The following is a 144,179-nucleotide window of genomic DNA, read 5'->3' as shown; positions in this document are numbered from 1 at the left end:
AGCGTCACGTCTGGAGGAAACCTGGCACCATCTCTACGATGAAGCATGGTGGTGGCAGCATCATACGGTGGGGATGTTTTTCAGCGGCAGGGACTAGGAGACTAGTCAGGATCAAGGGAAAGATGAAAGGAGCAAAGTACAGAGAGATCCTTGATGAAAACCTGCTCCAGAGTGCTCAGGACCTCAGACTGGGGCGAAGGTTCAGGTTTGTCGTTATGGGGTATTGTGTGTAGATTGATGAGGAAAAAACCCAATTTAATCAATTTTAGAATAAGGCTGTAACGTAACAAAATGTGGAAAAAGTCAATGGGTCTGAATACTTTCCGAATGCACTGTATGTCCTATTATTACAAGGCATATTGAACATATTGTACCTTGAACAATAAACCCCTTTTCCTTCACATGTAACTTTAGGTAATGTATGTTCATATTTGGCAGAATCCCCATTTAAGCCATTTGAGGGGGACGAAACCACATATTATATGATAGAGGGGGAGACCCTTAGTTTGCCAGCCTTCCATGACCTGAGTGAGTTGGATTGGGGTAGTCTGACTGAGTTTACCTGGTACAGAAACGGAACCCAGGAGCTCCTGTCCTCTGAGGAAGAGCGTGTGCATCATCATGGACTGGTGCTCTTCTTCCTCCCACTGGCAATCAACGACTCTGGTCAGTACTACTCAGTACTGTGTGGGTGTATATTTTTGATAGCCTGTACACTGTAGATATTTATCTATGCTCCAGGAGGAAGGCAGCAGACACCTGTCTCATGTTTGTGATTGTGGTCAAAGCCCAACCGTTCAGCGATATCTCAAAGTCAGCAGATAACATCGCTATCCCATGTCCTGACTGCATGGAACAATTGTGCCAGAATGGGAAAGGACATTTGACCTGGTATAAGGGACTGAACATGACCGGAATGCTAACACAAACCTCAATCCTGCAAGACTATGTACCATTGGTTCTCAACTCCTGTCCTAAAGCTCCTAAGGGTTGAACATGTTTTGTTCTAGCCCAGTACTAACACCCAACTCATCATCAAGCTCTTGATTAGTGGAATCAGGTGTCTTACTACTACTTGAGTATAAAACGTTTGTCTGCTGTTTTGTCTTTAATTTCAGAATTTCAGTCTCATTACAAACGAGAGTAAGAATGATGTGTGCGGACAGCGCTTCCAAAGCAGATCAGGGCATCTATGCGTATATGTGCACGTGGGAGCACAGTGGGAGGGTCCTCAACACGTCTGCATTCAGGAGACTGAAGGTCCAAGGTAAGTAGGCTGTGGCTTGATGACAGCTCTGTCAATCTGCTCAGCATTTGATTTATTTGATTGAATCTTTATTGAGATAAAGAGACCTCATCCAAGATAGCAGCAGGGTCAGCAATTTTACAAATAAAATCAAAAACGTGGAAACACAAACAGTACATTAGGCTACATTTCACATTTAAAACGAACAGGATCAAAAGTTAGACCAAAACTAACCCTCATATCACGAGTGGCCTTTGCAGCAAAAAAACTTTTGAAAGTATCCAAATGTATCTTTCTGACTAAACTGTGTGTTTGTCTCCTTCAGCTCCCTATACCACTCCTCCTCCTCAGCTCAACCTGCCTAGAGACTGAAGCACAGAGACCACTGACCTGTGTAGGGATCACACCTGGCTTAAATACTTTCAAATACTTGTGTTGTGCTTGATTTGGTTTGCCCGGTATATCTCTGTCTTCACAGTATCTCTCGTTCTTCATAGGCACCACTAAGAAGTTGAAGTTTGAAGTGTTTTGTGGGCAGAACATCGAAGACAACTGTCACCTGTGGTGGGAGATGAATGGAGAGAAAGTGTGCTCGCAGCAGCAAGTCTACTGAGTGAAATTGAATAGGTACACACATACATGCACTCACATATTGATGCACACACACAAGCACACGCGCACACACTTGTTTTTTAGAACAAGGCAACAGAGTTGACACACTTCCTTGAAACAAGACCTCAGATTCACTATTGATAATTCACTAATGTGTGAATGTTCTGTGTGTATTTGTTACTGTAGCGAGGTGGAGATATCTCAAAGGCGGAGTATCTTCATGGCTATCTTGACCATAGACACAGTGACTATGATGGACCACCAGACACAGTTCAAGTGTGTGGCCATGAACGACCAGAAATGGATATCTGCAGTGGTGTCTCTCAAGCCAAAAGGTTAGTGGAAACACATATGTGCACCTCAACCTGCGCACATAGGCTACACACACGTCACACAAACACACTCAGACACTCATCCACATATCACACAAACAAGCATGGACACACAAAATCATACATATGCACTCATTCTCTCTCTTTCTCTAACTTTGTTAGTGTTGTGTCTTCCTCCCACAGAGTCTATGTTGATGGTGGGTGTATGTGTGGTCTGCTGCTCTTCCTCTTGTTGGCTGCTGTGGTCGTCAAGGCGTTTGCCATTGATCTGGCTCTCCTCTTCAGTGGGGTTTTCAAACACTATGGTTGTTCTGAGGGTAAGAATATTTAGTCCAATAGTGGAGAACAATTGGATGGTTACTTACTATCAATGCAAATATCATGGTACAGCTATATGGACACTCAATCACTATGGTTTTTGTATTGGTAAATTTACAAACATATATTATGATAAATAGATTTGAAACTTGTATCTCATTATGGTAAGTGGTGAAATAAGTATAGCCAGTTATAATTGTAATGGCTTAGCAGATAATAACAAAAGAAGAAGAATATTTACATGGCTCAAAGAGAAGGAATATAATATCTATTGTTTACAGGAAACTCATTGAACAATTCTAGATGAAGTTCTAGATGAAGGACTGGGGGGGTGAAACATACTTCTCCCATGGGCAAAGAAACTCAAAAGGGGTGATGATATTAATTAACAGTAATTTCGATCTGAATGTGCAAATTGTCCAAACAGATCCGCAAGGTAGATGGATGATTTTAAATATGTTATTGGACCATAAACAGATATGGCTCATTAACCTTTACGGACCAAATAATGATGATCCACACTTCTTTGACAATATATATTATAAATTATCAACCCTGCAAGCAATACAAGACTCTATTATTATGGTGGGAGATGATAATACTGTTTTAAATAGCTGTCATAATGTGAGGTGTAGGGGGGGTTTGAAGTCAGGCGCAGGACACCGAGGATAGTCCAAAATGTTTACTAAAGTCCAACATGAACAAAGTACAAACACTGTGCTCGGCCACAAAACAAACAAGGTGGCGACTAAGCGCAATTACGCACAGACACGCGTAATTACAAAAATGCACAAAACACGACACGAAACACAAGACGACTGGCGAAAACAACACACAACTAATCCATACAAACACAGGGAACTTATAGGACATGTAATCAACGCAAACCAGACACAGGTGCAACGGACAGACAAAAGCAATCGCACATGAAACATCCAACGGTGGCAGCTAGTACTCCGGGGACGGCGAACGCCTTTGCCTGCCCGAACCAGGAGGAGGAGCAGTCTCGGCGAAACCGTGACAGTACCCCCCTTGACGCGCGGCTCCAGCCGTGCGCCGACCCCGACCTCGGGGGACGGCCAGGAGGACGCGGACCCGGGCGCGTGGGATGCCCATGGTGGAACTCTGTCAGGAGGGATGGATCGAGGATGTCCCTCCTGGGCACCCAGCACCGTTCCTCCCGGACCGTACCCCTCCCACTCCACGAGATATTGGAGACCACTCCTCCGGCGCCTGGAGTCCAAGATGGTCCGGACCCTGTACGCGGGGCCCCCTCGATGTCCAAAGGGGCGGAGGGGTCTCTCCTATCTCCTCTTCTTGGAGTGGGCCAGCTACCACCGGCCTGAGAAGAGACACATGGAACGAGGGGTTAACATTTTTGTACTCAATAGGCAGTTGTAATCTGTAACACACCTCGTTCAATCTTCTCAGGACTTTGAAGGGCCCCACAAACCGCCCGACCCAGCTTCCGGCAGGGGCAGGCGGAGGGGCAGGTTTCGAGTCGAGAGCCAGACTCGATCTCCCGGTGCGTACACCGGCCCCTCACTGCGGTGGCGATCGGCGCTCGCCTTGTGTTGACGGATGGCACGCTGCAGATGGACATGGGCAGCGTCCCACGTCTCCTCCGGCGCCGAATCACTCGTCCACCGCAGGGGCCTCGGTCTGGCTCTCGTGCCACGGTGCCAGGACCGGCTGATACCCTAAAATACACTGGAAAGGTGTTAATCCGGTGGAGGAGTGGCGGAGAGAGTTCTGGGCCATCTCTGCCCAGGGGATATACCTCGACCACTCCTCCGGCCGGTCCCGGCAATAGGACCTCAAAAACCTACCCACATCCTGGTTAACACGTTCAACCTGCCCATTGCTCTCTGGGTGATACCCCGAGGTAAGGCTAACCGAGACCCCCAGGCGTTCCATAAAAGCCCCCCAGACTCTGGAGGTGAACTGGGGACCTCGGTCGGACACAATATCCTCGGGGACCCCATAGTGCCGGAACACGTGGGTAAAGAGGGCCTCGGCGGTCTGTAGGGCAGTAGGGAGACCCGGCAGTGGGAGGAGACGACAGGCCTTAGAAAACCGATCCACAACGACCAAAATGGTGGTATTACCCTGGGAAGGGGGTAGATCGGTCACAAAATCTACCGATAGGTGGGACCATGGTCGTTGTGGAACGGGCAGAGGATGTAACTTACCCCTGGGCAAATGTCTAGGTGCCTTACACTGGGCACACACCGAGCAGGAGGAGACATAAACCCTCACATCCCTGGCTAACGTTGGCCACCAGTATTTCACGCTAAGGCAGTGCACCGTCCGACCAATACCAGGATGTCCAGAGGAGGGTGATGTATGAGCCCAAGAAATAAGCCGATCACGAACCTCGAGCGGAACGTACGTCCGCCCCACAGGACACTCGGGGGAGTAGGGTCGCGCAAGCGCCCGCTCGATTTCGCATCGACCTCCCACACTACCGGAGCCACCAGACAAGACTCCGGAAGTATGGAAGTGGGCTCAATGGACCTCTCCTCCGTGTCATACTGCCGGGACAGTGCGTCTGCCTTACCGTTCTGGGACCCAGGGATGTATGTGATCTTAAAAACAAACCGGGTCAGGAACATGTTCCACCTAGCCTGACGAGGGTTCAATCTCCTAGCTGCCCGGATGTACTCCAGGTTACGGTGATCAGTCAGAATGAGAAAAGGGTGTTGAGCCCCCTCAAGCCAATGCCTCCACACCTTTAGGGCCTGGACTACAGCTAACAGCTCCCTGTCCCCAACGTCATAATTGCGCTCCGCCGAGCTGAGCTTCTTGGAGTAGAACGCACAGGGGCGGAGCTTAGGTGGCGTGCCGGACCGTTGTGACAGGACTGCCCCAATACCGGTCTCGGACGCGTCCACCTCTACTTGGAAAGGCAAAGAGGGATCCGGATGCGCCAGCACCGGGGCCGAGGCGAACAGGTTCTTCAGCTTGACAAATGCCCTGTCCGCCTCAGCTGTCCACTGCAAGCGCACCGGACCCCCCTTTAGCAGAGACGTAATGGGAGCTGCAACCTGTCCAAAGCCCCGGATAAACCTCCGATAGTAATTAGCAAAACCCAAGAACCGCTGCACCTCTTTTACGGTGGTTGGAGTTTGCCAATTACGCACAGCCGATACCCGATCTACCTCTATCTCCACGCCAGACGCGGACAACCGATAACCCAAAAAAGAGACGGACTCCTGGAAGAACAAGCATTTCTCTGCCTTGACATACAAGTCATGCTCCAACAGTCGTCTCAATACTCGGCGCACCTGGGCTACATGCTCGGCTCGTGTAGAAGAATACACTAGAATGTCGTCAATGTACACCACTACACCCTGCCCATGCATGTCCCGGAAAATCTCATCAACAAAGGATTGGAAGACTGAAGGAGCATTCATTAACCCGTACGGCATGACGAGATACTCGTAATGACCCGAGGTGGTGCTAAATGCTGTTTTGCATTCATCCCCCTCCCTAATGCGCACCAAATTGTACGCGCTCCTGAGATCCAACTTTGTGAAGAAAGCGCGCTCCGCGTAATGACTCCGTCATCGTCGCAATCAGTGGAAGTGGGTAACTGTATTTTACGGTGATCTGATTGAGACTACGGTAATCAATACACGGGCGCAATCCCCCGTCCTTTTTCTTCACAAAGAAGAAACTCGAGGAGACCGGAGAAGTAGAGGGCCGTATGTATCCCTGTGCCAAGGACTCGGCTATGTAAGTCTCCATAGCCGCAGTTTCCTCTTGAGACAAGGGATACACATGACTCCTGGGAAGAGCTGCTCCGGTCTGGAGATTTATCGCACAGTCCCCCTGTCTATGAGGAGGTAGCCGTGCTGCCCTCGCTTTGCTAAACGCTAGAGCTAAATCCTCATACTCGGGGGGGGAATGCGCAGTGCGGGCACTTGGTTCGGACTCTCTACCGAGGTCGCCCCTATGGAAACACTTAGACATCTCCCCTACACACTGGTTAGACCACTCCATAAGAGCCCTCTGTTGCCACGCTATGGTAGGATCGTGGGTGCTTAACCAGGGAAGCCCCAACACCACTGGATACGCAGGAGAGTCAATCAGATAGAACTGAATGACTTCCTCATGACCCCCCTGCGTAGTCATCGTCAGTGGTGCTGTGACATCCCTGATCAGACCTGACCCCAACGGCCGGCTGTCCAAAGCATGGACAGGGAATGGAACTTCTACCGGCCGAAGGGGAATTCCTAACCTAGCACAAAATGCCCTATCAATAAAGTTCCCAGCTGCGCCTGAATCTACTAGCGCCTTATGCTGGGAATGAGGTGCCACCTGTGGGAAACGCACAGGGATGCTCATGTGACCAACAGAGAGCTCTGGGTAAGTGGGGCGCCTACTCACCTGAAATGACTCCCCAGTGCGTGACCTGTTGTCCCCTCTCTCAGAAAACCTTCCCCAGCACCTGGCCGCGGTGTGTCCTCCACGGCCACAGTTGGTGCAGGGGTTGGCTTTCCTCGGGTTCTCCCTCCTCCTCTCTCTAGCGCCAGCACCCCCGAGCTCCATAGGAATTGGCTCAGAGGTGCTGGAGGATGGAATGGACGACCCCCACTCGGGACGTCCGCGGGTGGCCAGCAGGGTGTCAAGCCTGATGGAGATGTCCACCAGCTGGTCGAAGCATAGATTGTTGTCCCTGCAGGCCAGCTCACGACGGACGTCCTCTCGCAGGCTACACCGGTACTGGTCGATGAGGGCCCTCTCATTCCATCCCGAATCCGCAGCTAACGTCCGGAACTCCAGTGCGAACTCCTGTGCGCTCCTCTTCTCCTGTCGGAGGTAGAACAGACGCTCCCCCGCCGCCTTCCCTTCAGGTGGGTGATCGAAGACTGCCCGGAAGCGGCGGGAGAACTCAGCGTAGGTGATGGTAGCTGCGTCTATTCTCCTCCATTCGGCGTTGGCCCATTCCAACGCCTTGCCGGATAGACAGGAGATGAGGGCGGAGACGCTCTCGTATCCCGAGGGCGCTGGGTGTATAGTAGCCAGGTATAGTTCTATCTGCAGGAGGAACCCCTGACACCCGGCTGCAGAACCGTCATATGCCCTCGGGAGCGAGAGCCGAATGCCACTGGGTCCCGGTGCTGAGAGAGGAGGACTGGTCGTTGGTGATGGGATAGTGGGCGATGGCGTGGGCACTTCCCTAGTCACCAAACGACTCAGCTTGTTGGACGCCTCGTCAAGGGCGGCCTCAAGTTGCTGGAATAAAATGTCTTGATATCGTAATTGTTCCTCCAGCAACCTGGGTGCCGCTACTGCTCCTGCTGACTCCATAAAGGTGTGTTGTTCTGTCATAATGTGAGGTGTAGGGGGGTTTGAAGTCAGGCGCAGGACACCGAGGATAGTCCAAAATGTTTACTAAAGTCCAACATGAACAAAGTACAAACACTGTGCTCGGCCACAAAACAAACAAGGTGGCGACTAAGCGCAATTACGCACAGACACGCGTAATTACAAAAATGCACAAAACACGACACGAAACACAAGACGACTGGCGAAAACAACACACAACTAATCCATACAAACACAGGGAACTTATAGGACATGTAATCAACGCAAACCAGACACAGGTGCAACGGACAGACAAAAGCAATCGCACATGAAACATCCAGCGGTGGCAGCTAGTACTCCGGGGACGGCGAACGCCTTTGCCTGCCCGAACCAGGAGGAGGAGCAGTCTCGGCCGAAACCGTGACAATAGCTCAATGAACCGTAAAGGAAATCACACTACAAACTATCACCCTCATGCTCTTAAGGAAATCATGAATGTCATGGATACATTAGAACTAGTAGATATATGAAGGCTTAAATATCCTGACCTAGTGAAATATACAGTTGAAGTCGGAAGTTTACATACACCTTAGCCAAATACATTTAAACTCACTTTTTCACAATTTCTGACATTTAATCCTAGTAAAAATTCCCTGTCTTAGGTCAGTTAGGATCACCACTTTATTTTAAGAATGTGAAATGTCAGAATAATAGTAGAGAGAATTATTTATTTCAGCTTTTATTTCTTTCATCACATTCCCAGTGGGTCAGAAGTTTACATACACTCAATTAGTATTTGGTAGCATTGCCTTTAAATTGTGTAACTTGGGTCAAACATTTCAGGTAGCCTTCCACAAGCTTCCCACAATAAGTTGGGTGAATTTTGGCCCATTCCTCCTGACAGAGCTGGTGTAACTGAGTCAGGTTTGTAGGCCTCCTTGCTCGCACATGCTTTTTCAGTTCTGCCCACAAATGTTCTATAGGATTGAGGTCAGGGCTTTGTGATGGCCACTCCAATACATTGACTTTGTTGTTCTTAAGCCATTTTGCCACAACTTTGGAAGTATGCTTGGGGTCATTGTCCATTTGGAAGACCCATTTGCAACCAAGCTTTAACTTCCTGACTGATGTCTTGAGATGTTGCTTCAATATATCCACATAATTTTCCTTCCTCATGACGCCATGTATTTTGTGAAGTGCACCAGTCCCTCCTGCAGCAAAGCAACCCCACAGCATGATGCTGCCACCCCTGTGCTTCACGGTTGGGATGGTGTTCTTTGGCTTGCAAGCCACCCCCTTTTTCCACCAAACATAACGATGGTCATTATGGCCAAACAGTTCTATTTTTGTTTCATCGGACCAGAGGACATTTCTCCAAAAAGTACGATCTTTGTTCTCATGTGCAGTTGCAAACCATAGTCTGGCTTTTCTATGGCGGTTTTGGAGCAATGGCTTCTTTCTTGCTGAGCGGCCTTTCAGGTTATGTCAATATAGGACTCGTTTTACTGTGGATATAGATACTTTTGTACCTGTTTCCGCCAGCATCTTCACAAGGTCCTTTGCTGTTGTTCTGGGATTGATTTGCACTTTTCGCACCAAAGTATGTTCATCTCTAGGAGACAGAACGCGTCTCCTTCCTGAGCGGTATGACGGCTGCGTGGTCCCATGGTGTTTATACTTGTGTACTATTGTTTGTACAGATGAACGTGGTACCTTCAGGCGTTTGGAAATTGCTCCCAAGGATGAACAAGACTTGTGGAGGTCTACAATTTTTTTCTGAGGTCTTGGCTGATTTCTTTAGATTTTCCCATGATGTCAAGCAAAGAGGCACAGAGTTTGAAGGTAGGCCTTGAAATACATCCACAGGTACACCTCCAATTGACTCAAATGATGTCAATTAGCCTATCAGAAGCTTCTAAAGCCATGACATCATTTTCTGGAATTTTCCAAGCTGTTTAAAGGCACAGTCAACTTAGTGTATGTAAACTTCTGACCCACTGGAATTGTGATACAGTGAATTATAAGTTAAATAATCTGTCTGTAAACAATTGTTGGAAAAATTACTTGTGTCATGCACAAAGTAGATGTCCTAACCGACTTGCCAAAACTATAGTTTGTTAACAAGAAATTTGTGGAGTGGTTGAAAAACAACTTTTAATGACTCCAACCTAAGTGTATGTAAACTTCCGACTTCAACTGTACATGGCGGAGACTCAATCAAGCTAGTCGTCTTGACTTCTATCTTATGTCATTCTCGTTGGCACCAAATGTTTAAAAAGTGTTGATAGGGGACAGAATGCGGTCAGACTATCATATAATTGGCATATACATTACTCTTACTGAATTTTCACGTGGGCGAGGATATTGGAAATGTAATCAAAGCCTATTGGATGATAACTTGTTTTTAACTAGGACTGAGGAATTTATAACTGATTTTTTCCGACAAAACACAGCAAATCCCCTTATTGTATGGGACACTTTTAAATGTGCCTTTAGAGGCCATGCAATTCAGAACTCATCTTAAAAACAAAAGAAATGAAGAGTCCATACTAACAAAGTAAATAGAAGGTCTAACAGAACAGATAGATAGCAATAAAAACTGTAACATAGAGGCTCAGAATAAATTAGAGGAAAAACAAAAAGAAATTGAGAAACTTATTCAAGAAAGATCAAGTGTAATATATTATAAAAAATTAAGCAAACTGGATGGAATATGGGGAAAAATTCACCAAATTATTTTTAAATCTTCAACATAGAAATGCTACCAAAAAGAATTTACGGAAACTGGTTACAAATGACGGAGTCACCCATGATTCACCAAATTATATTTTGAAGGAGGAAGCAAAGTAGTTTTAGTTTCAGTTGCCTTAATCTCCTCTAACTGAAGCTAATTGTAGGGATTTTTTTCTATTGATAATGTAAAATTAACAGCCATACAGAAAGACTCATGTGAAGGTGAAATTACAGAGCAATTAAAGACTTTAAGTCCGGGAAAACTCCAGTGTTGGATAGCATACCAGTCGAGGTATACCAAACATTTTTTGATATACTCAGAGGACCGTTATTAGCATGTTTTAACCACTCCTATGTAAATGGTAGATTATCTGACACTCAAGAAGAAGGTCGGATTTCATTATTACTGAAACAGGATAGGCCCCCTCACAAAAAATCTTACCTTATGAAAAATCTTGGAAACCAGGCCTGCTATTCATAGCAGACTTTGAAAAGGCATTTGATAAAGTACGACTGGAGTTTATATATAAATGCCTGGAGCATTTCAATTTTGGAGAATCTCTTATAAAATGGGTTAAAATCATGTATAGTAACCCTAGGTATAAAATAGTAAATAATGGCTATTTCTCCGAAAGTTTTAAACTGTCAAGAGGAGTAAAACAAGGTTGTCCACTATCGGCATATCTATTTATTATGGCCATCGAAATGTTCGCTATTAAAATCAGATCCAACAATAATATCAAGGGATTAGAAATCCAGGGCTTAAAAACAAAGGTGTCATTGTACGCTGATGATTCATGTTTTCTTTTAAATCCACAACTTGAATCCCTCCACAGTCTCATAGAGGATCTAGATACATTTTCTAACCGCTCTGGATTACAACCAAATTATGATAAATGTACTATATTACGTATTGGATCACAAAAAAATACAATCTTTACTTTACCATGTAGTTTACCAATAAAATGGTCTGATGGTGATGTGGATATACTCGGAATACATATCCCAAATGAAATAAATGATCTCACTCCAATAAATCTTTATAGAAAGTTAGCAAAAATAGATAAGATCTTGCTACCATGGAAAGGTGAATACCTGTCTATTTGTGGAAAAATCACCCTGATTAACTCTTTAGTATTATCCCAGTTTACGGATTTGCTTATGGTCTTGCCTACGCCTAGCGAACAGTTTTTTTAATTATATGAGAAAAAAAGATTAAATTTTATTTGGAACGGCAAGCCAGACCAAAAAAATATTAAATTTGTAGCTTGTTTTTGGTCACAGGTCCAGGAATGGCTGAAGGATTGCAATATTTACCTGGAGCTAACCCTGTAGATACAGTAGCCCTACTGGGTGATCTGAAAAGTCATAGTCAATCGATCAATAATATAATAATACTTTTAGCAAAAAAAAATATTTTCAATTTACAATCTGTAGGAACAATGAGAATAGAAGGGTTCAGAACTTTTGTGAAACATCACAGTACAGTTGAAAAGCATATGGCAAATAGAAATCCAATATGGATGGTGTTAAGAGATAGATGGGAGGTGTTGAATGGAGCTGAAGGATGGGACTAATAACAACTAACAACAACTAATAACAACAAGATAACTAATGTAAAGCATACTGTGTCCATAATAAGTATATAGGTTATAAGTTGAGAGCTTTTGTGAAAGAGCACAGTTAGAAATATATGGCATATAGAAGCAAACCGGATGGACATCATGAAAATGATCGGAGAGGTTGAGGAAGTTCAGGAGTAAAAACAAACAAAATAGAATTATTGTAAAATTGACTGTGTCCATAAAATTTGTATAGTATGTATAAGCTGGAAGTAGAGGCCTAATATGTATGTATATGTATTTATATGTATGTATGTATATATGTGTGTGTGTGTGTGTGTGTATATTTGCGAGAGAAAAAAAACATGGAGGATTGGAAGTGATGCAGACAATTACTACGATGGAAGTTACAATCTATCTGCAATATTAAAGCTGATCTAACCCCCCCCGCCCCCCTTCCAAAAATAAATAAAGATGATTTAGTCCACAAACTGAAGTTTACTGATGCTATTTTATATACACATTTCATTGTACATGAATGCTTATTCAGCCTATGCCGGTATAGTGTTGGGAGCCATATACAAATGTTACTACATGTAGTTCTAAGTTACACCACACGGAGGCACTCTAACCTTGTACTGTACAGTAAATGTCTCAGTCGGTCCCTCTCATTGTGCAATGCAGTAGTCTGCAGTAGGCTAATGCTTCGAACACACTGACTGTGTTGTTGCATTTTGGTACACAAGAAGTACATTTATTTCCAATGGAACGCTGCGTTTGCCTTGCAGCATTCCGTTGCAGAGGCAGTTGCAGTGCGTTCTGTGTGGTGCATACGTTGGATTTATCGAACGTATGCGTCAAACTGTATGCGTAAACAAGTTGACAGAAATGGTAGCAGAAGGTGAATGTTGAACTTTTGTTGCACACATATCTAGATGATGCTGCATACTATTTTGCGCAATGAGGCAGTCGTGTGTTCAAAGCGTAAGTCTGCTCTTCTCAGCAGGTCCCATCTGGGGTCAATCCCACTGCTAGTGTAGAACAAATTGGCCATTTATAAAACAAAGAAAAACTATATTTCAGTTCAAATTTAATAAAATCTCTAGAATCCACTCTTTTCATGCTAAGGTTTGACAGAAACCTCCTCTTTGTCTGTGTTCTCAGATGGGGAAGTCTATGATGCTTACGTTGTCTAGCAGATGGATGGTATAGACAAAGGCATGGAGGAGAAAGTGTGTCAATTTGTGAGCAGCATTCTGCCCACTGTCCTGGAGCAGAAGTGTGGCTTCAGACTCTTCATCAACGGCAGAGACGACTTACCTGGAATAGGTTGGTTCATTTAGACAGTACCCTACCCTTTAAGAGGAACATTTAGAAGTAATAAACAGTACTTAAGTAAAACATTAGCTTCTCCCGCTCTTCTGTTGTGTCCCCAGACTGCTTGGAGCTAGTGGAGGCCTGCATGTGGCTAAACAGGAGGCTGATGGTCATCCTGACCAAAGTTCCCTCAAAAATATGTAGGCACTGAGGAAATTTCAGGTCTGCTGAGCGCAAACTTGAACTTTGTGAAAATGTTGTGCAACTTCCAGCGCGCGTTTATTGTGAACACTGAGGCTGAACCCGCTTTAAGTTACAGTTTGAGACAGTGGTCAAGTAGGCTACTGTGGCTATTTGATCATTATGTAGGCCTACCAGAGTGGCCTACCATCAAAAACAATGGAGAAAATACATCCCATAACATTTTAACATGGAAATAGCTGTTCTATCATTCAGCCTACAGTAGCAGCCAATGTGTGGTGTTCAATGTAGGCGTACATTTCATGAAACTTTTGAAAATAAACATGCAGGGCTTGACATTAACCTGTTTATCCACGTCCTTCAGACAAGGAGGTGACTGAAAATGTTGTTATGTTGTTTGATGCAAGAAACCACCTTTCAAAATAAAATCCAATATTCTTACCATACTGAGAATCAGACTAATTATGCTACCCTCTACCTATTGGCAACTTAGATTCAAGCCTGTCTCAAAATACAACACTTCCCCTTTAAGACAAATATGGCAATGGTCTATTTGCATATAGGCTATACTGTTTTGTTTTGGTATGGTGTATTGAAAGTGGCTAATATTGCGTTGATTCAATCACAATTGCCACAGTAAAGGGAAACGTTGATAGTGTTAACAGGGAAAAACCTAGAACAGTGGTCACCAACCTTTTCTGAGTCAAGATCACTTTGAGTCAAAATGCAAGCCGAGATCTACCGCTCAGATTTGTTTTTACATGATTTAAAAAACGTAATCCTATTCAACATTAACAAATTAAAAGCAGTACTGTAGCAATGAGGTTTTTGCAGTAAGCTATAGGCCCAATACTTTATCACCGCATATTGGCTTTGCTTGAATTGCCCTGCCAATGCATTCTTGTTCTGGATTTTTTTTTAAATTAGATTTCTGAATTTGAGGTAGTCTATATGATCACACTGGTAATAGATCCATTGTTGTATTACTTGTGAAGCACAGCTGAGTGAGCATACATTTAAATAATGAGCTTTTTATTTTACTGGGCTGATGGTGCCTGCATCTGATGGTCAGTCTCAGCGGAGGGAGAGAGCAGCAGACTGAGGGTCCACCTCTCAACATCCCTCCGCTCTCCCTTTCCTCCACTGACACTGACCAAAAAGGGATACCGTCTTCCAGCTGATGGCGAAACTTGAGTCGCACCCATTATTTCTGCCTCATGCACAAATTAATATTGTTACTCCTATGAACAGAGAAAGTGAAATATTCATAGATATTAAAAATGACCCAAGCTAATAATAACAACAACACAAGCCTATAAATACACTTTCCTACTCATTCATTACTGCTGCAGTGCTTGTTGTAGCACTGAGTGGAAATAGGAAGAATGCGCATATTATGGCTTATAAAAGTGTTGAACACAAAGTGTTGACAGTGCTGAGTAAGAACTTAAACATGTTGTATTTGTTTACAGTCTCTCTCTAGTCAGGGTTTTAAACGTTTTGAAATCTCACAGTATCAACTTTGCCATAGCTTAGAGGGAACATTGATCCTGAACCCCAGCTCAAACTCAGGGTCAGGCTCAGGATCGGGAGGTCAAGGGTCAGGGGGCCAGTGGGGCTACTCATCCTCACTAACCCCAGCAGAAGACTATGACTGTCAGGTGGGGCTCCACCAGGCTCTGGTCCACAGTGCAATGAGTGTTCTCCTCATCCAGCTGGGGGATATGGGGGAGGGGGACTACACACACCTGCTCCCCTGCCTGCAGCACCTATCCCACAAGAGTGCCCCTTTAAGGTGGCAGAAGGGAAGGCGGGGGTCGACGCTGCCCAACTCGAGCTTCTGGAATAGGGTACGTTACATGATGCCACTCGACGAGTATTGACAACCCAGTTAATATGACTCTTCTATGAGAGCAATCAGAAGGTCTGAGGACTTGAAGGGCGGTTGGAGGTCTGGGATTCTGTTATAGAAGAGAACATGCCAAGTTATCTCTAAAAACTCCTTATATCAATGCTGTGTAGAGATGTGTCAGCTGCCATAATGACAAATTGACTGTAGAATAGGCTCTAAAAAGGTATCATAGGCTCTGAAAGTTCATTTACGACCTCTGAAAAACTTGCCTTTCCATTTACCTAAGAAAAGGTGTTGACTATTATAAAAAGAAAATGAAGACTAGATAGTCTACTGTATGTATGTTGCTTTTGAGTTTGTAAAGAGCTGCCTGTTATTTACTCACGCCATGGAATAAAGAGATTATATTATGTTTCTGTCAACCTGTGTGGATGGTTTGGTTAGTTGCTGTACTGAACCAGAGCCATCTAGACAAGATATGGCTCTGTCTCGACCCATGTGAGGCATCCGAGTTATTTGCGTTCATTTATGGAAAGCCTGTCGGATAAATAGCATATTTAGTTGGGAAATAGAAATGTTCCAAGTGAATTTGACTTAGTGTATTCGGAAAGTATTCAGACCCCTTCACTTTTTACACATTTTGTTACATTACAGCCTTATTCTAAAATGGATTAAATAAATAAAAATCCTCAACAATTTACTCACAATACCCCATAATGACAAAAGTGAAAACAGGTTTTTAGATATTTTTGCAAATTTGTTAAAAATAAAAACAGAAATAGCTTATTTACATAAGTATTCAGCCCCTTTTCTATGAGACTCGAAATTGAGCTCAGGTGCATCCTGTTTCCATTGATCATCCTTGAGCTGTTTCTACAACTTGATTGGAGTCCACCTGTGGTAAATTCAATTGATTGGACATGATTTGAAAAGGCACACACCTGTCTATATAAGGTCCCACAGTTGACAGTGCATGTCAGAGCAGAAACCAAGCCATGAGGTCGAAGGAATTGTCCATAGAGCGCCGAGACAGGATTGTGTTGAGGTACAGATCTGGGGAAGGGTACCAAAAATATTCTGCAGCATTGAAGGTCCCCAAGAACACAGTGGCCTCCATCATTCTTAAATGGAAGAAGTTTGGAACCACCAAGGCTCTTCCTAGAGCTGACCACCCGGCCAAACTGAGCAATCAGAGGAGAAGGGCCTTGGTCAGGGAGGTGACCAAGAACCCGATGGTCACTCTGACAGAGTTCCAGAGTTCCTCTGTGGAGATGGGAGAATCTTCCAGAAGGACAACCATCCCTTCAGCACTCCACCAATCAGGCCTTTATGGTAGAGTGGCCAGACGGAAGCCACTCCTCAGTAAAAGGCACATGACAGCCCACTTCGAGTTGACCAAAAGACACCTAAAGGAGAAACAAGATTCTCTGGTCTGATGAAACCAAGATTTAACTATTTGGCCTGAATGCCAAGCGTCACATCTGGAGGAAACCTGCCACCATCCCTACGGTGAAGCATGGCGGTGGCAGCATCATGCTGTGGGGATGTTTTTCAGCGGCAGGGACTGGGAGACTAGTCAGGATCAAGGGAAAGATGAACGGAGCAAAGTACAGAGAGATCCTTGATGAAAACCTGCTCCAGAGCGCTCAGGGCCTCAGACTGGGGCAAAGGTTCATCTTCCAACAGGACAATGACCCTAAGCACACAGCCAAGACAACACAGGAGGGGCTTCGGGACAAGTCTCTGAATGTCCTTGAGAATAGCTGTGCAGCGACACTCTCCATCCAACCTGACGGAGCTTGAGAGGATCTGCAGGGAAGAGTGGGGGGGAAAAAACAAATACAGGTGTGCCAAGCTTGTAGCGTCATACCCAAGAAGACTCAAGGCTGTAATCGCTGCCAAAGGTGCTTCAACAAAGTACAGAGTAAAGGGTCTGAATACTTATGTAAATGTGATATTTTCATTTTTTATTTTTAATACATTTGCAAACATTTCTAAAAAACTGTTTTTGCTTTGTCATTATGAGGTATTGTGTGTAGATTGATGAGGGGGAAAAAACGATTTAATCAATTTTAGAATAAGGCTGTAACGCAATAAAATGTGGAAAAAGTCAAGGGGTCTGAATACTTTCCAAATGCACTGTGTCTGATGTCCTGAAGATATGAAAGCCACAGAATAAACTCGATGGGGAAAATGCAAGGACTATAAGTCTGGGCAGTCAGCATTACAGATGCCAGGTAGGCTAATTACGAAAGTGATTACCGCTGCCACAGAACATATCAATCAACATGATGAGTATGATCGATTAATGTTTGCTTCCCGTTTAACATTATTATTATTCTGCTCTTGCAACTCATTATGTTCCTAGTTGTGGAACACTAGCTAAAGAACACTGAAAATGTGTGTGTGTGTGTGTGTTTAAGAGCAGATGGTAATTATTACCGATGAGATCACTGAATACAAGTAGCCACTTGGGCTGACTGCTTGTTTGACCAGGTCCCCTATAATGGAGATTCCTTGTAAAATGAAATTTTAAAAAAGGAAGAATCTAACCAAAATGCTAAAACCCTTTTTCTTTCAAACCTTTTTGTCATTTGTAGTGTTTTACCACAAAAAAATATATAATTCATCAATTGTGTGTGAGGCTGCAAACTGCAAAGTGTTATTGTATTCAACTCATTGATTGATGACTGTTTTTTTAGATGGTTGTGTGCATTACGGGCAGTTTTGGATCGTTGAATCACAGCCAAAATCTGCTGAGGATTTCTGTTGAAAGATGTCGTCATCCAAACGTTCTATCCAAGTAGCATAAGTCTGGAACAGTTGTTTTATATCATCTCCACTCTCTCATCACCAACAACTTCTGCTTGAAAGATATCCCTTTCTCAGTCATCATGTAGCTCAGCTGGTAGAGCACGGCGCTTGTAACGCCAAGGTAGTGGGTTCGATCCCCGGGACCACCCATACACAAAAAGAATAATGTATGCACGCATGACTGTAAGTCGCTTTGGATAAAAGCGTCTACTAAATGGCATATTATTATTATTAAACATACTTGTGTATGTCTATGGGGGAGGGGGGGGCTGTGGTAGTGATGGTGGTGATGTTTGGCCTAACAGCTGGCACAAGGCCATATGGGACCTGCTCCCCGGCTTTGTTGCCCTCTGGCCCTGGTGACATGGCACTCGTCCTGCTGTCCCACCACCCACACCCCTTTCTCTGGACCCCTTGAACCCAACAACCTCCTGTCCGAACCCCACCCTTTCAGGGGCTAGGCCAGCGGGGGACGATCCATCACGACTTAATCAGAGAACACCAAAAACAGACACCAGATGCAAAATGAATGACCACTATATAGATACATGGATAGCCCAGGCAGGAATCAGTGACCGTTGTGATACACCATGTAGTCACTACCACTGCTAGGGATAGTTAAGGTCTGTCCACAACAGCCTATTTGAATGCATTGTGTTGATAGAGAAAGCATATTGATAGTGGTTGAAGTCAATTTATGGGAATAGTGTGGTGGTGGCAAAATTGACCTTGTCTCTGTGTCATATACCATTGTGGTGACGGCAGCAGCACCATAGAAATGACTGCTGAGGTCTGTGTAGGACTTGTCCTGCCAGAGTCTCTGTTGAGGAGTGGGCTATACACTGAGATTCCTATTGTGCTAGTCTGGCTGCCACAGTGTTTCCTGGATGATAATGAAAGTGTTGGTAAGTCAGACCAATGCATCGCAGTGAAATCTTTCCTCAGGGGTTTGTATGGGGAGGAATCCACTCCATCACTGTTACCCAACAGCTCTGAGTGAACAGCAGGTGGTGAGGGTGTGTGTGGGAAGGTGGGGGGGGTTATAGAGGACCTCGGGGGTACAAAGGACTGACTGGCCTTAGGATCACTTAAAGGCAATGTGCACACATGCATACACACGCGCACACACACCCACCTCCCAAACACAATACTAACAGCCTTCACACATGCTCCCCCCTATGGAGAGTATGGCAAGCCTGAGGAATCTAACAGGGCCACATGCTGTGTGTGTGTGTGTGTGTGTGTGTGTGTGTGTGTGTGTGTGTGTGTGTGTGTGTGTGTGTGTGTGTGTGTGTGTGTGTGTGTGTGTGTGTGTGTGTGTGTGTGTGTGTGTGTGTGTGCGTGTGTGTGCAAGAAAGTGTGTGCATGTGTGCGGGTGAGTTGACCTATAAGGACAGAACATCAGCTGGCCTCCTGGGCTGCCTCTTCCCCTTTAGAGGCTTGGGCATCCTAGTGCAGGCCGAGTAGCCTCGGGCTGAAGTAATCCCCTATGCCTGAAAAGGTGCTGACACAGTGGGGTTGAAGAGGAGGCACTGCCTGGCCATAGGAACTATTCTGTTCAGGCGGTCTTCTGGTCAATAGGATTAGGAACTCTATCCCTTTTTCCCGCCCATCCCCCCTCTGTCCACTCCCTTCCTTCTTTTTTCCTCTGACATGTATTTTGTCTATCATTGTCTGCCTGCTCTTTTTCCATCTTTTAGTATCTCTTTCTCTGTCACCTTCTTGTGGCTTGTCTTTCATTTAAGTCAGCATTGATGGGATGGAGTATCTCTCTCTCTCTTTTTCTCTACAGTAGTTTCTGTTTCAAGAAGGGGCTCAGCCTAATCGGTTATGGCGCTTTATCCCTCTCTCTTTCTTTACAGGGAAAAAAAAAGGAAGGGAGTGGACATAGGGGGGATGGGTGGGAAAAAGGGATAGAGTTCCTAATCCTATTGACCAAAATACTTCCTGAACAGAAGAGTTCCTATTTCTACTGAAGTAGCAGCACAGCAGCCCATTATTATTTTCAAAATTCTTCAAGCTCTGTCAAATTGGTTGTTGATAATTGCTAGACAACCATTTTCAAGTCTTGTCATATATTTTAAAGCAGATTTAAGTCAAAACTGTAACTCGGCCACTCAGGAACATTCACTGTCCTCTTCATAAGGAACTCCAGTGTAGATTTGGCCTTGTGTTTAAGGTTATTGTCCTGCTGAAAGGTGGATTCATCTCCCAGTGTCTGGTGGAAAGCAGACTGAACCAGGTTTTCTTCTAGGATTTGCCTGTGCTTAGCTTCATTCTGTTTCTTTTTTATCCTGAAAAACTCCCCAGTCCTTAACGATTACAAGCATAGCCATAAATGAAGTCTCCAGAGTGGCGCAGTGGTCTAAGGCACTGCATCGCAGTGCTAACTGTGCCACTAGAGATCCTGGTTCGAATCCAGGCTCTGTCGCCACCGGCCGCGACCGGGCGGCGCACAATTGGCCCAGCGTCGTCCAGGGTAGGGGAGGGAATGGCCGGCAGGGATGTATCTCAGTTGATAGAGCATGGCGTTTGCAACGCCAGGGTTGTGGGTTCGATTCCCACGGGGGGCCAGTATAAAAAAAATATGTATTCACTAACTGTAAGTTGCTCTGGATAAGAGCGTCTGCTAAATGAGTAAAATGTAATGATGCAGCCACCACTATTCTTGAGTGGTACTCAGAAATGTGCTGTATTGGATTTGCCCCAAACATAACACTTTGTAGTTACTCCACAATACTAACCTTATTGACAGAGTGAAAAGAAGGAAGCCTGTACAGAATAAAAAATATTCCAAAACATGCTTCCTGTTTGTAACAAGGCACTAAAGTAATACCACAAAAAATGTAGCAAAGCAATTTACTTTTTTTTCTGAATACAATGGGGTTGAGACGTCCTCAGCCATTAAACTCTGTAACTGTTTTAAAGTCACCATTGGCCTCATGAAATCATGTGGCGGTTTCCTTCCTCTCCAGCAACTGAGTTAGGAAGGAAGTCTGTATCTTTGTGGTGACTGGGTATAATTAATAACTTCACCATGCTCAAAGGCATACTTATCGACTCAAGACATTTCAGCTTAACATTTTTAATTCATTTGTAAACATTTTGGAAAACATAATTCCACTTTGACATTATGGGGTAATGTGTGTAGGCCAGTAACAAAAAATCTTTAGGCTGTAAAGCAACAAAAAAGTCAAGGGGTGTGAATACTTTCTGAAGGCACTGTATGTAACAACATCTTCAAGAGACCCACACATCTTTATTAACAAATCCCTTTGAAAAGGGCTTATATGGTATCGATATGAGTCAGAAACAGTTATTTTAACGTCAAAATTGATTACAAAGTGTAAATAAGATCATTTTGGTCATAAAGTTAGTCTCATCTAAAACGGAGTTTGGAACATCTGTGCGTTACAAACATCATTAAGGAATCGGTCAGGAAACAAACCTTCAAGAGTGAAATCTCGTTTTTCTAATGAGCAACAGAAAAACACGTGACAATCGGCGTATTCAGTGGCTCTTTAAGGATAGAATTCAAACTAAGTGAGGCAAGCAGGTTGCATTCGTTCCCTTCAGGCCGAGATAAGCCTGATGAGGAGGGGAGGGGAGGGTAGAGGGGAGAGGCAGGGCAGGGCAGTGGTGTGTTCTTGTGTAAACAGACTAGAGCAGGGTTTGAAAGGTGCAGGGCCAGGCAGGCAGGCAGAGAGGAGGAGGACACCTGTTTATATTGGCCTTAGCAGCAGATGGTCTTCAGTTCACGGCCCCCCAGGGGAAAGAAGTTAGCTGAGCCTCATTTAGGAAGTCACCCACGCACCGCTCAGCAACGCAAGTCAAACGGCTCAGGATACCTCGCCCGCCTACGTGCTTACACACACATATGGACCCACATAGGCATGCATGTACTGTACGGAGGCACACACACTCATATAAGCGACTGCAAACCCATATTTTTCTTATGATATTCAGCCTACAACTCACCTTGTGCTCCAAAAACACTATTTCACCTCCATAAAGACCCATCACACATTCACGATTTGACCCTCTCAGCTCCTAGCTACCCTATCACCCCAAACCTGTTATTACCTACAGTTACAAAAGCCCAAGCCTTCCCCCCAGCATACCACACATATACAACAGAATGTCATGAAATATGCTTCCTTCATGTGCTTTTCGCAAGTGGAAAACTTTCCAGTCATAAGTCTGACATGACTGTGTTCAAGTGCTTTTGATGTCGGAACAATTCTTCAACCAATACAATTTAAAATAACTAGCTATACAAGCTAGCATAAGGTTGCTAATAATTAAGTTAGCTAGCTTGCTTAACATTGACAATATGGGGGCATTTCCATGTAAATGGACACCAGACTAATATGGACGTTGAAAAGTAGTTGAAATTTGGTCAGTTCGCCCTGGCCTTGATTTCAACGTCCACAGATGTCGTTTTTTGGTACGATCCAGACTAGCTTTAATTTCAACTTCCACAGATGTTGATTTTTGGTTCTGTCCGGACAGGCCTTGATTTGGCCCAAACATACACGTCCATGATTGGTTCAGATTTGGTCCAGTCCAGACCAGACTATGATTCACAAGTTTGGAGAGCAAAGTACAGTACAGTACATTAGAGTACAGTACAGTACAGTACAGTACAGTACAGTACAGTACAGTACAGTAAAGTAAAGTTTAAAAACAGTTGAGTCAAGTATTGTTCAGTACAGTACAAAGTACAGTAGAGTAGACTAGAGTTCAGTACAGTACATAGTAGACCACACTAGAGTTGAGTACACTATAATGTACTGTATTGTACCATACTGTACTGAACTATACTCTACTTTACTGTACTCTATTTTACTGTACTGAACTATACTCTACTGTACTGTACTGTACTGAACTCTACTCTGCTGTGCTGTACTCTACGGAGCTCTAATGTGCTGTACTTGGATGTCCAAACTTGTGAAACATAGATGTCTATGATTGGTTCAGATTTGGTCTGGTTCGGACCAAACAATTGTTTGTGGGTTGAGCTCATTAATCCTTAAAAGTCTGTTGAGATATGACTTATTTTGCATTGACTGCGTCTCAATCCACCGCATCCACCTATGTCGGCCTTCCGCATCTGTGGTGGAAGGTGGCCGAGCTACAGCAGTGTTTCAGACCACGAAAATGTCTGTAGTGTCCAAACGGTTTGGCCTAGAAACTATTATGACCACTCTACTGAAAGGGGAGACTCTCCGTTTTTCTCTACGATCCCCACAAGTGTCAGGAGACTCGTCTGAAGGTAACCCATACAAACTAATGGAAGTATGGAGGTCGTTTTGTGCCCAAAGAAATAAGGGGTTAAATATGTGTCTAAAAAACCTAAATATTTCCTGAGCTTTCTTATATCTCCTAGATATAGGACAGACACTTCAAACCCTTATTCCTTATGATAAATTTTTTGCCTGTCTTTTTTTGCCATTTATGAATGTCTTATTCAATGCGTTTCTATGGGCTATAGTAGTAAAGGCCAAATTCAATATTTTATCAAATATTTTTTGTATATATATTGTTTTATACCTAAAAAGTTCAGAAAATTCAAAATCAAATAGCTAAATAATCCATGGTATGACCATCTTAAAATAATTCCTTATGTTATCTTAGTAAAAGACTAAAGTAAAAAACTCTAAAACGAAATTTAAGAACGGAAAGCATAGAAATAGCGCACATAGAACATATCGATTAGTTACCGGAGTGTAACTCCAGTTCTATGAGTGGAGCGGAGCCCCATAGGGGAGCTCTGCTCCTAATGGTTTACCCTCTGCCCTAAGGCAGCAGCAGCCTGAGACAAAATTATGCACACACCTACAGCCAATAGGAGTACAGGTGTCCCTATAAGAGGGGACGCTTCCCCTCAATCAGCCTCCCGAGATATTTTTCTTCAGCGAGACTAGAGAGGGTCGGCAGGGCCTTAAGTCCTATGGGGCTCCGCTCCACTCATAGAACTGGAGTTACACTCCGGTAACTAATCGTTCTATATCGTGGACCTCCGCCCCCATAGGGAGCTCTGCTCCTAATGGTTTAAGGCGGAGCATAGCGCTCCAAAATGTACTCCCTGCCGAGCCTAACACTTCCCATCAAAACGAGAAAGTCAGGCCCAGCAATGGCTGTAACCGAGTCCCGCAGTACTGCAACTAAAAACCCCTACGGGCGTCACAATATACCGCGTCATCGGTTAAAAGACCCGCCCCACCTAGTCCAATGGCAATGCCAATGACTAGTGGGCAGATCACCAGAATAGAAGCCATACTAATCTGTACTAGCAGATAGATGTGCCTCAATATCCTGTGAAAACACTACCGACCACTAATGGAATGACATCAAATGTCACTCTACATTATGAACGCGGTAGACCGCCTCACTCACTCAATGGAATCCCAGAGATTAGTGGGCAGGAACAAAACATGAGTCATACTAACTGAACGAGCAGATAGATGACCTCATATTCTGTTAATCCACGCATGCCTTTACTGTACTGAGCTTGTCAGTCAGGATTCATGCCACAAAATATGTTTTCTCATCCAAAGCGGACCTGATGGAAACCCAGTCCATAGTCCTGCTTTTCCCTCTCTTCCTAGCTCCAGATCTCCCTTCAGCTATGCTGAGTACAGACCGAGCCAAAGAGTTAGAAAACACATCTGTTAAAAACACGTCTTCCTAACCAAAGCGGACCTGATGGAAACCTGTGTCCACAGTCCTGCTTCTCCTCTCCTTCTTGCTCAAGATCTCCCTTCAGCCACGCTGAGTACAGATCGAGCCAGAGAATTGGAAGACATATCTAAGAGATAGAAACGGATAAATGGAGACGGCGTCGACCAGGATGCTGCTCTACAGATATCCTCTACTCCCGTTCCTCTAAAAGGGCAGTAGAAGCCGCTACTCCACGAGTGGAGTGAGCTCTGATACCCTGAGGCAATTGCCGCCCTGCTACCTCATAAGCTGTCTCAATGCCTTCGCAAAGCCAGTGAGACAGCCTCTGTTTTGAAAGTGGTCTACCTAGTGCAGCCGCACCGTGACACACAAACAACTGAGGCGATGACCTAATCGCTGCTGTGCGCTCGACGTAACACGCCAAAGCGCGTACCGGGCACAGGCGATGGAGCTTTTCCTCACTCCTCTCTCTATGAGGAGGAGGAGAAAAAGCCCACAGCTCCACGGTCTGTGACCTATATGAACTCTTAATAACCTTCGGCACAAATGCCGGGTTAGGACGTAACACTGCTCTGCTCAGGTCACCATTGATGGCCAGGCAGTCAGGTCTCGTCGAAAGAGCACACAAATCACTGACCCGCTTAGCTGTAGTCAAAGCGAGCAACAGTGCTGTCTTGATAGACAGCATCTTGAGGGGTATTTGATTCAATGGCTCGAATGGCGACTTACATAGCGCTCGAGTACCAAAGCCAAATCCCACTGAGGAAGCGTGACTCTAGGTGTTGGCCTAAGTCGCCGCGTTCCTAATAGGAAGCGTTTCACTAGAGGGTGACTAAAGACATTGTCTCTGCCAAAACCCTCATGACAAGCTGAAATCGCTGCTGCAAACACTCTAATCGTGGCAGGCGATTTTTTGCTTATCAAACATGAGCTGCAGAAAAGAGAGAATACTCTCCACCTGACAGCTCATGGGGTCCACACTTTGTGTGACACACCATCGTGAAAACACATTCCATCTACTGGCATACATCTTAGAAGTGGAACTGGCACGTGAACCCTGTATGGTCCTGATCACCGCATCAGATAACCCACGGTGCTCTAGCCTGTCCCTCTCAGCAGCCAGGCCTTCAGTGGTTGGCCGATTATGGGCAATTTCCCTATCGTGCCAGCCGCCTGAGACAACGCGTCCCGTCGATGTGGAATTGGCCAAGGTGGCGCAATCAACATCTGACTCATCTCCGCAAACCACAGAGCCCCCGGGCGATCGGGCGCTATCAGTATCACTGACAGCCCCCCTGACCTCACCCTGGCTAGCAGTGGGAGAATGCAGGACAGCGGAGGGAATGCATACAGGAGAACTCTCGGCCACGGTTGGTGCGCAAAGGCGTCCCTTCCCAGTGGCGGTTCGTCCTGTTCCCTCAGAGAGAACCACAGAGGACATTGCGCGTTCACGCGTGATGCGAATAGGTCCACCTCGGCTCTCCCGAATTGTTCCCAAATCTGGAGAACAATGTCTGGATGCAGACACCACTCGTCGTCTCGAGAACCCCCTCTTGACATGAGGTCTGCTCCTACGTTCAAGTAGCCCGGAATGTGTGCTGCTCTCAATGAGCGAAGGTGCTCGTGAGCCCACAGCCACAATTCCTCTGCCGCCCGATGGAGAGCAGGAGACCTGACTCCTCCCTGGCGATTTATGTGGGCTACTGTGGTCCGGTTGTCTGACCAGACCAGCACATCGCGACCCCGAAGGGTAGACGCGAAGTGGGTCAGAACCAGTCGAACCGTTTCCAACTCCAGGAGGTTGATGTGACGACCTGATTGAGGCCACACACCTCCTATCGCTTGTGTCTGACATGTCCCTCCCCATCCCGTCAGGGACGCATCCGTGAATACTGGGATGTGAGAGGACACCTTTCCTATCGGGACTCCGTGCGTGAGAACGCGCGGAGTTTCTCCAATAGTTTAGGTCTGCACTGAGCGAGAGGGGAACCACCACCAACCGATGACGTTGACGCAATGGGTCTAGTCTTAGTTGGGCGAACCATCGCTGCGCCCTGCGCATGTGCAGGAGTCCCAGCGGAACCACAGAGTGGGCTGACGACATGAGACCCAAAAGTGACATGATCGACAGCGCCGTCACCGTGTGATTCGGACGACACTTCCTTAGGGCTAGCAACAAGGCTACCCTTCGGGGTCCGAAATTCGAGCCCTCATCCTCACAGTGTCTAGCTGTATCCCCAGGTAGACAATCTGATGAGTGGGCCAGGGCGCTCTTTTTCCAATTCACAGCAAACCCCAGACTTGTGAGATGCATCACTGTCTGTGTTGTGTGAGTGATCGCCAGCTCTGCTGACGGGGCGAGAACCAGTAGGTCGTCCAGGTAGGCTAGTAGCCGTATTCCCTGACGACGCAACGGTTCCAATGCCGCCTCCACACACTTGGAAAATGTGTGAGGTGCCAGGGTATACCCAAATGGCATCCTCGTGTATTCGTACGCCACCCCTTGAAAGGCGAACCGCAGAAACTTCCTGTGACGCGGCTGAACCGGCACATGAAAGTACGCGTCCTTTAGGTCAATGCTCGTACAAAAATCCCCTTTCTGGACACATTCCAGCAGGCGTTTTGTCGTTAGCATTCGGAAGGGCCGTTTGGTTATGCTCTCGTTGAGAATGCGTAAATCCAAAATCGGCCTCACTCCCCCCGTCTTTTTGGGCACTAGGAAATAAGGCGAATATAGCCCTTTGTTCCTTTGCTCCCGGGGAACTACTGTCACCGCCTCCTTCGCCAAAAGTTCCGTAATCTCTGTCATCAGAGCGGCCACTTTGTCTGGCGTCTTCATCACCGTCTCCACCACTCCCTGAACGGGGGTGGGGTCCGTGGAATTGGAGAGCATAACCCTTCTGCAACGTCTGTTCTAGCCAGCGTGAGAGGGTGCAGCTTCTTCGCCACTGCCAGCAATACAGAGAAAGTGGCTGGGCGCGAAGCTGTGGTGCATCCAGTAGGAAGGACCTGTATTCCTCTATGGCCCTTACCGCCACTGTTCCCCGACATTGAAGTGGTGGAACAGCCCAAGGTGGGCCTCCCGTGAAAGGGAGAGGAAATGCGTTCTGAGAAAGAAAGAGGAGTAGGGACGTCAGTTAAACCCGTAACCGTCGTATTCCTGCCCTCCTTGAACGCATCGCGGGTCTGAATTGCGCTGACCGAGGCCACAGCCTGCGGCAGGGCACCATCCCTAGCGAGCGATTGCGTCATCTTAGGTGACTGCAATTCGCTATCAGAGCCCTTCACTACAGTACTCCTAGAAGTCTGTAGTATGAGGTCTCTATGAGGTAAAACATGACGGCGCCTTGATACCTTCTTAACTTTCACCTTCTGTGTGTGTTCAACTCTGCACCCCTGGTGGGTTGATTCACGCTCAGTGTGGTGAGTACTGGCTCGTTCTGTCAGGGGAGCTGATACTTCGGTTATACCCATAACGCTAGTAATCCTGCTCTCTGTGAACGTAGCATGGGTCTGAATCGCATTAACCGAGACCTTAGTCTGCGATAATGCGCCGTCCCCAGATAGCTGCTGTGTTACAATGCCTGGGGGCGCCGATACTCTGGACACCTTGGTGACCGCGGTAATCGGGCCCTCCGTGAACGCAGCCTGGGTCTGGCTCGTACTAGTGAAGACCTTAGTCTGTACTAGTGCGCCATCCCCAAATAGCGGCTGCTTCCTCATGTCAGAATCTGACCGGGACTGCTGCCTTCTATGTAAAGCACTTCTTATACGTGAAGTGTGATGTGACGACCTGATTGAGGTCTTCTGGATACCTAATCTTAGTGCCTGTTCAGCAACGCACCCTCGGTGGGCTGAACGGCTCTTAGAGTGGTAAGGAAGAGAGGGTGAGATTTGAACGCTCTCAGACGTATTATGGAAAAGTGGCTCTTTTTTGACAAAGTCAGGTGGAGCCAACTCTTTATTAAACACATCAACAAAAGCATTAACATCAGCACCCGTCCCTTTGACCGAAGGGTGGGGGGGAACAGTGGGCACGTTCGACACCATCGATGCGTCCTCCATCCTCTCCCCCGCGTCCCGTCACGTACGCCTCCTCTTGCCTCCCTTGGAGGGCCAGGTCGGCATCCTTGTCACCTCCCTCGCCGGCTGTAGTGGGGCTACCGTAGCTGCTGGGAGGGCCGAGCCCGCTCCCTTGCTGCTCGTGGCCGCCGGATGACGCCGATTACGCCGCCTCGTCGTAGACCCCGGTCTACTTAGAGGGGCGGAGGTAGATGGCCTTTGGGGAGGAGGGGGGCCGAGTCGTCCTGCCAGCGGCAGGTGCTTGGCCAACTGCTTCTTCTCCTCCTCCAACTTCGAAAAACGCTCCGTCGCCTCTTTGACTGCGACCCCAAAGAGGCCGTCGTCAGAGAGGGGGGCGTTCAAGAGAGACGTCCTGTCTGCCTCTTTTATGGATGTCAAAGACAACCAGAGGTGTCGTTCCCCGACCACCGAAGTGGCCATGGATCTCCCCGCGCAGACTGCGGACGCCTGTGTAAGGTGGAGTATGGCGCCAGAAATCCTGGACGCCTCCTCCACCTCCTCTGGTGCCATCTCTGTCTTACCCGTGGTTAAACGGGACAGAGAGGCCGCCAAGAGGGCAATGTTGTTAGCTGCTGCTACAGCTTGGGCTCCCAACCCAAAAGACTTCTCCAACAGCGACGCTGTGAGTCGGTCCTCCTGGGATGGCAACGTGGCCTTCTTGGAAGAGGGCCAAGGGCTCGAACCCGGTACGAGATACGCCGCCATGGCGCTCTCTAACCTGGGGATCCCCTGACCCTGGAACCTTCCTTCCACTCTCGTGAATGGGAGATACGCTTTTACAGGCGAACGCGCCGCTAAAGGTGCCTCCCACGAGCCTCCAACGTACCTAGCCAAAGAAGGCATGGCAGGAGCCACTGGCTCTGCCGCCTTCCTCGGCCTGGAATAAGGACCGCCCTCCATCATATCAACCTCCGGTGCGGAGGGAAGAGGGGGCAGGCTTATTGCCAGCCGTTGAGCAGCTCTCTCAATGAGACCCGGAAAATCCGCTCTCAGAGAGGCTGCAGCGAAAGAGAGAGCTTCTGATCTCTCAGAGCTCGTATCCCATTCGCTATAGGGACTACAAGCCCTCTCGCTCTCCAGAGGAAAGGGGGGCTTGAAAGTATGAGGGACGGGGTCCGACTGTTCCATTGGAATGCCAGACCCTTCCTCAAAATCCCCATCTTCCCCCGAGTCTGCGCCGTCGGACGACGCCTCTGAAGCAGAGGCTAGTATCGACAACACATCCTCAAGGGGGATGTCCTCCCTGAAAAACGCCCAACGCTGCTTCCTCTCCTTTAAAGAAAGGAGGGCGCAGGAGGCGCACTGGGGACTGCAGACGCCCTCCTTGGCATGCTGGGATCCCAAACACACTAAACATAAGTCGTGGTGGTCACCGGCCGCCATGGAGGTGCATCTGCACTGAGCTCTGAAAAGAGCTTTTGGGGGGGGGGAAATCACCCGGTGTGCTCATTTAGACGACGTTGATGACTGGAATATCAACGGCGTTTTCGTTTTGAGTCTTCGTGCTTCGTCTCTTCTTGGCTCTTCAGTCTAGTCATCCAGTCGCTGAAGAAAAAGGGAGGCTGATTGAGGGGAAGCGTCCCCTCTTATAGGGACACCTGTACTGCTATTGGCTGTAGGTGTGTGCATAATTTTGTCTCAGGCTGCTGTCTCAGGCTGCTGCTGCCTTAGGGCAGAGGGTAAACCATTAGGAGCAGAGCTCCCCTATGGGGCGGAGCTCCACGATATAGAACTACCACTTCATAGACTTGCTTTCAATGAGAATAACAGATCTATAACTCACATTTCTATGTGAAATTGGTCGGGTCGCCCAAAAAGTTAAATATTGCAGCTTTAAAATAGTAGCCAGTGTTTAAAATAATACCCAAATATGCAAAGGAGGATATTGCATATTTCTACCTTTGTGTACCTATTTAGGATACAGTGAGGGAAAAAAGTATTTGATCCCCTGCTGATTTTGTACGTTTGCCCACTGACAAAGAAATGATCAGTCTATAATTTTAATGGTAGGTTTATTTGAACAGTGAGAGACAGAATAACAACAAAAAAATCCAGAAAAACGCATGTCAAAAATGTTATAAATTGATTTGCATTTTAATGAGGGAAATAAGTATTTGACCCCTCTGCAAAACATGACTTAGTACTTGGTGGCAAAACCTTTGTTGGCAATCACAGAGGTCAGACGTTTCTTGTAGTTGGCCACCAGGTTTGCACACATCTCAGGAGGGATTTTGTCCCACTCCTCTTTGCAGATCTTCTCCAAGTCATTAAGGTTTCGAGCCTGACGTTTGGGAACTCGAACCTTCAGCTCCCTCCACATATTTCCTATGGGATTAAGGTCTGGAGACTGGCTAGGCCACTCCAGGACCTTAATGTGCTTCTTCTTGAGCCACTCCTTTGTTGCCTTGGCCGTGTGTTTTGGGTCATTGTCATGCTGGAATACCCATCCACGACCAATTTTCATTGCCCTGGCTGAGGGAAGGAGGTTCTCACCCAAGATTTGACAGTACATGGCCCCGTCCATCGTCCCTTTGATGCGGTGAAGTTATCCTGGACCCTTAGCAGAAAAACACCCCCAAAGCATAATGTTTCCACCTCCATGTTTGACGGTGGGGATGGTGTTCTTGGGGTCATAGGCAGCATTCCTCCTCCTCCAAACAAGGCGAGTTGAGTTGATGCCGAAGAGCTCGATTTTGGTCTCATCTGACCACAACACTTTCACCCAGTTCTCTACTGAATCATTCAGATGTTCATTGGCAAACTTCAGACGGGCCTGTATATGTGCTTTCTTGAGCAGGGGGACCTTGCGGGCGCTGCAGGATTTCAGTCCTTCACGGCGTAGTGTGTTACCAATTGTTTTCTTGGTGACTATGGTCCCAGCTGCCTTGAGATCATTGACTAGATCCTCCCGTGTAGTTCTGGGATGATTCCTCACCGTTCTCATGATCATTGCAACTCCACGAGGTGAGAGCTTGCATGGAGCCCCAGGCCGAGGGAGATTGACAGTTATTTTGTGTTTCTTCCATTTTCGAATAATCGCACCAACTGTTGTCACCTTCTCACCAAGCTGCTTGGCGATGGTCTTGTAGCCCATTCCAACCTTGTGTAGGTCTACAATCTTGTCCCTGACATCCTTGGAGAGCTCTTTGGTCTTGGCCATGGTGGAGAGTTTGGAATCTGATTGATTGATTGCTTCTGTGGACCGGTGTCTTTTATACAGGTAACAAGCTGAGATTAGGAGCACTCCCTTTAAGAGTGTGCTCCTAATCTCAGCTCGTTACCTGTATAATAGACAGCTGACAGCCAGAAATCTTTCTGATTGAGAGGGGGTCAAATACCTATTTCCCTCATTAAAATGCAAATGAATTTATAACATTTTTGACATCTGTTTTTCTGGATTTTGTTGTTGTTATTCTGTCTCTCACTGTTCAAATAAACCTACCATTAAAATGATAGACTGATCATTTCTTTGTCAGTGGGCAAACGCACAAAATCAGCAGGGGATCAAATACTTTTTTCCCTCACTGTACATCACCATGAAGAGAATTACATTCATATCCATAATTCTGCATTTCTGTGTAGTACAGATCAGGGACCCATGATGTCATTCTGTTACCATCCCTCTTACTGGGTGTTCATCCACTTATAATATAATAATATATATAAATATAATAATAACACTTCACTTACTGTAGTTCAATAACCAAAATAGCTTTTTTCAAACTCAATGTGTCATCAAATCTGACACCCCATTCTTTCTGCAGAAATCTTTTAATCTTCTTAGCAGATCGTTAAGAGATTTTGAAAAACATGTTCACATAAAAAACTAAGGGAGATTTTACCAAATTCTGTTACCAAACTTTATATCTGCAGAGTTCTTCCAGTAAATGTGCTTTTGTAAAACGTTCTGTTTAAATAGTTAAAAGTAGTCCTTGTGCATAGAGTTGTATGGTTTTGTTAAACTTTGAAATCAATGGTTTTAGTTTATCCTACTTTTTAAAGTGAAAAATCTTAGTCTCAGCACTATTCCTTTTACCGTGGAATTGCCCATGGTCAAAGTACTTGGAAACGTAAGTTTCCCACTTGTAATTACGAGTCGGGGTGTCGTTCAAGCTAAACTTCTGAGTCGGAAACTCGTGTTTTCGATAATTCCGATAGCATGTGAAGGCACCTTAGCAACAGATCTCAACAGGACTTGAGACAGATACACATCACTGGTTTCAGTGCATTTCACTTAGTCAACACTTCTCTTTTTGTGGGAAAATGTAATAAAAACTTGTTGCAGCACTATAAGATACATTTTGTGAGAATGTTTATTGTTGTGCCCCTCTGTAGCTCAATTGGTAGAGCATGGCGCTTGTAACGCCAGGGTAGTGGGTTCGATCCCCGGGACCACCCATACGTAAAAATGTATGCACACATGACTGTAAATTGCTTTGGATAAAAGCGTCTGCTAAATGGCATATTATTATATATTATTTTACAATATGGGTGTTTGCTTTTTCTGTGTTGTATTTATAGCAGAGAATGTATCCAATATGTACATCTCTGTATTGTTTGTTAATGAGTTGTGGAGATTTGGGTTTGTATTTGAGCCTGGGAGATATTTGGGATTTCTGTGTTATATGCAAATTAGCGCTCAGCGATTGGTGCTTTTTGAGGTCGGTTTGATTTCGGTTTCAATATTCCTTTTTTTTACATTAAATGCACTATGCATTATGGTGTTGAATGCTGTAACAACACAGAGTAAAACAATTAATAAAAGTACCATTATGGTGACTGCTGATCACTTATTAACCATCAGTTATAGAGCCCCACAATGGAGGTGTCATAATACCCATAAAACCTAGCAGTCAAACAGGGAAATGGTTCCAATCGTTTTTCCACCATTCATTTTTCCCATAGGGGATTTTAGAAACACTTAAAATATGGGCTGTGTTTTATGTAGGCTAACCCTTGCATGACGTTTTGATAACCATGTAAATCTCTTTCGGACGAGGTGATTTTTATCAATATATTCGGCTCTATTTACTCTCAGATTCGAAAATGCTAATTAGCATCAAAGTAGACATCATGCAAGACAAATCCCTGCAAGCTCCTGCATGCCATCTCTGGCGGCAGGTAGCTTAGTGGTTAAGAGCGTTGTGCCTGTAACCGAAAGGTCACTGGTTCTAATCCCCAAGTCAACTAGGTGAAAAATCTGTCGTTGTGCCCTTGAGCGAGGCACTTAACCCTAATTGCTCCTGTAAGTCGCTCTGGATAAGAGCGTCTGCTAAATGACTCAAATGTAAAAATCTCTAGCTGACACCTTTGCTAACAGGTATTGTGTCCATTTAAAACTGGCCCAAGATAGTTCACAGAATTGTCTATTTTAAGAAATGTAGCCAATTTATTCATTACTACATTTAGCTAACATTAGATAGTTCATGCAGAGATTCTTACCTTTGCCTCAATTCAGGAGTCTTGTCCAGATCATCATGGCATTAGTTCTTTATGATAGCCACATTAGCAGCTAATTAACATTTCATTTGTTGGGGGTGAATACAAGCAAATATATTGATAAAAGTCACTTTGTCCAAGAGAAATTTACACGGTTATCAAAGCGTCACGCCAGGTTAAGCCTACACGAAACACAGCCCTTATTTTAGTGTTTCCAAAATCCACTATGGGAAAAATGAATGGTGGAAAACTGATTGGAACCATTTCCCTGTTTGATTGCTAAGTTTCATGGGAATTATGACTCATACTATGGTACTTTTTCACATGACTTTATAAAATATTTCAGTTGTGTATATTACATTTGTTTTATTTGATGACTTTATTATTTAATTCCAAGTCATCTCATCTCTATATGAAATCAAATCAAATGTTATTTGTCACATGCACTGAATACAACAGGTGTAGACCTTACAGTGAAATGCTTACTTACAAGCCCTTAACCAACAATGCACTTTTAAGAAAAATAAATGTTAGGTAAAAAATAGATAAGTAAAAAATAATTAAAGAGCAGCAGTAAAATAACTGTAGCGAGGCTATATACAGGAGGTACCGGTACAGAGTCAATGTGCGGGGGCACAGGTTAGTTGAGGTAATTGAGGTCATATGTACAGTACCAGTCAAAAGTTTGGAGACACCTACTCATTCCAGGGTTTTTCTTTATTTTTAATATTATCTACATTATAGAATAATAGTGAAGACATCAAAACTATGAAATAACACATATGGAATCATGTAGTAACCAAATAAGTGTTAAACAAATCAAAATGTATTTTATATTTGAGATTCTTCAAAGTAGCCACCCTTTGCCTTGATGACAGCTTTGCACACTCTTGGCATTCTCTCAATCAGCTTCATGAGGTAGTGACCTGGAATGCATTTCAATTAACAGGTGTGCCTTGTTAATTTGTGGAATTACTTTCCTTCTTAATGCGTTTGAACCAATCAGTTGTGTTGTGACAAGGTAGTGGGGTATACAGAAGATAGCCGTATGTGGTAAAAGACCAAGTTCATATTATGGCAGGAACAGCTCAAATACGCAAAGAGAAATGACAGTCCATCATTACTTTAAGACATGAAGGTCAGTCAATACGGAAAATTCCAAGAACTTTGAAAGTTTCTTCAAGTGCAGTCGCAAACGCAAAAAAACCATCAAGCGCTATGATGAAACTGGCTCTCATGAGGACCGCCATAGGAAAGGAAGACCCAGAGTTACCTCTGCTGCAGAGGATAAGTTCATTAGTTACCAGCCTCAGAAATTGCAGCCCAAATAAATGCTTCACATAGTTCAAGTAACAGACACATCTCAACATCAACTGTTCAGAGGAGACTGCGTGAATCAGGCCTTCATGGTCGAATTGCTGCAAAGAAACCACTACTAAAGGACACCAATAAGAAGAAGAGACTTGCTTGGGCCAAGAACCACGCGCAATGGACATTAGACTGGTGGAAATCTGTCCTTTGGTCTGATGAGTCCAAATGTGAGATTTTTAGTTCCAACCGCCGTGTCTTTGTGAGACGCAGAGTAGGTGAACGGATGATCTCCTCATGTGTAGTTCCCACCGTGAAGCATGGAGGAGGAGGTGTGATGGTGTGGGGGTGCTTTGCTGGTGACACTGTCTGTGATTTATTTAGAATATAAGGCACACTTAACCAGCATGGTTCCCACAGCATTTTGCAGCGACACGCCATCCCATCTGGTTTACGCTTAGTGGGACTATCATTTGTATTTCAACAGGACAATGACCCAACACACCTCCAGGCTGTGTAAGGGCTATTTGACCAACAAGGAGAGTGATGGAGTGCTGCATCAGATGAACTGGCCTCCACAATCCCCCGACCTCAACCCAATTGAGATGGTTTGGGATGAGTTGGACCGCAGAGTGAAGGAAAAGCAGCCAACAAATGCTCAGCATATGTGGGAACTCCTTCAAGCCTGTTGGAAAAGCATTCCAGGTGAAGCTGGTAGAGAGAATGCCAAGAGTGTGCAAAGCTGTCATCAACGCAAAGGGTGGCTACTTTGAAGAATCTCAAATATAAAATATATTTTGATTTGTTTAACACTTTTTTGGTTACTACATGATTCCATATGTGTTATTTCATAGTTTTGATGTCTTCACTATTATTCTACAATGTAGTTAAAGGTAAAAATTAAGAATAACCCTTGAATGAGTAGGTGTGTCCATACTTTTGACTGGTACTGTACATGTAGGTAGAGTTAAAGTGACTATGCATAGATAATAAACAGAGAGTAGCAGCAGCATAAAAGAGGGGGTGTGGGGGAACAATGCAAATAGTCTGGGTAGCCATTTGAATAGCTGTTCAGGAGTCTTTTGACTTGGGGGTAGGAGCTGTTAAGAGCTGCTTCTTATGCTGTCTGACAAAATCACTATTTTAGTAGTTCTTCAAAGTAGATAAGGCATACTTTTCTGACTGCTGAGTACCAACTATCAATCACTTAGATCAGGGATGGGCAACTCCAGTCATCAGGGGCCTGATTGGTGTCACACTTTTGCCCTAGACCCAGCTAACACCCCTGACTCCAATAATCAACTAATCATGATCTTACATTTTAGTCATTTAGCACACGCTCTTATCCAGAGCGACTTACAGTTAGTGCATCATTTTTTTAGTTTTTTCATACTGGTCCCCCGTGGGAATCGAACCATGCTCTACCAACTGAGCTACACGCAATTAGTTGAATCAGCTGTGCTTGCTAGGAATGGGGAGAAAGTGTGACACCAGTCTGGCCCCTGAGAACTGGAGTTACCCATTCCTGACTTAGATCATGTATTTTCAGGTAGAGATACCTCCCAAATAAACTGCTCTCTTTGTATCCCCTCTTGATCGCGCATTCTTCTCTCTTACGAGACGTAAAAGAAACAGAGACCTGACAAGTTTAGCCGCGCAATGGGTTATGGTCATTGCAGTTCATTATCATGTTTTCTGAGCTAAACTATGTAGAACATAGGCCTGTTGGAAACCTCAACTCCCTACTACTTTGCACAGTTCAGGCATATGATCTGATTTATCTCTAGAGAAACTGCAGCGCAATGTGCGCATTGAGCTCACAGAAAAATAAATACGAAATGGAATTCAAATAAAACATTTCCGTTAATCGCTCAGCACTAATGCAAATATATGTTGTAAAAGACATCTGTTATTTGCATTGGAAAGATTACCGCTACTCAGTGGTGGAAAAAGTACCCAATTGTCATACTTGAGTAAAGATACCTTAAAAGAAAATGACTCAAGTAAAAGTGAAAGTCACCCAGTAAAATACTACTTGTGTAAAAGTCAAAAAATATTTGGCTTTAAATATACTTAAGTATCAAAAGTATATGTAATCGCTGAAATATACTTAAGTATCAAAAGTAAAAGTATAAATAATTTCAAATTCCTTATTTTAAATGTACGGATAGCCAGGGGCACACTTCAACAGTCAGACATAATTTACAAACGAAGCATTTGTGTTCAGTGAGTCTGCCAGATCAGAGGCAGTAGGGGTGACCAGGGATGTTCTCTTGATAAGTGCGTGAATTAGACCATTTTCCTGTCCTGCTAAGCGTTCAAAATGTAGCGAGTACTTTTGGGCGTCAGGGAAAATGTAAGGAGTAAAAAGTACATTCTTTTATTTAGGAATGTAGTGGATTCAAAGTAAAAGTTGTCAAAAATATAAATAGAAAGTATAGTACAGATACCCCAAAACACTACTTAAGTAGTACTTTAAAGTATTTTTACTTAAGTACTTTACACCACTGCCGCTACTAATGTTTCTGGTTGGCAGCCAACAGTGGTAATGACAGGTGATAATGGAGAGGTAAGGATATAATGTCACCCTGGCTCTCAGGGAAAGAGAGATGCCAACCCCAGTTGCCTCACACTGACTCTTTGTCACTGACAACCTCAAATTCCCAAAGTAAAACTCCCGTCCGATTCCTTTGAAAAGAGCGCACCATTTTGTCGAAGTGTGTCCAAACAATGAGGATTTTTGCCCCGGCCCTCACCCCCTCTTTCTCTCTCCTTTCCTCCCTCCCTCTCCCTCTCCCTCTCTCTCTCTCTCTCTCTCTCTCTCTCTCTCTCTCTCTCTCTCTCTCTCTCTCTCTCTCACTCTCCCCTCCTCTCTCTCTCTCTCTCTCTCTCTCTCTCTCTCTCTCTCTCTCTCTCTCCCTCCCTCTCTGGACCTCTAATTACTCTGAAAGCTTTTCAGTGTCTCCCTCCCCAATCCCCTCCTAAACTTCCCCCTCTTTTTTCCCCCCTTCTCTCCTCCTCCCCCATTCCGTCTCTTCTAACATCCTTTAAGAACACGCACTACTTTTAACATAATTCAGCTCACTGTCTGCCTGCCCCCCTCCCCCTCCACCCTCCAGGAGACAAAGGGGCCAGGGAGACAGTGGTCCCCAGTGAGCCAGGTGTTCCTCAGGGCAAGGCCGTCGCTCTGTTATGGCTGCAGCCTGGTGCCTCTGCAGCTGCCCGCCGGCCGGGACGCTTTTGTGTGACTCCCATTGTCAGTGCACACCCCTCGTCCATTCATGGCTCGAGCTGGAGGGGAGGAGGGAGGATGGCAGCCACTTGCTTATCTTATTGGCCTTTGGTCTGTGTGTGTGTGTGTGTGTGTGTGTGTGTGCGTGTGCGTGCGTGCGTGCGTTGAGGGGGGGGTTAGGGTGGTGTGTGTGAATAAACACTTGCCGGAGGAGTGGTCTTGTGGTCACTGCTGTGCTCTTATTGGTCACTAGGCATACTGTGTGTAATGTGGGAATGGTAGACACTGCAGCTCCATCTGTTCACACTCACATTGTTCAACCCTCCTGCCTTGGGACCAGACTGCAGCACTACCCAACCTAACAGGCATTGTGTTGAGTTTGGACCACTGTGCTACAAGGAATCTTGTTTCACTTCACCTCCCTTTGGATTTTTTGTCACTTTATTTATTCTCTGCTGGATACAGAGAACCTGGATTTTTATGTACCAGTGTCAACACGTCCAAATTTGGAGAAAACTTGACAAAGCTGAGACAGTCCCCCTGGCATGCTGGAACGACCAAAGGTTTTCTGTCAGGAGCATATCTTTAGGAGTTCCTTCTGTCTTTGTGTTGCTGCTTTACTTTTTCCTTGGAGCCTGTGGTAAGTATTTTATGCTTTTAATACACTTTTATATAGGCAGTTACATAAGTTAATATTAGAGTTACAGCAGGTGTAAAAACTACATCTGAAATCTCATAGAGTTTTTTTGCAGTAATCCGCTGCAGTTTGGTGCACAATTGTTCCTTTTTCCCCTCAAACCTTTTCATACAATTTTCATAATTGATTATGTATGTTTGATTAAGTGTTTTTGTTTTCTGAATTCTTGGTGGTAAAACAAATCTTAAATGTAACTAATGATAGACTCACTAAGCCTCATCCCAGTTTGATGATTTGTTCATTTAATAACTCTATGATATATACATTGATAAGTATAATTGATATACTTATCAAAACAAGTATAATATCAATAAAACTGTAAAGACTTAACCTGCTGATTGTACAAAAGGAAGCTATATGTTTATCTTTGGAGCATAGCAAGCACCAGGGAATCCACACAGACATTTGCATAAAACAGTGTCAGAGTAGACGATACAAGATGGAGTGCGTTGGTGTAGAAGCCTGTCATTTTACCTTTGGGCTAAAGTTACAGTTTAGGATTGGCATAGAATTGTTGAATCCATCTAGTCAAATGCTTTGAGTCATCAGTCTTCATGTTTAATGACAGCGAAAAACAGGTCAGGGATTGCTGCCAATTATGATAAAACTGCACAAGTAATTGTTTTAAATTAGGGAACTTACTGTAGTTAAGTGTGACAGGTAATGAAAGTTAATTGGTTGAAGAGGATTGTGACTACAGAGTTGTTTGACACATTTTCACCTGGTTTGGTAACAAAGAAAAATATGTTTTATATTTATAGAAGTTATAGAATTTTACTTTCACATACAGTAGTCTATGATGCAGTGGATATTTTGGGAACTCATTGTAAAATGTAACCAACTTGGGGGGAAATTAGACAAGGAAAGGAAATATGTTCAAGTTACGTTGTGAGTGTAGTTCTACAGTATCAGTGTATTGTGCATATGAAACACAGAAAGAGAGAGAATGGGGAGCAAGTCAGAATATAAAGTGACTGAGTGACTGAGCATATGGACATGTGTGTGCATGTCTGTGCTTAGGGGTGAAAATGAGGTCCACTCCTGGGTCACATGACAGTGGTGATATGTATCATCCTCTACTGATCGCGCTCTGTAGAAGGACGAGCAGGACAGGACACCAGTTGCCGTGGTCCCCTGTGGTTTCAGAAGGCATCTGTTGCCCCTGCTGCCTATACACTCCCCCTCTCCCCATCTCTCTTTCACTCCTCCTACCTCCCCCCTTTGTCCCTGGCTTGGTGCAGATTTCAGAGTGTCATGGCTCAGCATTCAGAGGCTGCCATGGCCAAGGGGACTAGCCCAGGTCAGGTCTTCCCCAGCCCCAGGGGAGATAACAGGGCCCTAGGGGGCTAACCCTGGCTCTCTCCCCCAGCAGGCAGGGACACTGAGGAGGAGGAGGTGGAGGCTGCAGCATCTGCTCAATGTAGTAGGACCTTAACTCCCACCTCTGTCTCTATCTCCATAGTCATCTTCATGTCTAGATCTAGCTTGCCCTGTATTCCCATATTTCCATCGCATTCTTTATCTTAATTTTTATCTCTCTCAATCTCCATCTCCAGCTCCAGCTCCAGCAGGAAGTCTAGAATTACCTCTACCTCCACTCGTATTTTCTGGAAACTGAGGGAGTGCAAGAGGGGAGAGCAGGTTTGGAGTTTCTAGGACTGCTAGTGCCTGTGGTTATTGTTTGCAGTTTGGCTAATTGTTGTGTAGATTTTGTGAGTCATTGAAATATTGTTTTTCAGTAGGGGAAGTAAGGACATTTGGGGAAAATATTGAATAGAAATTAGTGGTAATCTGTAAGTACCCCGGGTCCACTCACAACTCATTGAGCTATTATATTAGAGATTACATTTTTGATTTTATTGATTTTATTTTTATAGTGTCTTACATGTTTAGGATACCTAGCCCACATGGGCTTATAACAAACTGTATTTGCGGTAACAAAATAAAATAATCATATATACCAGGGATGGAGGTGGAGCCACAAAAAATCTGAACTCATCATAAGGGGCCGCAGTTGCTCGCGGGTCTGCGTACCCACATTTGCGGGTTTACAGCTAATTTCCTGCAATTCTACACATTTTTTCATAGGGTGGAGAGAAATGTTTGCAGGTTTTAATATGATATCTGAGTGAGACTGACTAACAAAATCAATGGGGGCACCCCGGCCACTACTACATTTAAATAGCAGGCCACTAGACTAACTTACCAATCTAATAAATGTTATCTGACATGGGCTAATTGAGTGACTATCAGTGATGGACATAACAAGAGAAAAACTGCTGATGCACAACCAAATTTCGAAATTGCACTTTGTGTATTCTGCTATTCTAACTAGCAACAGTAAGTTGAGACCCCGACTGAGGAAATCGGGGGTGGGGGGGGGGGGGGCCTTCAAAACAACTTCATTATAGACTTCACCCATGTCTATTACTGGTCAGTTGCCCATCCCTGATATATACTGTGTATATACAGTACCAGTCAAAAGTTTGGACACACCTACTCAGGGTTTTTCTTTATTTGTACTATTTTCTACATTGTAGAATAATAGTGAAGACATCAAAACTATGAAATAACACATATGTAGTAAACAAAAAAGTGTTAAACAAATAACCATCCTTTGCCTTGATGACAGCTTTGCACACTTTTGTCATTCTCTCAACCAGCTTTACCTGGAATGCTTTTCCAACAGTCTTGAAGGAGTTCCCACATATGCTTAGCACTTGTTGGCTGCTTTTCCTTCACTCTGCCGTCCGACTCATCTCAAACCATCTCAATTGGGTTGAGGTTGGGGGATTGTGGAGGCCAGGTTATCTGATGCAGCACTCCATCACTCTCCTTCTTGGTCAATTAGCCCTTACACAGCCTGGAGGTGTGTTGGGTCATTGTCCTGTTGAAAAACAAATGATAGTCCCACTAAGCCCAAATCAGATGGGATGGCGTATCGCTGCAGAATGCTGTGGTAGCCATGCTGGTTAAGTGTGAATAAATCACAGACAGTGTCACCAGCAAAGCAACCCCACACCATAACACCTCCTCCTCCACACATGCGGAGATCATCCGTTCACCCACACCGCATCTCACAAAGACACAGCGGTTGGAACCAAAAATCTCCAATTTGGACCAAAGGACACATTTCCACCAGTCTAATGTCCATTGCTTGTGTTTCTTGGCCCAAGCAGGTCTCTTCTTCTTGTTGGTGTCCTTTAGTTGGGGTTTCTTTGCAGCAATTCGACCATGAAGGCCTGATTCACACAGTCCCCTCTGAATAGTTGATGTTGAGATGTGTCTGTGACTTGAACTCTGTGAAGCATTTATTTGGGCTGCAATTTCTGAGGCTGGTAACTCTAATGAACTTATCCTCTGCAGCAGAGGTAACTCTGGGTCTTCCATTCCTGTGGTGGTCCTCATGAGAGCCAGTTTCATCATAGCTCTTGATGGTTTTTGCGACTGCACTTGAAGAAACTTTCAAAGTTCTTGAAATGTTCCGTATTGACTGACCTTCATGTCTTAAATAATGATGGACTGTCATTTCTCTTTGCTTATTTGAGCTGTTCATGCCATAATATGGACTTGGTCTTTTACCAAATAGGACCATCTTTTGTATGCACCCCCTACCTTGTCACAACACAACTGATTGGCTCAAACGCATTAAGAAGGAAATAAATTCCACAAATTAACTTTTAAGAAGGCACACATGTTAATTGAAATGCATTCCAGGTGACTACCTCATGAAGCTGGTTGAGAGAATGCCAAGAGTGTGCAAAGCTGTCATCAAGGCAAATGGTGGCTATTTGAAGAATCTCAAATATAAAACATATTTTGATTTGTTTAACACTTTTGTGGTTACTACATGATTCCATATGTGTTATTTCATTGTTTTGATGTCTTCACTATTATTCTACAATGTAAAAAATAGTAAAAATAAAGAAAACCCCTTTTTGACTGGTAGTGTATATATATATATATATATTTTTTTTTTTCATACGAAAAACAATTGAAAAACTAAAACCTGCCATTTTAATTATATACCTTATCTTGTCGTATCTTCTTCCATGCTTTGAAAATACAATTTGCAACCAGGAACTTATTTTCTAAATAATCATTCAAGTTTCTCTTAATCTCTAATCCAGAATAGTTCTGGTTTCTATTCTATTTGATCAAACAAGGTTAGCCTTAAATCATCATATAAAGTACAGTAAAATGAAGAAGCAATGGACACAGTCCTCTATAAACGAGTCAAAGGACCAAAGGGCGTTCATTGATCTGATCTCAAAGCCTTGAACCTCGCTACAGCCTAATTTCAGTTCAGTGTCTATTCAGCCATGGTCTTTCACATCTAACTATAGTAACATCACTGGACTGTGCACTACTTATCTCAAAGATATGGAGAATGAGTAGATCTGACCTCATTATCCACTGATTGTGGAAGATTTTAATCGTGTCTGTGTTTGTTTGGAAGATTGTTGTATAATAAATTGTAGGTTGTGTTTATGCTAGAAAAGAGAATAGGAATGTGTGTGCTCGTGTTAGTATATGTGTGTGTGTGTGTGTACGTGTGAGTGTGTGTCGTATCATGTTTAAACACTTCCGAAATCAGTCTGGTGAGCAGTGACTCAGGCTCGCACCAGTACGTCTGTTTTGATTCTAACAGGGTCATTGAGTGTGTGTGTGTGTGTGTGTGTGTGTGTGTGTGTGTGTGTGTGTGTGTGTGTTTGAATAGCCCCAGCCTCCATCTGTGTGCACCGCACGGCCTGCAGAACAATGCTCCGTCGGAGAAGTCCAGATTGGGATAGCAGCTGCTTTATTTGGGGACGGCAAGCCAGACATACTTTAGCGCCCCCCAGCCCCTGACCCCCCCTCACACACACATATGCACACACTGTCGCTTTCTTTGTGCTCTTTTTTGTAGTTGGAAGATTAAATTATTCCATCTCTCTTGTGGCATTGATGAGGAGCCACAGTGAGGCAGCAGCTTGGTTCTGAGAGGCAGGTCATTAGGGGTACTGAGACTGGTACTGAGAGCCTACCTTTACCCTACTTATACATGCATGCAGACACACACACACACACTCATATACCACTCCATAAATTTACTCAAGCTTTGATGTGCAGTGGTTTGGAATTAAAACACATGGCCATAGGACAACTGTTTGTGCAAATTGATGAAATAAATCAACACCACTGAATCAAGCAAGTGCTGGCGTCCTTATATGCCCCTACCATGGGATTATTCCTTTCATGTCTTATTATAGAACCATTTGAAACACTGTGTATTGAGGAAATAGACTGAAGCACATTCCACCGTTGTCTATTACTGTCCACATTCCGCTTAGTCTGCAACACAGTGAACACAGCACACATATCCTAGCCTACATAGCATGCTTGGATATACAGTAGAAATAGATATGTTAATACAGTAAGCCCATGCATGTAAAGCAGGAGCACTGGGCCCCCAGATTATTGTGTCACTGTGCTCTGATGATGCTAGGACACATGTCCCTTTTAAAGGGGTCACTGAGCAATTAGGAGGCAGGCCCATTAGAACAGTTCTTTCTCTGTTTCAGCCCATCACAAACCCCCTCTGCGACTGCAAGCGACACCTGATCCTAGTTTGAATATCAGGTGGTGGATGTAAAGAGTCCCCCCCAAAAAAGCACCCATACGGCATTATCCTGTATGGGTGTAGGTGCAATGTAGAGTATGTTATTGAGTGCCAAGTCAGCTATGTTTGTGTGTCTTGGCACGGTGTGTTGTTAACACCGACGTTGATGGAGAGCATTTCTGACTGCTGAGCTCAGCACTGCTAAAATGCAAATCAGTGGACGTGAACGATGGAGATTACTGTTTTAAACTTGCCCTTTTGGAAATGCCTTTGGTGTGTCATTCAGCCTAATGCTTGAGGAGCTCTATTACAGCTCAGGTTACTCACTAAGAGCAATTTTACTCTACTTTTAAGGTTACCCCCTGCAGCATGGGTGTTGGAGGGGAGGGCTGGGTCCAGTGATTGACGCTGGCTGTAATAAAGTAGCTCAACAAGTTAGGAAATGGGACTTAAATCACTTGGGGGCTAATTGTAACATTACAAAATGTTCAGATAGAAAAGCACAGAACATTCTCCAGATTTCTAGGTGGAAACCAGTCTGACCAATGGGATAACTTTCTTGACCATCCCTCTCCACCAGGCTTCCGTCCCAGGATTGGTCAGAGAGCAGCCCATCAGCAGCAGTGACAGTGGGGTCGTCCAGGGTCAGAGGTCCGGGGTCAGAGGCTGGATGTATAAGACGGCTTCATGGGCCTGAAGGACCATCTGGAGGATGGAACAGGCCACAACCTCAACCTGGGTCTGGATTTGGACTACCTCCATGTGGAAGGCACCGACCGCCAGGCCAGCTTGAGTGCCACAGCCGGCACCCACTCAGGAGCCTTGGAGGGGGAAGAGGCGGAGGTGGGAGGCACCCATAGCAGTGTCAGTAGTAGCAGCATCAGCAGTAGTAGTAGTAGTAGTAGTAGTAGTAGTAGTAACTCCTCTGAAGAAAGTACTGCGTCAGACAGCGAAGATGAGCGGGGGGTCCACCATGGCTTTGGTTCTGAAGCTGAGACCCCCCACCCGCACCCCTGTCACCCTGCTGGCCTGGGCCCGGCACAGATCCCCCCCACTAGGGACCCCAAACTCCCCACCGACCCCCTCACAGAGTACCGCTCCAAGATGGAGTTTGCCCTGAAGCTGGGCTACTCTGAGGAGCTGGTTCTGCTGGTGCTGAGGAAGTTAGGGCCTGACGCCCTCATCAACGACATACTGGGAGAACTGGTCAAACTGGGCACCAGGACAGAGACAGAGCAGGCTGGGGAGTCTGCCGCCTCCCAGTCGCCCTCTTCTTCCTCCTTATCCTCCTCCTCTCTGGACTCCTGCAGGCTGGACTGCTCCTCCCAGCTTCTGTTGGATGACAAGGAGAACATCAGGCCTGTGGTGGTGGATGGGAGTAATGTAGCCATGAGGTGAGTCAACACAAACTGCTGCTGCATTCAGAAACATTTTACTCCGGTTCATTTTCTATCTGCAAGACCTCATACACTGCTCTCCTGATTTATAGTATTATACAAATAAACAAAAACACATGTCATGATCATGAATTTGTGTGTGTTTCTCCACAGTCATGGTAATAAGGAAGTGTTCTCCTGTCACGGCATCCAGCTGGCTGTTGATTGGTTCCTGGAACGTGGTCACCGTGACATCACTGTGTTTGTGCCCGCCTGGAGAAAGGAACAGTCCAGACCGGACGCCCTCATCACAGGTATACAAGCACTTCCATGTCCACCCCCAACATTCCACCCCACAAAAGTGTGCAAGTTTGAGAATGTCTGTTAGGTTTATAGAATTGTATTTTTGAATCAGCAAGAATTAGATTGAGCAATATGCTAAAAGCCCCTTCTTAAATTAAACTTGTTTTTGACAGTATGGAGCATAATACCACGAGGGAGTTTAGAAGGGAGGAATTCAAACTTTTATTCCATAGGCTGGGATCCATAAAGCACATTTTTCACTGGCTGTCCACTGGGTCATAGGCTATTAATTACGCCGATTCTGTTGCAAAACTGAACTAAATATGGAGGGACCTACCTTAATTTGTCCAATAGAAACTCTCGTTTTGTTCTGATGGCTTCCATTTGGTTCTTAAACGGTAAACGGTTTCCATAATGAATACACCCCTGGTCGTAAAAACAATGATTGATAGGCAGCATAAGTTTCTTCAATTCAACCATTATTGGGTTAAAATACACATATACATTTGTGAACAGCCATCCACAACAACCACAATCCATAAGGCACAAATAGCTAAATGAGAGCAGTGTGATTCACATCAAAGCTTTTTCTTTTGGGGTGTTGCTATAGGCCACTAAGTGCTAACAGTCAGTATCTAAATAATATGTGTGAAATGCTTGATAGTGTATGTGATGTAAACAGAGAGGTCTACTTTCTTGGGGACCTGAATATTGACTGTTTTTCATCAAGCTGTCCACTCAAGAGGAAGCTTCTCACTGTAACCAGTGCCTGTAATCTGGTTCAGGTTATTAATCAACCTACCATGGTGTTTACAAACACTACAAGAACAAGATCCTCTACATGTATCGATCACATTTTTACTAATACTGTAGAACTTTGTTCTAATGCTGTATCCGTACCCATTGGATGCAGTGATCACAATATAGTGTATATATCCAGGAAAGCCAAAGTTCCAAAAGCTGGGCCTAAAATAGTGTATAAGATCATACAAAAGATTTTGCTGTGACTCTTATGTGGATGATGTTAAAAATATTTGTTGGTCTGATGTGATTAATAAGGCGCATCCAGACGCTGAACTTTATGGAATTGCTTCTTCCAATTATTGATAAACATGCACCTGTTAAGAAACTGACTGTTAGAACTGTTAAGGCTCCATGGATTGATGAGGAATTGAAAAACTGTATGGTTGAATGAGATGGGGCAAAAGGAGTGGCTAATAAGTCTGACTGGCTGACTTACTGCAAATTGAGAAATTATGTGACTGAACTTAACAAAAAGAAGAAGAAACTGTATTATGAAGCCAAGATCAACGATATAAAGAATGATGGAAAAAACTTTGGAGTACTTTAAATGAAATTATGGCCAGAAAGACAAATTCAACTCCATCTTTCATCGAATCAGATGGCTTATTCATCACAAAACCATTTGATGTTGCCAATTATTTTAATGATTACTTCATTGGCAAAGTGGGCAAACTTAGGCAGGAAATGGCAACAACAAACAGTGAGCCATTGTATTCATGCATAAAAATATAAATAAATGATAGAAAAGCATTGCAAGTTTGAATTTTGTAAAGTTAGTGTGGGAGAGGTAGAAAAATTATTTTTATCGATCAATAAAGACAAACCTCCTGACATTGACAACTTAGATGGAAAGCTACTGAGGATGGTAACTGAATCTGTAGCCACTCCTTTCTGTCATATCTTTAATCTGAGCCTAGAGCAAAGTCTTTGTCCTCAGACCTGGAGGGAAGCCAAAGTAATTCCACTACCCAAGAGTGGTAAAGCAGCCTTTACTAGTTCTAACAGCAGACCTATAAGCTTTCTGCCAGCTTTTAGCAAACGGTCGGAAAAAATGGTGTTTGACCAAATACAATGCTATTTCTCTGTAAACAAATTGACAATAGACTTTCAGCATGCTTATAGAGAAGGGCACTTAACCCTCCCGTTGTCCTAGGGTCAAAATGACCCGCCACTGTGTTGAACCAACTTTATTTAATTTGTATATTTTTGGGATCATTTGTGAGAAGGAGGCAGTGAGACTTTAAAGAAAGTATCACTGCCTCCTTCTCACAAATGATCAAAAAAATATAAAAATTAAATAAAGTTGGTTCAACACAGTGGCGGGTCATTTTGACCCTAGGACAACGGGAGGGTTAACATGTACTGCACTGACACAAATGACTGATGATTGGTTGAAAGAAATAGATAATAATAATAATAATAATAATATGCCATTTAGCAGACGCTTTTATCCAAAGCGACTTACAGTCATGAAGATTGTGGGAGCTGTACTGTTAGATTTCAGTGCAGCCTTTGATATTATTGACCATAACCTGTTGTTGAAAAAACGTATGTGTTATGGCATTTCAACCTCTGCCATATCGTGGATTCAGAGCTATCTATCTAATAGAACTCAAAAGGGTATTCTTTAATGGAAGCTTCTCTAATGTCAAACATGTAAAGTGTGGTGTACCGCAGGGCAGCTCTCTAGGCCCTCTACTCTTTTCTATTTTTACCAATGACCTGCCACTGGCATTAAACAAAGCATGTGTGTCCATGTATGCTGATGATTCAACCATATACGCATCAGCAACCACAGCTAATTAAGTCACAGAAACCCTTAACAAAGAGTTGCAGTCTGTTTTGGAATGGGTGGCCAGTAATAAACTGGTCCTGAACATCTCTAAAACGAAGAGCATTGTATTTGGTACAAATCATTCCCTAAGTTCTAGACCTCAGCTGAATCTGGTAATGAATGGTGTGGCTGTTGAACACGTTGAGGAGACTAAATTACTTGGCGTTACCGTAGATTGTAAACTGTCATGGTCAAAACATATAGATTCAATGGTTGAAAGAGATGGGGAGGGGTCTCATTCCAAAATCATGGGCGTTAACATTTTTTTTTCATACTGGAGGCTGTTATAGCATACTTTGCTGCTATAACAGCCTCCAGTATGAAAAATGTATGCACTCACTAACTGTAAGTCGCTCTGGATAAGAGCGTCTGCTAAATGACTCAAATGTAAATGTGAATGTCTGTCCGTAATAAAGACATCTACTTTTTTGACACCACACTCCAAAAAGCAAGTCCTGCAGGATCTAGTTTTGTCTTATCTTGATTATTGTCCAGTCGTGTGGTCAAGTGCTGCAAGGAAAGACCTAGTTAAGCTGCAGCTGGCCCAGAACAGAGCAGCAAGTCTTGCTCTTCATTGTAACCAGAGGGCTGATATAAATACTATGCATGCCAGTCTCTCTTGGTTAAGAGTTGAGGAGAGACTGACTCCATCACTTCTTCTTTTTATAAGAAACATGAATGTGTTGAAAATCTCTAATTGTTTGCATAGTCAACTTACACACAGATCTAACACACACACTTACCCCACCAGACATGCCACCAGGAGTCTTTTCACAGTCCCCAAAAACAGTATTATATAGAGCCATTATTGCATGGAACTCCATTCCATCTCATATTACTCAAGTGAACTGCGAACCTGGTTTAAAAAAACAGATAAAGCAACACCTCACAGCACAACACCTCTCCCCTATTTGACCTAGATAGTTTGTGTATGTATTGATATGTAGGCTACGTGTGCCTTTTGTATTTTTTTTTTTTAATGTAGTTCTGTCCTTGAGCTGTTGTCTATTAATGTTCTGTATTATGTCATGTTTCATGTTTCGTGTGGACCCCAGGAAGAGTAGCTGCTGCTTTTGCAACAGCTAATGGGGATCCTAATAAAATACCAAATACCAATAACAATGTGTTATGTAACTTATAATAGGCTTGTGATACACCACATGGCCAAATGTATGTGGACACTTGCTCGTCGAACATCTCATTCCAAAATCATGGGCATTAACATGGAGTTGTTCCCCCCTTTGCTGCTATAACAGCCTCCACTCATCTGGGAAGGTTTCCACTGGATGTTCGAACATTGCTGCGGGGACTTGCTTCCATTCAGCCACAAGTGCATTACTGAGGTTGGGCACTGGTGTTGGGTGATTAGGCCTGGCTCGCAGTCTGTGTTCTAATTCATCCCAAAGGTGTTCTATGGGGTTGAGGTCAGGGCTCTGTGCAGGCCAGTCAAGTTCTTCCACACCGATCTCGACAAAACATTTCTGTATGGACCTCACTTTGTGCATGGGGGCATTGTTATGCTGAAATAGGAAATGGCCTTCCCCAAACTGTTGCCACAAAGTTGGAAGCACAGAATCGTCTAGAACGTCATTGTATGCTGTAGCTTTAAGATTTCCCTTCACTGGAACTAAGGGGCCTAGCCTGAACCATGAAAAACAGCACAAGACCATTATTCCTTTTCCACCAAACTTTACAGTTGGCACTATGCATTCGGATAGGAAGCGTTCCCCTGGCATCCGCCAAACCCAGATTCATCCGTCGGACTCCCAGATGGTGAAGCGTGATTCATCACTCCAGAGAACGCGTTTCCACTGCTCCAGAGTCCAATGGCGGCGAGCTTTACACCACTGCAGCCGACGCTTGGAATTGCGCATGGTGATCTTAGGCTTGTGTGTGGCTGCTTAGCCATGGAAACCTATTTCATGAAGCTCCCGACGAACAGTTCTTGTGCTGACGTTGCTTCCAGAGGCAATTTGGAACACGGTATTGAGTGTTGCAACCGAGAACAGACGATTTTTACGCGCTACGCGCTTCAGCACTCGGCAGTCCTGTTCTGTGAGCTTGTGTGGCCTACCACTTCACGGCTGAGCCTTTGTTGCTCCTAGACGTTTCCACTTCACAATAACAGCACTTACAGTTGACTGGGCCAGCTCTAGCAGGGCAGAAATTTGAAGACCTTACTTGTTGGAAAGGTGGCATCCTATGACGGTGCCACATTGAAAGTCACTGAGCTCTTCAGTATGGGCCATTCTACCGCCAATGTTCATCTATGGAGATTGCATGACGGTGTGCTCGATTTTATGCACCTGTCAGCAACAGGCCAAATCCAATAATTTGAAGGGGTGTCCACATACTTCTGGCCATGTGTCCTTACTAGTGTCCTTACCTCCAAGCGTTTATTCAAGTTGGATAATCTTTGGATGCTGACAGCAGTCGCACCATTGGAAGACATAGCTTGGATTGTAGCCTACAAAATCCTATTCCTGCTCTTTTCCCGCGATACATCAAACGGATATGTCATCATAGAAGAGGGCACGACAAAGCCTATTCCCCCTCAGGAGACTGAAAACATTTGGCATGGGTCCTCAGATCCTCAAAAAGTTATACAGCTACACCATCGAGAGCATCCTGACTGGTTGCATCACCGCCTGGTATGGCAACTGCTCGGCCTCTGACCGCAAGGCACTACAGAGGGTAGTGCGAACGGCCCAGTACATCACTGGGGCCAAGCTTCCTGCCATCCAGGACCTCTATACCAGGCGGTCAGAGGAAGGCCCTCAAAATTGTCAAAGACTCCAGCCACCCTAGTCATAGACTGTTCTCTCTGCTACCGCACGGCAAGCGGTATCGGAGCGCCAAGTCTAGGTCCAAAAGGCTTCAACAGCTTCTACCCCCAAGCCATAAGACTCCTGAACAGCTAATCAAATGGCTACCCGGACTATTTGCACTGCACCCCCCACCCCCACCCCGTCCCCCTTTTTTACTCTGCTGCTACTCTGTTTATTATTTATGCATAGTCACTTTAACTCTACCCACATGTACATATTACCTCAATTACCTCAACTAGCCAGTGCCCCCGCACATTGACTCTGCACCGGTACCCTCCTGTATATAGCCTCCCTAATGTTATTTTATTTTACTGCTGCTCTTTAGTTATTTGCTTTTATTTTTTTTTGCTTAACACTTTTTTGATTTGTTTTACTTTGCATTGTTGGTTAAGGGCTTGTAAGTAAGCATTTCACTGTAATGTCTACACCTGTTGTATTCGGCGCATGTGGCATTTTTTTTTTGATTTGATTTGATTTTTCAGTGATAAGTCTGGCATTATGAGCGGGCCGCCTTAGGGGGCCCACCTACCGCACCTCCTTGCCCATCCAAATAAAATATTGATCATTTATTTGACCAAGACACGCGCGGACAGAAAGACGCATGAATCTCAGTTAAAGCATCCGAGCGAGACAGCGTCCCTCAGTCTGAGTATGTGTAGATCATGTATCTGATGCTGTCTGGACCAAAACAGTATGGCATATCATACTATACTGAACAAAAATATAAACGCAACATGTAAAGTGTTGGTTTCATGAGCTGAAATAAAAGATCCCAGAAAAAGCTTATCTCTCTCAAATTTTGTGCACAAATATGTTTACATCCCTGTTAGTGAGCATTTCTCCTTTGCCAATATAATCCATCCACCTGACAGGTGTGGCATATCAATAAGCTGAATAAAAAACAGCATGATCATTACACAGGTGCACCTTGTGCTGGGGACAATAAAAGGCCACTCTAAAATGTGCAGTTTTGTCACACAACACAATGCCACAGATGTCGTCGTTTGAGAGAATTTGGCAGTACGTCCAACCGGCCTCACAATCGCAGACCATGTGTAACCACGCCAGCCCAGGACCTCCACATCTGGCTTCTTCACCTGCGAGATCATCTGAGACCAGCCACCCCGACAGCCGATGAAACTGAGGAGTATTTCTGTCTGTAATAAAGCCCTTTTGTGGGGAAAGACTAATTAATTCTGAATGGCTGGGCCTGGCTCCCCAGTGGGTTGGCCTGGCTCCCAAGTGGGTGGGCCTATGCCATCCCAGGCCCACCCATGGCTGTGCCCATGCCCAGTCATGTGAAATCCAGAGATTAGGGCCTAATTTATTTATTTCAATTGACTGATTTCCTTCTATGAACTGTAACTCAGTAAAATCTTTGAAATTGTTGCATGTTGCGTTTATATATTGTGACGTCACGAGAGGCTACACAGCTTTCAGCGGGATTGCTCAAGTAGTGCAAGGAGACAAGGTTCAAACAAAACAAGGATTTTATTATAGGTCTTGGGAAATTAACGAAAATATAACAAAATTCTGTTCTCTTGTGGCTCTTTAAGGGTTAACAGTTCAGGGATGTCTCTTCCACATCCCAAATCATAATTCTCACTCGCTCAGATAACTTTTCCCCAGCCTTACTGTAGTGCACGTTGCAGCTAGTGGCCAACCCAGCAAAAAGTCCTTCCAAATGTCTCTCACGTATTTCCACAGGTGCATATATCCAAAGGTGAGTATTTCCCAAAGGTAAGTATCTCCAAATCCTTATATTCCTCATGGAAGTGGACGTGCAGCACTCTTGTCCTCCAGAGAGCCCAGGTTGGAGACTGTGTCTCTTCCCTTCCCAAACCTTCAGCTCATCAGCTCCTCATTTGTTTCAGCTGCGTGGGAAGATTGGCCATAGAGGGGTGGAGTTCCCGACCATACCAGCAGATGGAGCCATAGCTGTCTGGGTTTGCAGCCACCTCAGGGGGATGTAACGTCCCTCCAGGACACAGCCTCTCGTGACATCACAATATATTTTCAGTATATTTCTGTCCAGACAACATCAGATACATGGGCTACATATAGAGGGGGGCTGTTTCGCTTGCTCAGATACTTTCTCCAGTGACATAGTTTCAGTAGAGAGGAAGAGGCGAAGCGAGAGGGCTCACTCTCACCAACATTTGTGCAGAATAAGCCCATTGTGTTTCTATGGGCATAATTTGCAGACTTAAGCTTGTCACCTGCCTTCCCATCTTTGGGACAAAGACTCCCATTGTTAGGGCGGAGACATCATCTCGTCATTATATACAAATCTCTGGTTTCAGCCTCTTGCGAATTGGAAAGAAAGTTGGCGGGTGCACAGTGCACTCTTAGGGTGCTGGATTTCCCTAAAGTATATTGATAGGCTATAGTTACTCATGTCTAAATAATATTCAAAATACTTCACCAGGGAGCATGACTTAGACACAGAGGATCATTAGCTTATTTTTTTTATAAATAGCTGTGGATTGTTTCAAATCACAAGTGTATAGGCCTATGCATATTTGGGAAGCAATAGGTCTAGCTGATTGAGTTGCGGCTTTCAGTGATAAGCATCTAAAATATGTGTGAAGAGAATGTGTCTTGAGTATAATTTAAAATGTTGCAACAAGAAGAAAGGGAAGCGTGTGTGGCAAAGATATGCCATGTCTCTCTCCAGAATGCTCAGCTCTTCAGAATGCACTCAGCTGTCTCCCGCCAATTCTTGAGCATTCATTGTTTCATTGTGTGAATTGTTTGCCCTTTGATTGTTTATTTTTTTAAACCAATTTCCCATTACATACAGTTGAAGTCGGAAGTTTACATACACTTAGGTTGGAGTCATTAAAACTTGTTTTTCAACCACTCCACAAACTTCTTGTTAACAAACTATAGTTTTGGCAAGTCGGTTAGGACATCTACTTTGTGTATGACACAAGTAATTTTTCCAACAATTGTTTACAGACAGATTATTTCACTTATAATTCACTGTATCACAATTCCAGTGGGTCAGAAGTTTAAATACACTAAGTTGACTGTGCCTTTAAACAGCTTGGAAAATTCCAGAAAATGATGTCATGGCTTTAGAAGCTTCTCATAGGCTAATTGACATCATTTGAGTCAATTGGAGGTGTACCTGTGGATGTATTTCAAGGCCTACCTTCAAACTCAGTGCTTCTTTGCTTGACATCATGGGAATATCAAAAGAAATCAGCCAAGACCTCAGAAAAATAATTGTAGACCTCCACAAGACTGGTTCATCCTTGGGAGCAATTTCCAAATGCCTGAAGGTACCACGTTCATCTGTACAAACAATAGTACGCAAGTATAAACACCATGGGACCACGCAGCCATCATACCGCTCAGGAAGGAGACGCGTTCTGTCTCCTAGAGATGAATGTACTTTGGTGCGAAAAGTGCAAATCAATCCCGGAACAACAGCAAAGAACCCTGTGAAGATGCTGGAGGAAACGGATACAAAAGTATCTATATCCACAGTAAAACGAGTCCTATATCGACATAACCTGAAAGGTCGCTCAACAAGGAAGAAGCGACTGCTCCAAAACCGCCATTAAAAAGCCAGACTACGGTTTGCAACTGCACATGGGGACAAAGATCATACTTTTTGGAGAAATGTCCTCTGGTCTGATGAAACAAAAATAGAACTGTTTTTCCATAATGACCATCGTTATGTTTGAAGGAAAAAGGGGGGGGCTTCCCAACCGTGAAGCACAGGTGTGGCAGCATCATGCTGTGAGGGTGCTTTGCTGCAGGAGGGACTGGTGCACTTCACAAAACAGATGGTATCATGAGGAAGGAAAATTATGTGGATATATTGAAGCAACATTTCAAGTTAAAGCTTGGTCGCAAATGGGTCTTCCAAATGGACAATGACCCCAAGCATACTTCCAAAGTTGTGGCAAAATGGCTTAAGGACAACAAAGTCGAGGTATTGGAGTGGCCATCACAAAGCCCTGACCTCAATCCTATAGAACATTTGTGGGCAGAAATCAAAGGCCCGTCCAACTGATTCGTTCTGGTGCCGGCCCTGCATAGTGGTCTCTGACTTGTGGTGAGACTTGCTCAGCCAGAACAAAACTTGTGCCTTTTTTCAATGCTGATTTGAATGTCATTAAGAAAACAGAAAGCTGTCAAATATATTTTGGGGCAAACATCATTTCTGAATTTAAAAGTAATCCTAGAAGTAAGCGTTTTTTAAAAGTTTCTGTAATCTGATTACAATATTTTTGTTGGTAATGTAACGGATTACGTTTACAGTTTTTTTGTAATTCCTTACTCCGCAACCCGGCTAATTAGAAAATATTTTTCCTTAATATAGACCCAAATAACAGTTTGCCACTGGAGGGAATGCTGAAGGTCCTTGTATATCTTTGTAATTAGTAACACCAACTACATACAATGTAGGCCTCTATTCAATCCATATGGTGGAAATTTAGCATCACAGTTTGATTGAAATTTAAAGGCAATGTTCCCGCGACATGCTACATGCAGTAAACGCTGCATAGGCCTACAGGTATGTTGTCTCAATCTGCCTTTACATTTCTAGTTTGCAATCTGTAACACATTAGCGATACAGATTGAGTAGAGCCCTTAGGTAAACATGTTATAGTTGTTGACTTTCTAGTACTTACCCACGGGCACAGACATCAGTTCAACGTCTAGTTGTCAACTAATGTGAAATCAACCAAAAATATCACCCTGTAATTGGATTTAAATTAAAAGCTGTGTGAAAGGAATATGAAATTCTCTTATGTTGGTGACTTTGCAAATCCAACCAGTTTTCCACGTTGATTCAACGTCATCCCATTACATTTTTTGGTTGAAATGACGTGGAAACTTTTTGGATTGAACCAGTTTTTGCCCAATGGGTACTTTCTTTTTGTTTGCATAGATATCTAAACATTTCCAAAACATGTCACTACAACTCCACTCATCACTACTGGGAAGAGCCAATTTGCTTGCCCTAAGAACTTTAAACAATGCATAAAATGTTTTACAGTATAAAGACTTCATTGATCATCATTGATCAACTTTTCAATATAAACAAAAACATGTATGATGTGTAACTATTTCTCATTTTAAAGTGTTTTTCATGGTTGCAAAGGGACGCAAATGACACCGCAATTCAAGAACGACCTTGTAGCCACTCTAGACTGTTTAAACTTGTCTAACCTTTTACCGACATCATAGCTGATTTGCATATTGGTGGAAATTACGTTAAACTTTTCTCTAGGCAAAAGCCGAGCCCTGGTTTTAGGCTACTTGACATTTAAATGTTTCATAAGAGGAGACACACACACCTTAAATCCTGGAGGGCTTGGTTCATGAATTCATTGGTTTTGACATGTCTTACCCGACATATCAGGACAGATTCAAATCTCCAAAGACAAACACACTGCAGGTGTCTGGTATATTCCTGGAGGCATAATGCATACCCTCTCTCTCTCTCGCTCTCTCGCTTTTCTCTCTCTCTTCTCTCTCTAGACCAGGAGATATTGAGGCGTCTGGAGAAAGACAAGATCCTGGTGTTCACTCCGTCTCGTCGGGTCCAGGGCCGCCGTGTGGTCTGCTATGACGACCGCTTCATCGTCAAGCTGGCCTACGAGTCCGACGGCATCATCGTCTCTAATGACAACTACCGGGACCTGGCCAATGAGAAGCCAGAGTGGAAGAAGTTCATTGACGAGCGGCTGCTCATGTACTCATTCGTCAATGACAAGTAAGGTCCCATCAAGCCTATAACTATTAGTATCTGGAGTTGTTTTTCCAGGGGGATTGATATGTGGATGTTGAGTGGTTATCTGACAGTGTGTCTGGTATGTGGTTGTGTGTCCAGGTTCATGCCTCCTGATGATCCTCTGGGTCGCCATGGTCCCAGTCTGGAGAACTTCCTGAGGAAGAGACCAGTGATCCCAGAACACAGGAAGCAGCCCTGCCCCTATGGTAACACCTAGCCATCCTCTCTTATACATTATTCATCCAGCCTCCTCTGGCTTGTCTCATGATTGAGAGTTAACCACCCTGTATTCTCTAAAGGGAAGAAGTGTACTTACGGCCACAAGTGTAAGTTCTACCACCCTGAGAGAGGCAGTCAGCCCCAGCGCTCTGTGGCCGACGAGCTGCGTGCCAGTGCTAAGAACTCCTCTTCCTCCTCCACATCTTCCTCCAAGAGCCTGGGCAAGGCTCTGCTGGTGAAGAGCCACAGCATGTCCAGTCGCTCCAGTGCAGATGGGCTCCCAGACCCCCACCTAGCCGCCCCAAAGAGGCGGTCGGACCCCGGCCTGTGCACGCCCTCCTACAACAACCTCCTGGAGGAGCGGCTGGGCGGGAGGACCAAAGCAGAGGCCCGCAGAGGGAGTAGCAGCAGTAGTAGCAGCAGCTGTAGCAGCAGCCTCCTGGTCCCTGCCCCTGGGGGTCCTCCTTCCAGCCAAGGCTTCTCTCTGCAGGATTGGAGGGACCACAACGCAGGGAGAAACGGCTCCTGCAGAGCTCCAAGTCTGTTGGGGCTTGGTCATTCTGAGTCGTATCCCAGCTGTGAGTCCCCAGAGCTGGGCTGCAACTCCCTGATGAGGGCCTACTCCAGCCTGAGCCTGGTAGTGCCACGGAGCCCCGAGCGGCTGTTCCCGGCTGACCTACGGACGGGCTTGCTGGCATCTGACTGCAGCAGCGAGGGCAGCATTAGCTCTGACTCCTTCTCCCCTGACCCCCTGCTGGAGGATGGCATCAAATGCCACCACCCCCATCACCACCACAATCACTGCCCCAGCCGCTACCCACACCACCCCAACCACCCGCCGCCTGGTCTGACCCAGCACCCACATGGAGGCTCCCACCATAGCTACCCCCTAGCTCAGAGCATTGAGAGTCCACAGGGCTTCAGCTTGGAGGATCCTCCCTCCTCCTTCCACTACTTCAAGGCCCATCTCACCTACCTTCCTCCCCATCTTCAGCACCCGTCTGTGGGGAGCAGCTCTGGCTGTTCTGAGGACTATCCTCCCCAACCTCCACCCCAGAACTCCAGCCCCCACTCCCACTCTCACAGCTCAACTCTGGGGCATAACCTGGGGGGCTCCACCTGGCAGGACAACAACAGCCTCCAGGACTCCCGGCTCTACGAGCGCTCCCCTGTCCACCCCAGAAGGACCTACCCTTGGCCGGGACAGGAGCAGTGGCTGGCCAGCTGGGACCCCCACTACCAGCAGCCCCCCCAGCCCTGCTACGAGCCCTTCACCTTCCAGTCCCAGCCTGAGGGCCACGAACAACCCTGGCACTCGCCCTGGCCCAGGGGGACACACTTGCCCCATCCTCAACCCCCTTCCTCCTCCCATCCTCCACCCCAACCCTCCATGGCCCCCCAGCACCAGGGGGGAAGATACCAGGACGTGAGGGATAAGGTGTTTGTCAACCTGTGTAACATCTTTCCCCAAGAGCTGGTGAAGGTGGTGATGGGGAGGAACCCCCATGTGATGGACGCCCAGCAGCTGGCTGCAGCCATCCTGGCTGAGAAGTCCCAGGCTTGCTACTGAGTACTGACACTACTGTAGTAGAGGAAAGAAGTGGTGTGCCCAACTCTATAGTCTTCCCAAAACGTCTACGATGCAGGGGGAGATGTTTGGTCCTCTGTAGCTCAGCTGGTAGAGCACGGCGCTTGTAACGCCAAGGTAGTGGGTTCGATCCCCGGGACCACCCATACACAAAAAAATGTATGCACGCACGACTGTAAGTCGCTTTGGATAAAAGCGTCTGCTAAATGGCATATTATTATTATTATTAAATTTATTAATAATATTATTATTATTATTATTATTATTTTATTTTTTACATTTAATTATATTTTTTAAGGAAAATCCGAGCTACCTTATTGTTGTTCGTTACTGTTGTGCGGTATGAGACCACTTCAAGCACTTATGGTCAGGATTGTTTATGGTGGGTGGGTAGGAGTGAACATGTGTGTCAGTGTTATTTCAGGAGACTCTTTGAATGGGATGTGTTGCTTTAATTAATTAATTTAGTATGTTTTAAATTATTTATATTGTTTTATATTTTGTTATGGCACTTTCTGTTGCTTTTTTCTCAACATTTTACATTTTTGTCAATCATATGATAGGGGGGCTCAAGTGTTTCAGGGTGCTTCAGAGTTAGGGAAAATCCTGAGGTGTCAAGATGGGGTGAATTCTGGGATTCCAAATCTAAGGTATGGTTTGTCGTCATTAAAATGTTACTTTCAAACTAAAAGACAAAGCAAATGCATAAATGTAAGCTACATTGATTTAGCTGTATCCCTGTAATTTGTACATTGAAGGTTTGTAAAAGCAGGTGGTGAATTGAATAGCGTTGTTGAAAGATTTGATGAATTTCCCCTTTAGAGAAGTGAAACGCAGGAACTCCAGCTGTTAAAGGCCTGGTAAAGTCCATGTGAAAACCCCAGAGCATTGTTTACTCTGACAGACCGGAGCTAGTTCGTCTCTTGGGAGAGCTCTGAAGCTTACTTCACAGCTTGGGAGATTGCGATATTGATTTTTTTTTTTATCACTTATTTTTGGTCCTCCAAAAACCATTCTGGTCATTGAAATCATATCCAGATGGTTATTGAGGATATGCAAACTAGTGCAGGTGCACTGTTTATCTTACCATTTTTATTTAAACATATGAATATGTTAATTTATTATTGTCCCTTTGTCATTTTCGTTATGTGTGAGAGTATTTTAGTTGAAGGGGGTCTCCGTTGCTAGGGTTTCATTACAAGAGACGTCAGGTGTAAACATCCATCCAGACAGACAGATGGTGCTGTACTGTAACTGTCTGTGTACTTCAGTCTGTGGACAAGGTAATTCTAGCCTCTACCTCCTGGTTTAGAATCCATTGCAAGTTGCCACAATCTCTCAGTGAATAGGAATAGTTAGGCAATGACACCTCTGTGTTGGGAAATGCCTTGCTCACACACAGCAGGGACTACATCTACCAGTTACAGTCCAAAACACTGGACTTGTGTTGCCAAGGTAACCTGACTGCCACAAACTTTAGTGGCCAAGAGAATCCCTCTCCTTGTTGATACAAATTGTATCCTATTAACTTAAACCAGATCATTGTTTTATATGAGAATATGTATACAAAAAGTATTTTGAGTTTTATGTGCCGTAATTGGTCACATTTGTTACTGTTCTAAAATATATTTTGGGAAATTGTTGTGTTTTTTAAAGAATTATTTGGGAAAGAAAAGGCATCAAATGCAATTTCTTCCAACTACTGTACTGTGAGTGGTGATCAGCAGACAGAGAGGACAGAAAATATGGGTTGTTTTATTATCATTGAACTGAAAGTGTGTTTTCTCATTGGGTGGTCACAAGCTAACTGAGGTCACAGTCATGTGAGTGTGACTGTGGGGGTCAGCTTTATGGTGAAGCAGATAATTTTTTCTTCCCCATCAGCCCCTATTGATGGTCATGATCTTTCACTTAACTTGTTTCTGTACCGTGGTTTTCAGCTCTCTTCAAACTAAGCCTATCCCTTCGGAGGATCAGTGGAACACTGCTGACTTGACAAAGACAATACTTACTCTCTGGAACCAGTTTCTCAACATGACAACAGCCAAAAGGTTAAAATATGTTTTTTTGTACATTTAAGAAACCATGTCCATTCACACAGTAGTACTACATGGCAAGTCACTCAATGAAAGTGTTCTTTTCTGGTCCCCTGAGTTGGTTGGCATATTGGCATTGAGCTGAGCAAGCATGCAACGTTGTGACCGAATAAAACTGCCACCCAAGACTTGACGTCTAGCACCTTTCTAAAAAAAGAGCCTTCTCCGTAGCTGCAGGGCACTGTGTGCCAGTGTGGGCCGGGGTGTGGGCAGAGTAGTAAATGCCTCTACATGGCATTGTGCTTTTTAAACACATCCGATGATAGTCTGAACCATGTTCAGTTAAACATTTATTTTTCCACGACCTGATTTTTTAAAGAGGTGTTTTTGGAATAATTTGTGATGTATTTCTGGGGGGGTTTGGGGGGTTTTCCTCACTGTCACTGGATATGTACTATACTGTACCGTTCACCTTTTGTATAATGAAACACCCTTTAATGAGGTGAGGTTCAGTTTGAAGACAGTGTATGTATATGTGCTGGGTTTTGGATGTAGTACTGGGTTGAATTTCTTCCACCATGGACATTTTTTGGTCATTTTGGAATTTGGATCTTAATTGGTTTTATGTCATTTGGTCTGACTGGTTGACTTATTATTCTATTTGACTGCTAACTGTTTGTTTATTTTTTACAGTCTGTATCCAGGGCCTACAATTCAAGTAAAAAAATATAGATTTTAATGTGTCAAACTTCTCCCATGTCAAGTATAATTTATTTTCATATTCATCACTGCTGTGCTTTAAATCCAACAATTTGTGCTACAATAAAACTGTTAAATATAATAAATGTCTTAAAAATAAGGTTGGGATGCAGTATTCTGTCAGGGACCAAAGCAATTGGCAAAATGATTGAGGGTTAGCGTATGTTTTTGTATTATAATGCTCCTTTCGTCACAGGTCAACATGGGTCATTTCAAGCTAAAATGGAATCTGGGAAATGGAGAACAAGAACTGTGACCTGATGTTGATGTTCTTGCTTCAGTGACTGTACTGTATGTGAATGGGAGGAAACACATGTTACAACAATGAGCTTTAGGTACTGGAACCCCAGAGCATGTGACTCTCTATGAAACTCTGGCCTGTAGCAGACTTACAGTTGAAGTCGGAAGTTTACAAACACTTAGGTTGGAGTCATTCAAACTTGTTTTTCAACGACTCCACCATTAATTTTTTTTAACAAACTATAGTTTTGGCAAGTCGGTTAGGACATCTACTTTGTGCATGACACAAGTAATTTTTCCAACAATTGTTTACAGACAGATTATTTCACTTATAATTCACTGTATCACAATTCCAGTGGGTCAGAAGTTTACATACACTAAGTTGACTGTGCCTTTAAACAGCTTGGAAAATTCCAGAAAATGATTTTTTTTTAGAAGCTTCTGATAGGCTAATTGACATCATTTGAGTCAATTGGAGGTGTACCTGTGGATGTATTTCAAGGCCTACCTTCAAACTCAGTGCTTCTTTGCTTGACATCATGGGAATATCAAAAGAAATCAGCCAAGACCTCAGAAAAATAATTGTAGACCTCCACAAGTCTGGTTCATCCTTGGGAGCAATTTCCAAACGCCTGAAGGTACCACGTTCATCTGTACAAACAATAGTACGCAAGTATAAACACCATGGGACCACGCAGCCGTTATACCGCTCTGGAAGGAGACGCGTTCTGTCTCCTAGAAATGAACGTACTTTGGTGCGAAAAGTGCAAATCAATCCCAGAACAACAGCAAAGGACCTTGTGAAGATGCTGGAGGAAACGGGTACAAAAGTATCTATATCCACAGTAAAACGAGTCCTATATCACCATAACCTGAAAGGCCGCCCAGCAAGGAAGAAGCCACTGCTCCAAAACCGCCATAAAGCCAGACTACGGTTTGCAACTGCACATGGGGACAAAAATCGTACTTTTTGGAGAAATGTCCTCTGGTCTGATGAAACAAAAATAGAACGGTTTGGCCATAATGACCATTGTTATGTTTGGAGGAAAAAAGAGGTTGCTTGCAAGCCGAAGAAGACCATCCCAACCGTGAAGCACGGGGGTGGTAGCATCATGCTGTGGGGGTGCTTTGCTGCAGGAGGGACTGGTGCACTTCACAAAATAGATTGCATCATGAGGAAGGAAGATTATTTTGATATATTAACATCACAAGACATCAGTCAGGAAGTTAAAGCTTGGTCGCAAATGGGTCTTCCAAATGGACAATGACCCCAAGCATACTTCCAAAGTTGTGGCAAAATGGCTTAAGGACAACAAAGTCAACGTATTGGAGTGGCCATCACAAAGCCCTGACCTCAATCCTATAGAAAATGTGTGGGCAGAACTGAAAAAGCGTGTGCGAGCAAGGAGGCCTACAAACCTGACTCAGTTACACCAGCTCTGTCAGGAGTAATGGGCCAAAATTCACCCAACTTATTGTGGGAAGCTTGTGGAAGGCTACCCAAAACGTTTGACCCAAGTTAAACAATTTAAAGGCAATACTACCAAATACTAATTGAGTATATGTAAACCTCTGACCCACTGGGAATGTGATGAAAGAAATAAAAGCTGAAATAAATCATTCTCTCTACTATTATTCTGACATTTCACATTCTTAAAATAAAGTGGTGATCCTAACTGACCTAAGACAGGAAATGTTTACTAGGATTAAATGTCAGGAATTGTGAAAAACTGAGTTTAAATGTATTTGGCTAAGGTGTATGTAAATTTTCGACTTCAACTGTACATGCCGATTCAGGGAACAGTGGCCAAATGTGATACAGCGCCTTCGGAAAGTATTCAGACCTCTTGATATTTTCCACATTTTGTTAGGTTACAGCCTTATTCTAAAATTTATTCAATTGTTTTTTCCCCTCATCAATCTACACACAATACCCCATAATGACAAAGCAAAAACTGTTTTTTAGAACGGTTTGCTCATTTATAAAAAAATATATATATATATAAAAAGGATGACATTTACATAAGTATTCAGACCCTTTACTCAGTACTTTGTTGAAGCACCTTTGGCAGCGATTACAGCCTCAAGTCTTCTTGGGTATGACGCTACAAGCTTGGCACACCTGTATTTGGGGAGTTTCTCCCATTCTTCTCTGCAGATCCTCTCAAGCTCTGTCAGGTTGGATGGGGAGCGTTGCTGCACAGCTATTTTCAGGTCTCTCCAGAGATGTTCGATCGGGTTCAAGTCTGGGCTCTGGCTGGGCCACTCAAGGACATTCAGAGATTTGTCCCGAATCCACTCCTGCATTATCTTGGCTGTGTACTTAGGGTCATTGTCCTGTTGGAAGATCAACCTTCGCCCCAGTCTGAGGTCCTGAGCAGGTTTTCATCAAGGATCTCTCTGTACTTTGCCCCATTCATCTTTCCCTCAATCCTGACTAGTCTCCCAGTCCCTGCCGCTGAAAAACATCCCCACAGCATCATGCTGCCACCCCCATGCTTCACCGTAGGGATGGTGCCAGGTTTCCTCCAGACGTGACGCTTGGCATTCAGGCCAAATAGTTCAATTATGGTTTCATCAGACCAGAGAATCTTGTTTCTCATGGTCTGAGAGTCTGTAGGTGCCTTTTGGCAAACTCCAAGCAGGCTGATTAATAATAGAGCAATAAAGCCCTACTCAAGCTTTCAGATGGTGACAATGTGTCTTCTTTTTTTGGGATGGGATGGGTGTGCTGCCAAAATGGTGCTCAGGTTCATTTAGATAGGATGTTGATGAGGCAAGTGTGTATCATGTGATAATGATATTTAAATGCTCTGGGGCATGTCAGACAAAGTGTATTGTAGCCTACAGTGAATGGGAAAATAATAGTAATTAACTAATTCATTTAAATAACACTTAAGAAGCTTGTCATGTCAACATCATTGTTTTGATAATAATGGTAGACTTTACTCTACCTTTAAATGTCAAATCGAATAGGCCTACCTCAAATATTTTTTCTTTCTTCAAATATACTATTTTTTCCTCCCATAAACATTGTCATACTGAAAAGAATGTCTGAAGATGATGCGTACATAAATCAACTCTGAAATTTAAAATCAAACAGATGTTACATTTGCTGTGGTGATAAAGTTGAATGAATAACCTATAATGTGTCGTCATCTTTCTACAACACTATATGAAAGGTAATACTCTGGAAAGGTTACTACATTACATTTTATTTAATTGTTTTAATGTTTTTAACTAATGATGAATGGGTTCAAAGTTGTAACTCAAGATGATAAAGGTTAGCAAAGTACATTATTGTACATACTGTACGTTGGTTGACATTTAAGGATAAAACAATTGACATTTACAATTTAATAACTGGTTATTTCCTTCAGGAGAAACAACACCAGTTGTAAATTCAAGGAGGTGGCAGACTGATCATTCCTTACATAACCTTGATTTAGAAAAACAACGGTTTTATGGTTATTTTCTTTTTCCCATTCTTACATGTCTGGAAGGTGATGAATCTGGAATGTTCAAAATAAACAGTTCCTCATATCACTCCATCCATATAATATTGGACTGCTGCTTCCCTCCCATTCGGTTTTACCTCATTTAACCTGGGGATGAACACCTTGACTGACTGGAAGTAAGAAATATACATGGAATCTTTATTGTTAACCAAAATAAATAAATGGTAAATGCTTCAATGGATGATAAAATGACACAAAGGTATAGGTCAGAAGGGACAGATAAAACGCTGTTGCCAAATTCTGGAGGAATTAAACCACTGGTTCAACATCAGCTGACCCATGACTGACTAGAGCACAGCTAACTCACCAAAGTTAAATATGAAGCCAAAATGAAATGATGGAAATGAAATCAGACATAAGGCTGTTTTGTTAAAAAATTAAACTATTTAAATTCTTCAACTGATGGCAAACAAAAAAGGTACGTTATTTAAAGCTTTACATACAAGCTTGCCAGCAACATCAAAAAGCTACAAATTGCTATTTTTCTCTCTCAATAAAAGCAAGATATCAACCAATTTCTCTATCCATTCTCTTTTTTTTATCCATTCTTACATCAGACATGCAAGCATTAAATTATCCTTTGCTCATGGAGAAGTTCGTTTTGACAGTTTGTTGCTTGCCATTCCAGATTAGGCGATTCCAGACGTGGTTGGGCAGAACTCTAAGCATGGAGCAGTTTGATTGGCCAACCGCTAGTAGGCAGAGCTTTGGCAAGGCATAGTTGGCGGGACATTGGATCCACACAACTGGCCTTTTTGAAGGTAAGGATTTGGGGGAATGAGACGGGAACGGGCAGGTTCGGCTGTACACAAAAGTGAGCCGTTGTCGTGGCAATGCAAGGGTGGGAGGGCGAGGTCTCTCACATGGACTCGAACTCGTCGATGCGCTGCTTGGTGTTGCCCTGGCGGATCTGACGCAGGGTCTTGTACTTGTCCCTCCCAGCCTTCACGTTCTCCGCATGAAGCATGTCATTCTGGGTCTTCTTGGTGTCGTCCCTCGCCTGGGCCAACTCTGAACTCAGAGCCTGACAGAGGGAGAGGGGAAGAGAGAGGACACTTAATTTTGATAGTTGCAGACAGATTGTGTATAGTTCAACAAATTATCAGCAAACTGTTGATCCACTAACCCAAACAATAGTCCTAGGCCTAACCATAACCCTAACATTTTTTTGCAGTTGATATCTTGTTGATAGTTTGAGCCTCTAGGGGTCTATCCACCCTAATGGCGTCTCAGGCTCTGCACACTCCTGGATTGCATTTTACCTGGCAGGTCACTCCTACCAGGCGGCGTGGAGAGGATCTGTGTCTGCACAACGTGCTCTCACTACTGGTGTCTCTAGGCCCTCTCCTCTTTTCTCTTTACACCAAGTCTCTCGGCTCCGTCATATCCTCACATGCTCTCTCCTATAATTGCTATGCGGATAACACTCAACTACTTTCTGCTTCCCCCCTTCTGACACCCAGGTGGCAACACGGACCTCTGCATGCCTGGTAGACATCTCAGCTTGGATGTCGGCCCACCACCTCAAGCTCAACAAAACAGAGCTGCTCTTCCTCCCGGGAAAGGCCTGCCCGCTCCAAGACCTCTCCATCACGGTTGACAATTCCACGGTGTCCCCCTCCCAGAGTGCAAAGAACCTTGGCGTGACCCTGGAAAACACCCTGTCGTTCTCTGCAAACATCAAAGCAGTGACTCGCTTCTGCAGGTTCATACTCTTCAACATCCATAGAGTACAACCTTTCTTCACATAGGAAGCAGCGCAAGTCCTAATTCAGGCACTTGTCATCTCCCATCTAGACTACTGAAACTCTCTGTTGACTGGGCTCCCCGCTTGTGCCATCAAAGCCCTGCAACATATCCAGAATGCCGCAGCCCACCTGGTGTTCAACCTTCCTAAGTTCTCCCATGTCACCCCGCTCCTTCGCACAATCCACTGGCTTCCAGTCGAAGCTCGCATCATCTTCAAGACCCTGGTGCTTGCTTACGGAGCAGCAAGGGGAACTGCACCTCCCTACCTTCAGGCTATGCTCAAAACCCTACACCCAAACCCGAGCACTCCATTCCGCCACCTCTGGTCTCTTGGCCCTCCGAGCCCTACGGGAGGGCAGCTCCCGCTCAGCCCAGTCCAAGCTCTTCTCTGTCCTGGCTCCCCGATGGTGGAACAAGCTTTCCCCTAAAGTCAGGACAGCGGAGCCCCTGCCCATCTTTAGAAAACATCTGAAACCCTACCTCTTTGAAGAGTATCTTAAATAACTCTCACGGCGCCCCTGACACCCCCCACACAAAAAAATAAAAACTTGCACTGCTTTTATAAAAATAAAAAATAAATTACGTATGGGTGGTCCCGGAAATCAAACCAACTATCCTGGCTTTGCAAGAGCCATGCTCTACCAACTGAACTACAGATGACCATTGTAATGTGTTGTTGTCTCACCTAGCCATCTTATGATGAATGCACTAATTGTAAGTCGCTCTGGAGAGAGCGTCTGCTAAATGATTAAAATGTAAAATGTAAGTAAGGCCACGTCTTCCTTAGCCTACCTGCAGCTGTTCCTTGACGCGTTCGTTCTTCTGGGCCTCTGTGACACGTTCCTCCTCTCTGCGGTGGCTGGTGACCCCATCACTGTGCAGCTCGGTGCTGCCCTCAGCATTTGTCTCATCCTGCTCATCCTGCTCTGGCGCCGGGGGTGATGACATCACAGACTTCAGCTCCTCTTTAGTCTTCTCCAGGTCCTCCTGGGCTGAGATGGCCTAGTGGGGAGGGGGGAGGTTAATGTATATACACAAAGACAGGGACATCTGTATTTAAAGGTAATGCAAGTGTAGGGCCTGAGCAGGCCAGAGACTTGTAAAAAGCAATAAAAACACACGTACTAAAGTAGCGGGTTAACATGCAAATAAAGGACAGACACACACATTTTACATTTTAGTCATTTAGCAGACGCTCTTATCCAGAGCGACTTACAGTTAGTGAGTGCATACATTTTCATACTTTTGTCATACTGGCCCCCCGTGGGGATCGAACCCACAACCCTGGCGTTGCAAACGCCATGCTCTAGCAACTGAGCTACACACAATTTTTAAAATCCTCGCTCACACACAATTTCAACCTCAGCTCCCACACATACACAAAACTTTCAGCAGTTATTTTAGGAAAGGTGTTATATGATTTGGTTTGAGGGCACACACCCCCACACATTTAGACACAGACACTATTGTAATAATGCATTAGTCCAGTAAGCCCAGGGGGCCGGGCAGGGGGCATGCAGGGGATCAGAGAGAGGTAGCGGAGGTAACCGTTACTTTGTGTTGCCATTCTGTCGCTTCATCTTCTTTTTTCCTCTTGGCCTCTTCAAGCAGAGCGATTTTGGCGGTGAATTCTCCTAGCTCAGCGGCCTGTGAGCGACAAGCACAAGGCACCCTGCTGTCAGACACACCAACACACTGACCACCAGACTGCAAGAGTTGAACATGGCCCACTCTCCTCCACATGAAGTTTAATGACCAACCAATATCAACATTTATTGACACATGGTTCTGTGGTGAGTGCTGTTACCATGTTATACCATCTATGAAATATTACCTGGAATACCAGAGAGAGAGGGAGGCTAGTGTGAGGATAGAATTCCCCCTGGGGCAAGCTGCCTGCACATTAACACCTCAATCACCTCAGGGCCTTCCAACACGGCATCAAAGCAAATTCATCAATGTTATTTCCCTACGCATGAAGAGATAGTTCACCCAAATTACATTTTGGTTTCCTTACCCCGTAAGCAGTCTATGGACAAGGTATGCCAGCAATTCATGTTTTGCTTTTGTTTACCTGGCCACTGTTTCAAATACTAACCTTTTAGCATTTGTAGCACAAATGAAATGCATGTCAATGGTATCTATTTTTTTTGGGGTCCAAATCATCTATAAGCAACTTCATTGAGTTATGCAATACATTTTTAGATATTTTAGGATGATTTGGACATGAAGTCTCTCTCTCTCTCTCTCTCTCTCTCTCTCGGAGCTGAAGCACAAAGTTGAGCTTAGGCATTTCAGGTTAAATGCCAAGATGAGGAATAACCAACCAAATCACCTGTGGAATGCTAGTAAAGCCATCCATAAATCTAGTGTGACCAGTGGAGGTGTTTACAAAAAGTCAGTCTCACTTATTTACATACAACCGTATGTATTGACATGGTGATAATAGAGCAGGGACAGGGTTATTACAGTGATGATATGTTTAAGCAATAAGGCAGAGGGGGTGTTGTATATGGCCAATATACCACGGCTAAGGGCCGTTCTTACGCACGACACAACGCAGAGTTCCTGGATACAGCCCTTAGCCGTGGTATATTGGCCATATACCACAAACCCCTGAGGTGCCTTATTGCTATTATAAACTGGTTACCAACATAATTAGGGCAGTCAAAATAAATGTTTTGTCATACCCGTGGTATACGGTCTGATATAACACGGCTGTCACCCAGTTTATAATGTAGAATAGAGAATTTACAACTGTTTTAGTGTGAGAATTGCACAATCCAGAGGAGATTGTTGACTTAGAGAATTGCTGTATACCTGCCTACGGTAGGTATATTTACATGGTTTTAACTACAGTAAGACCTATACATCCTACCTTCCTTCCTTGACGTAATCAATGAATAGAAAGCAAAGTAAGGTGTCTTATCGTATCGCGTTCACTAATAATTTCATATAAGTTCTGTGATTTCTTCAAGGAAGGAAGGAAAGAAGGATGCACTGAAAGTATGTTAACGGGGCCCTGATCCAAAGCGGGGCACAGACTGGTGATGTGATGTGAAGTGTTACCAGTTGTTCCTGGTTCTTCATCTGGTCAGCAGCCTGTTTAACCAGCGCTGCCTTGGCCTCCTCTGCTGCCTGTCTCTCTCTCTCCAACCTCTCTGCCTCCTCCTTTGCTCTCTTCCTCTCCTGGTCCAACTCCAGGGCCCTGCGTGTCTGCTCTTCCAGCTCTGTATGAGCGCGCACAGACAGACACAGACAGACAGACAAAGATACACACACACACACACACAATTAGTGATGACAACAATTTATGACAAATATACTCCGATCTGAGCAAGAGTCGCACCCATCTTTCCTGACATACATTCACACATGAATCTCTATACAGTGGGGGGAAATATTATTTAGTCAGCCACCAATTGTGCAAGTTCTCCCACTTAAAAAGATGAGAGAGGCCTGTCATTTTCATCATAGGTACACGTCAACTATGACAGACAAATTGAGAGAGAAAAAAATCCAGAAAATCACATTGTAGGGTTTTTATGAATTTATTTGCAAATTATGGTGGAAAATAAGTATTTGGTCACCTACAAACAAGCAAGATTTCTGGCTCTCACAGACCTGTAACTTCTTCTTTAAGAGGCTCCTCTGTCCTCCACTCGTTACCTGTATTAATGGCACCTGTTTGAACTTGTTATCAGTATAAAAGACACCTGTCCACAACCTCAAACAGTCACACTCCAAACTCCACTATGGCCAAGACCAAAGAGCTGTCAAAGGACACCAGAAACAAAATTGTAGACCTGCACCAGGCTGGGAAGACTGAATCTGCAATAGGTAAGCAGCTTGGTTTGAAGAAATCAACTGTGGGAGCAATTATTAGGAAATGGAAGACATACAAGACCACTGATAATCTCCCTCGATCTGGGGCTCCACGCAAGATCTCACCCCGTGGGGTCAAAATTATCACAAGAACGGTGAGCAAAAATCCCAGAACCACACGGGGGGACCTGCAGAGAGCTGGGACAAAAGTAACAAAGCCTACCATCAGTAACACACTACGCCGCCAGGGACTCAAATCCTGCAGTGCCAGACGTGTCCCCCTGCTTAAGCCAGTACATGTCCAGGCCCGTCTGAAGTTTGCTAGAGTGCATTTGGATGATCCAGAAGAGGATTGGGAGAATGTCATATGGTCAGATGAAACCAAAATAGAACTTTTTGGTAAAAACTCAACTCGTCGTGTTTGGAGGACAAAGAATGCTGAGTTGCATCCAAAGAACACCATACCTACTGTGAAGCATGGGGTGGAAACATCATGCTTTGGGGCTGTTTTTCTGCAAAGGGACCAGGACGACTGATCCGTGTAAAGGAAAGAATGAATGGGGCCATGTATCGTGAGATTTTGAGTGAAAACCTCCTTCCATCAGCAAGGGCATTGAAGATGAAACGTGGCTGGGTCTTTCAGCATGACAATGATCCCAAACACACCGCCCGGGCAACAAAGGAGTGGCTTCGTAAGAAGCATTTCAAGGTCCTGGAGTGGCCTAGCTAGTCTCCAGATCTCAACCCCATAGAAAATCTTTGGAGGGAGTTGAAAGTCCGTGTTGCCCAGCGACAGCCCCAAAACATCACTGCTCTAGAGGAGATCTGCATGGAGGAATGGGCCAAAATACCAGCAACAGTGTGTGAAAACCTTGTGAAGACTTACAGAAAACGTTTGACCTGTGTCATTGCCAACAAAGGGTATATAACAAAGTATTGACAAACTTTTGTTATTGACCAAATACTTATTTTCCACCATAATTTGCAAATAAATTCATAAAAAATCCTACAATGTGATTTTCAGGATTTTTTTTCTTCTAATTTTGTCTGTCATAGTTGACGTGTACCTATGATGAAAATTACAGGCCTCTCTCATCTTTTTAAGTGGGAGAACTTGCACAATTGGTGGCTGACTAAATACTTTTTTTCCCCACTGTATGTTATGAAACAAGAGGAGTACTCAAATAATCTCCCATGGAATGACAGTGTTTACCTGAGAAAGGCCTGACCTATATTATAAACACAGATTTCTAGAGGCACCATAATGTCAGCACTACAGCCTCAACGGCTCATAATTGTCCACGACTTCACTCAAATAGACCCAGGTATGTTATGCCCTGTCCTAACAGAAAAGCTGTGGTGCAACAAGTCAAGGGCCAACAACAGAGAGAATGAATGTGCTTGTCCCTGTTCCCATACCATGATATAACAGGTGGCAGTGTCATCCTATGCCCATCTCTAACTGATATCCCATTCCTCACTCCTCCTGATAAGAGGTTAGTATGCAAATTCCAATATTGCGCACTGTAGCTGTGAACTTGTTCTGTGGTAATTGAATGTCTGAACACCAGCTATGTACTACAGTGGGTGTTAAGGCGTCAGCATGCTTCAGTTCGGCTAGCGCCTCGGCTAGCCAAACCTAACAAGTGTGCTCGCATACTCCCTTAAAGACCTTCGCTTGAAAAAACAGAAATAAACGGCAATAGTACTGTTTGTCTATTTTGAGACGCCGTAGCCAGTATACACTTCCTCAAAATAGTCTGAATTCATCTAAAATAACTCAAGAAATCTGTCATTAATTTTTACCTAGGAGATCTTAGTCGCGCAATTTTACATCCAACTAAGATGTTTGGTGCAGTATTTCTCGATGAAAAAATGTGCATGAAAACGAGTCGTCTCTCGTTGAATGACAACAAATACTTTATTGAAGAATCCCTACTGTTGACCAATCACTGACGAAGGGGTGTAGACTTCGGCTCCGAACTTCAGCTTGACTCTAGAAAAACATTTGTGGCGGAACAACCGAAAAAAACCTCACAGAAGTCCAAAACTAACAAAAATGTCACAAAATGTAATCATAATATATGCACGAACTCTTGCGAAATGTTTCGGCTGGGAAGCATGCGGACGCCTTTAGTGTTACTCCAGGGTGTTGCTTGCAAGGCTATGACATTTAAAAGTAAGTGAGAGAATGCAAATCAGTCTCCTTTTCAATTTTCCTCTGAAGTATCCTTAGTGCGCGCGTGTGTGTATATATAAACCTTTCTGGGCCTTTAGCGTCTGTCCCTCAATCTGTCTGAGTCTCTCGATCAGCTCGTCCTTCTCTTTCTCTATCTTCTCCCTCTCTTTCTCTGCGTGCTCTCGTTTTTTCTTCTCGTTTTCTAGCTGAGCTCTGTAAAACAAAAGAGGATGAACATGCCTGGGCTAAGGATTCATTAAACTAATTGTAGAATATACTGCTCATTTCATTCAATATCAAATTATATTTTCATGTATTTTCATGTATAAAATATGATCACAAAACAACATTCTGCAACTAAGATGCTTTACGAAAAGACAAGACACACAAAAATGCACATAAGAGCCATACAAACAGTGGTGGAAAAAGTACTCAATTGTCATACTTCAGTAAAAGTAAAAACGTAAAAGCTATACATCAAATATATTAAGAAAACCAGATGGCAGACAGGGGCACACTCCAACACTCAGACATTAATTACAAACGCAGTATACAGTATACATTTGTGTTTAGTGAGTCCGCCAGATCAGAGGCAGTAGGGATGACAACGCGTTATATTGATAGGTGTTTGAATTGGACCATAATTCTGTCCTGCCTGAGCATTCAGTACTTTTTGGTTTCAGGGAAAATGTATGGGAGTAGAAAGTACATATTTTATTTAGGAATGTAGTGCAGTAAAATATATATAGTAAAGTTAAGTATAAATACCCCAAAAAACAACATAAGTAGTAATTTAAAGTATTTTTAAGCACTTTACACCACTGCATACAGAGATATCCAGTCCATGGCTGTATCTCAATAGCCTCTTTGGACCATCCTGATCTCCAGAGAGCAGCTGTCAGGATGGTAGATCAGGCTTGTATCTCAATTTTATTTCTGTAATTCCCTGTATCCTCTCTTCTCCCCTCCTTTTGGGAATCAAGGAAATACAGAGATTTACCTTTTATGTGGCTCTAATGCAGACCAGACATATTTTAATACAATGCTGCCCCCTTCTGGACAGAATCACAACCACGTCTGCATGCGTTCCTCCAGTACTGTACCTCTCCATCTGTTTATGGTGTTTCTCCTCTCGGGCCTGGGCCTTCATCTGCTGCACCTCGATGGTGTCAGGCTTCCTCCTCCTCATGTACAGCTCGTGGTTCCCCATGCACAGCGCCAGGATACGCTTGTTGATCCGCAACCGTGGCGCGTAGAATACAAAGTCCTTCAGAGAGAGGAAGAGGGGAGAGAAGGGCAATGTGGAGAACAGGGGTGGCTAACTCTACTCCAATGTCATTATTATATTCTCATTGTTTATTGTACATTGTGTTGTATTATTTCCTCCCACCATCCCCTACCTTCCCGGTAGACTGATCCCCTACCTTCCTGGTAGACTGACTTACTGGGGCTTTCTTGTCGATGGGTTTGATGACAAACTTCTTGTCGTTGAAGGAGATGTTTCTGATCTCGCTCCAGGGGAAGCCAATCTTTGGTGTCAACCTGGGGAGGAGGGAAGGGAAAGCACAGACTATCAAAACACTACACTAGTACAGTAATATGCAATGGGAAGGTAACTGTCTACCTACAATACATCAGCGTAGTACTAAATGAAACTAAAGGTACCATCTATGGCCAGCGGAGGGCAATAGTGTCATGGAATATATCTGACAAGGCCATGCTCAGGTAGCCACAAAAGCTATCTTACCTTACACTCTAAAATAATTGATGATTAAATATTCCACATTGTATAAGTCAGTGTTTCGTACTTGTCCTCGTGTTCGTAGATATTGAGTCCCAGTGCATCCACACCCAGCCACAACTCAGTTCCCTTCTTGTTCTTGATCTCAAAGTAGTTGACTCCATACATCTCCAGGTCCTGGGCTATCTTCAGATACTCCATCATTGAGTCCTCTCTGTGTACACAAACACAAATTGGAAAGTTATAACTTGTGTAGAGGAGAAAGTGTGATACAAACACTCTCATACAAAGCACACACAGACAGAGACCCTACCTGAGCATGCCTGTGTGTTCCTCGTGCCAGGTCTGTATTCTGTCCTCCCATTGCTCCTTAGTCAACTTGTGCTGCTCCAACACTCTGCAGGATACACACAGGGTTATTCAAACAGAGCCACAGTAGAGGCCTGGCATCAAAAGACAGCACAGATTTATAGTGACGGAGAGTTGAGCCACTTTACTAAAGAACAGCTCATTTAAAAAAGCTCCCTCTGAGGGGGACAGCACACACTCCCTCTGAAGGGGACAGAGAGGGTTAGAGGGAGACCTAGAGGGTTAGAGGGGGACAGAGAGGGAACAGAGAGGGTTAGAAGGGGACAGAGAGGAAACAGAGGGGGACAGAGAGGGAACAGGGGGGGACAGAGAAGGACAGAGAGGGAAAGAGGGGGACAGAGAGGGAACAGAAAGGGAACCGAGGGGGACAGAGAGGGAACAGAGGGTGACGGAGAGGGACAGAGAGGGAACAGGGGGGGACAGAGAAGGAACAGAAAGGGAACCGAGGGGGACAGAGAGGGAACAGAGGGTGACGGAGAGGGACAGAGAGGGAACAGAGGGTGACGGAGAGGGACAGAGAGGGAACAGAGAGGGACAGAGAGGGAACAGAGGGTGACGGAGAGGGACAGAGAGGGAACAGAGGGTGACGGAGAGGGACAGAGAGGGAACAGAGAGGGACAGAGAGGGAACAGAGGGTGACGGAGAGGGACAGAGAGGGACAGAGAGGGAACAGAGGGTGACGGAGAGGGAACAGAGAGGGACAGAGAGGGAACAGAGGGTGACGGAGAGGGAACAGAGAGGGAACAGAGGGTGACGGAGAGGGAACAGAGAGGGACAGAGAGGGAACAGAGGGTGACGGAGAGGGAACAGAGAGGGACAGAGAGGGAACAGAGGAATTGGTGTGGGGTACAGACCTCTGTGGCAGCAGGCGGTCGGAGGTGAGGTAACCAGGCTTGTGGATGTCTCTGTTGTAGTCTGCATACTTGGCCTGGACAGAGTAGGAGGCCAGCAACACGGCAGTCTCTGGAGGACAGTAGTTCTCATCGTTCAGGATGGCCTCCTTCACCTGGCATGGGCAGGGAACACACATACTTTGTTTGGATCTGCAATGTACATTGTGAGTACAAAGGACACACTGTAGAAGTGTGTGTGTCTGTTACCTGCAGGAAGAAGAGTCTCTGTGTGATCTCCTGGATGAGCTCCTCAGACACGTCCTCAGGGAAGAACTTGGCTCTGAACTTAAACTGCAGAGGGTTCTCCTTCTTCACATCTTGCTGCGTCACCTTCTTATTGAGTTTGAGCCACGTGCTGTAGTCTTTACTGTCTGTGTACTGCAGGCCAAAAAACCACACCTCCCGGAGACCCACTGTCTTCACCACCTGAAAACACAAAATGCATAAATTATCACATAAATTATCAACTCTCTCTCGCTCTCTCTCTCTCTCTCTCTCTCTCGTGTGTCAAAGTATACATATAACAAAAATGGTGGGACCAACAGCAATAATAATAATAGTAGTGGAAATGGGATTACCATTAACAGCAACTACAACAACAATATTAATGAGAATAACAATACATTAAAGCAATAGTAGTAGACCTGTCTCAACATGACTGAGAAGCCACATGACATGGAATATTATTGACATTACATTGCACTTTCACTGGCTGTCCCTCAGGTTGTGGCAGGAGGACACATATTTGGCTACACCCAATTCTGGCTTTTCACCCAATAAATATATATATATTTTTTTTAGTTTCAAATTCTTTGTACTGAATGATAATTTTGGGAAAGAAAGATTCTCTTAGGTCTGAGTATTTGTCACAGTGTAATAGGAAATGCAGCTCTGTCTCTACCTCTCCCCTGGGGCAGAGTGAACACAGCCTGTCCTCTCTGGGCAGCCAGGTTCGCCTGTGATGACCGGTCTCTATAGCCAGACTGTACCTAGTCAGTGTTTTCCTCAGTTTTCTATCAGTCACAGTGGTCAGATAGTCTGCCACCATGTACTGTCTGTTTAGAGGCAAATATCATTGACATTTACTTTGATTTTTTGTGGTGTCTTTCCAATAGGTGCATATTTTTCCTTTTTGCTTCGTGATGATTTGGTTAGCCCAGATTTTCTGAGTGCTGTCCTGAGGCTTTATGGTGTTGGTTTGGGTTAGTGAACTGAGCCTCAGAACCAGCTGGCTGAGGGGACTCTTTTCTTGTTTAATCTCTTGACATTGTAGAGCTGTGTGATGGAATGTTTAGGGGTCACTTGTTTTTAGATGGTTGTAAAATTGTATGGCTCTTTTTTCTATTTGAATAAGGAGGGGGTATTGGCCCAATTCTGCTCTACATGCATTATTTTGAGTTTTTCTTTGCACTTGCAATACAGTCTTGCAAAAATCTGCATGCAGTTTTTCAATTGGATGTTTGTCCCATTTGGTCAATTTATTATTAGAGAGCGGACCCCATACTTCGCTGCCATATAGAGCAATTGGTTCTATAACTGATTGGAACATTTTGAACCAGATTCTAATTTTAATGTTCCTTTTAATGGCATAGAATGCTCTTCTTGCTTTGTCTCTCAGCTCATTCACAGCCATGTGAAAGCTACCTGTGTTGCTGATATTTAGTCCTAGTGTCACGCCCTGACTCAGGGGACTCTTATATGTTGAGTCAGGGTGTGTATATTCTTTGTGGTGTTTTCTATGTTTTGATCTATTATGTGTAGATCTATGTTGGCCGGTGTGGTTCCCAATCAGAGGTAGCTGTAGCTCGTTGTCTCTGATTGGGGATCATACTTAGGCAGCCTATTGGCACTAGTGGGTTGTGGGATCTTGTTCCTTGTAAGGTATGTTGTCTGTGCTACCTTGGACTTCACGTTTCGTTTCGTTTATTGTTTTGTCGAGTGTTTATTACGTTAATAAACATGTACGTATATCACGCTGCGCCTTGGTCTGTCCCGTCATTCAACGAACGTGACAGAAGATCCCACCAAACGAGGACCAAGCAGCGTGTCCAGGCGGAGCGGATGGCCATGTCACAGGTGGCCAATTTGTGGTCATGGGAGGAGATATTTGCGGGAAAAGGACCATGGGCTAAGGTAGATGCCGAGGCAGGAGAGGAGCAACGGCAACACGGAGGAGGCCGGTCGAGGAGGAAGCCCGAGAAGCAGCCCCAATAAAAAAATTTGGGGGGGCACACGGGGTGGTTGGCGGAGCCTAGGGTTAGAGCAGAGCCAACTCCCCGTACTCACGCGAGGAAGCGTATGACTGGGCAAGCTCCGTGTTATGCGGAGCTACGTACTGTGTCGCCAGTGCGGCGGCACAGTCCTGTACGTCCTGTGCTGGCACCACGCACGTGCCGTGCGAAGATGGGCATCCAGCCAGGACGGGGTGTGCCGGCTCAACGCTCCTGGTCTCCAGTACGCCTCCTCGGTCCCGCATATCCTGCGCCAGTTCTACGAACGGTATCGCCAGTGCGCGTGCACAGCCCAGTGCGTCCTGTGCCAGCGCCCCGCACGTGTAGTGCGAAAGTGGGCAGCCAGCCAGGACGGGTTGTGCCAGCTCTCCGCTCCAGACCTCCAGTCCGCCTTCAGAGTCCGGTCCGGCCCTTTCCTGCTCCTCGCACCAAGCCAGTGGTGCGCGTCGCCAGCCCGGCCCGGCCTGTTCCTGCTCCTCGCACCAAGCTAGTGGTGCGCGTCGCCAGTTCCGGCCCGTTCCTGCTCCTCGCACCAAGCCAGTGGTGCGCGTCGCCAGTCCGGCCCGGCCCGGCCCGTTCCTGCTCCTCGCACAAAGCCAGTGGTGCGCGTCGCCAGTCCGGCCCGGCCCGTTCCTGCTCCTCGCACCAAGCCAGTGGTGCGCGTCGCCAGTCCGGCCCGGCCCGTTCCTGCTCCTCGCACCAAGCCAGTGGTGCGCGTCGCCAGTCCGGCCCGTTCCTGCTCCTCGCACCAAGCCAGTGGTGCGTGTCACCAGCCCGGCCCGGCCTGTTCCTGCTCCTCGCACCAAGCCAGTGGTGCGCGTCGCCAGTCCGGCCTGTTCCTGCCCCTCGCACCAAGCCAGTGGTGCGCGTCGCCAGTCCGGTCCGGCCTGTTCCTGCTCCTCGCACCAAGCCAGTGGTGCGTGTCGCCAGTCCGGCCCGGCCTGTTCCTGCGCCTCGCACCAAGCCAGTGGTGCGCGTCGCCAGTCCGGCCCGGCCTGTTCCTGCTCCTCGCACCAAGCCAGTGGTGCGCGTCGCCAGTCCGGCCCGGCCCGTTCACTCCCCTCGCACTAAGCCAGTGGTGCGTGTTCCTAGTCCGATCCGGCCCGTGCCTGCGCCTCGCACCAGACCAGTGGTGCGTTTGTCCAGTCCGGCACGGCCCGTGCCCGTTCCACCGGTGCCTGGTCCGGCACCGGTCAGCTGCTCCACTCCGGAGCCAGAGCAGTCCGCTCCACCGGTGCCTGATCCAGTTCCGGTCAGCTGTTCCACTCCGGAACCAGAGCAGTCCGCTCCACCGGTGCCTGATTCTGCACCGGTCAACGGCTCCACTCCGGAGCCAGAGCAGTCCGCTCCACCGGTGCCTGATTCAGCTCCGGTCAGCGGCTCCACTCCGGAGCCAGAGCAGTCCGCTCCACCGGTGCCCAGTCCAGCTTCGGTCAGCGGCTCCAGTCCGGAGCCTGACGTCAGCCCCTCTCCAGGTTCGGGGTCTCTCACACCAGGGTCTGGTGTATCGTGGGAGGAAGGAGAGGGGAAGCAGCGCGCTGAGGTCCAGACCGGACCAGGGGCGTAATGGGGGGGAGGAGAGATTGTGGTCGTCACGCCCGGAGCCGGATCCGCCTCCGAAGTGGAATGCCCACCCGGACCCTTCCCTGTCATGTCAGGTTTGTGCGGTCGGAGTCCGCACCTTTGGGGGGGGGGGGGTACTGTCACGCCCTGACTCAGGGGACTCTTATATGTTGAGTCAGGGTGTGTATATTCTTTGTGGTGTTTTCTATGTTTTGATCTTTTATGTGTAGATCTATGTTGGCCGGTGTGGTTCCCAATCAGAGGCAGCTGTAGCTCGTTGTCTCTGATTGGGGCCCATACTCAGGCAGCCTATTGGCACTAGTGGGTTGTGGGATCTTGTTCCTTGTAAGGTATGTTGTGTGTGCTACCTTGGACTTCACTTTTCGTTTATTGTTTTGTCGAGTGTTTATTACGTTAATAACATGTTTATTACGTTAATAAACATGTACGTATATCACGCTGCGCCTTGGTCTGTCCCGTCATTAAACGAACGTGACACCTAGAAACGTGTCGTTTTTGGTGTGTTCTAATAGAACTGTGTCCAAATAGAATTTATATTTGTGATCCTGATTTCCTGACCTTTTTTTGAGTATATTTCTATTTGTTTGTTTTAGGTTAACTGTCAGAGCCCAGGTCTGACAGAACCTGTGCAGATGATCTAGATGCTGCTGTAACCCCTCCTTAGTGGGAGACAGTAGCACCAGGTCATCTGTGTACAGCAGACACTTGATTTCAGTGTTGTGTAGGATGAGACCAGGTGCTGGAGATTCTTCTAATGTTTTTGCCAATTCATTAATGTAGATGTTAAATAGTGTTGGACTTATTGAGCAGCCCTGTTTCACTCCACGTCCCTGAGAGAAGAAGTCTGTTTGCTTGTTGCCAATTTTAACCGCAAATTTGTTTTTAGTGTACATTGATTTAATAACATCATTTGTTTTCCCTCCAATACCACTTTCTATTAGTTTATAAAAAAGAACTTTGTGCCAAATTGAATCAAATGCTTTCTTGAAGTCTACAAAACACGAGTAGATTTTGCCTTTGTTTTGGTTTACTTGTTTGTCAGAGTGTGGAGGGTGTAAATGTGGTCTGTTGTACAATAATAAATAAAAAAAATCCATTCTGGCTTCTGCTCAGGACGTTGTGTTCGTCAAGGATATTACGTATTCTGCTATTTATGATACTGCAGAGAATTTTCCCCAAGTTGCTGTTAACGCAAATTCCTCTGTAATGATTTGGGTCAAATCTGTCTCCGTTTCTATAGATTGGTGTGATCAATCCTTGGTTCCAAATACTGGGGAAAATGCAAATTCCTCTGTAATGATTTGGGTCAAATCTGTCTCCGTTTCTATAGATTGGTGTGATCAATCCTTGGTTCCAAATACTGGGGAAAATACCTGCAGTGAGGATAATGTTGAGTTTGAGTATAGCCAATTTGAATTTGTGGTCTGTATATTTGATCATTTCATTTAAAATACCATCAGCACCACAGGCCTTTATGGGTTGGAGTGCATAGTTTTTCCAATAATTATTATTCTGTAATTGGGGTATCCCACAGGATTCTGATAGTCTTTGACTGCTGATTCAAGGATTTGTAATTTTTCTTGTATATCTTTTTGTTCTGGGCTCTTTGTTATATTGCTGTAGAGGTTTGCAAAGTAATTTCTCCACATATCCCCATTTTGGATAGCCAATTCCTCATGATGAGGTTTGTTTAATTTATTCAAATTCTCCCAGAAGTGGTTTGATTCTATGTATACCTCAATTCCATCCAGCTGATTTCTAATGTGCGGTTCCTTTTTTGTTCTTAGGGTGCGTTTGTATTGCTTCAGTGTTTCCCCATATTGAAGGCGTATATTTTTGTTGTCTGGTTCTCTGTGTTTTTGATTAGATATATTTCTCAATGACTTTCTTAGATGTTATCAATCATTATCAAACCATTTTTCATTATCTATTCTTTTTGGTTTGCTCTTATGTTTCTTTAGATTAGCCAAGGAGGCTAATTTGTCAAATATAAAGTTTATGTTCCAAATTGCCAAATTTACACCTTCATTGCTGTAAGAGGCTAAAAAGTTGTCCAGGAGAGATTGTATTTTTTGGCTACTAATTGCTTTTTGGTAGATTTCTGTACTGTTTGCACTCCATCTATAGGCCTGTTTAGTACCATGTAATTTATTGGGCTGTGATTTTACTGTGGTCTGAGAGAGGTGTTAGTGGGCTGACTGTGAAGGCTCTGAGAGACTCTGGGTAGAGGTCAGTGATAAAGTAGTCTACAGTACTGCTGCCAAGGTATGAGCTATAGGTGTACTTACCAAAAGAGTCCCCTCTTAGCCTACATTGACTATGTACACACCCAGTGTTCAACAGAGCTTCAGGAGCTGTGCTCCATTTTTGTTTTTCACTTTGTCATAGTTGTTTCTGGGGGGGTATGTGGGGAGGGAAAGGTTGTTGCTTCCCGGTAGGTGTTTGTCCCCATGACTGTTGATAGTGTCTAGTTCTTCTGCTGTTCTAGCATTCAGGTCTCCACATACCAGTACGTTGCCTTGGGCCTGAAAGTGACTAATCTCCCCCTCTAGAATGGAGAAACTCTCTTCATTGAAGTAGGGTGACAGAGGGGGGAATGTATATGGCACAGAGGAAGACGTTTTTATCTGTTAAGATAGCTTCCTTGTTGATTTTTAACCAGATAAAGAATTCTCCTGTTTTGATCAATTCGATTGAATGAGTTAGTTTAGATTTATACCATATTAGCATTCCCCATGAGTCTCTGCCCTGTGTGATTCCTTTTAATTTGATGGATGGTACGATTATCTTACTATAACCTAGTGGACAGCCAGTGGAAACATCACCTCTGCACCATGTTTCCTGTAGTACTACAATATCAACATCATCAATTTCTTTCAGGAAGTCTGGGTTTCTGCTCTTTAGCCCAAAAAGCAGAGGACTTCAATCCTTGTAAATTCCAACATGCAACGTAAAAAGATTTCATAACTGTTTTTTCTTTACCTTCAAAATGGTGGAGAGGTCGGGCTGCGGTTTAAAGTGACGTCCTTTAGAGTCTTGGCAAGGATGGGGACTGTCTCCCTGTACTGGTGAACATGGTCATATAAACAGTCCGGATCGAGGGTGGGATGGTGGGCCAGGTGTACATTGGGTCGCAGGGCACAGTCCCGGGAGAGGCTGGCGTTTATTCTTTGGATTGTGGCAGGGTGGAAGACGGTCCTCTGTAGAAGGGTTGACACCACGATCCTGGAGTGGTGATCTAGCTGCTCCTGCAGCCTGTCCTCTGTACTCTTTCTCTCCTGCAGCTCTTCTCTTAGTGTGGTCAGCTCGTTATTACTGTTGTGCTTGTCTTTTTGGAGCTCTCTCACCTCCTTTGTTAGATCAGCCAGCTCTCTCTTGAGTTCGTCTCTCTCTTGCTGAACCTCTTTCAGATGTGTTGTAAGGCTGTTGTCCTGCTCTGTCCGTCCTTTGGTTAGGAGCTCCTCTAACGTGTGGATGTCTGGTTGCTGTTTGCTTACACTCTCCCTGAACAGGACCACCTCCCCCTCTAGTTTAGTGAACTCATCCCTCATGGCAGCCATGGTGGTGAGGAGGGCCTGAGCCTGCTCTGCACTGAGGGGGTCGCTCTCCTCCTGGGGCGTGTCCTCCACTATGGTGGGAAGAGAGGTGCTGGATGTGCCTTTTTGGGTGGGGATAGTGGGGGTGAGAGTGGTGCAAGTTTCTCTTGTGGGAGGGCATGTCACTGGTGGTGTCATTCTCTCTCTCTGCTCTTTCCTTAATGGTCTGAACAGCCTAAAATTACCTTGCACCATGACAGTCCCAGTCTTGTAGAGGTTGATTGTTATCATGGTGCTGTCAGGGTCGTCTGTCTCTTTGACTTTCAGCTTCCACCCATAACAGATTCCCTCTTTCTTTATGGATGGGTAGTGAGAGCAGACTGCTGAGCGCCATACATTTGGCTGGTCAGTGAGAAAGATGAGATTACTCGTATCACCGTTTTTGTTTGTCTGCTGCTGTTGCTAGCTAGCTCTAATTATTTATTTCTATTTTGCTCAAAAAACGGCAAAAAAAGTGAAAAATCTTCACACAAAAAAAAACAGAAGACATGTTTAACGTTAGAGTCCGTGCTGCTTTTTGGTTTACTCACTCAATTTGGTTGCTTGATGTCGTTGTATTAACTCCCCTTGCTAGGTTTGTTCTAGCTACATTTTTCTGGCTAGCTTGTTAGCCTGCTGGCTAGGTTTTTGTTGTGTAGCTAGCTAGCAAGAGTCAAACCTCCTAAATTCTCTCTCTCTCTCTCTCTCTCTCTCTCTCTCTCTCTCTCTCTCTCTCTCTCTCCCTCCTCTCTCTCTCTCTCTCTCTCTCTTCTCTCTCTCTCTCTCTCTCTCTCTCTCTCTCTCTCTCTCTCTCTCTCTCTCTCTCTCTCTCTCTCTCTCTCTCTCTCTCTCTCGTTTTTTTTTTTTTTTTTTTTCCTCTCCCCCCCCCAGGGGAAAAAGTATTTGATCCCCTGCTGATTTTGTACATTTGCCCACTGACAAAGAAATGTTCATTCTATAATTTTAATGGTAGGTTTATTTGAACAGTGAGAGACAGAATAACAACAAAAACATCAAGAAAAACGCATGTCAAAAATGTTATGAATGAGGGAAATAAGTATTTGACCCCCTCTCAATCAAAAATATTTCTGGCTCCCAGGTGTCTTTTATACAGGTAACTCTTAAAGGGAGTGCTCCTAATCTCAGCTTGTTACCTGTATAAAAGACACCTGTCCACAGAAGCAATCAATCAGATTCCAAACTCTCCACCATGGCCAAGACCAAAGAGCTCTCCAAGGATGTCAGGGACAAGATTGTAGACCTACACAAGGCTGGAATGGGCTACAAGACCATCGGCAAGCAGCTTGGTGAGAAGGTGACAACAGTTGGTGCGATTATTCGAAAATGGAAGAAACACAAAAGAACTGTCAATCTCCCTCGGCCTGGGGCTCCATGCAAGATCTCACCTCGTGGAGTTGCAATGATCATGAGAACGGTGAGGAATCAGCCCAGAACTACACGGGAGGATCTTGTCAATGATCCCAAGGCAGCTGGGTCCATAGTCACCAAGAAATCAATTGGTAACACACTACGCCGTGAAGGACTGAAATCCTGCAGCGCCCGCAAGGTCCCCCTGCTCAAGAAAGCACTTATACAGGGCCGTCTGAAGTTTGCCAATGAACATCTGAATGATTCAGATGAGAACTGGGTGAAAGTGTTGTGGTCAGATGAGACCAAAATCGAGTTCTTTGGCATCAACTCAACTCGCCGTGTTTGGAGGAGGAGGAATGGTGCCTATGACCCCAAGAACACCATCCCCACCGTCAAACATGGAGGTGGAAACATTATGCTTTGGGGGTTTTTTTCTGCTAAGGGGACAGGACAACTTCACTGCATCAAAGGGACAATGGATGGGGCCATGTACCGTCAAATCTTGGGTGAGAACCTCCTTCCCTCTGCCAGGGCATTGAAAATGGGTCGTGGATGGGTATTCCAGCATGACAATGACCCAAAACACATGGCCAAGGCAACAAAGGAGTGGCTCAAGAAGAAGCACATTAAGGTCCTGGAGTGGCCTAGCCAGTCTCCAGACCTTAATCCCATAGAAAATCTGTGGAGGGAGCTGAAGGTTCGAGTTGCCATACGTCAGCCTCGAAACCAGCAAAAACAGGTTTTTAGAAATGTTAAAATTAAAATAAAATAAAAATACAAAACGGAAATCACATTTACATAAGTATTCAGACCCTTTACTCAGTACTTGTTGAAGCACATATGGCGGCAATTACAGCCTCGAGTCTTCTTGGGTATGACGCTACAAGCTTGGCACACCTGTATTTGGGAGAGTTTCTCCCATTCTTCTCTGCAGATCCTCTCAAGCTCTGTCAGGTTGGATGGGGAGCGTCGCTGCACAGCTATTTTCAGGTCTCTCCAGAGATGTTCAATCGGGTTCAAGTCCGGGCTCTGGCTGGGCCACTCAAGAACATTCAGAGACTTGTCCCGAAGCCACTCCTGCGTTGTCTTGGCTGTGTGCTTAGGGTTGTTGTCCTGTTGGAAGGTGAACCTTCGCCCCAGTCTGAGGTCCTGAGAGCTCTGGAGCAGGATCTCTCTGTACTTTGCTCCGTTCATCTTTCCCTCGATCCTGACTAGTCTCCCAGTACCTGCAGCTGAAAAACATCGCCCAAGCATGATGCTGCCACCACCATGCTTCACCGTAGGGATGGTGCCAGGTTTCCTCCAGATGTGACGCTTGGCATTCAGGCCAAAGAGTTCAATCTTGGTTTCATCAGACCAGAGAATCTTGTTTCTCATTGTCAGAGTTCTTTAGGTGCCTTTTATGCAAACTCCAAGCGGGCTGTCATGTGCCTTTTACTGAGGAGTGGCTTCCATCTGGCCACTCTACCATAAAGGCCTGATTGGTGGAGTGCTGCAGAGATGGTTGTCCTTCTGGAAGGTTCTCCCATCTCCACAGAGGAACTCTAGAGCTCTGCAAGAGTGACCATCGGGTTCTTAGTCACCTCCCTGACCAAGGCCCTTCTCCTCCGATTGCTCAGTTTGACCGGACGGCCAGCTCTAGGAAGAGTCTTGGTGGTTCAAAACTTCTTCCATTTAAGAATAATGGAGGACACTGTGTTCTTGGGGACCTTTAATGCTGCAGAAATGTTTTGGTACCCTTACCCAGATCTGTGCCTCGACACAATCCTGTCTCTGAGTTCTACTGACAATTTCTTCGACCTCATGGCTTGGTTTTTGCTCTGACATGCACTGTCAACTGTGGGACCTTATGTAGACAGGTGTGTGCCTTTCCAAATCATGTCCAATCAATTGATTTTACCACAAGTGGACTCCAATCAAGTTGTAGAAACATCTCAAGGATGACCAATGGAAACAGGATGCATCTGAGCTCAATTTTGAGTCTCATAGCAAAGGGTCTGAATACTTATGTAAATAAGGTATTTCCGTTTTTTTTAATTTAATACATTTGCTAAAATTTCTAAAAATCTGTTTTCGCTTTGTCATTATGGGGTATTGTGTGTAGATTGATGAGATTTTTATTTATTTAATAAATTTTAGAATAAGGCTGTAATGTAACAAAATGTGGAAAAAGTAATGGGGTCTGAATACTTTCCGAATGCACTCTCTCAACACATGGATGTCTTTGTATTTATAACACTCACTGAGGCTCTGACAGACAGAAAGCCTGACTCGCCGGATCTCTATGTCTCTCTGTGTATTTCTCAGTCACCATGGAAACCAGCTGTCCAACACTGACTGAAGCACGCCCGATGGTGTGTGCGTTTGTGTGTGTCTGCGCGCGCGTGCATGCATGCATGCGTGTTGTAGTGAGCATGACTGAGTGTGCATGTGAGAGTGTAAGTTAAGGTCAATGGAGTCCAATGACTGAGTGGCACACACACACTGATGAGCTGTGAGGGGAACCAGCAGAGCCCAGTCAACAGAGGAGGATCCATGCTGAGTCAGAGCTGGGCTCCATTCCAACACTACAGAAATAACTAGTCACATTGGGGAGAATTGTCAGACAATCTTTGGAGTGGAATGGAGCCGCAAATTTAACCGACTGTAAATGTCAATCACATTACGAGTTAAAATATTCAAATATCAGGTTTTCCTCCACTCAGTCAGCTTCCATGGGAAATGCATGCAAACAATATCTCTGTCTGTACATCTCTCTGCTGCCCCAGCAGTCTCCAGCAGCCCACCCGGGTTCAGCTACTGAAAGCTGCCCTTTCTCTGCTCAGACAACACACACTGGTCTCTCTCTCTCCCCCCTCTCTCTCTCTCAGCACAATGATTGCTCTGTTTCTCTGTCTCAGTCTCTCTGTTGCTGACAATACCCATACAGGCTCTAACTAGACCAGTCCAGCTCCCAGCCTTGTTGACCCTCAGTAGTGTGTGTTTGTTGTACGTTAACCCCATGCTTACCTGGTCATTAAGCTAGTCTGTAAATGAGTGGCGTGAGTGAGAAGTAAATTAACCCCATGCTTACCTGGTTATGAAGCTAGTCTGTACGTGAGTGAGTGAGTGAGAGTAAATGAGTGAGTGAGTGTGAGAGGTAAATTAAAACCATGCTTACCTGGTCAAAAAGCTGTTTGCCGGTGGTGTTGGGCTGGATGGCAAACTCCAGCTCTGCATCCATGGTGGTGACCCGCACATTGATCTATACACACAGACAGAATACCCATTAGTAACTTATATCACAACATGTTCATATACAAAGACAGTATTTTAAGTGAAATGAGCGGAAGGATTTGTGCACAGCAGTGTAATTCTCTTCCAAGCTGCTGGTTTTGACAAGACCATTATGAGAACATTCCATTCACACACACAGCTAATTCAAAGCAAGTAGACACACATGTTAACGTCCCCACAGATACTTTTATATGCATCACACAGCCCACGTGGCAGTCTGCACCCCCCTCCACCCCTCTTATCTCCCTCTATCAGTCTACTCAGCTGCACCCCGTCTCCACCACCTCACAGCTGGAGAGAAGAGAACACATATTGTTAGTCTACAGCAGCCGCGACTGAACCCAGTACACTGAGACACACCACTGCATGGGAATTAGAGAGAGGGGGCCAGGTGCTATAGCTGCATATAGCCTAATGTGTGTTCACATGGATGTTGGATTTAATCAGATTGTGTTGAGTGGGCACATGTGTGCAGTCTTCTACTGAAGACGTGAGGGAGAGTGTGTGTGCTTATCACTGCTTATCATTCTTCTATAAATATCCCTATCCTCTTGTAGGACATCTACGCACACATTGCATATGCACGGGCACACAATTCAGACCGGCTCCTATTGTCATTTCCTAATTTGGGTCAACTACCCCTTTAAGTTGAGCAACGATGTAGCCAAGAGGGCTGTGCCACAAACATGAAGACGAAAACACAATAACAAACATCAACTCCTGTCCAATTGACAAGATACAGCTCATATGACCCAAAAGAAGCCAGAAAGTGCTCCGGGCCAGAACCAAAGTGAGTCACACTTGCTCTGTTGAAATGATCCCCTCTCTCTCTGTCCCATTTCCCTCCCCCTCTCCTCTCTTCCCCGAGGCAAAGTCTCTGAGCTTCACAGAAAGAGGGAACCAATAGCAGTGATTTGGCACCAGAATAGCAGCAGCAGCCATTTGCCTGAGGCCATTAAGTGCATGAATGAGTAAACATTACTTGTACAGAAACAGAACTCCATGGGTTATTCACAGCTTTAAAAAATAAATCATCCTTGCCTGTAGAACTTGAGGAGTGAATATTGCAGTGTCATTCTTTTCTAGGAGCTGAGAGGTGGGCCAATGACAGAGACAGAAAAGGGAAGAAACTAAGTGTTTCAGATTTGCACCAGGGGCAATACACAATCAAATGCAATCCAGGACATCATAAATATGTTATGTCTTCGCCTCAGATAAAAGTAATACGACCTTTTAACCGTTAATGAAAACACACGCTATCTTAATCCCATCTATGGAACACGAGGCCTCAGAACAACTACAACAAGTCTCGTACCCAAACATCAAGATGCATTTAGCCCATCACAACTATATGGGTTATTTGTAGCTTCAGTGCAAATATGTGGCCATCTATCTCCCTTCCAGTCAGTGTGTAATAACTTCCCTTGCTCCAGACCCATGGGGCGGCGCACAATTGGCCCAGCGTCGTCCAGGGTAGGGGAGGGAATGGCCTGCAGGGATGTAGCTCAGTTGGTAGAGCATGGCGTTTGCAACGCCAGGGTTGTGGGTTCGATTCCCACGGGGGCCAGTATGAAAAATAAAAAATATAAATAATGTATGCACTCACTAACTGTAAGTCGCTCTGGATAAGAGCGTCTGCTAAATGACTAAAATTTAAAATGTAAATGTATGTGACTGCAGCAAGTCAGGCCCAGCCAGAGGTACAGTATCAGCCAGCCAACAGTAAAATACTGAGCAGCAAGGCAAGAAGCTGTGTCCTGATATAACCTCAGTAAAGAGGGAGGAGGAGAGGCTGGCAGAGAGAAGAGGAGGTGTTAAGAAGCGCGGTTTGGTGCGAAATTGGGGAGAAAAAGGGGGTTCAATTCAGTCTGGTATGAGAACGTTAGCCCCTATCTGCAAAAGCAGACATCTTACAAGATAAGCTTCAATTTGGTCTGTGTTCGAGCTATAGCTACTTAATCCTTAGGTTGGTAGGAACAAATCTAGCCTATTGCCAATGTTATCTGATGATGTATGACTTAATGGCAACATCGAATGTCCACCGAGTGAGTATATCTTTGCGCATCAAAAATATGTTGCTTGCTTAAGCGCCATAGGCATCCATTACACAAGGGATTGACTACTATGGCACCTTGACAGTCTTGTAGCCAATAAGATAATCTTTCCAGGGATATGCAGTTGACCTGGGTGGGACAAAGCAAGGCCTAGAACCTTTTATGCGTAATGCGAACTATTGCTACCTGGCTCAGAGACGAGACGCACCGAGCACACTACATTACATTGTAAACAGATTTCATCGCTTTCATTTCATTGCTTTAGCATAAAACATGGCTTCTCAAGAAAAAAAGGGAAAAACTAAGAATATCGAACAGGAACCTAAAAAAGGCATCTATAAATAAGTATACCCACATAGAAGCTTTAAATAAAATACTGGAGTCGGACTCAGATCAGGGGAGCGATTTGGTCAAGGAGGATTTAGACTCGGCCGACGAAGATTGCTTTCTAGAAGGATTGGATCCACTTTTAGATCTGTCAATTATTTTCATGACTTTATATAGCTACTACTATGTATTTCGTTTTTTATAAGTTGTCTGCTTTCTAGTGCTTTGGATTTAGTTTACATAGTACAAGTAATTTCAATGTTATATAAAAGTAGTTATTGTCTGTTTCATATTAGTTCAAAGTTTGCTGTTCTAAGTTTCATCCTTGTAACTTTGGAGAGGCCACTAAACTCTCATGGCCACTGTTTATTTCTCCAAAGTGTTACTGTTTGCATTGTGTGTGTGCTTCACACCTTCTATGTGAGTCACTGTACAGATACAGTTTAGGCTTAGGCTTGGTGTTTTTACTTTACAGTAATGTCGTTTTGTAAATTGAGTCAACTGTAATTCTGTGTGTCTTACAACAATATATCCCTTTATTTTACTCACCACAGAGTGGAGGATGCAGAGGATTTGGATGATGACGTTTGGGAGCCACCCCTCCCCAGCAATCGCCCCCGCCGGTCAAGGTCTTCACCCTCCCACTGCTATTTCAATCACCCCGTCTGATGGTTCTACGTCCACTTTTCATAGACCTCTTGAAAAAGAAAGTAGGGGCTTGTGGCACCATTCGTCCTAACAGAATCGGTTTCCCCAAGACCAAGTTAAACAACATGACAAAGACAGCGGAGAGGGGGACCATACGTTGGATCAGGACTAACAAGCTGCTTTTTGTGAAATGGAAGGACACTAGGGAAGTAACCATGCTCACCACACAGCATAAGGCATTCAATAACGATCATGTCTCAAGTAGGGTGAAAAATGCCTATGGGGCATGGGTGAGGAAGAATGTCTCTATTCCTGTTCCTGTGAAGAACTACAATTCCAGCATGGGGGGTGTCAACCTATCTGATGCTCTGATAGGCTACTACCAGGTCCTTCACTAGACCAGGAAGTGGTATAAGACTTTTTTTTACCACTTTGTGGACATTGCTACAGTAAATGCTTTCATTCTCCACAAGCAGATGACCAAAGCAAAAGGTCAAACCCCTTTATCCCAGTTGGCCTTCCGAGAGCAGCTGGTGTTGAAAATGGCAGAATTGGGGGCCCAAACCAACCTCACAACCATCACAAGACCCCCCACTCAAGGTGAGCGCCACTATCCAACACACATGCCAAAAGATAAAAGGAAGAACTGCAAGCATTGCACAAAACACGGTGGAAAAAAGGGTGAAATGCCAGATCTTCTTCTGAAATGCCAGTTTTGCTTTTTGTTTCCTGGCAGAGAGGGACTGCTTCAAAGACTATCCCGACATGCACAAGCTACGGTGAAAGTGAAATCTAATCATCTACACCTGGGATGTAAAATGAACACAAATACCATTTGTAAATAGCCCAGCTTATTTCTATTTTTGCACCTTTTTTAGTGAAGGACACGTGTGTAACCAAGTTTGTTTGATAAGACATTTGTATATTTTGTTTCTGTATATCTATTGCTTTTATTGTTTTTGTAAACAGTTCATTTGTATGTGGGACCAATACATTGGATATGCCTAGGCTAAACGTTCAGGCACTTTGGAGAGGTTGAAAAAACACTTGGATATCCCCTGTATGTCCCCCGACACCACCACAATGTTTGAGAGAGGATAGTGTTGTAGAAATTTAGTTTTTATAGTGAACAATAACTTTTAGGCACATCCAGTGTGCAAAAACAGTGCAATTACCACATTCGGAAACTTTGGAGAGATTGAAAGGACACTTGAATGTACCCTGGATACCCCATAACACCACCACAATGTTTGAGTGAGGTTGATATGGTAGAAATTGTGTTTTTATACTGAACAACTAGCATTTAGGGATTGCAAATATGTAATAGCACTGGAATAATCTCATTAACATACATATGCCACTTTGGAGAGGTTTAGGGACACTTGGAAACGTCCCGTGACCACACCTGACACCACTTACTAAAACATCTGCCCATTTCTAGTTGTTAGGTGTATCAGTCCCATTTTTTTCTGATATTGTTCACATGATGTGGAAGCCATCTGATGTGTTTCCAGCTCTGGGCATCAATAATTAATTTATAGCAGGTCAATGAAAAATGACTTTCAAAATAAAAAACAAAAAAATGGTTATTTTGTGTGTGCTTGATCTTGTGTATTCTGAACTATGTAACTCCCATCTATCTTCTGATCATTTCCTCATAATCTCACAGATTGTCACGCCCTGATTCTAGGGACTCGTATTTGTTGAGTCAGGGTGTGTATTTTCTGTGTCGTGTTGTGCTATGTGGATTGTCAATGTTTAGATCTAGAATGTGTAGATGTAGCTCGTTGTCTCTGATTGGGGACCATATTTAGGTAGCCTATTGGCACTAGTGGGTTGTGGGATCTTGTTCCATGTGAGGTTTGTTGTGTGTACCTTAGGACGTCACGTATCGTTAGTTTATTGTCTTTGTTCGTTGTGTTTATTCTATCGTTAATAAACATGAATGCATATCACGCTGCGCCTTGGTCCGTTCCGTCTGTAATCGAGCGTGACACAGATGTCTTCTTTCCAAATGTACCAAGTTTTGGCATGTCAGAATCATGTAATTACACATGAATAGCAGTTCCTTTTGGGTATGTCTATTTAGGCGGAAATCTAAAATGTGCCATTACATATAAGAGGTTAAAGGCTTGTAAGTAAGCATTTCACGGTAAGGACTACACCTGTTGTATTCGGCGCATGTGACAAATAAAATTTGATTTGATTTATACTTAGGTATATTTTAGCAATTACATTTAATTTTTATACTGAAGTACATTTAAAACCAAATACTTTTAGACTTACTCAAGTAGGATTTTACTGGTTGACTTTTACTTTTACTTGAGTCATTTTCTATTAAGGTATCTTTACTTTTACTCAAGTATGGCAATTGGGTACTTTTTCCACCACTGCGTGCATGAGGAGAGAGGATCTATTATCAAATAAAATAAACTTGTATTTGTCACATACACGTGTTTAGCAGATGTTATTGCGGGTGTAGTGAAATGCTTCTGCTTCTAGCTCCGACAGTGCAGTAATATCTAACAAGTAATATCTAACAATTTCACAACATATACCCAATACACACAAATCTAAGTAAGGAATGGAATTTAAGAATATATACATATATGGACAAGCAATGACAGAGCGGCATGGACTAAGATACAGTAGAATATTATAGAATACAGTATATACATATGAGATGAGTAGTGCAAGATATGTAAATATTATTAAAGTGACTAGTGTTCCATTTCTTAAAGTGGCCAGTGATTTCAATAGGCAGCATCAGCCTCTAATGTGCTAGTGATGGCAATTAGGAGCGTGTATGAGGAGCGTGTATGAGGAGAGAGGATCTATCAGGAGTGTGCACGAGGAAAGAGGATCTATCAGGAGCGTGAGGAGAGATGCGCTATGCTAGAAGAGCATGAACAAGTAGAATGGCTGCTAAAGAAATGCAGTAGGTCAGGTATTATTAGAGGAGGATGTTGACATGGTGGTAGTCAGTGAATTAGCAGGTCAGGACAGGGCTGTCGGAGTATTAGTGGGTTACGGGTTTGGTGTGTATATACAGTATACACAATACTGTGTCTATGTTTGTGTTATGGATGTTAGGGTTAGATATGGTTAGGGGCTGTATGAGGGGCGGGTGTACAGTGGTGTGAAAAAGTGTTTGCCCCCTTCCTGATTTGTTATTTGTTTGCATGTTTGTCACACTTAAATGTTTCAGATCATCAAACAAATTTAAATATTAGTCAAAGATAACACAAGTAAACACAAAAAGCAGTTTTGAAATGAAGGTTGTTATTATTAAGGGAAAACAAAATCCAAACCTACATGGCCCTGTGTGAAAAAGTGTTTGCACCCCCTGTTATAACACAACTCAACTGTGGTTTATCACACCTGAGTTCAATTCCTCTAGCCACACCCAGGCCTGATTACTGCCACACCTGTTCTCAATCAAGGAATCACTTAAATAGGACCTGCCTGACAAAGTGAAGTAGACCAAAAGATCCTCAAAAGCTAGACATCATGCTGAGATCCAAAGAAATTCAGGAACAAATGAGAAAGAAAGTAATTGAGATCCCATCAGTCTGGAAAAGGTTATAAAGCCATTTCTAAAGCTTTGGGACTCCAGCGAACCACAGTGAGAGCCATTATCCACAAATGGCGAAAACATGGAACAGTGGTGAACCTTCCCAGGAGTGGCCGACCGACCAAAATTACCCCAAGAGTGCAGCGACGACTCATCCAAGAGGTCACAAAAGACCCCACAACAACATCCAAAGAGCTGCAGGCCTCACTTGCCTCAGTTAAGGTCAGTGTTCATAACTCCACCATAAGAAAGAGACTGGGCAAAAATGGCTTGCATGGCAGAGTTCCAAGATGAAAACCACTGCTGAGCAAAAAGAACATTAAGGCTCGTCTCATTTTTGCCAGAAAACATCTTGATGATCCCCAAGACCTTTGGGAAAATACTCTGTGGACTGACGAGACAAAAGTTGAACTTTTTGGAAGGTGTGTGTCCCATTACATCTGGCGTAAAAGTAACACCGCATTTCAGAAAAAGAACATCATACCAACAGTAAAATATGGTGGTGGTAGTGTGATGGTCTGGGCCTGTTTTTCTGCTTCAGGACCTGGAAGACTTGCTGTGATAAATGGAACCATGAATTCTGCTGTCTACCAAAAAATCCTGAAGGAGAATGTCCGGCCATCTGTTCGTGACCTCAAGCTGAAGCGAACTTGGGTTCTGCAGCAGGACAATGATCCAAAACACACCAGCAAGTCCATCTCTGAATGGCTGAAGAAAAACAAAATGAAGACTTTGGAGTGGCCTAGTCAAAGTCCTGACCTGAATCCTATTGAGATGCTGTGGCATGACCTTAAAAAGGAAGTTCATGCTCGAAAACCCTCCAATGTGGTTGAATTCCAACAATTCTGCAAAGATGAGTGGGCCAAAATTCCTCCACAGCGCTGTAAAAGACTAATTGCAATCACTTTTTCACACAGGGCCATGTGGGTTTGGATTTTGTTTTCCCTTAATAATAACAACCTTCATTTCAAAACTGCATTTTGTGTTTACTTGTGTTATCTTTGACTAATATTTAAATTTGTTTGATGATCTGAAACATTTAAGTGTGACAAACATGCAAACAAATAAGAAATCAGGAAGGGGGCAAACACTTTTTCACACCACTGTATATACACTGAGTATACAAAACATTAACACCACCTGCTCTTTCCATGACAGACTGATCAGGTGAAAGCTATTATGCCTTATTGAGGTTGCTTGTTAAATCCACTTCAGTGTATATGAAGGGGATGAAAACAGGTTAAAGAAGGATTTTTAAGCTTAGAGACAATTGAGACATGGATTGTGTATGTGTGCCATTCAGAGGATAAATGGGCAAGACAAAATGTAAGTGCCTTTGAACGGGTTATAGTAGTAGGTGCCAGGCACACCGGTTTGTGAATTGCAACGCTGCTGGGTTTTTCACACTCAACCAGTTTCCCGTGTGTATCAAGAATGGTCCACCACCCAAAGGACATTCAGCCAACTTGACACAACTGATTGGAGTCAACATGGGCCAGCATCCCTGTGGAACGCTTTCGTCACCTTGTAGAGAGGGGGGGGGGGGTGCAACTCAATATTAGGAAGGTGTTCGGCTATTTCAGCCACACCCGTTGCTGACAGGTGTATAAAATTCAGCACACAGCCATGCAAATTCCATAGACAAACATTGGCAGTAGAATGGCCCGCACTGAAGAGCTCAGTAACTTTCAACGTGGCACCGTCATAGGATGCCATCTTTCCAACAAGTCAGTTCCTCAAATGTCTGTCCTGATAGAGCTGCGGGACCATTGAGTGCTGAAGCACGTAGCGCGTAAAAATCGTCTGTCCTCAGTTGCAACACTCACTACCGAGTTCCAAACTGTGTCTGGAAGCAACGTCAGCACAAGAACTGTTCGTCGGGAGCTTCATGAAATGGGTTTCCATGGCCGAGCAGCCACACACTAGCCTAAGATCACCTTGCGCAATGCCAAGCATCAGCTGGAGTGGTGTAAAGCTCGCCGCCATTGGACTCTGGAGCAGTGGAAACGCGTTCTCTGGAGTGATGAATCACGCTTCACCATCTGGCAGTCCAACAGACGAATCTGGGTTTAGTGGATACCAGGAGAACGCTACCTGCCCGAAGGCATAGTGCCAACTGTAAGGTTTGGTGGAGGAGGAATAATGGTCAGGGGTGGGGGGAGGGGGGTTCATGGTTCGGGCTAGGCCCCTTAGTTCCAATGAAGGGAAATCTTAATGCTACAGCATACAATGACATTCTAGACGATTCTGTGCTTCCTACCTTGTGGCAACAGTTTAGGGAAGGCCCTTTCCTGTTTTAGCATGACAATGCCCCAGTGGATAAAGCAAGGTCCATATAGAAAGGGTTTGTCGAGATCGATGTGGAAAAACTTCACTAGCCTACACAGAGCCCTGAACTCAACCCCATCGAACACCTTTGGGATGAATTGGAACCCCGACTGCGAGCCAGGCCTAATCGCCTAACATCAGTACCTGACCTCACGAATGTTCTTGCTGCTGAATGGAAGTAAGTCCCCGCAGCAATTTTCCAACATCTAGTGGAAAGCCTTCCCAGAAGAGTGGAGGCTGTTATAGCAGCAAAGAGGGGACCAACTCCATATTAATGCCCATGATTTTGGAATGAGATGTTCGACGAGCAGGTGTCCAGAGAATTAAATAGAAAACACACCCCTCTCTGGCTCTCTTTCTCAGACCATACCACTGTTGTATTCAACAGTACACTACGATAGACACACACACACACGTCAGTGTTGTGCTAGCTGTGGGTCCTTCGACTGATGGTCTGACCCTGGACTGTCTGAGGCTGGTCAGAGAGAAAAGCCTCTTCACACAATCCCAGGTACACCTTGTTTATGTCCAGACTACTGTCTAGAAGAGACAAGGCCTGGATTCAGATGTACTGTACGCACCGCGTGCTCCTGGGCATGTGTGTGCATGCGTAACAGGTGGGCGGCAATGTGGCAGACACCTTGCGGGATGGTTTAATGTACACTACCGTTAAAAAGTTTGGGGTCACTTAGAAATGTCCTTTCCATTTTTTTTGTCCATTAAAATAACATAAAATTGATCAGAAATACAGTGTAGACATTGTTAATGTTGTAAATGGCTATTGTAGCTGGAAACGGCAGATTTGTAATGGAATATCTACATAGGCGTACAGAGGCCCATTATCAGCAACCATCAGTCCTGTGTTCCAATGGCACGTTGTGTTTGCTCATCCAAGTTTATCATTTTAAAAAGGCTAACTGATCATTAGAAAAGCCTTTTGCAATTATGTTAGCACAGCTGAAAACTGTTCTGCTGATTAAAGAAGCAATAAAACTGGCCTTCTTGAGACTAGTTGAGTATCTAGAGCATCAGCAATTGTGGGTTCGATTACAAGCTCAAAATGGCCAGAAACAAAGAACTTTCTTCTGAAACTCGTCAGTCTATTCTTGTTCCTCAGAAATGAAGGCTATTCCATGCGAGAAATTGCCAAGAAACTGAAGATCTCGTACAACGCTGTGTACTACTCCCTTCACAGAACAGCGCAAACTGGCTCTAACCAGAATAGAAAGAGGAGTGGGAGGCCCCGGTGCACAACTGAGCAAGAGGACAAATACATTAGAGTGTCTAGTTTGAGAAACAGACGCCTCACGTCCTCAACTGGCAGCTTCATTAAATAGTACCCGCAAAACACCAGTCTCAACGTCAACAGTGAAGAGGCGACTCCGGAATGCTTTGCAGAGTTGCAAAGAAAAAGCCATATCTCAGACTGGCCAATAAAAATAAAAGATTAAGATGGGCAAAAGAACACAGACACTGGACAGAGGAAGATTGGACGCAGACCAAATGAAAAGATGCTTGAGGAGTGCTTGATACCATCTGTCAAGCATGGTGGAGGCAATGTGATGGTCTGGGGGTGCATTGGTGGTGGTAAAGTGGGAGATTTGTACAGGGTAAAAGGGATCTTGAAGAAGGAAGGCTATCACTCCATTTTGCAACGCCATGCCATACCCTGTGGACGGCACTTGATTGGAGCCAATTTCCTCCTACAACAGGACAATGACCCAAAGCACAGCTACAAACTATGCAATAACTATTTAGGGAAGAAGCAGTCAGCTGGTATTCTGTCTATAATGGAGTGGCCAGCACAGTCATCGGATCTCAACCCTATTGAGCTGTTGTGAGAGCAGCTTGACAGTATGGTACATAAGAAGTGCCCATCAAGCCAATCCAACTTGTGGGAGGTGCTTCAGGAAGTATGGGGTGAAATCTCTTCAGATTACCTCAACAAATTGACAACTAGAATGCCAAAGGTCTGCAAGGCTGTAATTGCTGCAAATGGAGGATTCTTTGACGAAAGCAAAGTTTGAAGGACACAATTATTATTTATATAAAAAAGCATTATTTCTAACCTTGTCAATGACTACATTTCCTATGCATTTTGCTATATTTCCTATACAAACTCATTTAATGTATGCACTACCGTTCAAAAGTTTGGGGTCACTTAGAAATGTACTTGTTTTCCATGAAAACATACATTAAATGAGTTTGAATAGGAAATAGGCCTCTGTACGCCTATGTAGATATTCCATAAAAAAATCAGCCGTTTCCAGCTACAATAGCCATTTACAACATTAACATTGTCTACACTGTATTTCTGATCAATTTGATGTTATTTTAACGGACCAAAAAAATAGTTTTTCTTTCGAAAAGGACATTTCTAAGTGACCCCAAACTTTTGAACGGTAGTGTAATTGTTTAAAAAGCTAAACCACTAAACAGGGATTTAAACACAGACGCGGGCACAGAAAACAATATCTGTAGGATTAACCTCTTAGGCTGGGAGATGAGTAGCACTGCATCATTAACACGATGGACCACAATAACACTGAGAAGTTCTAACATTGGAGCTACAGGACCTCTAAAGTCTTGCACGTAGACCACTTTTCCCTTTCAGCACATGTCCAATTGAACACTGCAGTTCTATATATTGTGTACATAGAATTATGATGTGGCCTGAATGCTGGTATTGGAGCTAATTCTGGTGCTCTACAGGGGAGACAGACTGAGGGTTAGGGAGGTATGGAGATGTGTAAAGATCCTTTCCTTTGTGTCGTAGCGGTCACACCCATCCTATGGCCAAAAATTGCTTATTTCTGTGAGGAAATAATTGAATATGTTCGTGTGTGTGCGCATTCGAGACCAAGAGAGAGCGAGAGAAACTGAGCAGGAGAGAGAGAAGGAGAGAGACTGACAGATAGAGGAGAAGAGCAGACGGAGCAAGATGTCTCGGAACTGATAGGAGCTAATCACCAACTGACAAACCACATGGAGAGCAGAGCAGTGCACAGTGAATACTAGAAACCCCCATTCTCTGACTGCTACTAGGCTATACATAGCCACGTCTCCTAGGGTCTGGGTCAATTCAGTTTCTGTTCAGCCAATTCAGGAAGTAAATTGGAAATGGATTAGAAAATCAGGCAGAAGAACAGATACCATCTCTATACTTGATTGGCTATTTCCAGTTATTGGTCCAGTAACCCTCAAGGCAGAGGTAGTCCTTTACATATCCCCCACCCAAACACGTTTTTGTGTGTGTGTTTGTTCAGTACCAGACAGGCCTAATTAAATGCACAGCTGTTTGTTGCTAAGCCGGTTACCAGGGGCTTTAAGGCAGAGGACCAGACTTGGGCTTTACCCTTCTTCACCCCTCACCCATCCCCCTCCGACACACCCTTCACCTTCCCATCATCTCCTTCACCCCACTAAATCAAATCAAATTGTATTTGTCACATGAGCCGAATACAACAGGTGTAGACCTTACAGTGGAATGCTTACTTACAAGCCCTTAACCAAACAGTTTTAAGAAAGAATACCAAAAAAAAATCACAAAAAAATTAAATGTAAAATAATACAAAATAAAAGTTACAAATAATTAAAGAGCAGCTGTAAAAATAACAATAGCGAGGCTATATACAGGGGGTACCGGTACCGAGTCAATGTGCGGGGGCACCGGTTAGTCAAGGTAATTGAGGTAATACATACAGTGAGGGAAAAAAGTATTTGATCCCCTGCTGATTTTGTACGTTTGCCCACTGACAAAGAAAGGATCAGTCTATAATTTTAATGGTACGTTTATTTGAACAGTGAGAGACAGAATAACAACAACAAAATCCAGAAAAACACATGTCAAAAATTTTATAAATTGATTTGCATTTTAATGAGGGAAATAAGTATTTGACCCCCTCTAAATCAGATAGATTTCTGGCTCCCAGGTGTCTTTTATACAGGTAACGAGCTGAGATTAGGAGCACACTCTTAAAGGGAGTGCTCCTAATCTCAGCTTGTTACCTGTATAAAAGACACCTGTCCACAGAAGCAATCAATCAATCCGATTCCAAACTCTCCACCATGGCCAAGACCAAAGAGCTCTCCAAGGATGTCCAGGACAAGATTGTAGACCTACACAAGGCTGGAATGGGCTACAAGACCATCGCCAAGCAGCTTGGTAAGAAGGTGACAACAGTTGGTGCGATTATTCGCAAATGGAAGAAACACAAAATAACTGTCAATCTCCCTCGGCCTGGGGCTCCATGCAAGATCTCACCTCGTGGAGTTAAAATGATCATGAGAACGGTGAGGAATCAGCCCAGAACTACACGGGAGGATCTTGTCAATGCTCTCAAGGCAGCTGGGACCATAGTCACCAAGAAAACAATTGGTAACACACTATGCCGTAAAGGACTGAAATCCTGCAGCGCCCGCAAGGTCCCCCTGCTCAAGAAAGCACATTAACATGCTCGTCTGAAGTTTGCCAATGAACATCTGAATGATTCAGAGGAGAAATCAGCAGGGGATCAAATACTTTTTTCCCTCACTGTACATGTAGGTAGAGTTATTAAAGTGACTATGCATAGATAATAAACAGAGAGTAGCAACAGCATAAAATATGACAGAGCGAGAAAGGAAGGAAGGAGGGAGAGCTGGCCAGAGAGACTAGGAGAGGAAGACAATAGAGAGGGGAAGACTAGAAGCACATCAAAAGGTAGAGAAAACAAGGAGCAGGGGAGAGCGAAGGTAGAAGTGGGGAGTGGAGGATTATGTAGAGCTTACATTTTTCTATGTGTGTGGGCTAAAGAGAGGTGGGGGGAGGGGGATGGGTGAGTGAACTTCACACCTGATAATTAGATTTAGTGACTTGGATAATTCCCATTATATTAATGAAAACTGGGTTATGAAATATTTAAAGCCTGACTGTGTGTGATTATATGAATGAAAACTGTGTTATGAAATATTTAAAGACTTTGTGTGGCGTGGCCAGCGGGCACATGCTTTCTGGTGTGGAGCAGAGAGTAGTGAGGTCAACCAGAGGAGGGGTGATGTGTAAAACGCCTCAATAAATCAATAATGCATCAAGTCCCACTGCGCCCCACACCATAGCTCTACAATGGTGATACATGCTTACAATCCACACACATGCAGTATACAGCTCAAGTCAAATCAAATTGTATTCCTCACATTCTTCGTAAACAACAGGTGTAGACTAACAGTGGAATGCTTACTTATGTGCCCTTCCCAACAATGTATAGAGAAAAAAGGGAAATAATAGAAAAATAATAACACAAGGAATAAATACACAATGTGAAACAATAACTTGGATATATACAGGTAGTACCAGTACAGACTCGATGTGCAGGGGTACGGGGTAATTGAGGTAGATATGTATATATAGGTAGGGATAAAGTGGCTAGGCAACAGAATAGCTAAAACGGTAACAGCAGCGTATGTGATGAGTCAAAAGAGTTAGTGCAAAAAGGGTCAATAACTACCCAGACTAACTATTTAGAAGTCTTATGGCTTTGGGGTAGAAGCTGTTCAGAGGTCCTGGATGGCAGAGAGCTCGGCCCCAGTGATGTACTGGGCCGTACGCACTACCCTCTGTAGCAGCTTGCAGTCAGATGCCAAGGAGTTGCCATAGCAAGTGGTGATTCAGCCAGTCAAGATGCTCTCAATGGTGCAGCTGTATAACTTTTTGAGGATCTTAGGCCCCATGCCAAATCTTTTCAGCCTCCTGAGGGGGAAGAGGTTTTGTCGTGCCCTCTTCACGAATGTGTTGGTAAGTGTGGACCATGATAATTCCTTAGTGATGTGGACACCGAGGAACTTGAAGCTCTCGACCTGCTCCACTAAAGCCCTGTCGATGTGGGCGAGCTTGGCCCTCTGTTTCCTGTAGTCCACGATCAGCTCCTTTATGTTGCTGACGTGGAGGGAGAGGTTGATGTCCTGGCACCACACTGCCAGGTCTCTGACCTCCTCCCTCTAGGCTGTCTCATCGTCGTTGATGAGGCCTACCATCATCGTGTCATCAGCAAACTTAATGATGGAGTTTGAGTCGCTCACGGCCATGCAGTCGTGGGTGAACAGGGAGTACAGGGGGGGACTAACCACACACCCCTGAGGGGCCCCCGTGTTGAGGGTCAGCGTAGCGGATGTGTTGTAGCCTACCCTCACCACATGGGTGCGACCCATCAGGAAGTCCAGAATCAAGTTGTAGAGGGAGGTGTTTAATCCCAGGGTCCTTAGCTTAGTGATGAACTTGGAGGACACTATGGTGTTGAACGCTGGACTGTACTCAATGAACAGCATTCTCACGTAGGTGTTCCTTTTGTCCAGGTGGGAAAGGGCAGTGTAGAGTGCAATAAAGATTGCGTCATCTATGGCTCTGTTGGGGTGGTATGCAAATTGGAGTGGGTCCAGAGTGTGTAGGATGATGGTGTTGATGTGGGCCTTGACCAGCCTTTCAAAGCATTTAATGGCTACAGATGTGAGTGCTACGGGGCGATAGTCATTTAGACAGGTTAACTTCGCGTTCTTGGGCACAGGGACTATGGTGGTCTGCTTGAAACATGTAGGTATTACAGACTGGGTCAGCGAGAGTTTGAAAATGTCAGCTGGTCATCGCATGCTCTGAGAACGCGTCCTGGTAATTTGTCTGGCCCTGCGGCCTTGTGAATGTTGACCCGTTTAAAGTTCTTACTCATATCGGTTACGGAGAGCGTAATCACACAGTCGTCCGGAACAGCTGCTGCTCTCATGCATGGTTCAGTGTTGCTAGCCTCGAAGCGAGCATAGAAGGTATTTAGCTCGTCTGGTAGGCTCGTGTCATTGGACTGCTCATGGCTGGGTTTCCCTTTCTAATCTGTGATAGTTTGTGAGTCCTGCTACATCCGGCAAGCGTCAGAGCCAGTTTAGTAGGATTTGATCTTGGTCCTGTATTGACGCTTTGCCTGTTTGATGGTTCAGGGCGTAGCAGGATTTCTTATAAGCGTCCGGATTAGAGTCCCGCTCCTTGAAAGCGGCAGCTCTAGCCTTTAGCTCAGTGCGGATGTTGCCTGTAATCCATGGCTTCTGTTTGGGATATGTACGTACGATGCACTTATTAATGAAGCCGGTGACTGACTCCCGGAACATATTCCAGTCTGTGCTAGCGAAACAGTCCTGTAGCTTACCATTCGCTTCATCGGACCACTTCCGTACTGAGCGTGTCACTGGTACTTCCTGTTTGAGTTTTTGCTTGTAAGCAGCAATCAGGAGAATAGAGTTATGGTCAGATTTGCCAAATGGAGGGCGAGGGAGAGCTTTGTAAGTGTCTCTGTGTGTGGAGTAAAAGGTAGCAAGTTAACAAGTACTCACTAACACACACACACACAGACAAAGAGACAAAGACATGTCCTTCTGCTAACCAAGCAGAGCATATGGGAAATATTCTTCAGCCCCTAGACTCTCTGCTGTGTCCTCCTACAGGTTGGCCCTCCAACTCTAGCTAACAAGGACCCCCTTTACACCAGACAGAAAAACAGGCACACCTTTGGACACCTATTGAGTGGTGTTACAGAGGAATAATCCCCCATTAAAACATGCCCAGAAGAAAGGAAGGGTCCTACACAGAAACCCACTGATTTAATGGCCCAGGCAAGCTAGAGAGACCAGAGATCCCTATATCCCCACTTTTAAGAACACAACAGACCTGTCTGCCTCGCTCCCCAAAAACACACTGCACCCTGATGGAGGCATTATTTACTCTCACCATGTCTTTTTGTAGAGTATATCTGGAGGGGCCGCTTAGACAGAACCTCTTAAAGTAAGTGCGGACAACAAAACGTCTGAATGACAGGCCACGGTAATACAATTCATTTAGTCCAACAATATGTTAACATATAAAAATGTCTGATGAACATCTTTCCCCTGAGGGCGTCTTGGAGATTAGTTGGGTAATGTAATTGCCCAATGAGCACAATGTGAACAATGGTCTCTCTATCAATCTCTCCCTCTCTCTCCATCCCTCATTCCCTTTCCGTCTTTCGCTTTCTCTATCTATCTATCTCTTTGTCTCCCTCACTCTGTCTCCCTTTTTCTCTCCCTATTTCTCTTTCACTCTCTTGTTCCCCCTCTCTTTCTCGCTGTGCTTTCCATCACGTTCTTTCCTCTTCCCCTTTCCAAGAAGTGGAGGTGGCCCCAACCTAATTCCTGTCCAGTGTGTGTATGTGCACACTACCGGTCAAAAGTTTTAGAACACCTACTCATTCAAGGGTTTTTCTTTATTTTTTACTATTTCCTACATTGTAGAATAATAGTGAAGATATTAAAACTATGGAATCATGTAGTAACCAAAAAAGTATAAAACAAATCAAAATATATTTCAGATTTGAGATTCTTCAAATAGCCACCCTTTGCCTTGATGACAGCTTTGCACACTCTTGGCATTCTCTCAACCAGCTTCATGAGGTAGTCACCTGGAATGTATTTAAATTAACAGGTGTGCCTTGTTGAAAGTTAATTTGTGGAATTTCTTTCCTTCTTAATGCGTTTGAGCCAATCAGTTGTGTTGTGACAAGGTAGGGGGGGTATACACATATCCCTATTTGGTAAAAGACCAAGTCCTTATTATGGCAAGAACAGCTCAAATAAGCAAAGAGAAATGACAGTCCATCATTACTTTAAGACATGAAGGTCAGTCAATGCGGAAAATGTCAAGAACTTTGAAGTTTCTTCAAGTGCATTCGCAAAAACCATCAAGCGCTATGATGAAACTGGCTCTCATGAGGACCGCCATAGGAATGGAGTTACCTCTGCTGCAGAGGATAAGTTCATTAGAGTTACCAGCCTCAGAAATTGCAGCCCAAATAAATGCTTCACAGAGTTCAAGTCACAGACACATCTCAACATCAACTGTTCAGAGGAGACTGTGTGAATCAGGCCTTCATGGTCAAATTGCTGCAAAGAAACCACTACTAAAGGACACCAATAAGATGAAGAGACTTGCTTGGGCCAAGAAAAACAAGCAATGGACATTAGACCGGTGGAAATGTGTCCTATGGTCTGGAGTCCAAATTGGAGATTTTTGGTTCCAACCGCCGTGTCTTTGTGAGACGCGGTGTGGGTGAACGGATGATCTCTGCATGTGTAGTTACCACTGTAAAGCATGGAGGAGGAGGTGTTATGGTGTGGGGGTGCTTTGCTGGTGACACTGATTTATTTAGAATTCAAGGCACACTTAACCAGCATGGCTACCATAGCATTCTGCAGCGATACGCCATCCCATCTGGTTTGGGCTTAGTGGGACTATCATTTGTTTTTCAACAGGACAATGACCCAACACCTTCAGGCTGTGTAAGGGATATTTTACCAAGAAGGAGAGTGATGGAGTACTGCATCAGATGACCTGGCCTCCCCAATCATCCGACCTCAACCAAATTGAGATGGTTTGGGATGAGTTGGACCGCAGAGTGAAGGAAAAGCAGCCAACAAGTGCTCAGCATATGTGGGAACTCCTTCAAGACTGTTGGAAAAGCATTTCAGGTGAAGCTGGTTGAGAGAATGCCAAGAGTGTGCAAAGCTGTCATCAAGGGTGGCTATTTGAAGATTCTCAAATATAAAATATATTTTGATTTATTTAACACTTTTTTGGTTACTACATGGTTCCATATGTGTTATTTCATAGTTTTGATGTCTTCACTATTATTCTAAAATGTAGAAAATAGTAAAAATAAAGAAAAACCCTTGAATGAGTAGGTGTTCTAAAACTTTTGACCGGTAGTGTATGTGTGTGTGACGGACTAGCCATGTCTGTGGAGTAGAGGGTTTACAGTGCTTATGTAAGATCTAGACCACAGGGAGACTCTCTGTAGCTCTCTGTCTGTCTGTCCGCAAGCTCTGAGCCTGTTAGAGACACAAGAAGCCTGTGTGTGTGTGTGTGTGTGTGTGTGTGTGTGTGTGAGTGTGTGTGTGTGTGTGTGTTTGTGTGTGTGTGTTGCTCAAAAATAGAGTAGCAAGGGGGCTTTGTGTTTTCTACAAACAGGTCTAAAGTGGGTAATCAGGACTGTGTCTGTACCTGTGTGTGCGTTTTTGTTTGTTTGTTGTGTGTGTTTGGGGAGGGGGGGGGGGGGTGCGTGCATGTGTATGTGACTGTTTGTTACAGTTAGGTTAGATGTGGCTGTGGTTCCTGCATGGTGTGACTGATACTTTGTGACAAAGCCTCAGGTATTGTGGTGGAAAAGGCATTGTGAAATCTCACAAAACAACCTGAACATTCACTTCTCCTGTGAATATTGTTATACGTCTTTATTTTACATTTACATTTACGTCATTTAGCAGACGCTCTTATCCAGAGCGACTTACAGTTTGTGAGTGTTTATACATCTTTATTTTTATCCTTTCTCCCGAGGTGAGTCTTACCGGTTTAGGCATCTTTGTCCTCTCTCCGGCCTTGCCCTTCAGCTGAGAAAATGCTAAGAAATCGTCCTCCGCCTTGTTGCCTCACCCTGGGATCTACCGCCTGGAGGAGTGAACAGAACAGTTATTATTAACACTATAAATAAAAGAGAGACCCACACGAAAAAAATACTACAGTTTACTATATAATTCTATAGTAAACTGTAGTATACTGAAGAATACTATACACTGTAGTAAATACTACAGTAATGTCTGCAAAAACACTACAGTAAATACAACAATATTTAATTTGAATATACCCTGCCCATTCCCCTCCCCCATATCGCAATTTGTGCCACCCATAAGTGAGAAACTTACAGAAAAGTATATACCTTGCATTACCCTACAGGTTATAGAAAAGAGCAGAAGGTCTGAACTATCCATTCAGACCCAAGTCCTACCTGCCTACAGGCTATGGTAAAACATTTATTTTAGTATTTCTCCATTAGATTTCTTGAAGAAGAAAGCCTCCACTTCTATGTCAAAGATAATACAACAGAAACAGTACAGTAAATACTTCAGTAAAGTCTGAGAGAGAGAGAGAGAGAGAGAGAGGATAGACAGGATAGACAATTAAATTTCCCAACTCAAAACATATGCTGGCTTCTGAAAAAACCTCCAAAACATATGAAGAGAAAAGGGGAGGAAGGGAGTGTTGATGGAGGGGGAGGGAGGGCTAGAGCACCCGCTGTAGGTAGGCCTTGAAGTAGTCCCTGTGGTGCCAGGGTCCTGAGATGGCAAAGGCCAGAAATAGGCCCTGCTAATGAAGTAATAAAAATCTGCCCTAGCCCGGCCTGCAGAGAGAGAGCAGAGAGATGTGATAGCAGCCAGACAGGCAGGCAGGGCTGCAGTACTAAACAGCAGCACCACTGCTTTAAGGAAATGAAGAGCAGGCTTACTGAGGGACAGTAAGCTGACTCTCTATCTCTACCTCTCTCTCTCTCATGGGTAGAGACTGGGAGAACAGATATACTGCAGTGTGATAGGAGAGGCAGAGAACAAAAGCTGGGCCTGCCCCATTTACTGTATATCGGGCCGGAAATGCCTCTCTAACAATGTGACACAGGTGCTTAGTTACATTTCATCACTAGAGCAGGACTGACTATATATTCTATAAGGACCTCATGGGTCTGTGTGAAGAAAAATGACCTGTGACTTCCCCACCCACCTCAGGGCAGCCATAACCTGTGACTCTGTGAGGTCATTAACTAGCATCCGGTGCCAAACACAGGTACTCCCTGTTTAGCCCACACACTCATAAACCTGCCTGGCAGAGAAAAGCTATAATCCTGTCTGTTGTGTGTGTGTGTGTGTGTGTGTGTGTGTGTGTGTGTGTGTGTGTGTGTGTGTGTGTGTGTGTTACCTGACCCCTCTATTCACCCAAAGCCGGAGGGTCACTCTCAAATGGATACAGCTTCCAGGTCACAATTCATGCAGAAAGTATTAGGCTCTGCTCTCCACACACACATCATCATCATCTCTCTCCCCTTCCCTCTCTCTCCCTTTGTTTCTCTCTCTGATGCAGTAGCTTTTAACAGAACATAGCATATACAGTACCCATCAAAAGTTTGGACACACCTACTCATTCAAGGGTTTTTCTTTATTTTTAAAATGTTCTACATTGTAGAATAATAGGGAAGACATCAAAACTATGAAATAACACATATGGAATCATGTAGTAACCAAAAAAGTGTTAAACAAATCAAAATATATTTTATATTTGAAATTCTTCAAATAGCCACCCTTTGCCTTGATGACAGCTTTGCACACTCTTGGCATTCTCTCAACCAGCTTCACCTGGAATGCTTTTCCAACAGTCTTGAAGGAGTTCCCACATATGCTGAGCACTTGTTGGCTGCTTATCCTTCACTCTGCGGTCCGACTCATCCCAAACCATCTCAATTGGGTTGAGGTCAGGGGATTGTGGAGGCCAGGTCATCTGATGCAGCACTCCATCACTCTCCTTCTTGGTTAAATAGCTCTTACACAGCCTAGAGGTGTGTTGGGTCATTGTCCTGTTGAAAAACAAATGATAGTCCCACTAAGCCCAAACCAGATGGGATGGCGTATCGCTGCAGAATGCTATGGTAGCCATGCTGGTTAAGTGTGCATTGAATTCTAAATAAGTCACAGACAGTGTCACCAGCAAAGCACCCCCACACCATAACACCTCCTCCTCCATGCTTTACGGTGGTAACTACACATGCGGAGATCATCCATTCACCCACACCGCGTCTCACAAAGACACCGCGGTTGGAACCAAATATCTCAAATTTGGACTCCAGACCAAAGGACAAATTTCCACCGGTTTAATGTTCATTGCTCGTGTTTCTTGGCCCAAGCAGGTCTCTTCTTCTTATTGGTGTCCTTTAGTAGTGGTTTCTTTGCAGCAATTCGACCATGAAGGCCTGATTCACACAGTCCCCTCTGAACAGTTGATATTGAGATGTGTCTGTGACTTGAACTCTGTGAAGCATTTATTTGGGCTGCAATTTCTGAGGCTGGTAACTCTAATGAACTTATCCTCTGCAGCAGAGGTAACTCTGGGTCTTCCATGCCTGTGGCTGTCCTTATGAGAGCCAGTTTCATCATAGCGCTTGATGATTTTTGCAACTGCACTTGAAGAAACTTTTAAAGTTCTTGAAATGTTCCGTATTGACTGACCTTCATGTCTTAAAGTAATGATGGACTGTCATTTCTCTTTGCTTATTTGAGCTGTTCTTGCTATAACATGGACTTGGTCTTTTACCAAATAGGGCTATATTCTGTATACCCCCTCTACCTTGTCACAACACAACTGATTGGCTCAAGGAAGGAAGGAACGAAATTCCACAAATTAACTTTCAACAAGGCACACCTGTTAATTGAAATGCATTCCAGGTGACTACCTCATGAAGCTGGTTGAGAGAATGCCAAGAGAGTGCAAAGCTGTCATCAAGGCAAAGGGTGGCTATTTGAAGAATCTCAAATATAAAATATATTTTGATTTGTTTAACACTTTTTTGGTTACTACATGATTCCATTGGTGTTATTTCATAGTTTTGATGTCTTCACTATTATTCTACAATATAAAAAATAGTACAAAATAAAGAAAAACTTTTGACTGGTAAAACGAATTACAGGTTTCACAGTAACAAGCCTTTTCCAGACCCTGTCTGTGTACCCCTCACAAATCCTGTTTCCCTCCTCCTCTCCATCCCCTTGTTCCCTCTCTTCTTTCACACTTTCACTGCAGTTGTACAAGAGAGAGCAGAGAGGTTGCTAAACACATGTGCCAGGGAGTTTGCAGTGTGTGTTTGCGGTGTGTGTGTCTCTCTTTGTGTGTGTCTCTGTGTGTGTGTGTGTGTGTGTGTGTGTGTGTGTGTGTGTATGTGTGTGTACAGAGCTGATGGTACCATATCCAGCTGTGGTGTGAGTGACACTACAAAGGGTATACAAACAAAGAATATGTAGCACCACTACAACAGCTGTGACAACAACAACTGTACTAGGCTCTCCTTATGGGGAATTACAACTTCTGGTTAGTTGTAGGAAAGGCTCACATGAGTGACAACATGTAAGGCCTAATTCAACCCCCTACTGATAGGAGAGCAGAGTCTGGTGAACCATCCCCTACCTTTCTAACCACGACAAAAAGTGTCTTCTTGTAATATCATATATTGCCTGGTTCATTTCCTGATTAATACAGTCCTGTGTTTCAGGGTAATCACGTTGGAATGACAGAGATGGGATTCCCCTGAGGCTGCTGGGAAACCAAATGCATCGCCAAGGTAACCAGATAGCGTCAGTCTGTGACCCTACCAGCGATGTCAGTCATGCTGGTTCAGAACACCCTGTACAAACTGTTACAGAGCAGGGCCTTATCTTTGCTACCTCTATAGGTTTACTGTACATCAGTGTGTGAGGAGGCATGCATGTGGAAGAAAAAGTGGCTGACGATCAGTGTTGTGTTTAGTTCAGTTGCATAACATGAGCAAAAAAAAAAAGAGGCTCTTTCAATTAAATGTACTATAGCATTCCAATATTCAACTGGAGGACAGTGTCCATGTCCAAGACTTCCGCAGGCACAGGATTATTCAACACACTATGGCACTGGAAGAAACATAAAACCTGCAGTAAAAAGGATCACATGTTGGTGAGTCCTTTCTCAAATGAGTTGTAACCATAGAGAATGATGGAGGCCTCTAGTGGCCAAAAGGCCATTTTAGCATGGGCAGCACAATTGAGAGCTTCCACCATGCTTCTGCCATTTTAAAGTAGTCAAAGTAGTAAACTGGGTGGGGATTCCTATGTGTTGTAGCCTCAATGGCACTGCCCATGCTGTGACACACGCTATAATTGCACAGATAAAGATGAGTCCTCTATCTATGTCTATGGTTGTAACTCAGCCCCACAGCAGGGATGAACTGAGCAACAGGAGGGTTTGAGTGACAGTGACAATGGCCATTAAAATATGGTGTCCCACTGTGACCAGGCCAATCAACGGGCCTAATTAATAAGCGTCATCATAGCATCTGTTTCTGCCAGATGGATATACAAGCACCGTTATATGCTGCCAGGGCGCGCACATCGAGTGGTGATATTCAAGGACATGTTTGCGCAACAACAACAAAAAGCCACTAACCTATATTGTGTTTCTAGGATCTGAAGTATTTGTCGCTGAGCGGAGACAAGTGGAATTTGAATTAAGCTACTACCACAAAACATTTCTAAAACCACAGAAAAACACTCCACTGGCCAGCTAATTGGCGACCCTGGTCGCGAGAGTGCAAAATAGGCTACAATGTAACAAGAAACTACTGTTACAAATACTGCACGCGCGTAATCAGCACCTGCAACAAAGTTGCAAACCGTTGTTTCTGTTATGCCTCAATGGAGGGCATGTCACAGTTGTCATGAAAACAACCAGGTACTAGCCTACTTTCATTAATCTCATAGATTAAAAATATCCTTCTAAATTAACACTGAACATTGAAAGCCTTATCTATGATAGCCTAAAGTGAATTAAATGTAACGTTAATGTGAATGGACGTTACCAATTAGTTTGATGTTTGGTCACAGACAACTGTAGTGACATGAAGCTGTTAAGTTATTAGAGAACTTGTTTAACACTTAAATGTTGTTCTATTATCGATGGACCGTATGATCAGTAATGTCCTTGAATGAAATATTGAACATTATACTAAATGTTTTCACAATTACAAAAAAACGGGATTAATACCAATAGGCCTATGTTGTAGTTTACTGGAGCGGGTTTATTTTGGTAACAAGTCTACATTACAACAGCTACTGTCGACCACAGAGCAAATCCCCTTTATTCTGAGCTGTTTAGGAGCCACCAGCGAAAAAATGCACCGGTTAAAAACTCACCTCAGTTTACGGACTGCGTTCAGAAAACGGTAAACTGTCTTCCCCGGGCCCACTGTACACTACTTTATATCCTACGCTACCAAAATAGACCGGTTTGTTTCCCGTTAGACACCCGGGTATTTCCCAGCCTCGGTATACAGGGAAATGTATGAAGCGACTGAGCCAGTTTCACCGCAGGGAAGAGAGGAGGAGGTGCAGGCAGTCAATATGGCCGTCGGACTTTTACCGTGCCGCGCGAGGCGTGGTTCATTGATGGAACACGCTCACTTCAAACTGGGTTAAGAGAGGAACACATACAAGCACAACGTAAATGTGATAAGAGTCAACTTCAAAATGTCTAGCCTTAACCTACAATAACCAGAAGGTAGCCCATAGAAAGATGGACTACAGCCAATTTAAAATATTTCTGAAAAAGTAATGCTTTTATATAGGTTGTGTTGAGATCAGTTTCAACGCAGTGTTGTTTCTATTAATCTAATTTTTTCATGGGGCAAAATGTCGTCAATTTATCTTTTCATTTAGGGTATAATTAAATATTGCCTTCATTTTGTGTGTAACATCGTCCACATATAGCTTACAGGCTTGACCAGTTCCGGGGATAACATATGACTGACTGCCAAGATCTGCTTGTGAGGATGAGACTTTAGAAAAATAAGACCTACCCATTTAGACACTGATGTATTGCTGTCTTTCATGAGTACATTACTGTATTACCAAGGAGTGTGTCAACAGGAAATGTGACTCACTGATTATGAACATGCTTCAACATACAGCACATGTTAATAATGAGAAAATATGATGCACATGTTAATAATGAGAAAATATGACTGCAACCGGTCTTCTCTGTGTATCTAGGCCAATACACCTGTCCTCATACCCTTCTGAGAATACAATAAACCTACATTTAATGCACATAATCAAACATGTCCTGGTTTACACACACTCTCTTCTCCCAATCCCACAGTCTCAATTCAATTCAAAGGGGCTTTATTGGCATGGGAAACATGTTTACATTGCCAAAGCAAGTGAAATAAACAATAAACAAAAGTGAGAAGAAACAAAAAACATCAACAAGTAGTAAACGTTTCACTCAAAGTTTTCAAAAGGATAAAGATGTTTCAAATGTTATATTATCAGCTATGTACAGTGTTTTTAACAAAGGGCAAATAGTTGCAGTACGAATAAATATTTGTTTTATTTACAATGTTGTTTGTGCTCCGCTGGTTGCCTTATTTTCATGGCAATGGGTCACAAATCTTGCTGCTGTGATTGCACATTGCGGCATTTCGCCTAACAGATATAGGAGTTTATCAACGTTTGATTTGTTTTCAAATTCTTTGTGGGTCTGTGTGATCTGTGGGAAATACAGTGCATTCGGAAAGTATTCAGACCCCTTCACTTTTTCCACATTTTGTTACGTTAAAGCCTTATTCTAAAATATATACAATATTTTTTCCCCCCTCATCAATCTACACACAAAACAGATACCTAATTTACATAAGTATTTAGACCCTTTGCTATGAGACTCGAAATTGAGCTCAGGTGCATCCTGTTTCCATTGATCATCCTTGAGATGTTTCTACAACTTGATTTGAGTCCACCTGTGGTAAATTCAATTGATTGGACATGATTTGGAAAGGCACACACCTGTCTATATAAGGTACCACAGTTGACAGTGCATGTCAGAGCAAAAACCAAGCCATGAGGTCGAAGGAATTGTCCGTAGAGCTCCGAGACAGGATTGTGTCGAGGCACAGATCTGGGGAAGGGTACCAAAAAATTTCTGCAGCATTGAAGGTCCCCAAGAACACAGTGGCCTCTGTTACAGGAGGGGGTCGCAGTTCTGGAGCGACCCACTAGGTGTCATCCTCCGACAACCTTAGGCACCTCCTCACTCACAGTCTGGACTAATCAGTATCCTATTGGTGTCACCTGTGTATTTATGCCCTGACTTCCCTGTGTTCCCTTGCTCAGTTTTCTCTGTTAGTTTCTCTATGTCCAGCAGTACTAATCGGTGTCTGATCGGAGACCTATGTACAGGTACTTGAGAAGTGTTCTCCCTGTTTCGTTATTTGTTTCAGTCGTAGGTAGTATTTCGTATTTTGGCTGTCATCTCTGACTTCCTTTTATCGTGATAAGTCCGTTATTTTGTATTTTGGCTTCGGGACCACCAGTAAAGATCCTTGTTTCACCATCTCTGCCTACTGCCTACTGTATATCCTGCACCGCACCTGGGTCACACCTCACACCAACCCTTACAGAAAACTGAGCCAATATGGACCCAGCGGAGTATCAGAGCTCATTGGCAACACAGGGAGCTATGCTGAACCAACGTGACCGCAGCCTGCAGCAGATCATAGAGAATCTCCGCCAGCTGACGATCGCCGTGCAGAGCCGGGTGGACACCCGACCAGTCCCGGCAGCCGTCGGAGCGGAAGCCGCGGCAATGGCGTCTCCAGTCTCGCCTGCGACATCGCGGGAACCCCGCCTACCACCTACGGAGAGGTATGACGGACATCTAGAGGGCTGCAGGGAATTCCTCACCCAGTGTTCCCTGGTATTCAGCCTACAACCCTCCTCCTTCCTGACGGAGCAGGGCTGGGTGGCCTACATCATCACTCTGTTGACGGGTCGGGCCCTTTCCTGGGCAACCGCGGAGTGGGAGAGCCAAACTCCAGCGTGCTCAGACTCCTACCAATTCACCCGGGAGCTACGCAAGGTGTTCGACACCTCTCGGTGGTGTCGGGCACGAGGCCGGGAGGCGGCTCACGGCATGTCGGCAGGGTGACCGTTCGGTGGCGGACTACTCCGCGGATATCCAGTTTTTCATTGTGGACTCTCCGGAGTGTCCCCTCGTACTCAGGCACCCCTGGCTGGTCGCCCACAAACCCCGGATAGACTGGTCCACGGGGTGGCTCATCCTGGAGGGAGGCTCCGCCCCCATCCTGTTCCGGTCTCCACCGACCACTCATCAGCCCAAACCACCGTCCCAGACCACCTACCAGTCCTCACCTCTTCCCCAGGTCCCGCACTCCGAACCGCCTACCGCCCTAGCGGTGGTTGCCACCGGGAGGACGGCGGCTACAGACTCCGTCACCGGACCAGACCTGGCAGGCGTTCTTAAATGGAAGAAGTATGGAACCACCAAGACTCTTTCTAGAGCTGGCCGCCTGGCCAAACTGAGCAATCGGGGGAGAACGGCCTTCGTCAGGGAGGTGACCAAGAACCCAATGGTCACTCTGACAGAGCTCCAGAGTTCCTCTGTGGAGATGGGAGAACCTTCCAGAAGGACAACCATCTCTGCAGCACTCCACTAATCAGGCCTTTATGGTAGAGTGGCCAGACAGAAGCCATTCCTCAGTAAAAGCCACATGACAGCACGCTTGGAGTTTGCCAAAAGGCACCTAAAGGACTCTCAGACCATGAGAAACAAGATTCTCTGGTCTGATGAAACCAAGATTGAACTCTTTGGCCTGAATGCCAAGCGTCAAGCCTGGAGGAAACCAGGCACCGCTCATCACCTGGCCAATACCATCCCTACGGTGAAGCCTGGTGATGGCAGCATCATGCTGTGGAGATGTTTTTCAGCGGCAGAGACTGGGAGGCTAGTCAGGATCGAGGGAAAGATGAACGGAGCAAAGTACAGAGGGATCCTTGATGAAAACCTGCTCCAGAGTACTCAGGACCGCCGACTGGGGCGAAGGTTCCCCTTCCAACAGGACAACGACCCTAAGCACACAGCCAAGACAACGCAGAAGTGGCTTCGGGACAAGTCTCTGAATGTCTTTGGGTGATCTTGAACCCGATCGAACATCTCTGGAGAGAGCTGAAAATAGCTGTGCAGCGACGCTCTCCATCCAACCTGACAGGGCTTGAGAGGATCTGCAGAGAAGAATGGGAGAAACTCCCCAAATACAGGTGCGCCAAGCTTGTTGCGTCATACCCAAGAGGATTCGAGGCTGTAATCGCTGCAAAAGGCGCTTCAACCAAGTACTGAGTAGAGGGTCTGAATACTTATGTAAATGTGATATTTCCATTTTTTATTTTTGCAAACAATTCTAAAAACCTGTTTTTGCTTTGTCATTATAAGGGTATTGTGTGTAGATTGAGGGGGAAAAAACAATTTAATCAATTTTAGAATAAGGCTGTAACGTAACAAAATGTGGAAAAAGTCAAGGAGTCTGAATACTTTCCGAATGCACTGTATGTGTCTCTAATATGGTCATAACTTTGGCAGGAGGTAAGGAAGTGCAGCTCAGTTTCCACCTAATTTTGTGGGCAGAGCCAGATCTGCCTATGGCGGCCTCTCTCAATAATAAGGCTATGCTCACTGAGTCTGTACATGGTCAAGGATTTTCTTAATTTGGGGTCTGTCACGGTGGTCAGGTATTCTGCTACTGTGTATTCTCTGTTTAGGGCCAGATAGCATTCCAGTTTGCTCAGTTTGTTGATAGATTCTTTCCAGTGTGTCAAATAGTTATCTTTTTGTTTTCTCATAATTTGGTCTCTGTTGTGGTCCTCTGTAGCTCAGCTGGTAGAGCACGGCGCTTGTAACGCCAAGGTAGTGGGTTCGATCCCCGGGACCACCCATACACAAAAATGTATGCACGAATGACTGTAAGTCACTTTGGATAAAAGCGTCTGCTAAATGGCATATTATTATTACTGTCCTGGGGCTCTGGGGTTTGTGAACAGAGTCCCAGAACCAGCTGGCTTTGGGGACTCTTCTCTAGGTTCATCTCTCTGTAGGTGAGTGCTTTGTGGTGGAATGTGTGGGCATTGCTTCCTTAGGTGGATGTAGAATTTAACAGCTCTTTTCTGGATTTGGATCATTAGCGGGTATAGTCCTAATTCTGCTGTATATGCATTGTTTGGGGTTTTGCATTGTACATGAAGGATATTTTTGCAGAATTCTGCATGCAGAGTCTCAGTTGGGTGTTTGTCACATTTTGTGAATTCTTGGTTGGTGAATGGACATATAGGCTGCACATTCTCATTGTTAGTCAGTCACTGTTTACTGACTGTCCCTCACACTCCCACCACATCGTAACTGTCCCCATTCTGTATCGATGAGTCTTACCTAACCTAACTATTGATGTGGTTACTTTACTCTCCATTACCACAGCCTTATTAGGTGACTCAGTCTATTTCTGAATCAATCATCATCATAGTTTGTAGCTTGGCATCATTAGGCTACTTTGACATCAATAACGCCCAATACCGAATGCACTAACGCCATCTAGTGGGCATTCATGGCAATGTCATCCTACACTGCAGCTAAGCACTGCAGGAGAGAGCTACTGTGGTTGGTCATTTGTCAGACAAAGAGATGAGGAGAAATGTAGTTATTGCTTGGTCTTTCTCTCTCTGTCTCTCCCTCTACCGCTCTTTCATTGGCTCTCCCTCTACCACTCTCTCACTGGCTCATGATCTCTCTTGCTTTTCAGCTTTGTTTGCTTTTATTTGTTTGCTCTCTCCTTATTCATCAAATCAAATTGTATTTGTCACATGCGCCGAATACAACAGGTGTAGACTTTACTGTGAAATCCTTACTAACAAGCCTTTTTTTACTCATTGTAAAACTGTTCTGAGATTAGATAAACAAATCTATCCATACAGCCATGAGCTAGACTCTTCTCATTGACTCTTGTGGAAACAGTGAGGTTATGTCTGGGAGAATCGGATTCCATTCTAATCTTGTGGACGCCACAACAATCCACTGAATGTTCTTAGTGCAGTGGCCTCATTATTGGAATGTAGCTCAATGTGTCAATATACAGTAGCATACATCTATAATGAAATTTCTGCATTATACTTCTATGATGATGAAAGCTACAGTGGGGGAAAAAAAAGTATTTAGTCAGCCACCAATTGTGCAAGTTCTCCCACTTAAAAAGATGAGAGAGGCCTGTAATTTTCATCATAGGTACACGTCAACTATGACAGACAAATTGAGAAAAAAAATCCAGAAAATCACATTGTAGGATTTTTTATGAATTTATTTGCAAATTATGGCGGAAAATAAGTATTTGGTCACCTCCAAACAAGCAAGATTTATGGCTCTCACAGACCTGTAACTTCTTCTTTAAGAGGCTCCTCTGTCCTCCACTCGTTACCTGTATTAATGGCACCTGTTTGAACTTGTTATCAGTATAAATGACACCTGTCCACAACCTCAAACAGTCACACTCCAAACTCCACTATGGCCAAGACCAAAGAGCTGTCAAAGGACACCAGAAACAAAATTGTAGACCTGCACCAGGCTGGGAAGACTGAATCTGCAATAGGTAAGCAGCTTGGTTTGAAGAAATCAACTGTGGGAGAAATTATTAGGAAATGGAAGACATACAAGACCACTGATAATCTCCCTCGATCTGGGGCTCCACGCAAGATCTCACCCCGTGGGGTCAAAATGATCACAAGAACGGTGAGCAAAAATCCCAGAACCACACGGGGGGGACCTAGTGAATGACCTGCAGAGAGCTGGGACCAAAGTAACAAAGCCTACCATCAGTAACACACTATGCCGCCAGGGACTCAAATCTTGCAGTGCTAGACGTGTCCCCCTGCTTAAGCCAGTACATGTCCAGGCCCGTCTGAAGTTTGCTAGAGTGCATTTGGATGATCCAGAAGAGGATTGGGAGAATGTCATATGGTCAGATGAAACCAAAATATAACTTTTTGGTAAAAACTCAACTCGTCGTGTTTGGAGGACAAAGAATGCTGAGTTGCATCCAAAGAACACCATACCTACTATGAAGCATGGGGGTGGAAACATCATGCTTTGGGGCTGTTTTTCTGCAAAGGGACCAGGACGACTGATCCGTGTAAAGGAAAGAATGAATGGGGCCATGTATCGTGAGATTTTGAGTGAAAACCTCATTCCATCAGCAAGGGCATTGAAGATGAAACGTGGCTGGGTCTTTCAGCATGACAATGATCCCAAACACACCGCCCGGGCAACGAAGGAGTGGCTTCGTAAGAAGCATTTCAAGGTCCTGGAGTGGCCTAGCCAGTCTCCAGATCTCAACCCCATAGAAAATCTTTGGAGGGAGTTGAAAGTCCGTGTTGCCCAGCGACAGCCCCAAAACATCACTGCTCTAGAGGAGATCTGCATGGAGGAATGGGCCAAAATACCAGCAACAGTGTGTGAAAACCTTGTGAAGACTTACAGAAAACGTTTGACCTGTGTCATTGCCAACAAAGGGTATATAACAAAGTATTGAGAAACTTTTGTTATTGACCAAATACTTATTTTCCACCATAATTTGCAAATAAATTCATTAGAAATCCTACAATGTGATTTTCTGGAGAAAAAAAATCTCATTTTGTCTGTCATAGTTGACGTGTACCTATGATGAAAATTACAGGCCTCTCTCATCTTTTTAAGTGGGAGAACTTGCACAATTGGTGGCTGACTAAATACTTTTTTCCCCCACTGTATGCATTGTTGCATGTATAAGACATCTGACTATAATATTATATACTCTAGTCTAAGTATAATGACAAAGACATCGAGGTGTATCTGTCAGTTTTAGACATCTCAGCTGCAGTTCCTGGTAAGTGTCTAGTCTTTTTACAGTATTTGGACCTGGGGTGTGGCGAAGGGGATTACGATCCCTCTCTAATCTGTCCCTGAGCTTTTATTAACCCCTCCTCTCCTCCTCCCATCCACTCACTCAGTCTTCTGATTTACCCCAGTAAGTATAAAGCTGCTCCTAGACACTGATCTCTGGTCAGTTTAGCAATTTCTACCTAATAGTTAAGGTTGGGATTAGATGAGGGTAAACTGATTCTAGATCTGTGCCTACGGGCAACTTCTATCCAAAGTCTAATGCTAATGCACAGTCTTACTGTATAAATTGACCTGAGGGTGAATTAAACTGAAATCAAGGCTGCATGAGTGAGTTTAGCAAGTCTATGATTAACTAAAGTCAAGTAAGTGCTTTGTGATGGGATTCATTGATATAGGCCTACAGTAAGTCGATTATATGGCCGGTGGCTGGTTAAGAGTATTATGAGACCATGGAGCTGAGGCCAGTGTGGGAGATCTACGAGCCTATTACTGAAGTGGAGACAGGAACAGGGTTGGGGAGTAACTGATTAGGCCTACATGTAATCAGATGCATGTAATCTAATTACGAAAAAACAAACTAATCTATTATGTTACCAGCTAAAATATTGTAATCAGATTACAGATACTTTTGAAAAAGTTGATTATCTTGGACTACTTTTACATTTAGGAATGATGTTTGCAGGGAAAAAATACATTATGACATATTTCTGTTAACAGCTCTTGACATTCTATTCAGCATTGAAAAAGGTGTACGTTTAAGTTTGTTAAACCTGAGTGAGTCTAAAAGTAATCCAAAGGTAATCAGATTACATTACTGAGTTTGGGTAATCCAAAAGTTACGTTACTGATAGAAATGTTGGACAGATAACTAGTAACTGTACCAGATTACATTTAGAAAGTAACCTACCCAATCCTTAGACCCTTTTAGTATGTCAAAATGTAAGGGATTCGATTGACAATTTGGTATGTCTAAATACAAAGATTAATTGGTGTTACTCCATTTAAATGAAGGGAAATTACATTGTGAACAAAATGATTAATCATATCACTTTAGTAAATTATTTTTTAAATGGTTAATGACCTTACATTTGAGCATCCTCATTACCAAACATGTTTTATTGGTGTTACATTTAGAAAGTAACCTACCCAACCCTGGACAGGAAACATAGAGATGAAGGGCAAGAGCCAAACTGCTCCACAAAGACAGACAGCGAGCCCCATATTGTTCCATAAATAGCGTTCTCAAGGGGTGACAGAGGGCAGTAGGCTACTGAGGTTTGTTGGATTCCCATCTGTTTATGTAGTGATGCACAACATTACACACATTTACAAATACATTGATTAGGCCTAAACAATGGAAATAACCAGGTTAAGAAATGACATGCAAAATGGTAATTACGTTGTAAACATATTAATTAGTCTACTGGTTTGTTTCTTAGTGATTGCATTTTAGACTTTGATGGGAGGTAATAACCTTTATTTCGAAATAAACCATGAACTAAGTAGCCTAGGGTTTTTAATGAATCACGTAATCTATCGGGCACAATCCCTGCTCCACACGCATACACACACACACACACACACACACACACACACACACACAAAGAAACCCTGGGTTCCATTGGTGTGTGTATTTTGTCCCCATTTAGCAATTCCAAGGGAGAGAGGGAGAAATCCACTTACGGGTTGCAAGTGGGGTAAAGGTTTTGTGATGCTGACATTTCGCTCTCGCCTGGGTACATTTCTACACTCCTGAACTTATTCTTATGCATCAATTGCTATAATTTTGGCTATTTTACATCGACGTTGGGGCAACATGTCGGTTGCGTCTGCATCAAGACAGTTTTTTACACGTTTATTACAATGTCAAACGAAATGTGCAATTCCGTTTCACGCAGCATCTAGGGTTTTAATATCTTCGTACCTGCCCCAGGTCTCAGGCGGTAATAAGGTGCTACTGGGCAGCTGTGCACAGCCACTCAGGTATGAAAATGTAATGTCTTTAATTTTTTTAATTTTTATTTAGCATTCAACACTAGCCATGCCATAAAAAAGATAGATTAAACCATTTTTGTATGTCGACTGAATGCACCTGATATGTTTCAATTAGGCTATTCAACGGCTACATACATTTGAGCATATTTTCTGAATGAGAAAGTATGCGATTATGGTCAGCTATCATTTTTCAGCATGGAATGTTATAAAGGCAGGATCCGTGTAAGCCCTGCTGCGTATATATTTGGCACACATTTAGCACTACTCTTTCTTTAGGAAACATCTGAAGACTGCACATTTTGGGTAGCCTGCCCAACTGTTGCATGAAAGTTTCCCTGTTTTTGTAGTGTTTTTATTTATTTAAGTGACGCTTGTCCCCTTGCCTGGCTACTCAAACTCCTTGCTTCGGCCAGACGCTAAGCGACGCACACGCCGCGATCACACTGACAGTGTTATGCATTTTGGGGTACCAGAAGTACATATATTTCCAATGGAACGCTGCATTTGCCTTTCAGCGGTAGTTGTAAGTACGTTCTGTGTGGTGCATATGTTGGATTTATCGAATGTATGCGTCAAACTTTATGTGTAGATGGCTTGACAGAAATGGTAGCAGAAGGTGAATGTTGAACTTTTGTTGCACACATATCCAGATGATGCTGCGTTCCATCTTGCCAGAGACACTATCGGTCTATCGGTGTGATCGAAGCGTAAAAGTTTATTTTTCGCAATGAAGTATTTAGCGAACGTAGAGCAGCCGAATAATTCCTTTTGAGTCGTCAGGCAACTTGTCCCCAGGGTTAAGCCTTCCCCAATCACGAGGGGCAACAGCTTTTTCTCTCCTTTTGTGCACGTGTCACTTGCAGTGCGATACAATCTCACAAGTGTTGAGGCCTTTAAATATCAAAAACGTTGCAAAAACAGAGCCATGTGACTGTGCGCGCGCGCGCATATTCTTTTTAGGGCTGGGACCATATAACTAGAATAATTTCATAGGATCTCTATGGCTGGGACATTACAACATAATCTCCATAGTTGTTTCTGAACAACAGCTCAAATTTCCTCAGATCAAGGTTATCTGTAATGAGATGGCCTTGAACACATCCACTAACTCTACATCTGGACGGGTGGTGATTACTACTGGGTTCAACAGTCCTTATCTCGCCAATAGGGCAAAGGGCCCAGCCAGTTCCTAGATAGAAGCAGCAGTCCCCGAGAAAGTCTTGAGGAACGAACTGAAAGTGCCATGCTTTAAAATCCAATAGAGAGAGTGCACAATTCAGGGAGAAGGTATCGAGACTCCATGCCAAAATGGACTTCTCACATATAGACACTAGAGGACAGCAACACATCACCATAAACCATTTGCGTACTGTGGAGAGACTTCTTTCCCTTGTGGTTCAACTCACTTGATTTAGTATAGCATTTTATGAATTTCATTAGTATTTCACATTTCTAGTAGTAGCCTATTCAGGGCCGTGCACAGACCATTCAGGGTGCAGGTATGTAAAATGGAAAAAAATTACATTCATAATTCATATCTCCAAATTCATAAAATACCAAATGCCTCTAGCGAAAATTTGTTTTTTAAAATTATTTTTGAGCAACGACTCATCACAAATTGTTAAGCAAGTTGGTTACAGTGCCTCCTAAATGCATCATTGAGATCGGGAAAAGAGGGTGGGCTATCAGCTGATCATTGATGTTGATGATTGATATACAGTGCATTCAAAAAGTATTCAGACCCATTCCCTTTTTCCACATTTATTACATTACAGCCTTATTCAGATATTGATTAAATTACAATTTTCCCTCATCAATCTACACACACAATACCCCGTAATGACAAAGCAAAAAAAATTCTGAAAAATAAAAATCAGAAATACCTTTACATAATTATTAAGACCCTTTGCTATGAGACTCGAAATTGAGCTCGGGTGCATCCTGTTTCCATTGATCATCCTTGAGTTGTTTCTACAACTTGATTGGAGTCCACGTGTGGTAAATTCAATTGACTGGACATGATTTGGAAAGGCACACACTTGTCTATATAAGGTCCCACAGTTGACAGTGCATGTCAGAGCAAAAACCAAGCCATGAGGTCAAAGGAATTGTCCGTAGAGCTCCGAGACAGGATTGTGTCGAGGCACAGATCTGGGGAAGGGTACCAAAACATTTCTGCAGCATTGAAGGTCCCCAAGAACACAGTGGCCTCCATCATTCTTAAATGGAAGAAGTTTGGAACCACCAAGACTCTTCCTAGAGCTGGCCGCCCGGCCAAACTGAGCAATCGGGGGAGAAGGGCCTTGGTCAGGGAGGTGACCAAGAACCCGATGGTCACTCTGATAGAGCTCCAGAGTTACTGTGTGGAGATGTGAGAACCTTCCAGAAGGACAACTATCTCTGCAGCACTCCACCAATCAGGCCTTTATGGTAGAGTGGCCAGACGGAAGCCACTCCTCAGGAAAAGACACATGACAGCCTGCTTGGAGTTTGCCAAATGGCACCTAAAGGACTCTCAGACCATGAGAAACAAGATTCTCTGGTCTGATGAAACCAAGATTGAACTCTTTGGCCTGAATGCCAAGTCTCATGTCTGGAGGAAACCTGGCACCTTCCCTACGGTAAAGCATGGTGGTGGCAGCATCATGCTGTGGGGATGTTTTTCAGGGACTGGGAGACTAGTCAGGATCGAGGGAAAGATCAACGGAGCAAAGTACAGAGAGATCTTTGATGAAAACCAGCTCCAGAGCACTCAGGACCTCAGACTGGGGTGAAGGTTCACCTTTCAACAGGACAACAACCCTAAGCACACAGCCAAGACAACACAGGAGTGGCTTCGGGACAAGTCTCTGAATGTCTTTGAGTGGCCCAGCCAGAGGCCGGACTTCAACCCGATCTATCTCTGGAGAGACCTGAAAATATCTGTGCAGCGACGCTCCCCATCCAACCTGATAGATCTTGAGAGGATCTGCAGAGAAGAGTGGGAGAAACTCCCCAAATACAGGTGTGCCAAGTTTGTAGTGTCATACCCAAGAATACTCGAGGCTGTAATCGCTGCCAAAGGTGCTTCAACAAAGTACTGAGTAAAGGGTCTGAATACTTAAGGTATTTTTTGTATATTTTTTGTATACATTTGCTAAAATGTCTAAACCTGTTTTTGCTTTGTCATTATGGGGTATTGTGTGCAGATTGAGTAAAATGTGTAATTTAATAAATTTTAGAATAAGGCTGTAATGTAACAATGTGGAAAAAGTCAAGGGGTCTGAATACTCTCCGAATGCACTGTAAATCTGATAGTTAGCTAGCTCAATTTATTTTACTGATTGTGATTGACCCCACTCTTTCTGCCTCTCTCTGCTGTGCCCATCAGCCAACCAGACCGAATATTGATGATGATGTAGGCTAAATCAAGTGTTTTATAATTTTTTTAGTTTTATTATTCTACTGATTGGCTATTATTTTATTTGGAAAATTATCAAGGGAGGCAAAATGCTCGCTGTCTTCCCTTGCATTCAATGCTACGGGCGGCAACAATGTCATACTTTTTCTGACCAGAAAGCATCAGAAAGATACGCTACACATACTGAGACAGAGAGGCGCTGTTTTGTTCGCTCTGATGTGTTTTCCGGTGAGATATGTTCAGCCTCTTGCAAATTGAAGGACATTTATGAAATACAGAGAGACAATATATGTGTATATATATATATATATATATATATATATATATATATATATATATATATATATATATATATACAGTTGAAGTCGGAAGTTTACATACACTTAGGTTGGAGTCATTAAAACTCGTTTTTCAACCACTCCACAAATGTATTGTTAACAAACTATAGTTTTGGCAAGTCGGTTAGGACATCTACTTTGTGCATGACACAAGTAATTTTTCCAACAATTGTTTACAGACATATTATTTAACTTATAATTCACTGTATCACAATTCCAGTGGGTCAGATGTTTACATACACTAAGTTGACTGTGCCTTTAAGTCTAGGTATTGGAGTGGCCATCACAAAGCCCGGACCTCAATCCTATAGAAAATGTGTGGGCAAAACTGAAAAGGCGTGTGCGAGCAAGGAGGCCTACAAACCTGACTCAGTTACACCAGCTCTGTCAGGAAGAATGGGCCAAAATTCACCCAACTTATTGTGGGAAGTTTGTGGAAGGCAAAAAGTACTTTGTCCCCATGTGCAGTTGCAAACCGTAGTCTGGCTTTTTTATGGCGGTTTTGGAGCAGTGGCTTCTTCCTTGCTGAGCGGCCTTTCAGGTTATGTCGATATAGTACTTGTTTTACTGTGGATATAGATACTTTTGTACCTGTTTCCTCCAGCATCTTCACAAGGTCCTTTGCTGTTGTTCTGGGATTGATTTGCACTTTTCACACCAAAGTACATTCATCTCTAGGAGACAGAACACGTCTCCTTCCTGAGCGGTATGATGGCTGCGTGGTCCCATGGTGTTTATACTTGCGTACTATTGTTTGTACAGATGAACGTGGTACCTTCAGGCGTTTGGAAATTGCTCCCAAGGATGAACCAGACTTGTGGAGGTGTAAAACATTTTTTCTGAGGTCTTGGCTGATTTCTTTTGATTTTCCCATGACGTTAAGCAAAGAGGCACCGAGTTTGAAGGTAGGCCTTGAAATACATCCACAGGTGTACACCTCCAATTGACTCAAATTATGTCAATTAGCCTATCAGAAGCTTCTAAAGCCATGACATAATTTTCTGGAATTTTCCAAGCAGTTTAAAGGCACAGTCAACTTAGTGTATGTAAACTTCTGACCCACTGGAATTGTGATACAGTGAATTATAAGTGAAATAATCTGTCTGTAAACAATTGTTGGAAAAATTACTTGTGTCATGCACAAGGTAGATGTCCTAACCGACTTGCCAAAACTATAGTTTGTTAACAAGAAATGTGTTGAAAAACAAGTTGTTGAAAAACAAGTTTTAATGACTCCAACCTAAGTTTATGTAAACTTCCGACTTCAACTGTATATTTATTTTACATTTTGGGGGGAAGCCTGGCATCCCTTGGCAACTATGAATACACGCCACTGTGAATGTTTGGAAACCGGGTGCAATCTCTGTACAGGGCAGACTGGGAAGTATGTGTAGAATTGCAGAAAACTTGCTTTAAAACTGCAACATTTTCTCTACGCCCCATTGTAAAATGTGTAGAATAGCAGGAAATGAACTTTAAAACTAAAAGGTCTCTCTCCACCGTCAAGAGGGGAGCCAATTAACCAAATATTGCTTAGGGCAGCAGCATTAACACTTTGATCTTAAGACTTAACCAAGTTGTCTGGTTACAATGAAGACTATGTTTGTTTGCTTTAGGGGGGAGGACCATAGACTGATATGACCATTATTAAACTCTTGGTTTTACCGCTGTTAAACCCTATGGCAGTGATTCATCATGTGAGAGTAGAAACTGAGAAAGTGTGTTGTTCTTATTGTCTAACTCTATAAACCAGAGACTCTGGCCCACACAGTACAGTAGAGCACACAGAAACAGTCTGCCTTGTAAAAGTATGTTATGTGGATGGTGTTTGGATGCTGTGCTCTGGCAACCAAACTACTACAGTGTTGGATGCTCAACAGACAGTGTTCCTTTCCTCAGATGATGTAGTAAAGTGTTCAAGAATATCCTATAATCCTATAAAATGAAGGGATACTGTGACCAGACAGCACTATAGCAGCACCATGGTTGGTCCACCATCCACTAAAAGCCTAAATAGCAGTGAAACTTTGTTTTTGTTATTCTAGGAAAGAATGTCACTGAAAAAGAAGGGAATGACGTGTGTATGGGTAGCATTACCTCACTACCAGACACCTCCACAGCCCCCGCAAGGCAGGGGTGCCCACGAGCTCTGCAGGGCCCATGTGCCTATCATCAATGTCCCAAAAAAACTACCTCAAGTCATTAATAAATATTTGTAATTTCCATATGTGCTAGGAAGCTAAGTGTTTTGTTTCTTGGGCTTCAGGAATGTTACTGAAAAGGTGACTCAGGCCTTGATTAGTATTTTTTTTTACTGATTGAAAGTTTAAGGGGATATCGATGAACAAATGCCTTGGTCAAGGCTATGATGGCGCCCGTGCAGTGAGTGGAGCTTACTCAGGTGTTCAAAAGACCATATCAGACCGAGAGCCTAATGCTTCTTAGGTAATTCATTATGAGTTTAAGGTTTTAATTTAGAAACCGATCTCCCCGCAGAAGTGACAGTTACAGGGACGGTAAAAACAGCTTGATTGCTGTAGCAACATCAGGGAAACTGGGCAGAAGGGTGCTTCAAATACAGCACTTCTGCAACATCTTTAATTGAGCCTCTCATTCTCCTTAATTGCCGGCCTCAACACATTACGAAAATAGATTAACTGTATAGGAAGCTCCGGGGACAGGTCGTCTGGATACTGGACAGCCAATAAATGGGCAGATGCAAAAAGATTATCATCTTTAGCGGACAACGGTTCTTGAGGGCTTGAACAAAAAAATAGGTTTGCGATTTTGTTCATGCTGGTGAACCGGCGTTTGAGTTCTGTGGTTGCAATATCAACAGTCCCTTATCTCTGGTATACACTGTGTATACAAAATATTATGAACACCTGCTCTTTCCATGACAGACTGACCAGGATAATCCAGGTGAAAGCTATGATCCCTTATTGAATTCACTTGTTAAATCCACTTCAATCAGTGTAGATGAAGGGGAGGAGACAGGTTAAATAAGTATTTTTAAGCCTTGAGACAATTGAGATATGGATTGTGTATTTGTGCCATTCAAAGGGTAAATAGGCAAGACAAAATATTTAAGTGCCTTTGAACGGTGTATGGTAGTAGGTGTCAGGCGCATCTGTTTGTGTCAAGAACTGCAACACTGCTAGGTTTTTCATGCTCATCAGTTTCCTGTGTGTATCAAGAATGGTCCACCACCCAAAGGACATCCAGCCAACTTGACACAACTGTGGGAAGCAGTGGAGTCAACATGGGCCAGCATCCTTGTGGAACGCTTTCGACACCTTGTAGAGTCCATGCCCTGACGAATTGAGGCTGTTCTGAGGGCAATAGGGGTGGATGCAACTCAATATTAGGAAGGTGTTCTTAATGTTTTGTACACTCAGTGTATGTTGGCATGCATCATTCAAGACTAAGTTTAAATTGTGTGTAGCGCAATGGACATATACACTCAGTTGCCAGTTTATTAGGTACACCCATCTAGTACCGCGTCGGACCCCCTATGCCTCCAGAACAGCCTGAATTCTTCTGGACATGGTAACGTTGCTCAATTGATATCAAAGGACCTAACGTGTTCCAGGAAAACATTCCCCCCACCATTACACTACCGGTGTGGTTGTCTGCGGTAATAGCCTATCTGTGACCGGCGAGTTGTGCATTCCGAGATGCCGTTCTGCACACCACTGTTGTACTGCGCCATTATTTGCCTGTTTGTAGCCTGCCTGTTAGCTTGCACGATTATTGCCATTCTCCTTCAACCTCTCATCAACGAGCTGTTGTCGCCCACAGGACTGCCGCTGACTGGATGTTTTTTGTTTGAGCACCATTCTTGGTAAACCCAAGACACTGTCGTGCGTGAAAAGCCCAGGATGCCCTCCCAGGAGGCCGTCCATTTCTGAGATACTGGAAACGGCGCGCCTGGCACCAACGATCATACCACACTCAAAGTCACTTGTTTTGCCCATTCTAACGTTCAACCGAACAGTAACTGGATGCCTGTTTGCCTACTTTATATAGCAAGCCATGGCCACGTGACTCTATCTGTAGGAGCGAACCATTTCCGTGAGCCTAATACCTAATAAACTGGCCACTGAGTGTAATACACAATGTCTCAGGAAAGACTGTCTGGGTTGGCAATACTCAGTATAGAAAACAGTCGGTCCTGCAACTTGGACCTACAGGCCGTGGAGAAAAAATTTGCACACAAAAAAGGACTTCAGGAGACCAGGGGAGACTCAAGTTGGATTTATATAATTTAATTTAATTTACCTTGAATATTGCAGGCCATTTGTGTAGGCTATAAATTCAACAATAAATAGTGGTTGAATTTATCCTCAAGCCGACTACTTTTTTCCTCATTGTTAGGCTATTTGAGGTGTAATTTTTGTAAAAGGTTTATAAATAGCAGCTAAATAGCAGCTAAATACGGTATATAGATATAGATAGTACACTGAATAATGAAACAATCCCTAGTAAGACAGTGTTTTGAGGGTGGACTGACTGTATTATTTGCCATTAATAGACTGGTTTTACGCACAACAACTTTCTATCCAAGCTGGGAGAGAGCGCGAGGACGGCTCATGTCATGCAGGTTCAGGTAGCCAGTTGTATATTCAAAAAAATCTATTGGTAGCTGATTAATATGCTGTTGCATCGAACATTTATTTTTACAATCTGCAATGTTAGAATTTCCAGCTTTAATTACTGAACAAATAATAACATTATTGCCACCAGCCAACAGTCTAAAAGTGGCAGCATTGCGACACCGTGTATAGCTTTGTGAACTGTTAGGCTTAACATGAGAAAATGACGACCCAGTAGGCCTACCAATAAACCTTTATCCATTGCCCTGGCACCACAGAAAGCCTACCATGAATTCAATAGGCATGCAGCCGCATAAACATGTCAACATTTCAACATTTCAGCATCATTGACAGCGATCGGTAATCTATACTTTGTGAGTGGCTGTCTGGCTAATACATTCAATTTTTTTTCTTTTGGCAGCAGCTTGTGGGGGTCCTTGTGGGGGTCCAGTGAAACTACATTATGCCAATGCATTACCTGCATACTTTGTTACCTTTTGAGACTTCAAAGGTAACAACATATCCTGGCACCGCTAACATACGTCATGCAAACTCGTTTTTAGTTGGGTTCTAAGGCAGGCCAAAATGTTTATCCTGTGAAGGTTTTGTATTATGTTATTCTTGGCTCACCTGAAAAGTAATGTATACACCTGAATACACTTGAATGATCCTGGTTCTCTCTCTCTCGCTCTCTCTCTCTCTCTCTCTCTCTCTCTCTCTCTCTCTCTCTCTCTCTCTCTCTCTCTCTCTCTCTCTCTCTCTCTCTCTCTCTCTCTCTCTCTCTCTCTCTCTCCCCATTCACTCTCTCTCAGCTACTCTAGGTCAGAGGAGAAGGTGACAGTCTATTTCATCAACCACGATGGGCGGAAGATCACCACTTCAGGTGCCAAGGGCGACAGTCTTCTAGACCTGGTGGTCGACCAAAACCTAGATATTGACGGTTTTGGTAAGTGTGGTGTACCTAGGGCTGTCACCTTTTTTTAAAGGTATCTGTGACCAACAGATGCATATCTGTATTCCCAGTCATGTGAAATCCATAGATTAGGGCCTAATTAATTGATTTCAATTGACTGATTTTCTTGTATGAACTGTAACTCAGTAAAATCTTTGAAATTGTTGCATGTTGCGTTTATATTTTTGTTCAGTATACATTACCATGGAAATTATTGCATCACAATACCAGGCAGCCATTGCAAGTATACCCATGAGTTTACCAGTCAAATTGCCAGGGTTAGAGGTTCCAAGCCTGTTCTATTCATTATATTTATATGTTTGCTGCTGCTGCAGGGAGGGGGCTGTTGCATAGGCAACGGAAGACTTGTTTGCTACAACACCTTCCTTGTTTCAGCAAGGAGCAACAAGGTTTCATCACGTTGTTAGGAGTCCATGTTACCGCAGAAACGGACTCACCCACACGAATGCCCAGCCATCCCATCTTCAGTCAGCTGTTTGTTCCACAAAAAATAAATGGTTATGACGGTCTTCATCCATAACCGTCGGTTACCCTGTTATATACGGTAATTGTGCCAGCCCTAGGTGAGGAAGTCTGCAGGCTTATGGGTACAGTCCTGAATAAGTGGGGCGGCAGGTAGCTTAGTGGTTAAGAGCGTTGTGCCAGTAACCGAAAGGTCGCTGGTTCTAATCCCCGAGCCAACTAGGTGAAAATTCTGTCGAAGTGCCCTTGAGCAAGGCACTTAACCCTAATTGCTCTTGTAAGTCGCTCTGGATAAGAGCGTCTGCTAAATTACGAAATAATAAATAATAATAATAAAAGTGCTTTATATGGTGCATGCACTGTTTGCATCCTGGCAATTGTCAACGTGGGTCCATATTTCTGATGCTGTGTTTATTTGATAAGATCCAAGACACATTTCCCAGAAGAAGCTGATGAAGAAGCCAGAGGATGACATGGCATTATGTCCATATTAGGGCGTGTAGTTAGACTGTCACTTTCTCACCAAGAGTGGCACTTTAACATGCTGCCCAGTTACCTCTGGCACCTCCACTAAATGTTTCCATGGCTTTATATGGACGAGCCCCAGCATCAAACATTCTATCCAGACAGAGGGAGAGAGGCAGAGAGAGAGAGGGAAAGAAAGAGAGGAGTTGAACACAATATGCGTCAGCAACATCACCTTTGATGTTTGCAAGGCTTTCTTTCTTGCGCTATCTTTCCCTTTCTCTGCCTCTGTTCAGCTCATTTCTCCTGCACATCTGTCCTATTTAGGCATTGACATGATACAATCTGGATCCCTGGAAGAACTCCATCGTAGAAAGAGAAAGAGGGGGAAAACCTGTCTGGTGTTCTGTCCTCCCCTGCAGATGTCAGGACTCCTCATCCCCCCTTTCTAGAGAGAGCGAAAGAGAAAAATAGAGAGAGAGAGCGAGAGAGAGCAGTAAACGAAGGCCACTGGTGGTGGCTCCTCTATTCCTAGTCTCTAGTGGTACACCGTATACCCGGGGTATTGGGGAAAAAGCCATGGGTTGGTTTTTCAATACCGTCAAAACTATTTCTTTGAAGTTTTTCAATTAATGTTCATATTTGTAGCTACATTTTAAATAAATACCAGCAGTCAACTTGTGCAATACGTTAGGAGATAAAGCAGATTGCGTTCTTCATTTCACCTTACCGTAGTTCCCAGTTGAGCCAGTCATGTGTTTGTTTGTAAATAGCACAACGGGAGAAAGCAGGAGCTGGTGAGTCCATAGCGTTCTACATCTATCTATTGGTTAGTCTTTATTGTGCGGTGCACATGAGGTGATGAAGTTACACTTGTATGCAATTCACTACTAAATGTTTGCCATCAGATATCTTATAATGGCTTTCTGCCAGAAGTGGTCCTCTGTAGCTCAATTGGTAGAGCATGGCGCTTGTAACGCCAGGGTAGTGGGTTCGATCCCCGGGACCACCCATACGTAAAAATGTATGCGCACATGACTGTAATTCGCTTTGGATAAAAGCATCTGCTAAATGGCATATTATATTATAAAGAGATCTGGATAAGTTATCTGTACAGCTGACATTTCTTACCTGTGCTTCCTACTAGTGTTTTTTTCTCCTCTGTTCTCCCCTCTGCTCAGTGTACACATTCTGCTTTTCCTTCAGAAAAGCATGCATCACAACTTTGTTCATTTGCACAATTTCTGTCGTTGACATTCGCTTGTAAATATCCACACTCACCGAAAATTACATTTGGTAGCTACTAGCTATGCTTGTATAACTTTATGAGCTGGATTTGCCTGTCTTTGCAATTAGTTTGTTAGTTTTCGCTCGTTAGCATTTAGCTACTGGTGTCTATGTGATTAGGTTTTACCTGTACTAATTTCTTGGAACAGCGTTTTGGACAAACCCAACCCATGGCTTGGCCTGGTGTAAAGCTCTCTCACAACCTCTCGCCTCTTCCTCTCTCCTCACAGTAAAAACTGTTCCATGCATTAGAGTAGACATTAATCCGGTTGCTTCAGAACTTCATAGTGCCAGGATCCTCTGAGCCTTCTGGGTTTCCATGTCTCATTAAATGAACAAAACAATGTGTTTTATCTCCAACCACACCCCCTGGCCACTCTCTCTCTCACTCTCCTCACAGTGAAACTGCAGGGTAAAGGTAATACGATGTGTAAATCCTGTGATTTCAATCAAATGAACTAAAGGAAAGTCAGTCAAGTCATTCCCCACTGGGCTGTTCTGGGCTGTTCTCTACCCATAGATCCTGATATACATCATCCCTCACCCTTTGACCTGGAAGAATTTAGAAACAGAACAAAGCCAGCAATGTACAGTGCATTGTAATGTATTTAAATTGTAATGTACATATGTAATGTTCATTATCTAATCCAGTACAGATTGGTCTGTAATGTACAGTCTGTTTTACTACATCCACTTCCTTTGTAGTTCCCCGATGCACATTCTTCAGAAATGTCTAGACCAGTTTAGACTTCAGTCGTTACATAACATACATAGCTATAACTCCAAGGTGTTACATTCAAACCCCTAGAGGATGGCTACTTTTGTCCTCCCAGGCATAACACTGCCTAGCTTCAACACCCAACCCTGTGCTGTACATACCCTCCATAATGGAGAATGGATTTGGATATCATTGACATCGTCACATTGTTATCCTAATAAAGTATCAAATTCTCATCCATACAGCCCATATGATGATGATTCAGAGCTCGTGGCTTTGCCGGGGCTTTGTAGCCCTTTAACAAGCATCAATACAGAGAGATGCTAGAGGTGCTCAGCAGTACCATCAGAAGGGCCAGTACTAATTGGAGCTGGACTGACTGGGTAGGTCTTACCTCTGGGATGAATTATGCTCTGCAGTGAATTGCATCCAACATAATAAGGCATTATAATGTCTGAGCCCCGGCCGTTACTCAGAATGGAGCGATTGTGGAGGCGGAGGGGTTTGCCAGAATGCCCCACCCACCCACCCACCAGTAACCCCCTAACCCCCTATTGTTTTATTTTATTTTTTATTTAACCTTTATTTAACCAGGTAAGCCAGTTGAGAACAAGTTCTCATTTACAACTGCGACCTGGCCAAGATAAAGCAAAGCAGTGCGATAAAAACAACACAGAGTTACATATGGGGTAAAAAAACATAAAGTCAAAAATACAACAGAAAATATATATACAGTGGTGCAAATGTAGCAAGTTATGGAGGTAAAGCAATAAATAGGCTATAGTGCAAAATAATTACAATAGTATTAACACTGGAATGCTAGATGTGCAAGAGATTATGTGCAAATAGAGATACTGGGGTGCAAAAGAGCAAAATAAATAACAATATAGGGATGAGGTAGTTGGGTGGGCTAATTTCAGATGGGCTGTGTACAGGTGCAGTGATCGGTAAGGTGCTCTGACAACTGATGCTTAAAGTTAGTGAGGGAGATAAGAGTCTCCAGCTTCAGAGATTTTTGCAATTCGTTCCAGTCATTGGCAGCAGAGAACTGGAAGGAATGGCGGCCAGATAGCACAGCGCCAGAGTGTCTAGGGATTCAACCAGAACCAGACCTGATATTAATTTAATGCTTTACATTGATATAGCACGTTTCACTAGGTCTGAGTACATTAGCTACATTGATATAGTACCTTCATAAGCTGTGTCTTAACAGTTTGATTTTGTGTGTGTGTGTGTTCCCAGGTGCGTGTGAGGGGACCCTGGCCTGTTCCACCTGTCATGTGATCCTGGATCAGAAGGTGTACAACCAGCTGGGGCCCATCACTGATGAGGAGAATGACATGCTGGACCTGGCCTTTGGCCTCACTGACACGTGAGTCACACACACATACACACTCATTCCAAAACACACATTGGTGGGAAGATGATTCTGGCCTATTAAAGGCCTCACAGACAAATGAGTGACATGCTTGCTGATGCATACACATCACATACTATATACTCTCTCCCACACACACACAGAACACCTATGAACATGTTGAGCCTGGCCCACAGCTTAATCTGCTGATAAATCACATTATTTCAGGTAGGCTTCCAGCCAATAGAGATCAAGAGGTTCAGTTGCCGGGTGACATGAGCAGATTAAAGAGAGAACCACAGTTTGACTAATTTAGGATGATTGTTTCTTTCCAATTCACTTCACATTAGAATATAATTAGTTAGGTATGAAAAGGGTACTAATTCCCCTCAGGTGACAAATCAAATCAGTATGATTATAATGCATATCAAATGTGTGTTTTCTCCTTGTAGTTGAGACTCTTGTCTGTCTGTAACATTTATTTGTCATTTATTTGTCATGTAACCTGGTCAAGGCCAGAGTTTTCCCCTGGCTGACCTTTCACATGTCTAACATGATTCTTTAGAACACATCAATACCAGACACTGACTGAGGGTTTCTCTACTAATGAGGATGTGCTTCACCCACATGGCTCCAATCCCAGTTTAAGACAAACAGTTTACACAGTAACTCACACATTTGGAATGATAACATAACATGTTACGTAAGGTCTATTCACATGCTAGTGTGACTTTTTCTAAGACTTGGTGTTTGCTTTAACTGTCTGTAGCATCAAATTAGATTTTTGTAGATTTTTCTTTTATAAATGATTTTGTCACAAAGTGCATGACACCAGCCTGGGCCTTAACCCCAAAAGAGCCAAACCAAGGTGCTAGTGGGAAGGGAATAGATTTGACCACATGGTTCCCTGTTAATAAAGTGTGTATAATGACCTTGTCCCTGTACCTGCTGTCTTCGGTCCTGCAGGTCTCGTCTGGGTTGCCAGGTCTGCCTATCCAGAGATCTGGAGGGCATAACGGTCCGTGTGCCAGACGGGGTGAACGACATGCGGCGGTCTGATGATGCTGGACCTACACTGTAAAAGCATCTTGTTGTTTTTACAGTATTATTCAATAAAACTAACAGTAAAGTACTATATTAATGATAAATTGCCATAAATCGAAATGCACTGTGGGTGATTTTAGGCGTGGGTGATTTTAGGCGTAACTGGTAAATGATACCATAAAATTCCTAAGAAACTTGGTTTAACAGTACATTACTGTAAAGAAGTGCTGTATTTTGAATGGTACTGTAATTCCACCCCACGGAATACTGTACCCTTCCCTGTAGTGGGTTCATTTGTATTTGTATTGTATTTGTATATATAATCGATCTCCATTAGCTGCTGCCAAGGCAGCAGCTACTCTTCCTGGGGTCCAGCAAAATTAAGGCAGTTCATACAATTTAAAAAACATTACAATACATTCCCAGATTTCACAACACACTGTGTGCCCTCAGGCCCCTACTCCACCACTACCACATATCTACAGTACAAAAATCCATGTGTACGTGTGTGTATAGTGCGTATGTTATCGTGTGTGTATGCATGTGTCTGCGCCTATGTTTGTGTTGCTTCACAGTACCCGCTGTTCCATAAGGTGTTTTCTTATCTGTTTTTTAAATCTAATTTTACTACTTGCATCAGTTACTTGATGTGGAATAGAGTTCCATGTAGTCATGGCTCTATGTAGTACTGTGCGCCTCCCATAGTCTGTTCTGGACTTGGGGACTGTGAAGAGACCTCTGGTGGCATGTCTTGTGGGGTATGCATGGGTGACCGAGCTGTGCGCCAGTAGCTCAAACAGAAAGCTCAGTGCACCCAACATGTCAACACCTCTCATAAACACAAGTAGTGATGAAGTCAATCTCTCCTCCACTTTGAGCCAGGAGAGATCGACATGCATATTATTAATATTATTAATGGGCTCCCGAGACGCGCAGCAGTCTAAGGCTCTGCATCTCAGTGCTTGAGGCGTCACTACAGACCCCCTGGTTCGATTCCAGGCTGTATCACAACCGGCGTGATTGGGAGTCCCATAGGGCAGCGCACAATTGGTCCAGCGTCGTCCGGGTTTGGCCGGTGTAGGCCATCATTGTAAATAAGAATTTGTTCTTAACTGACTTGCCTAGTTAAATAAAGGTTAAATAAAAAAATTAAATAAAAATAAAATAGCTCTCTGTACATCCAAGGGCCAGCCGTGCGGCCCTGTTCTGAGCCAATTGCAATTTTCCTAAGTCCTTTTTTGTGGCAAAATAATACTATTTTTTTCCCAATAGTTTACTAAGGGTTGGTAACAGGCTGATTGGTCGGCTATTCAAGCCAGTAAAGGGGGCTTTACTATTTTTAGGTAGTGGAATAACTTTTACTTCCCTCCAAGCCTGGGGGCACACACATTCTAGTAGGCTTACATTGAATATATGGCAAATAGGAGTGGCAGTATCGTCCGCTATTATCCTCAGTAATTTTCCATCAAAGTTGTCAGACCCCGGTGGCTTGTCATTGTTGATGGACAACAATACTTTTTTCACCTCTTCCACACTCACTTTACGGAATTCAAAATTACAATGCTTGTCTTTCATAATTTGGTCAGATTAATTTGGATGTGTAGTGTCAGCAATTATTGCTGGCATGTCATGCCTAAATTTGCTAATCTTGCCAATAAAATGGTCTGATGGTGATGTGGATATACTCAGAATACATATCCCAAATGAAAGAAATGATCTCACTCCCAAAAAATGTAATAGAAAGTTAGCAAAAATAGATAAGAGCTTGCTACCATGGAAAGGTAAATACCTGTCAATTTGTGGAAAAATCACCCTGATTAACTCTTTAGTATTATCCCAGTTTACCTATTTGGTTATGGTCTTGCCTATGCCTAGCGAACAGTTTTTTAAATTATATGAGAAAAAAAGATTCCATTTTATTTGGAACGGCAAGCCAGACAGAATTAAACGGGCCTATTTATATAATGAATATGAATTAGGAGGACAGAAATTATTAAATATTAAAGCATTAGACCTATCACTAAAAGCTTCAGTCATACAAAAATTATACTTAAATCCGAACTGGTTCTCTAGCAAACTAGTAAGATGGTCTCACTGTCACACCCTGGCCTATAGAACTCTAGCTAGTTTGGTCAAGGTGTGAATATTCTAGGTTTGTATTTCTATGTTTGGCCGGGTGTGGTTCCCAATCAGAGGCAGCTGTCGCTCGTTGTCTCTGATTGGGGATCATACTTAGGCAGCCAGTTTTCCTGCCTGTGTTGTGGGATCTTGTTGTGTTACTGTTTAGGCTTGTGTGGTAGCCCTTTGGACCATCACGGTTAAGTTTGTTATTTTGGTTATTGTGTCATGTGTTTATTAGTTAATAAACATGTACGCCTTTCACGCTGCACCTTGGTCCGACCCGTCTCTTAACGTACGTGACAGAAGATCCCACCACCAATGGACCAAGCAGCGTACCCAGGAGGAGCAGAGAGTATGTACTTGGCGGGAGATAAGAGAGGATCTGGCAAGGCAGATGGAGGCCCTGAAAGGGATCAGGGTGGAGAAGGAGAGACAGCCCCAATAACATTTTTTGGGGGGCTAAAAGGGTGGTCGGGGAGCGACAGAGAGGAGCCCCGACCACTACACTCGTGGGGGCTCAAGGAGGAATCCTCACTGGAGGAGGACGGGGCGCGGAGTGTAAAGGACGGAGACAGTCATAGACCTCCAGTGCCGGTTCCCAGTCCGGTACGCCCCGTACCTGCTTCCCGCACCAGTGGTGCGTGTTCCCAGTCCGGCCCGGCCTGTTCCTGCTCCTCGCACCAAGCCGGTGGTGCGCGTCGCCAGTCCGGCCTGGCCTGTTCCTGCTCCTCGCACCAAGCCAGTGGTGCGCGTCGCCAGTCCGGCCCGGCCTGTTCCTGCTCCTCGCACCAAGCCAGTGATACGCGTCGCCAGTCCGGCACGGCCCGTGCCCGTTCCACCGGTGCCTGGTCCGGCACCGGTCAGCGGCTCCACTCCGGAGCCAGAGCAGTCCGCTCCACCGGTGCCTGATCCAGCCTTTGGAACTTTGGTTTTCCTAGATATGGCTACTATATTGTGATCACTGCTTTCAAACAAATCTCTGCAGCATTAGTAAAGATATGATCAATATGTGTTGATTATTTAATTCCTGTACTGTTTGTAACTACCTGGTAGGTTGACTGATAACCTGAACCAGATTGCAGGCACTGGTTACAGTCTGAAGCTTTCTCTTGAGTGGGCAGCCTAATGAAAGCCAGTCAATATTTAAATCACCCAGAAAGTATACCTCTCTATTGATATCACATACATGATCAAGCATTTCACACATGTTATCCAGTTACTGACTGTTAGCACTTGGTGGTCTATAGCAGCTTCCCACCAGAATGGGCTTTAGGTGAGGCAGATGAACCTGTAGCCATATTACTACAACAGTATTTAACATGAGATCCTCTATAATCTTCACAGGAATGTGGTTCTGAATATAAACAGCAACACCTCCACCATTGGCAGTTCTATCTTTTCTGTAAATGTTATAACCTTGTATTGCTACCACTGTATCATCAAAGGTATTATGTGAGTTTCAGAGATTGTCAGAATATGAATGTCATCTGTTACTAGCAAATTATTGATTTCATGAACCTTGTTTCTTAATTTGTGAGCACTTTTCTTCTGGGATGCTTACTTGTTTTTATTGCTTTACTGGGAAGCTTAGCAGCAGTAGATGTGCTCATGTTCTTTATGTTAGTGCAGGATGAGCTGCACACAGTGGACTTCCTTCTTGGGCACACCAGCTCAGTGCTAACAGTATAAATCTGGTTCTTAGGCACATGATTACTGCATACAATAGCTGTAGGATCAGCAGAGGCATTCAAGGCAGTTAGAGGGACATACATTAGGCTACTTATATTGTGTCTACCGACGCTCCTGGTGTAATGTACATTTGCTGAAGCATTTTGACAACTCTGCGTCACAATGGTAGGGATTAGCTGAGCTGGGCTTGGGTTGTTTTCATTAACAATGTAGAGGCTACATTTGTTGCACTGGTTAGTGAGAGTGATGTACCAATTTAACTGATACAGTATGTGGTACAGTAGTAGTGTCACAACAATGAAATGTGTATACGGGACAGATTGGAGTGGCAGCAAGTCTTAAACCTTTAATGGTTTAGTATTTGCCATGTTCTTTGGTCTGTTTTGCCCTGTATTCACTGCCAGTTTAGAAGCCTTTGTTAAGGCCTCTAGAAGTGCAAGTGATATATAAAATACCAAATATTCATAATGTATACTGTATATTCAATATTATATATACACAGTTGAAGTCGGAAGTTTACATACACTTAGGTTAGAGTCATTAAAACTCGTTTTTCAACCACTCAACAAACTATAGTTTTGGCAAGTCAGTTAGGACATCTACTTTGTGCATGACACAAGTAAGTTTACCAACAATTGTTTACAGACTAGATTATTTCACGTATAATTCACTATCACAATTCCAGTGGGTCAGAAGTTTACATACACTAAGTTGACTGTGCCTTTAAACAGCTTAGAAAATTCCAGAAAATGATGTCATGGCTTTAGAAGCTTCTGATAGGCAAAAAAAATCAGCCAACACCTCAGATTTTTTTTTTTAGACCTCCACAAGTCTGGTTCATCCTTGGAAGCAATTTCCAAACACCTGAAGGTACCATGTTCATCTGTACAAACAATAGTACGCAAGTATAAACACCATGGGACCATACCGCTCAGGAAGGCGACGCATTCTGTCTCCTAGAGATGAACGTACTTTGGTGCGAAAAGTGTAAATCAATCCCAGAACAACAACAAAGGACCTTGTGAAGATGCTGGAGGAAACAGGTACCACAGTAAAACGAGTCCTATATCGACATAACCTGAAAGGCCGCTCAGCAAGGAAGAAGCCACTGCTCCAAAACCACCATAAAAAAGCCAGACTACGGTTTGCAACTGCACATGGGGACAAAGATCGTACTTTTTGGAGAAATGTCCTCTGGTCTGATGAAACAAAAATAGAACTGTTTGGCCATAATGACCATCGTTATGTTTGGAGGAAAAGGGGGTACCTTGCAAGCCGAAGAACACCATCCCAACCGTGAAGCACGGGGGTGGCAGCATCATGCTGTGGGGGTGCTTTGCTGCAGGAGGGACTGGTGCACTTCACAAAATAGATGACATCATGAGGAAGGAAAATTATGTGGATACAGTGAGGGAAAAAAGTATTTGATCCCCTGCTGATTTTGTATGTTTGCCTACTGACAAAGACATGATCAGTCTATAATTGTAATGGTAGGTTTATTTGAACAGTGAGAGACAGAATAACGACAACAAAAATCCAGAAAAACGCATGTCAAAAATTTTATAAATTGATTTGCATTTTAATGAGGGAAATATTTGACCCCTCTGCAAAACATGACTTAGTACTTGGTGGCAAAACCCTTGTTGGCAATCACAGAGGTCAGACGTTTCTTGTAGTTGGCCACCAGGTTTGCACACATCTCAGGAGGGATTTTGTCCCACTCCTCTTTGCAGATCTTCTCCAATTCATGAAGGTTTCGAGGCTGACGTTTGGCAACTCGAACCTTCAGCTCCCACCACAGATTTTCTATGGGCTTAAGGTCTGGAGACTGGCTAGGCCACTCCAGGACCTTAATGTGCTTCTTCTTGAGCCACTCCTTTGTTGCCTTGGCCTTGTGTTTTGGGTCATTGTCATGCTGGAATACCCATCCACGACACATTTTCAATGCCCTGGCTGAGGGAAGGAGGTTCTCACCCAAGATTTGACGGTACATGGCCCCGTCCATCGTCCCTTTGATGCGGTGAAGTTGTCC

General features: G+C 44.1%; 3 protein-coding genes and 1 pseudogene across 6 annotated transcripts; 3 read left to right on the top strand and 1 right to left on the bottom strand.

Annotated features, from left to right (window-relative positions):
- Positions 1-15,517, top strand: part of LOC121572515 — a 22,639-nt pseudogene extending 7,122 nt beyond the window's left edge.
- A 23,864-nt stretch (positions 15,518-39,381) lies between these two features.
- On the top strand, positions 39,382-60,183 carry LOC121572822 (probable ribonuclease ZC3H12C). The gene is made up of 6 exons (XM_041884851.2): positions 39,382-39,686; positions 45,926-46,739; positions 46,896-47,035; positions 57,993-58,227; positions 58,345-58,451; positions 58,545-60,183. Exons 2-6 carry the CDS (start codon positions 46,033-46,035, stop codon positions 60,032-60,034), a joined length of 2,679 nt encoding a protein of 892 aa, XP_041740785.2. The 5' UTR covers positions 39,382-39,686; positions 45,926-46,032; the 3' UTR covers positions 60,035-60,183.
- A 6,546-nt stretch (positions 60,184-66,729) lies between these two features.
- On the bottom strand, positions 66,730-114,347 carry LOC121571672 (radixin-like). 4 transcript variants are annotated; one of them, XM_041883269.1, is made up of 14 exons: positions 114,128-114,347; positions 108,722-108,821; positions 89,283-89,366; positions 77,569-77,787; positions 77,323-77,474; positions 76,413-76,496; positions 76,167-76,313; positions 75,759-75,900; positions 75,462-75,625; positions 74,441-74,571; positions 71,424-71,584; positions 69,909-70,001; positions 69,147-69,356; positions 66,730-67,629 (listed from the first exon to the last, which is right to left on the bottom strand). In XM_041883269.1, exons 2-14 carry the CDS (start codon positions 108,731-108,733, stop codon positions 67,465-67,467), a joined length of 1,764 nt encoding a protein of 587 aa, XP_041739203.1. In that variant the 5' UTR covers positions 108,734-108,821; positions 114,128-114,347; the 3' UTR covers positions 66,730-67,464. The 4 variants fall into 4 exon arrangements, with proteins under 4 accessions (XP_041739203.1, XP_041739204.1, XP_041739206.1 ...); XM_041883270.1 differs by having other exon boundaries at positions 75,783-75,900; XM_041883272.1 differs by having other exon boundaries at positions 75,804-75,900.
- Positions 114,348-123,373: 9,026 nt separating this feature from the next.
- On the top strand, positions 123,374-138,660 carry LOC121572823 (adrenodoxin-like). The gene is made up of 4 exons (XM_041884853.1): positions 123,374-123,686; positions 132,844-132,977; positions 137,179-137,308; positions 138,260-138,660. Exons 1-4 carry the CDS (start codon positions 123,520-123,522, stop codon positions 138,372-138,374), a joined length of 546 nt encoding a protein of 181 aa, XP_041740787.1. The 5' UTR covers positions 123,374-123,519; the 3' UTR covers positions 138,375-138,660.
- The last annotated feature ends 5,519 nt before the right edge of the window (positions 138,661-144,179 follow it).

This window comes from Coregonus clupeaformis, chromosome 40 (assembly GCF_020615455.1).
Source record: "Coregonus clupeaformis isolate EN_2021a chromosome 40, ASM2061545v1, whole genome shotgun sequence".
NCBI lineage: Eukaryota > Metazoa > Chordata > Actinopteri > Salmoniformes > Salmonidae > Coregonus > Coregonus clupeaformis.
Note: the sequence above shows the minus strand (reverse complement) of the source record. Positions and strands in the feature narration are given on the sequence as shown.

Coding starts and splice junctions, on each gene's coding strand:
- LOC121571672 (XM_041883269.1), bottom strand. Junction 77,475..77,568: donor AGAGACTCTTCTTCCTGCAG/GTAACAGACACA, acceptor TGCCCATGCCAG/GTGAAGGAGGCCATCCTGAA. Junction 75,626..75,758: donor GGGATCAGTCTACCGGGAAG/GTAGGGGATGGT, acceptor CTCTCTCTGAAG/GACTTTGTATTCTACGCGCC.
- LOC121572822 (XM_041884851.2), top strand. CDS start 46,033: ATGGGCCTGAAGGACCATCTGGAGGATGGAACAGGCCACAACCTCAAC. Junction 46,740..46,895: donor GGGAGTAATGTAGCCATGAG/GTGAGTCAACAC, acceptor GTTTCTCCACAG/TCATGGTAATAAGGAAGTGT. Junction 58,452..58,544: donor GAAGCAGCCCTGCCCCTATG/GTAACACCTAGC, acceptor TATTCTCTAAAG/GGAAGAAGTGTACTTACGGC.
- LOC121572823 (XM_041884853.1), top strand. CDS start 123,520: ATGTCGGTTGCGTCTGCATCAAGACAGTTTTTTACACGTTTATTACAA. Junction 123,687..132,843: donor AGCTGTGCACAGCCACTCAG/GTATGAAAATGT, acceptor ACTCTCTCTCAG/CTACTCTAGGTCAGAGGAGA. Junction 132,978..137,178: donor CCTAGATATTGACGGTTTTG/GTAAGTGTGGTG, acceptor GTGTGTTCCCAG/GTGCGTGTGAGGGGACCCTG.